Below are 144,179 nucleotides of genomic sequence, written 5' to 3' on the forward strand. Positions count from 1 at the left end.
TGTTTTCCCGGGTGGTTCTCCATGGTTGATTTTAATTAAGTTCACCAATTCATCATATTGTTCTAAAAAAATATAGTGTATAGAATTATGTCTCAAGTATCATTATTGTAAACCACCCATAACCATTATTCAGCAACTAAGCAAACTACCCAAAAGAGTTTATTTGAAATAACCCGGCTATTCAAGGACAAGGATAAATAATAAAGATAATAGGTACCCATCAAGATTAATGCATGCAAGCGTATAATAAATGTTGTTAGGATGAAACATGATCAAGGAATATACTTGTCTTAAATCCATATAATAACTGCTCAGAGTCTTCAACTCTTGTTCTTGCATCTCGATCTTCATCTTCACAGCTCTCGAACTGTGTTCCTTCTACTCGCGACAAGCATCGGCACAAACATACAAGAAACAAGAAAAACAAGCACAACTAAGAACAGAGCACTACACAAAAGAAAAGCATTACAAGAGCACATTAAAGGGCAAGGCTCGAAGCTACGATTGCGAGAGCGCAAGAAACACTAAAAACGGAGCTACAGTAAAAAAGACGCAACTATCGAAAGATTTGTTATAATAGAAAAGAAACTATAAGCTGGATTTATTTTATTTAAGGAAACACATGTAAAAGAATATATCTAATTAGCTCAATTTAATTCATATTTGTAAAGACGAGATTGAACTTAGTCACATCTTATTTATGATCCGTGGTTTGAACTAAATAAATTATTTAAAAGACACATTTATATTGTTATTAATCAAATTAACAGTGATTATGAAAACCGGTGTAGAGCTCTAAGTTGCTTTTAATTAGAAAACTAGTTTCAATAGTCATTACTCAAATTACTTCTATATTTAATTATGAAACTCGAACTACGAATCAACTACACTACCAAGCTATAGCTCATGTTAAAACAAAAGCTAACGCAATGAGAATGGATTAAAACGGAGATAAAACATATAAGCTATGGGAGAAACGAATCTGTACGAATCTATATGCGATAGGGGGTGGCCGGAAACTCGCCGAGAAGGAGGTGCCGGCTGTTCTGTTCCTTGCTGGTGTTGAGGGCGCCATGGGGATGATGCATGAGGGGGCGAGGGCTCGAGGTCACCTGCAGGGGCAATATGGCCAGTAGAACGTGCGCAGGGGCGGAGTCAGGAATTTATTTTTTTATTATTAGAAGGGGCCAACCATATTAATTTATAGAAAAAATTAATCAAAATTCAAATATTCAATGGAAATTTGGGGACCATAGCGGGGCCAGGCCCATGCCCGCCCCCCTGTCTACGCCTCTGAACGTGCGGCGCCAGGAGGGTCGTGGGGAGCCGCACGGCGCGGGCAGCAGGGGGCGCGGCGGCGAAGACCTGAGTAGTGCTGGGCCTCATGAGCAGGATCACTACTACAAAAACGTTGATTTGTCCCGGTTGGGAAACCCCTGTTGTCCCGGTTTCCCAACCGGGAACGCCAGTCCGGGACAAAAGGGGGTGTCCTTTTGTCCCGGGTCTGGCAACCGGGACAAAAGAGGACCTTTTGTCCCGGTTGGTAACACCAACCGGGACAAAAGGTGTTGCCAGCGCCCACGTGGCTGGCGCACCCTTTTGTCCAGGTTGGTGTTACCAACCGGGACAAAAGGTCTCTTTTTTTCCTGTTTTCCTTGTCTCAATTATTTTTCTATTTCAATTATACTTTTGCATTTCAATTAAACTTATGTATTGGAATTCAGTGTGTATGATCTCCACTAATATATATATAGATAGTTACTTATATAATATTTTTCGTAGATAGTTTTGATATATAAATTAATTCACTTATATATATATATGTATACACATATCTATACATGTGAATTCCTTTACATATGAAAATGTCTAGGACCAATATTATATAAATATATATATACACATATATATTATTGGAGTGCTTATATATAATACATACATACTCATAAATAGAAATTTAATATACACACATATATATATTTACATAGGTATATTCGTTCTTAATTACATATATACGCGTATATTATCATATTTGCTGCGATTGTCAATATTAGATAGTCCATCATAGTAGAATTTGCCGTTTGGATCGAGGACTTGGTCAATAATAAATCCGGACAATTGTTCTTGAATCGCCATAATCTTTTCCTCCGGTATGAGTTTATCATGCATCTCCTCGACCTATGGAAAAAGGGGATAATTAATTTCGACTAATTAAAATACGACTTCAAATATTAACAAGTTTTTTACTTACTTCCTCCTCCCAATCTGTCCAGCCCTTTGGAGGACCTACCAGACCATGGATGTTCTCGCAGTATGCGCATAAATTAGTGCCTTGTTTCTGCCTCATACACTTTAAGAGAGAAGAAATTATCAAGTATTTACATGAATATATAATAAAACTAATGAATCGTGCAACGAATCATCCAAGTGCGTACCGCAAAATCTGTCTTGATCTTTAATTCCTTGTCAAATTTGGCTGGATGATTTTTAGCAAATTCTTTCCAAATCCTGTGCATGATTAGAACAATTATAGTCAAGTAACAAAGTGATTCAAATTATCGGTCATCGACGGAGTAGTGGTAGAATTACTTTTTCATCATGTTAAGAAGATTTTCGTATTGTTCTGGAGGTCTCCTCAATGAGTCCATAACCACGAGTAGGCTCTTCTAGGGAATTATGACAATTAGGACCCAGTGTTCACTACAAGATTATATGGAGGCAGTTCTTGGTAGTTAAGGTTTAAACAATTCGATTACAGAATAGAAAGAGTTAGACGGAAGGAATCACTCATGCAAAGTTGTAAAGAAACAATATCATTTGCTTGTTGTGATGAACGCTTATGTACTTGAACAAGTTTTGGTATAGCTCATCGGCAGTGTCGCGTAGAATCCTCCAATTACAAGTAATTGGGTCCATAAAGCCGAGGTGAGAGTATCCCTTTCTCCTGCAAGTATGTATCTCCATTCTATATGATACCGAATAAATCAAGAGATCAGTATGTTGAGATCATGTAAATCAATACGTAAGGAGAGTAAAATACTTACAGAACCCACAAGCCGACCATAGAGATGTCGAGGGCCTCCTGATGGAATAGTTGGTAAATTTCTTCCCAGTTTATCCATATAATGGCCTCCCCCCATAAGAAATTGTCATCTTTAATCTTTGCGCCCTGCATGAAGATGCAATCGGCCATCGCACGCATGTAGTGCTGGTACAGCTTATACATTTGCGTTGGAAGCACGGACACTACTTCGGGGGTACAAGAGTTTTGCCGATCTCATACGTCCATTTGACGACCACATCGGCCTTTGGAATATCTTCTCCCCCCTGCAATCTGAGCAGCCGTTAGGTTTGATTCTTTCCAAAATGTAACAAAGTCTTGTTCTTGCGTCGTCTGTCCCACTACGAGAGGCTCTATTGATTGTTTCTTTTGGGCTCCGAGCTGTGGAACGTCGGACGACGATGACTTTGATTGTCTCTTCTTTTTCTCAGTAGTTTTGATAATTCTGCGTTCGTAGTATGAAGGGGGTCTCTCGGAATGAATTTTCTCTTATTTGTTTCGCACATTTCCTTAAAAAATTTCAAATCTATCGGATTTGTCACTTTCTCGGGCTCCGGCTTCGGCTTCGGCTTGAAGTGCTCTTTAACTCTTTCTTGAGTTATCCAATCGCATTTTTCAAGGCTCATGTCCCAGGGTTTAATAGGAAATGAGCTATAAAAGCCAAGGAAAGAAGAGAAAAACAAGACCCAAACCTTTAGCGCCGATGGATGGACAGAGAATCAAAGATCTTCACAAATGTGGTGAAGAAATGAACAAGAACTCCTATCTCCCGAGCCAAAAAACAGCAAGAAACAAGTGAGTTGAATGGCTCGAGCGGGGGGGAGAGGGAAGGGGATAAAGGGGGCCAAGGCCTTTTGTCCCGGTTGGAGACACCAACCGGGACAAAAGGCCCATGTCTCCCCCGCTGGCCCGGCTAGCCGTTGGACCCGGGACAAAAGCCACCTATTGTCCCGGGACCAAAGATTGCCGGGACAAATGGCCTGGAAGAAAAGCCTATTATGTAGTAATGGATGGAGGAGGCCTGGCCGCTCGACCTAGGGCTGGAAACGAGCCGAGCCGAGCCGAGCTCGGCTCGGCTCGGTTCGGCTCGGCAAGTGAACGAGCCGAGCTCGGCTCGGCTCGCTATTTTTGCGAGCCAGAAAATCAAGCTCGGCTCGGCTCGGTGGAGGCTGCCGGCTCGAGCCGGCTCGCGAGCCACACTAAACAATGTGAACTAAACTCAAAATAAATTAATTTACTTTTTTTTGAATGATAACAATAATTATGTGGCATATATTTCTTATGTACATATAAATTGCTATGTTATGTGTATAAATATTAATTTATACTACTAATGATGAAGAATTAATTCATCAATCATTGTGAAATTATTCTTAAACTGTATTGGGTCGAGCTCGCGAGCCTGAACGAGCCGGCTCGGCTCGGCTCGCTATTTTTGCGAGCCAAAAAATCTGGCTCGGCTCGGCTCGTTTGAGGCTCGCGAGCTGCTCCGAGCCGAGCCGAGCCGTTCCGAGCCCGAGCCGAGCTACGAGCCACGAGTTATTTTTCCAGCCCTAGCTCGACCTCCTGGAGGCGGTGATGACACTACCTTTCGGGGGGACACGGTGCGGTACAAGGATGTCACCAATCGGCTAGTCGCAGCACCAACATTTATGATTAATAGGCACAGCACTTGGCACAGGCAGCGTGCTCGTTAATATGCTCTCAGTACAACAACGGTTGGTGTCTCCAACCGGGACAAAATGCCCCTCTTTTGTCCCGGTTGGTGTCTCCAACCGGGACAAAAGGCCCCTGTCTCCCCCGCTGGCCCGGCTAGCCGTTGGACCCGGGACAAAAGCCACCTATTATCCCGGGTCCAAAAGTTGCCGGGACAAATGATCTGGAAGAAAAGCCTATTCTGTAGTAGTGGATGGGGGAGGCCTGGCCGCTCGACCTCCTGGAGGCGGCGCTGGGTAGGGGCGCATGCGACCAGGCGCTTGCCCTTTTTCACGTGTGGCAGGGAGGCACGATGGACGCAGCAGTAGCAGGGTAGGGAAAGCTTTGGGCCTTGCGAAACAGGGCCGGGGCAATCTGGCTGGTGTGCTGCGCACGCCTAGGATAGAAACGTGTGGAACTCGAACTCGTTTGAGAGATAGCGCAGGTTACAGGTGCAGAGGTGCTGGCCCTCATGGGACCTGTCCTTTTTTTTTTCTGCACGAGCGCAAGGGCAAGGCACAAGGGCTGCCCTAGAGAGAGAGGGGGTTGGAGTTTGGCCCAGCAAGGAAATAAGAAGGCAATAAAAATTAGAGAAAGGAAAGAAAAGGAGAGGGAAAAACAAACAAAGGTAAAGAAAAGAAATTCAACCCGAGAAAAATTGGGACACCACGAGTCCAAATAAAATATTTGAACCTTGTGAAAATAATTGTGAAATGGATTATAGAACTTTTCATTACATGGATTTAGCTCTAGAGAAAAAAAATGAGAATATGTGCCAGGAAATTCTGAAAAAAATTCTCAAAATATTCAAAAGATGGATAATTATATTTGAAAAGATGCTCACATCCCAAAATTGAAATTTTGGGGTGTGACAACAACTCTCTGTAGAAAGTTCAGGTTTTTTGGTGGAGGGTAATGCATGGTTTCCTTCCAACCCGTCTAGAACTCCATCGGAGGCACGTTGAGCCTATTTCATACTGTGAGACATGCGGAGCTGAGGAGGAGTCGATCAGACATGTCTTACTAGAATGCACAATGGCGAAGGAATTTTTGTTGTAGGCGAAAAGGTTGATTGGAATTAAATTGCCGCAGCTACATCCGCGAACTTGGGCTGGGGATCTTCTCACTGATATATGTTCCCATAGGGAAAGAGCAATCATTATATGTGATATGTGGTCGTTGTGGACTTTCAGGAACAAACGACGGCATGGGGAGGCAATACTGCCTGTTCGTAAAGCTGTGGAGTGGATAAAGGATACTGCCTTTGATCTCTGGCACATCCGACATCCAAACAAACCGAGGAAGCAACCTATGCAGCAGCCGCTGTGGAAACCACCTGCAGAACAATGGGTAAAATGCAATATGGATGGAAGCTTCTTTGAACAAGCCGGACAGGGAGGAACTGGAGTAGTGCTTCGTGATCATATGGGTGCGTTTCAGGGAGCGCAATCTTTATGGCATGAGCACTGTATTGATGCACTGATGATGGAAGCATTTGCGTGTAAGGAAGGATTGGAGTTCGCCAGGCAATGTGGTGTGCAACGAGTGCATCTTGAAACCGATTGTCTGGAGCTGGTCCGTCTTTGGGAGATGGAAGGGGTGCAGCGCTCGATGATCATGCCCGTGCTGCACGAGGTGAAGGAGCTTAGTAGCTCGTTTCAAGGTTTTATTATTTCTCATGTTAGTCGAGGATGTAATAGGATAGCACATGATGTCGCTATGCAGGTCTTTGGTGCGATGAGAAGGGAGGTGTGGCGAGAACCCCCAACCTGCGAACTGAGACCTGCTTGAGCAGGAGTGTAATCACAATATTTGATGAATGAAGCTATCCTTTACCCCAAAAGAAACCTCTCTGTAGAAATTAATTTTGCCATGTAAATGCTTAATTTGTCAAATTTGTTACTCCTGGTATATGCTTAGTTAAATTCTGGAAAATTTACAGTAAGATGAATATCATGTGTAGGAGTTACTGTAAACATTTGAGCTTCAGAATCATAGTAGATCATTCTGTATAAATTTTGTTTGATCTTATCATGCTCTGTTTTAATTATTTTTCATGCTTGCATTCTTTACTGTTTTACCATAAATTCCTGAACATATGTTCTGCACTTTGTAAAATTTTTAGCACCAGATTATGTCCCTAGCTTCTGTTTTAGATTTTGCAAGTATCCTTATGTTTATTGAGTAGAAAATGAAAACCCCCACCCAGCTCATTTTATGAAGTAAAGTAAATATATTAACTACTCTATAAATAATTGCCCAATAAATTGAGTTAAACAAGAGCATCACTAAAATCACACATTTGTTGGATTACAACTTTATAGTAGTGAAGAAAAGAAAGAAAGTTGTATCATATTATAACACAGATCATCTTGCATTCATATAGAGGCGGTCAATCTGTCCGAAGGCGTGTACGAATTAACTCCTACCAGCGATACTATTGTTGAGGGGTCTTCTCTGAAATTAACTGAATTGAACCAAGACCCGGACCAACGTCCGGAAGAGCCCAAGACTATCAGTAATAGTGCCCAGAAAGGCAAGCCCCGGTGCATCAATCTCATTATTTTCGCGCATATTTATATCTAATTATTCGATATCTATTGTAATAATTTATTTGCGCATTAATGTTCCTAGGAGTTGGTTGAAACCGTAGTTGCATGTTCCTAGATTCCTATGTTCTGTTTACTTCGGTTCACTTCGACTTGTTGTCCAGCTAACTAGGAATGGTAGAAGCCGAGTGGTTTCCTGCCTCTCGCGAGATTATAGGAGTTGACTAACCTTATTTACTTTGCAATATAAGGGCAACGGGCGGGGTTGTGTAGCTGTGATACCCATCACTATAGTGGAAATTGGTTAAGGTCGTGGTCTGTGGCACATTTCGTTAAGCTTTTGAAAGTACTAGCCACATGCCGAGAAATATGGTAATCGGTAAGCTTAAGTACCTGATTGGACCAGCGAGTGGAACGACCCTTCACTGTCTTTTGGACTTGGTCCAGGATGAGCGCAACATGCGGCTGCTGAGTGGTCGGACTGTGTAGTCGAGGGGAGTGCCATGAATCCACGGACTGGAAAGAAAGGGAAAAAGTCGCGTGGGTGGCATAGTTCCCCATACTTGTGTGTTAGGTTTGCCTTGCAAGGTTAAGAAACTCGATTCGAATCGTTCGCCTCTCACGGTTTGAGACTGCTTAACAATTTCTGTCACATAGAGTAACAAGTGGAACACAATGGAAAGAATTATGGTTGTATGATTAAATGTTGGACAACCATGTATGTCTAGAATAGGTGCTCATCTAGAACGGTTAATCAACCTAGAATATGAAAGATAAAACTTGAAATTAAGGACATAGTCTTTGTTGCTTTTCAGTAAAATAAACCCAGAGCAATATCAGCCATGCATGTCTAGTTAAGTGGACTAAGTATATCCGTTGACGGGTAAACCTTGATGAGTATTAGTATACTCAGTCTTGCTTGTGGCACTATTTTCAGATACTAACTTTGAGGATATGATTGTTGGACTTACTTGGCCGTGTACTTTGCCTCTAGGCTGGTCTGTAGAGTGGGATGGTCCCTCAGCCGATGCTGACACCCCTTCCACTGACTGATGTCTCGTACGGGCTTTATCGAGGCACCATCGTTTCGCTAGATGTCATTTTATCTCTTCCGCTGTAATAATAAGACTTGAATAAATTTGGGTAGCATAAGACTCTGTAGTTCTAAACATGTTTTGTAATAATTAAATTCTGCTGCAACTCTGAGGATGTATGAAATGGTCTGTATTGTATTCTCTGGGCTCGCCTTCGTGTGAGTGTTGCCTGTTTCGATCCCGGATAGCTTGGATTTAATTGAGACTTTACTCGAGGAACTGCCATTGTATTGCGGCCTTTGGTCAGAGTTGCCTAGCAACGATGATTACCGCACTCGGCCCAGTTTATTTTGGGTGGTTCCGCCATAGATTTCTTCACCATCTCGAAGTTTTCTAACCTCTTTGCACTACCAACCAACAGCTCCACTTTGGTGTGATGCAACAACTGGGTCAGGAAATCACCATCATCAAGTTCATCGCTATTGTCATCACTGCCAAGATCGATGGGCCCCCCGACGACACCATCACTATAACCACCACCAACATCTTCATCATCACTGCCAACATCATCAAAATCATTAAACAATATATTAAACTCGGGGTCTTGCATTATTTCAGCGAGTGGATTCTCTCTCGGAGGTTGTGCTTCTTCACCATGTTTATTCCAGATCATGTAGTTGTCTACAAAACCACTAATAAACACATGCGATCTAATTATAGTTGTGTCGCCGAATACTCTCATATTTTTGCAGGTTCTGCATGAGCAATGTTGTCGCGGGATTTCTAGGGTACCCACAGCCGGGTGGCGGAACGCACCCGCCTATTCCCAGAGAGGGAGTGCTCGGGAAGGTACTAGGCGATTGGGCTAATCTAGCTCTGAGATAGGCACACAAGAACACACGATCTAGAGTGGTTCGGGCCGCCGGAGCGTAATACCCTACGTCCACTGGGAGAGGTTTTGATCTCTGTTGTGTATGAATCTATCCTCTGCTGGGTCTTGGCTCTTACCCAGCCTGAGTTTTTCTTCTAGCGGGCGCCCCCCTTTTATAGACCAAGGGGTGCGGATACATAGGACGTTGGGGGCCCCGACAAGTGGGCCCAACGTGACTATGCTGCATACTGCGCAGAGTACTCAAATGGCTACAGTGGTTACGAATCTTTCCTCCGATATGCTTTCATCCCCTGCTGACCCTCTGAGGCTCTGACGAAGGGAGGTCTTCTCTTGTCCCGTCAGCAAGGTGCCCGTTGGGGGAGCGTAGCTTGGGGCGCGACCTGTTGAGGCTATTATGTAGGCGTCATAATGGGTGAAGCCGAGCCGTCGTGTCCATCTGTCAAGGCAACCTGACAGGCGCGGCGTGGGCGGCGCCATCGGCTCCACTACACGTCTTGGTAATACGCGATCAATAGTGTCCCCTGGTCAAAGAATCGCCTCGGCTTCTGCTATATTAATGCGGACGTCCACCTACTGCGATGAATGCAGTGGTAGGTGAACCCTTGTAGACCAAGCGGCCTTATATACGTGTCTGTGCTTGCAGACACATGACAGCTCCGGACCTCCCCGGGGCGGGGTGTCAATTCCTTCCCTTAGCAAGGGGTCCGGTTACTATACAAGGGGGTCCGGGACTCCGCGGGGGTCCGGACCTCTACGGGGGGTCCGGAGCCCCCGGCTGTTTGGGCTGAGCGCCTGCTTCTTCCGGAACACGTGGTGCTCCCAGACCTTCCCCAGCCGGAGGACGGGTCCGGGACCGTTGTCATGTGAACAGGGCTCCAGATCACAGGGGTCCGGCTGTTTGGTTGTAGTTAAGGATAACCACAAGGCTCTTGTCTAGTCACTGCGAGGGGGTACCCCAGTTCTGGGGTACCGACAAATGTATAATCTGTGTCTTCTCAATTCTTGCATGGTTTTCCGCATTTTGAATGAATTTATCAACTTCTCCACGTAAATATGCATCCGTCTTTCGTGCTTTGTACATCCATGTTCTAACCATCTCTAAACACCAACAACAGAAAATCATACATAATTTAAACGAATTAAAACAAGCTCTTAAATAATTTAGAAAATAAATGCTAAATAAATCTACACCTAAGCGTAGATATAGGAAAAAGTCAATTTACTATATATGTACTGACTAAAAAAACAAACCCAAACCTATTATTGCACAATTACATTTTGTGGAAAAAATTATCATGGATGTGTGTAAATATAGGGGGAAATCAAATCATTTTCTCTCTCCTCTATATATATATATATATATATATATATATATATATATATAGGAATTAGTTTAACTAGAAATGAGGCTAAAACATGAAAATTGGGCCCAAATAATTACATAATCATACTCTCCAACTAAAATAGCATAACTTTATCCGAAATTTTAAGGCAATTCGTGGCTTAATTGTAAATCCACCTAAACACCTCCTAGATCGAGATGGCGTAACGTCTTTGACTAGTCCAGTTGGCATAACTTGCAGATGTGTCTACACGCACATGACACTGTACTGCTAGCTGGAGATGCCATTGCGAGCATGTCCTTCAATTTGTTTACGACTTCCGGGGGTCCTTGGAATTAATACGCATTTATTACCTAGTACTTGCTGATTGAGTCGTTATTAGGTCAATATATTAAAATTTTGGCGGAGTTGTATATAGTGTGTTAATAACTGCTGATTGCTGTTTGTCGCACCGGCCAAATAGCAAGTTTTTGATTTCCTAACTGATCGGATCATGCGAGTGGAATAGTAGGCTAAGCAAGCTAGTCAAATGAGACCAGTCACTGCTTGTGAGATCCAGATTGCGCTAAGATCAAGGCCGGTACATGCATGCATGTATATATATATATATATATATATATATATATATATATATATATATATATATATATATATATATATATTCATTCTTCAACAGTGGTGAGCTTGCAGGAACGTACCGTGGTGCCCGAGGCATGCATATAGTACAGCTAATGCATGCATGTGTTTAGTTCATCTCCACCTACCGTAAATGACATATTAATAAGAAAAATGTATTGAAGGTAATAACAAAGGCAATGTGGAATCTCGATGTGGTACACCACCGACGACAATTAATAATACTGTCAGAATATAATAACAAATTAAAGAGAGAAAATGTTTCGAATACTACTACAAAACAGGCCTTTGTTCCAGACCATTTGTCCCGGCAGCCTTTGGGCCCGCGACAATATGTGGCTTTTGTCCCGGGTCCAACGGCTAGCCGGGCCAGCGGGGGGATAGGGGCCTTTTGTCCCCGGAGAATTTTTTAAGGGTTTTATTTGTATTCATATTTTAGTTACGATTGACCCGCAACACACAGACGCGGAAGACGAACAGTTCCTGTTGAATATGATTGGCGAAGGTCAAGGAGATGTCCCTGAACAAGCTGATGATGGCAGCAATACCGACATATATTTGAATATGTCCGGTGATGGAATTGAGGCACCATCTATTCAGGATGACGCTGCTGCTGAACAAAGTGCTAATGTACACATCACAACTATACTTATTTGTAGTGACAATCATATTTTCATCTGAATCCGAAGAGATATGCAAGCGCTGGACCCTGAGTAAGATGGCCGAACAGCTGCGATCATTCAAGAAAATTTTGACGAAGAAATATATCAAGACCAGGACCACACCCGTATTTACCGGCGAGCTCGAAAAGCTCAGGGGTCACTGGGATGCATTTGTGGAATACAAGTCTTCAGAGCTTGGGCTTCAGAAGGTGCAGAAGGCCAAAGACAACGCCTCGAAGAAAGTGTACCATCACACTCTAGGCCAAGGAGGCTACAAGCTTGCAGTACCCAAATGGGAGAAGATGGAGCAGGATCTGCTTGACAGAGGCATCCAACCTGCGACCATGAACTGGCCTGAAAGGTCAAGGACCTGGTTTTATGGTCACGGGGGAAGCTTGGACCCAATGACTGGTGACCGCATCTATGGGCCAAACATCCAGCGAGCAGCCCAGAGACTACAGGAGGCCATACAAGCAGCGGCCGAGGGAACATTCCAGCCGGATAGAGAGAGGGACGAGCTGACTTACGCCCTTGGGAATCCAGAGCATCCGGGCTGCACAAGAGGCAAAGGCGTGGTTCCGTGGAAGTATGGGTTCAGGGATTACATTGATTCATATAGAAGCCGGCAAAGAAGAAAGAATGATGAGCGGGAGCACTTGCGAAGGCTAGAGGAACGGCTCATGTCACACGATCAAAGACTGGAGGAAGAGGTTCAACGCTAAGTGGCCGTAGCAATGAGCCAGCAACAGCAAGCGCAAACGGTGCCTCCAAAGCCTAGTGTCGCTGCCGATCACCTGTCTCAGCGGAAAAGCAGCTGTGCTTCCACAGACGTCGCCATCGCCGAGCCCACGGGGATCCAGGCCGCAGTTGAAGCATCGGCCCCGCAGCGATTTCCAGTGGATGAGATCACCCACCGGACACCTTGTGACCTGCAGACTGCCGTTAAGAACTTAATGTTCACTGTTGCGTACGGTACGGCCATGCCAACCGAACCAGGCGACATGTACCACGGCCAACAAATTCCGCCTAGATACACAAGAGTTGGCGTGGAGCAGGTGTGCCAGGGTTGGGAGACGCTCGAGCTTGATATTCCTGGAGGCGATGGGGAGAGGACACTAGCACAAGCCATTCATGGCTACATCCTATGGGATAAGCGCTACATTGTCCTAAAGTCGGATGATCAAACACCAAGACCGGCATCTCAGCATGCCTCTCCAAGACCGGCATCTCCGCAAAACTCCCCAAGGGCAGCACTGTCTCGGCAAGGTTCACCGGCACATTCTCCATCACCATCATCTCATGCGCCGATGAACACTCAAGCGTCACCGTCGCCTCTATGGTCACCCCCTCCGCCGCCAGCAAAGAAGCAGAAACGGCCGCCGGCAAAGAAGGTAGCTGCACCGGCTAAGGAGCCTCCAAAGAAGAAGAAGAAAAAGGAGAAGAAAACCAAGGAGGCTCCTATTAAACCCTGGGACATGAGCCTTGAAGAATGCGATCGGATAACTCAAGAAAGAGTTAAAGAGCACTTCAAGCCGAAGCCGAAGCCGGAGCCCGAGAAAGTGATAAATCCGATAGATTTGAAATTTTTTAAGGGAATGTGCGAAGCAAATAAGAGAAAATTCATTCCGAGAGACCCCCCTTCAGATTATGAATGCACAATTATCAAAACTACTGAGAAAAAGAAGAGACAATCAAAGTCGTCGTCGTCCGACGTTCCACAGCTCGGAGCCCAAAAGAAACAATCAATAGAGCCTCTCGTAGTGGGACAGACGACGCAAGAACAAGACTTTGTTACATTTCTGAAAGAATCAAACCTGACGGCCGCTCAGATTGCAGGGGGAGAAGATATTCCAAATGCCGATGTGGTCGTCAAATGGACGTTTGAGATCGGCAAAACTCTTGTACCCCCCGAAGTAGTGTCTGTGCTTCCAACGCAAATGTATAAGCTGCACCAGCACTATATGCGTGCGATGGCCGATTGCATCTTCATGCAGGGCGCAAAGATTAAAGATGACGATTTCTTACGGGGGGAGGCCATTATATGGATAAACTGGGAAGAAATTTACCAACTATTCCATCAGGAGGCCCTCGACATCTCTATGGTCAGCTTGTGGGTTCTGTAAGTATTTTACTCTCCTTACGTATTGTTTTGCATGATCTCAACATACTGATCTCTTGATTTATTCGGTATCATGTAGAATGGAGATACATACTTGCAGAAGAAAGGGATACTCTCACCTCGGCTTCATCGACCCAATTACTTGTAATTGGAGGATTCTACGTGACAATCCCGATGACATATTCCAAAACTTGTTCAAGTACATAAGCGTTCATCACAACAAGCAAATGATATTATTTCCTTACAACTTTGCGTGAGTGATTCCTTCCGTCTAACTCTTTCTATTCTGTAATCGAATTGTTTAAACCTTAACTAGCAAGAACTGCCTCCGTATAATCTTGCAGTGAACACTTTGTCCTAATTGTCATAATTCCCGAGAAGAGCCTACTCGTGGTTATGGACTCATTGAGGAGACCTCCAGAACAATACGAAAATCTTCTTAACATGATGAAAAAGTAATTCTACCACTACTCCGTCCATGACCGATAATTTGAATCACTTTGTTACTTGACTATAATTGTTCTAATCATGCACAGGGTTTGGAAAGAATTCGCTAAAAATCATCCAGGCAAATTTGACAAGGAATTGAAGATCAAGACAGATTTTCCGGTACGCGCTTGGATGATTCGTTGCATGATTCATTAGTTTTATTATATATTCATGTAAATACCTGATAATTTCTTCTCTCTTAAAGTGTATGAGGCAGAAACCAGGCACTGTATTGTGCGCATACTATGTATGCGAGAACATCCATGGTCTGGTAGGTCCTCCAAAGGGCTGGACAGATTGGGAGGAGGAAGTAAGTAAAAAAACTTGTTAATATTTGAACTCGTATTTTAATTAGTCGAAATTAATTATCCCCTTTTTCCATAGGTCGGGGAGATGCGCGATAAACTCATACCGGAGGAAAAGATTATGGCGATTCAAGAACAATTCTCCGGATTTATTGTTAAGCAAGTCCTCGATCCAAAAGGCGAATTCTACTATGATGGAATATCTAATATTGACAATCACAGCAAATATGACAATATATGCGTATATATGTAATTAAGAACGAATATAACTATGTAAATATATATGTGACTCATAGGTATTAAATTTCTATTTATGAGTATGTATGTATGTATTAAATTTCCAAAAGGCGAATTCTACTATGTAATTAAGAACGAATATACCAATGCAAATATGATGGAGTATGTATGTATTATATATATAAGCACTCCAATAATATATATGTGTATATATATATTTATATAATATTGGTCCTAGACATTTTCATATGTAAAGGAATTCACATGTATAGATATGTGTATACATATATATATATAAGTGAATTAATTTATATATGAAAACTATCTAGGACAAATATTATATAAGTAACTATATATATATGTATATATTAGTGGAGATCATACACACTGAATTCCAATACATAAGTTTAATTGAAATGCAAAAGTATAATTGAAATAGAAAAAGAATTGAGAAAAGAAAAACATGAAAAAAAAGAGACCTTTTGTCCCGGTTGGTAACACCAACCGGGACAAAAGGGTGTGCCAGCCACGTGGGCGCTGGCTGCACCTTTTGTCCCGGTTGGTGTTACCAACCGGGACAAAAGGTCCTCTTTTGTCCCGGTTGCCACACCCGGGACAAAAGGGCACCCCCTTTTGTCCCGGACAGGCGTTCCCGGTTGGGAAACCGGGACAACAGCGGTTTCCCAACCGGGACAAATGAACGTTTTTGTAGTAGTGGAAATACACAGGGCTTGACGCGCGGACGATAATGTAATTTGATTCGGGCATCACTAGTACACGTGAAACTAACTAAATGCTAGGCATGTGAGTCCAGTCACTGCTTGATGAGATCCAGATAAGATCGAGCTGAGGCCGTATATCTATATCTTCAACGTCAACGGGGGTGAGGCTGCAGGAAAACATGCTGCACGAGGCATACGTACGTAGTACAGCTCATCATGCACCATGCATGCACATCTCCACCTACCGTGCGTGGAGGCCGCCCCGTCCTGGTCCGGACGACCCTGGCGTTCTATAAATAGAGTTGCTCACCCCCGTCTTGAGACACACATTACAACAGCTCCTCCTCATCTCAGTGCATCGATCGTTCATAGCTACCTAGGCGAGGGACCGAGAGACATGGCCAAGCTCCAAGTCACTCCTGCTTCTGCGTTCACTGAGTACGAAGAGATAAACTTCCAAGGCCTGTTCATGTACCACACGCCCTTGGGCTCAAAGGCCAACCAGGTTTCCATCCTAGACAACAAGGCGCCGATCGGTATTGGTGCCACCGCAGTTAACAACTGGGAAGTATATGACGGACCAGGGCAAAACGCAAAGCTTGTTGCCCGTGCACAAGGCTTGCATATCCAAGCCGGGAACTGGGTCAATTCCTTGAGCCTTGTGTTCGTGGATGAAAGGTACCCACTAGCTAGCCTGTTGCAATCTATCTTAGCTTTACTTTGATTCTCTGTTTGAGCAAACCGATATATACTCACATGCATCCTTGCATGGTGCAGGTTCAGTGGGTCCACACTTGAAGTGATGGGGATAGTAGTTGGAACTGGGGAGTGGGCTGTTGTTGGGGGCACCGGTCAGTTTGCTATGGCAAATGGTGTCATCTCCAAGAAGTTCCATGAACAGAGAAGCGACGGGAATATCATAGAGCTTACGATCCATGCCTTCTGCCCACGGCTCAAAGGAACAAGGGTAACATAGCCACTCAATAGTTATATTAATTTTCTTTTAGCAATGGTGGGGGTTTACTATATATACATGTAGTTTTGCATCAAGTCGGTAGCTTTATCTGTGGTGAAACACCTATGGTTTCTCCTTTGCTTCAAATCGAGCTCATGATGATGGTCCTTCATGTTCAGGTCCCTGCACCTACAAAGAAAGGACCATGGGGTGGAAATGGGGGCTCTCTTCGTGAAATGGTAGGCAAATCCCAACGTCTGGAAAGTGTGACAATCAACCATGGTGGTGTAGTTCATGCAATTGGATTTTCCTACATTGACCAAGACGGGCGAATCAACGACACAAGTATTTGGGGTGAAATTTTGACAGGCTCGCCCGATAAGACAGAAACGGTGAGTACATTTCATACTTTACCATGCATGTGCGTGTGGTTTGTTGCAAATCATGTTACTTCATGCCTGCCTTCACTAGAAAGGACGATTCAATTCTATGTTTGGTTGAAGTCAAACTGACTTAAACATGACTGGTTTTATGGAAAATATTATCAAACAATGAGACTCCAAATATAGGTATATATAGTATAATGAAATATTTGCTGCAAAATCGTACTCACTACGTTTTTTCTACTTGTTACTTGTTGAATTAGTTTTGTTCTAAGTCAAACATTTGTATCTTTGACTATATATATATAGGTAATTCTGTTTTTAGATTTACTATGAGAAATTAATACTTTTATAGTATTTAATTCATATATGTTGTGAAACTATAAGGGTGTTTTGAAATCAATTAAATAGATGGTTAAAGATAGCAACGTTTGACTTAATTTAGGCACTGTACATGACCCATTAAATAAAAGAACAGTGAGGGTACGCATACTTTGCTTATTTAGTTTTATGACATAATGTAATATCTTTTATTTATATAAAATAAGACAGTTTCACCCAACGTTATTTTAGAATGATATCTTTTTGGGAGGGATGGAGTTAGTAGCTATATGTACTCCTCCTAATAAATACTTGATGACGATATATCTTTTTTCGTCTTCACTCACTCTCTGCTGTTTTACAGATAAAGTTTGGCCCATCAGAGTTTGTGAAGCAGATCACTGGGATTGGGGTACGTGGAACCGCCCCAATAGTGTATTTGACAAACTTTCGGATCGTCACCAACCAGAAAACGTATGGTCCTTTTGGAGCCTGGGTCGGCAACGACACTTCATTCTGCTATATCGTGCCGGAGGATGAGACTGTGGTGGGCTTCTTTGCATACGCTTCCGATCGCGTCTATAAGATTGGTCTTTACACTATCTAAATCATTTAGTATTCGACCCCCGCTGCAGCCTTCAGCTACCTGCATGTTCCGTTCAATCGTCAGTGTTTGATTTCCTCCCATTTCCACTGTCCCAACAATAAGATGGCTAGCCAACAAGGGTGTCACCTTTTGTCTATGCCTGTTAGTGATCTTTTATAATCAAATCGATTGTGTAACATCTTTCCTTTTTTTTTCATTGCAATGTTTTTTTTTCGAGAATCTCTGGGGGGGGGAGTTGCCCCACCTTTTCATTGATCGAAGAAACTTGGCACAGGGCCAAAGCAGAAGTTTACAGGGGGGAGCACATGGTTATCCAGACTGGACAAGCTGCTCCAAAAAAGGAAAAGAATGGCTACGCCATTAGGGCACTCAAAACATGAGAGCTCCAGGTACATAGGTGTAGTTTAAGAGTAGGATCACGGAAGCGGTGCGACCATGTGTCAATGTCAGTCGCAATAAGCCGGAGAGTTGCCGCCGTAGAGGTTTGCAGGGACCTGAAAACTACGTCATTGCGGCGGTTCCAGATACGCCACAGGCTAATAAGAAGAACATCATCCCAAACGTCAGCAGACGCAACTCAGCTGGATCCATGGCTACAATAGGACAAATAACAGAGGACAAAAATGCTCAATCAATTCACACAGAAGTAGTGCTGTTGCTGATGAAATATAGCATCTAATGTAACAAACTATGGCACGGCTACGACAAATGCGCCACCTAGTGCCAAAAACATCATCGACCACTTCATAGAGCTCAGATACATCAACTTCTTCACAACCGAAATGAGTTCATGCCACAGATCTACCGAACCAACAGCACATAATACCAGATCCAAACAACCAAGACAACGTATTAGGTATACGAACAAGCAAAAAATGCAGATTGAGGATCTAATCGACGGAAACAAGTCATCCGCAAACAAAAAGTGGAGGAGACAGAAATCAAACGGGGATGCTTCAGATGCGAACTCCATGGCCATACCATACCAGCAGAGAGCCCCTTCGCACCGAACCCTAGGTGCCGGCGGGAGGAGTGCTTCAGAGCTGAGGCAGGTGACGCGGTCGAGAGCTCGAGAGCGGAGAGGTGGCGGCCGAGGAGTGAACAATAGCGGAGAGGGAGGTAACCCTAGCGGATGGCGCATCGTTTTATATGAGGACCACGGGGAGCCAAGGTGGCGAACACGGGCCGCGCGTGGGCGCTAGACATGGCCTGGCCCCGGGAGTACGCCCGATTCGGCCGTTCCCGTGGAGCCAGGCCAGGGGGCCTCTTTTGTACAACTCGGGCCAGGCTACAACCCTTATGCATCGAACCAAACATGGGCTGGGTGTCCTCCTAGAGCCTGTTTGGGGGTTGGCCACCCAACCAAACAACCCCATAGTCTCTTCGGGCGTGTTTGGATTGCAGCCACAACTCACCACGGCTACACCTGGGAAAGCTGTTATTTGGTTGGACATTAGCTTTTAGCTCACACAGTTTTTTCAAGTTGATATTCTCGTCAAGCTGTAGTGGTCGATTTGCTCACCACACATCGCCACAATTTCGGTGGCCGCGCCGCAGCTTGCGTGGCGAGTATTGGCTGTGAACCAAACAGTCCTTCATCTTTTTCAAAAAAATTCATTAATGCTAACTTTTATGAGATTTTTTATTTTATTTTGCAAGCAATGCCAAGTGTTATGAGGAAATAAATCGGAAAGAATCACCAGTTCAATTGGAAAAAAAGACTCTGAACCAGCGGTTTCATCGGAAAACTACATAAAAAACGTGAATCAAGGGGTGTTTGAGCCCTGATTGACTGGTTGAAACCCACCACCCCTATAAACCACAGTTTGATTAAAGAGGATATGCACAAAATATATAGTAGTAGTGGTATGGTCCATCTTTGGTTAGACTTTTGAACCAGTGAACCGGCAGTCTCACCGGTTTGATCTCCAATCCAGATTTTCATGTTCTATGCACGCGAGACAAGGTTCGGATCATGGTCTCATAGATTCTTGAACATGGCTCGTGAATCAACTGTTATATATCCAACTTCACTTACACGTATACAAAGTTAATGCCTAGCGAGATACCCCTGCTATTAGCCATTGCAGGAGTGACGATGGGCACATGCTTCTATTACTACATCCCTACTAGAAGTGCTATTGTCATTCATCATGAGGTAATAGCCTTTAGAGTGGTTATTGTCATGCACAGAATTGAAAAGCCATGTTGCATGTATGAAAAGGTTTGGTTGATACTTGATAGCATATTTTGACACTTGATGTGGATAGATACTTTAAAAATACTAAAAGTTGTCGTTAGGGTGCAACAAGGTGCGTCACGAAACCGTGTAACCTATGTTCTTTCCTAACTGTAATAGGGTACGGTGACCGGCCTTAACCATTAGACTATATATCAAGCTGTGTCAACTTAAGCTTACCATAGCATGGATAGACTCCATCCATTTGGAAGACCCATATATAGCTTGTGGCATTGCGCAAGCCAAGCCAAGCCATCTACCACCTTCTTTAATTAAACATACATAGCGCTAAACTATAACAACTTGTAAGGCAACGTATCTGGTGGAAACCATAACCTTCATGAAAACCTATGCAAACCACGGCAAAAAAGTCGTCTAAATTCACCATAAAAACACACATATCGCCTTGCATATTCCTTGAATTAGCCTTGCATGTATTATAGCTGTTTCCCTACCACTTGTTGAGTACCAACCATAAATGTACTCACCCTTGCATACTTACTGCTCAGACCATAATAACAACTGTCCGGAGTATCCAGAAGACTTCGAGGATTTCTACGTATGTCTCCCCAGTCATCTGCCTGTGCTGAAGAAGATTCCGCTGCTACTCTATAGTCGCTTATTTATTTGCTTAAGATATTCGGTTTTGTAATAAAGTTAATTAATACTCTCTTTATGCTTGCACTCGTTGTGATATTCACTTTATGGTCAATCATATGTGTGTAAACTGATCCTGGCGCACATATGAGATGCATTCAGTTTGCCTTCATAAACCGGGTGTGACACATAAAGCCCATCCAAAACTGTCTGGAGACGGGCATTCATGTTGGAATGCTCTAGCTGGTCCATTGTCTCCTTTTTATATTTTCCCTCTCACACAAAATCCACACGATTCAAAAAAAGGGAATATTTTCCATTCTAAAACACCAATACAATTACAATACAATAAAACATTAAGGCTCCAAATGCAAAATAAAGAATGAGTAAGAGTGACTAATTAGCATTGTTCGGTTATTCTTTTAGTTGTTTGAGTCCTTTTTCCTTACAATCAGACTTTGACACGTCAGCATGTGCCCCTAACAAAAGCTTTTTGATTATAACAAAACAATCAGAACCAGACTCGGTCGACCAACCGGAAAATGAGGAGAAACTCGTTCAAAAAATGAGAACACACAGAGTCTTGCTTTCAAGTCGCACAATCCAATCGCAAAAGCAGTTGACAACAAGATGGCCAAGGCCCCGTCGTCACTACTGCCGCCGGAGCTTAGGCTTGTGCCTGCGGGCTGCGGCCCGGCGCTGGTGGAGTAATCCTCGAAGGCACTGCGGCTCATAATCGTCTCCACCACCATAGCGACAGCTTCTAGGCTCCACATGTCTGTGCAAGTTTTGGTGATTTAATGCTAAATTTCCAATTAAATGCAAATAAAGCTAATAAAATAATTGATTACAGTAATTAGTGCAAAAACATGGAAGTGTTGACAACTCAAACATGAAGTTTCACACTTGTTTGAGTGAATTCTATCAAACAAAGTTTGAATGATTAAAGGACCAAATTTCCCCTAGTGTTTAAGGCTGAAAACTATTGCAAGTAGCTATATTTGACTGATTATTTGTCACTGATACATATAGCTTCAAAGTAGAAAAAAAAATGGAAACTTCATTCCATCTACTGATACATATAGCTTCAAAGTAGAAAAAAATGGAAACTTCATTCCATCTACTTTCCAACGGTATGCTACATACTTGCTGGAAATGAGTTTAGCTTGTTCAAAATCATCGTCAAACTCAGTCAAACTGCAGTTTTGAATGAAATTAAGAAAATTGTGGTTTTGTTTCCCAAACTTTGGTGACCTTGATCTCTCAAATCGTTGAGAATTAGAAAATGTGCATATAACAAAAGTTGTAACTGGTTACTTGCTATACAGCTTTATCAATTGGAGCTCACCCAAATTATGCTTATTGTATTTCGAGTTATACTCGATCAAAGTAGGGTAGAACTCGCGATTTTCGAACCAGTCATGCTAAGGGAGGTGGCGTGACTCAGCTCGTCACGCCATGGAGTGGCGTGACCAGAAAGGCTACACTTGAAAATTTAGTTTGGAACGGGTTATTTTTAAAATATTAAAATAAAAAAATTCACCAGCAAGCTTCCCTCCCTCGAAAAACAAAAAGAATAATTAAAGAACCTTGAAAAACAAAATACCCTTGTCAATACTAGATTCACAAAGTACTCACTCGTAGCAGTAAAACTCGATCACCGCAATGCTAAGCTCAACGAGTTGTGGGGATCTAGATCTCCGATCTAGCATTTAGTACCTTACCGCGTAAAACTAAATTAAAGACCTTACATCGCCCAAGTCTTTGCTGAAAATGAGTGAAGCTCTTAATCTAAGCCACTGAAAGTCAAGGGTACAGTTCATAACATGTGTTGATCCGTTTTCATCGACCACAGAATCAAACAACAGATGGAGCCATGTGGCCGCATTTTAAACTAGGGACCAAGTGTCCGCATTTTAAACTAGGGACTATTGCGTTCTTCCCGGCCCGTTTGCAGCTTCCAGTTCATTGTTGGCTGAGTTTTCAAGCTGGGAGAAGCCTCCTGCAAGTAACTGGGAAATTGAACTCAACTCAACTCGTCCAGGAACAGATCGAGAAGCAGACACATGGTATGCCACTATCATGAATAATACTATAGCTTGATATTTTCCAGTGAACATTTATTTTCTGCCTTTTTTTTTTGTTTTAAATGCATAGACCCTGCCAATCTGCCAAGAGCTATCCAAATGATTGCCTAGCTTTTAACCAGATAACTCAGTGCCGATCCTATATATAGTTTTCATGGCATGTTTTCTTCATTTCGAACAGAACTAGATTTAGACTTGCTACCTAGATCTCCTCAACTCAGTCTCATGTATCTAATGACTATTGAGCGAGCCACTCAAATAAATAGTTACAGATAGGGAGGCTTCTCTAAATTTGGATTGTTTGAGGAACTGAACATTCATATCAAGATGAGGGATTTTGATTTATCAACTTATAGATCTAGAGTATAGACAGCATAGAACTAAAAGAGTATTTTCGAATCTGATTATTATGGGCTAAGATAGTTTTGGTGTCACATATGTATATGTGCTCGCAAGTTTTGAATTTCTTCATATTGTGAAATATAGTCTGATACATATTGATCTCCTAAACAATAGAGTACAGTTCATATACTAGTAGAAACTAAAAGTGGGACGATTGTGGTTGAACTAGGAGGCTAACTTACAATTGATCCTGTTCTTTCAAGGTGGGTTGCCGCAGGATAGGAAATGTGGAGCAGCACTTGGCAAATGCAACGTCAACAACCTTGTTGCATCAGCTGAGGGATCTATGGAAGAGCCCTAGGGGAACAGTGCTCCGTATCGAGGCACTAGCACTGGTGGCCATCATCCTCTCCTTCTTTCTTGCATTCTTTGGATGCTGCCGCCGCTGGTCCAATCGCTGGATTGTCCAAAAGGGATTTTTGGCTGCACATGTGTTATCTCTTTCCCTGGGAACATACAGCATTGGTCTAATGCAATCTTCGTCGGTGAAGAGTGAGATGTATCCCATAAGGGCTGTGTCCTTACTCACCCCTCTCTGGCTGCATCGATCAAGCCACATCCTACAACGGCCTTGATTACAAGGGCCCATTCTCTAAGATGATATTTCAGCTTTGCCTCTATTGTGGATATGTCCTGCTGATGAGCTTTTCAACTATCTCGACTGTTTTTGGGAACCTGGCCATCAGCACGTTGTCTGCCATCATCTTGGTCAGGGGATTTCATAGGTCATTGGCACTTGTGCTGCCAAGCAGAATACGGGAGCAGATAGGTGATCTTTACCCTAAGGAAACAATTGCTTTAGCGGGTAATGATTTTTCCAGACTGATGGTCCTTTTAGGTAGTTATGCTTCTGACAACAATATGCACCACAACGGTAAGCTTATTCGTTGCACGATGGTTGATATATATATAAGGGCTGCACAGCAATGCTGAGTGAGCTAGCTACAGTTAGAAGCCAACAACAAGACCACCATTGAAGACGTGTGCCTTGGGTACTCTCTGTCTCATTTGTTACAAAGGCGTTTCCTTGGTATGGACAGCGTTAGGGAAGTGGACAGTAAGCGAACGGACTTTGAGCGTTGTGTACAGCGTTATCGTAGTGGGGCCAACGACTATAAGTGGACCTGGAAGGCAATAGAGTTTGAGTTAGCTTTTCTCTACGAGGTATTTTTCACCAGCAATGAGTTCCTTCATTTCTATCAAGCAAAGGGTGCTAGTATTTGGGCATTGGCTTCATTCATTGGGATATGCCTTGTCGGGGTAGCGACTGCCATTCCTGGGACAATGGCTAGTCGCCACCGTGTCGCCTCTACAGGTCCTCCCAATGCTGGCACTGTGGTTGTCGAAACCACAACGGCAGACTTGATCATCACTCTTGCCATATTGGTATCCCTGGCTCTGCTGCAGTTGGTGCAGTTGATCCGGTGCTGGACGTCAAATTGGGCGAGGGTCGCCTTTGCCTGCAAGTACTCGATGCATTGGCAAACTCTGCGTAATCAGTTTCTTGTTGGGCTGCATGATCGGTTTCGTGCGCCGACAAAAACTGGTGGTGGTGGATGAGACTGAGGGCGTTTGTGGTTACAAGGATGAATTGGTTTGACAAGTACCTCTGGCAAGATAAGCTTGGGCAGTATTCACTAGTTGATTCAGAGAAGACCAGGAGAGTGAGAAAACGACACTATAGCGCTTCATCCTGGTTTCAATTGGTTAAGATTGTTGGAGTTCAGTACATTGGGCAGGTGGTCCGGGAACTATTGTGGGCTGGCGACATGAACGAACCTCCCATTGGGTTGCACGACGATGTGAAGACATCCGTGGCAAATTTCCTGGGCAAGATCAAGAGCAGCAGAATAGGGAAGGAGTGGTCGTCCTTGTTTGTTGACAATGGGATAGACGCATCATCCTTACTTCCCTATAGCAACGTCACTCTCCCGTGGATGAGGCAGGGCGGTGAGAATGATGTCTTGTCGGAGCCGGAGGCCTACGCTTTCACGCTCCGTGCCATGGTGTGGCACGTTGCGACATGGTACTGCGACAAAGCTGAGCAGGAAGGAGGAGGAGGAGCCGGCCAACAGGAGAAGAATCGTCGCGTGGCCATAGCGCTGTCCAGGTACTGCGCCTACCTGGTGGTGTCGGCGCCGGAGCTGCTCCCTGGACCGACCGTCCAGAGACTCCAGACAAAGGAAGTGTTCGATGATGCTGAAGACCGGGTAAGAGAAGTCATGTTGCGGACACACCGCCAAGAACGGACTGCAGCGATGGTTTTGGAAAAATTGCCCGCACGCTTCAATAATAATGTACAAGCAGCAGTGAGGTACTTCTACAACAACTACAACATCTTTTGGACGGGTGTGTTTTTGGGGAGGCAGCTTCGCGGTGAGCTGCGGGCGCCTCCTCATGAGTGCACGCGGCGCTCCGATGACCCCTGGGAGGTGCTGGCGCTCCTGTGGGTGCAGACGCTGCTCTACGCCGCGCCCTACGGCGACAAGGAGGCGCACAGGCAGCGCCTCTCGCAGGGCGGCGAGTTCATCACCCATCTCTGGGCGCTGCTCTACCACCTCGGCATCGACAGCTGGGAACATGAGGAGGACGCCAAGCAAGAAGAAGAAACCGTCGAGCGGGAAGCTGAGGAGACGACGATGAGAACGTCGTCGTCGCAACAAGCTGCAGGCTGCACTAAAGGTACTAGTAGTACGACTGCGAGACTAAGGAGAACAAGATCTCTTCCTACTGCCGGCCTGGATTACTAGCTAGCTCCACGATCTCATCCTGCGTTCTCTGTTCGTCCCACCCCTTTAATCTTCTCCAATTCATTTCGTTCATCTCTGCCTAGCTGTGATTGTGGCCTGGTGAACTCCAGTTTATTATCTGTGTCGTATGTTTGTTTTATCATGTCATTTCTGTATATGCATGCATGATATCCGCACTCTCGGTGCTGGCCATCATTTATCATTCATTTCATGTGTGTGTGTGTATATATTGCAATGTAATAATAATAATGCAACTATTATATTGTTTCTCCTTAATGCTATTGCTATGTAGTAACTCTATGTTTTTATCTATCATGTACGTGTCTGGCTGTTGGGCATCTTGTGGCCCGCTTTGATATGTACGGAATTATGAAGTGCTGCATGCCATTCGAGTAATTATTCTCTTAGGCTGTGTTTAGATCTCTTGCCCAAAAATTTTTGGAAAACAATCTTGATAATTTAGAGTACTTGTTGGGGATCGCTACCTCCATAGGGTACATGCTCGAAGGATACTAATCCTCTTCCATAACCTTCGGGCCGTCTACCGCTCTTTCTATTGATTCGCAGGACAAAGGGTCCCTTCCGAAGGTGCCCCTCCCCGCAAGGGTTTGATCGAAGGTGCCACAATATCTGCAAAGCGAGGGTCGGAGTCACCAATGACCTTCGGTCCCGGGTTGCCAAGGTGTGCCCCAGAAGGCGATGCATTCCAAGGCCTTCAGGAACCTTCGGAGGATTGACGTAAACAGTTTTTCAACTGCATGGCGAGAAAAGACTAGTCTAGGGCTCCAAAAATGCTGATATAAGGTGAAAATATATGGGCAAGAATGTAAATATACTGCGAGGGTTGGGGGTATAAATACCCCCAGCTTTTCACACTGTAATAACTTTTTGATCATTGGAAGAGCTTGCTCTGAGTTATCCAAAGGTTTTTGAGTACTTCGTTAATTCTCTGTCTTTGTCTGTCTGGTATCCAAGCAACCTTCAGGTACGAAGATCCCAACAGCGGCGCGCCTCCGTGGAAGTTAGTATAGGTTAGTTATAAGCTTTGATTAGGATGTAACCCTAATCTTTGCAACACGCACACGGAGACCACTTCTCAGGAGTTTTCCGAGGTTTGTGCCGGCGCAAGAGAGATTGGGATCTCCTCGCCACATGGGCCGGCAAAGCACGTACCCCCTGTCCCAACTCTTTGCCCTCATAGGCTGGAGTCACGAGCGTACGCCATCGCGCCCGTGAAACTGCGAGAGTTGGCTCAACACAAATATTTTCCGCACACTTTTCCTCACTCATGCGCACCTGGGAAACACTTCCCGGTCGTTCACCCATCCCCAAATTTCTCCGGCCCAAGCGCGCTTAACCTCGAAGTTCTTTAGAGATCGGCTTCCAGAAAAGAAGTTGCAACTTGTTGGTATGAGTATCCTATTAATCCTATTAAGCCCTGGGCCGGGATGTCACATACTCACCCCCTTAAGAGACCGACGTCCTCGTCGGTCAACCCAAGCCAGAAACGTCCTCTCTTGGTTACGTCCCGTACGTTCAGTGCCAACGGTCCATGTGCGACGTCCGTGCGTCTAGTGCCAACGGCGCATCCCAGATGCCCACGCACTGACCGACCACGCGCCCACCCACATGTCGGTGGCATCTGCGCCCCCACGCGCCCATCCACATGCCCGTGCACTTATGCCCGTACGCGCCCGTGAAGCCTGAACACTTCAAAGATGGGGAATGGATTTTATCGGGCCACTGCCAACGGCCCAGGGCAATTTGAAGTATGCAGTGGTGGCTGTAGAATACTTCACCAAATAGATCGAAGCCAAGCCACTAGTCAATATAACATTTGAGTCTGTACGAAAATTCTTCTGGCAAAACATCATCTGCAGATTTGGAGTCCCCAAGGAACTAACTGTGGACAATGGTAAACAGTTCGACTCCCAACACTTCAGGGAATTCTGCCACTCAGTTGGCACCAAACTTATGTTTGCCTCGGTCTATCACCCACAGTCCAATGGAGCGGTGGAAAGAGCAAATGGTATAATATTCACAGCCATCAAGAAATGCCTGTTTGATTAGAAAAAAGGAAAGTGGGCTGATGAGCTTCCGAAGGTTATCTGGTTACACAACACCTCTGAGTGTAGGGCCACCAAGTTCACACCGTTCAGACTCTTCTATGGAGCAGAAGCCATGACCTCGAAAGAGCTCAAACACCAAAGCCTCAGGTCAGAGTGCAACAACATCAAACCTTCGATGGAAGCGGACCTAATGGAACTAGACATCTTACAAGCTTCGCAGAACCTTTCCAAGTACCAAGAGGAAACAAGGAAGTGGAGAGACAAAAAGGTCGTCAACAAATTCTTCTTTGTAGGAGATTGGGTGCTCAAAAGAAAACCAAATGCAGAAACCATCGGCAATCTACAGTCCAAATGGGACGGGCCATACTTGGTCCTATACTCCAACAGGCCAGGATCATTCCACCTAGCAGACCTCGAAGGTAACGAGCTGCAACATCCATGGAATGCTGACAGCTTGAAAAAGTATTACGTATAAACCACATGTAAGAATGGCTAGATTGTGAAACTATAAGCAATCCTAGACCCTCGGTGCCGAGTAGAGTCTTTCTGTTTTTTGCTTTTTGAGTCACGGGGCGTACTCTTTTACTCACAGAAGGTAACCCCACACCGGGGGTGAGGTTTTTAATGGGGCGTACCCAATGTAAATTCTCCCCAAAGAAATCATAAACTTTCCCTTCAAATGCTCTGACTCGAAGCAACTACAGAGTTGCGATCATCGATCATCGCATTTCTTGCATCCTAGTAAGTTAGCAAAATTTGCAATCATGGCAAATTTCACCTACTTATCTAAATACGCCAAGGGGCTCAGTCAAACTAAGGCTCGAAGCCAAAGAATTTTTGGCTAATCAAGTGCTTAATGCACATACGCCAAGGGGCTCAGTCAAGACTTGAAGCCACAAAACCGTCGGCTAACAAGGTACTTAACGCTCACACGCCAAGGGGCTGTCAGTTAGGATTCGAAGCCAAAACACATTCGGCTAATCAAAAAATTGCCAAGGGGCTATCGGTCAGAATACGACCCGAAGCCAAAACACCTTCGGCCTCCAAAGTGCCCAAGCGCATATAAACCCCCAAAGGTCTATCGGCCAAAGTTAAAACCCGAAGCTAACAAACCTTCGGCCCTAAAAGTGCCTAACGAACAAAACGCCAAGGGGCTATGGGTTGGGGACCGAAGCCAAGCAACCTTCGGCTAGAAAAACACACAACGCAAAGGGTATCATAAATCACAATACAGATCATACAACCATTACAAAAACATGGCTCGAAGGCCCCATTATAGATTATTCACAATTGCATCAACGTGGGCTGAGAGCGAAGCATCCGCAAACCCCCAACAATTCCATCTCCAAACGACACAAGAGGAGGGGGGAGACGTTTTCTAAGTTGCATCGTTCAAAGCTAAAATCTAATCGACAAAAGAAACCTCCAGAACCGTACATCGCAATTTAATTAATAGACTACGAAACAACAAATTCAGATACTTCGTGCCCCAGTTAACATCAAGTATTCCATGACGCTCACCCCAGAGCGAGCCTGGCAAAATCCCACCCATGTCAAGCCTTTCGACAGTTCAGTGGACCCCAACCCCTGAACACTGTTGGGTATTTTAACGACTGCGAAATAAATCCATAAGCGCACGGATACTGTTGTAGCTTTCACCCGTGAGTATTCAAAGGTATCGTATCCACAGGGAACGTGTGTGCACTAACTCCTAACTTAGTAGGTCCAAGGACACACCAGGATATGTGGCGAGGATGGAGAGGATTCTTGCGGTAGCACTAAAGATGAGTTAAAGGTCGATCTCTCAGGCAGAATACTCGCTTCGGGCACCGGCTTACCCCTGAAATGGTCAGGAGACTCTAGCCAACAGCTCTACGCTATATCCGAATGTGGAGGACTACGAAGGACCGACATGGCTATCACCACATGTGGCCTACCTCACAGACCGTGGAATATAAGGCAAATGAAGGTAACCCTTAGCCCAGACACCACGTCTACGCTACTGATTACTACTGCAGTCTAACTACGTCTGTTAACCCGTAGCTAACTACATCACTCTGTATAAATATGAAGCGACGAACCCGCGAGTAAGAGAATTGATCTCACTCAAGCAAAAGAACTATACAATACAAGAATCATAAATACTAACTTACTCATACTAGAGGAAGCCAGCATCCGTAGAGGTACAAGACCGGAGAAGACCGCCGACAGGCCCGGCGCTTCCCCAAACTTCTCCTCACTCTCCTCCTACTCTAAGCGCTAGCCTAGGCAGGGCCTCGCCTTAGCATTGGAACACTACATCTTCAACTGAAGAAGGAAGAGGTCCCTTGGTGGTGTGTAATGCAGCAGCGATGTTTGTGTATCTCTGTTGTGTTTTCTGCGTGTTTTCATGTTATTCCCGACTTGTGTCCTTGCAATCAACAATTCACCAACACTTGTGGAATTCGTTAGAAATAACTCCTACCACTACTGTTGATGTTCATTTTTTCAGGTCTTTATGCAGGAGTTGACGGCATATATTTTGGATTTAACAGCCGTCAACAACACCCCCACACTTAGCCCTATGCTCGTCCTCAAGTAAAGATTGAAGGACTAATGTGGATGCATCTCCCTTGATAAAACCTACATACCAGTTATTCCAAGTTCCTTCCAATTCTTGTGCCACTTTTTGAGTGGCTACCATGCTTTTTGGGTAATTGAAGAATGGAACAATAAAGACTTCGGGTTCCTAGCTCTTCCTGCTTAGAAACTTGGGTTTTTAAAATTTTGAAACAAAAGAATAATCTTGCTCCTCAAATTATTCTCTCGAATCACTCTTTGTATTTTAGATCCTCACCAAGGCAAAGTTGCTGCCTTCTTTTTCTCCTATAATCTAATCATGCTTATGTTGAGCTTAGGGTTGGAGTAAAAGAGGCATGTCTGCTTTGCTTATGTTGCTAAGTCAAAGACTAGATCCAAGCAGATACGAGTCATACAATCTGATCAAGATGTGCAAGTGTGTGGATTTTTTTTGGCAGAGCGTGGATGAACTCCTTTGCATGATCCATCTCTCTTCTTTATTTTCCTTGGATGTGGACTATCTTTCTCTCTTTTTTTTCTTTTGACATGCCTTGTGGGCATGTGTCATACCTTCTTTGGGTATGCATCTTTTTCTTTTCTTTTTGACATGCCTTTTGGGTATGTGGCATACCTTCTTTGGGTATGCATCTTTTATTTCATTATTTTTATTTTGGTTTTCATAGTCCACATCCTTGATGGTTACTTTAGAGAGAAAGAGTCATGGTATGTCATGGAGTTTTATTTTATGGATGGATGACAATGTTTGCTATCTTCCAGTGTAGAAGTATAGCATGTGAGTGGATGTGTATGTGATCTTGATCATGAGAGTATGACAAGTCTCTAACAAGGGTCACAGAATTTGACAAGACTCAAAGCAAAGTTAAACTGCATATGACGGTTTGAGCATGAAAGTCTAACTTTGGCTTTGGTAGGAATTTTTATCAATTTGAGAAGACAAGCTATTGGTGATTTTTTTGAAAAGAAATTCCAAGTACTTAGCAAGGAAGAGCATGGTTCCGTTTATCCAATCATATCACATTAGTCAATCACTTAGATAGCATGGGGTCCCTATGAAAATATATGTTCACAAGAACTAGAAAGAATGTGAGGAATAAATAGTATGCAAGTTTATTCATGAAAGTGCAAGGAGTGCATAGGGTGATAGTTGGTTCATTGAGTTTATTTTTAGTGATTAGCATGAATTCATTTAAACTCAAGAACTTATGGAGTAAGAGGGAGTTTGTGAGGGATGTGTTGCACATACCATCGCTGAAGAGGAAGAAGAGGGAACTGCAGGAAGCCATAGGTGGTTTAGTCGAACCAAAAGCTCAACCATCCCTCCTTGGATTCCTTCTGTCCTGTTCTTTAACATGCTGAACTGTGGATGATGTGCAACATGTTTGGGGGAGAGATCTTGAATGAATTTGAAATTGGTGATTTTGAGATATCTCCCCCACACTTATTCTTGTACCTGAAGGAACTTGCCAAGCAACTGTCTTCCCATGGGACCAAGGAGCGTTGTGTTGGTGATGGAGTTATTGTACACTGCTCTTTGGATGTTTATTTCCTTCCCTGCAAAATGTTAGTGGACAACAAATACTCTAGGAATTCTTAAAGAATTTTGAATGGATTGTTTTTATTTGTTGTTCACATCCATGCTTCAAGGAAAAATCAAGTTCAAAGATGTAAAGAGCATGGATCCCAAAATGCTTGCCATCATTTTATTTCTTTTTTTCGAGAGAATCTTCTTCTTTTCTCTTTTTTTACAAAGGGTTTATTTTTTTTATTAAATTTATTGTTCACCAAGTTTTTATCATTTTAGCAAAACTCAAACAAGGCCAAGATTAAACTGCATGAAACAAAGAGGCATTTTCACATAATACTCATTTTTGAATTCTTGAAAGCTAAAAAGTGCCTCCTTTGAATGTTGCAAGGTTTATTATTTGAAGCGCAAAAAGGGCCTTGCATTATATCCAACATGAACTTGAGGATTTTACCCAACAAATTTGAAAAAGTTTCTTGCAAGGGTTTGTCCAAAAAGATATGCATCCAAAGTTTATGGTAGTATTACTCAAAAGTTCATTAACCAAAATTTTGACACCATGTCTCATTTTGATTAAAGAAGTCTATATAACCTAAGCACCATGCTTAATTTAAAAAGCCTATGGACGTACCATACAAATACAAAATCCAAACTAGAGCAAACGAATGTAAACAAAGGAAACAAGAATTTGCATGATCAAGTTCTATGAAGATAAATATGAGTAAGGGATTGGTGAACCATACCTTTGCTTACAAGAGTATACTTACCGCCAGATGGATGTCTTGAAATTGTTTGAGCGATGGTGTGTGATACTCTTGCCTCGTGTGTGTGAACCTTGTTCATTAGAGGCATGATCCGTTGGCACAATGCTTTATGATTGGGGACGCAAGGTACGTCTCCCTTTGTGCATGTGAGCAAGTGCCGATCTGAGTGGAGTAGCAAAGGCTTGGAAAGAAAGAGGAGCAGGGTTCTTGATTGTTTGTGTGCATGAGCTGCTTGAGTGTGTGGAGCCATGACTCTCCCTCACTCTTTTCCTTCTTCCTTTCTCTCTTTTTTCTTTTCTCTCTCTTTCTTTATTTTCTTTTTTTTATCTCTCTCCCTTTTTCCTTTCTTTTTTTCTTTTTTTTGAGCAAGCTAGATCTGACACCTTCTTGAAACAAGGATACTCCTTTCGATGCTTAGAACTTTGTAGCGAGATGCTCAGTGATTTCCCCCACACTTGGACTTTTGTGTGAAAGTCAAGTGTGCAATTTCAGGGTCTCCTTTTGAGTGTGTTCCAACTCCAAAGAGCATCAAGTGTTCAGCTGATGCAGACTTCATGTTCTCAGGCATCGTATGTCTCTTGTTCTTCTTAATCATCACCTGTAATGGTTAGGACCAAGAATACCCAAAGGTGCATACTATGCTTAAAAACATGTTCTTGCTTTTTTTTAAGGAGAAAGTTTTTTCTTTTTTTGAAAAAAATTGCTCCAGGCTATCTCCTGGCAGTGCTCTGTTTATGGTCGCAAGCCCGACCATGGGGATCCCTCCTGCAGCTGTCAATGGTGATGTAGTTCCAAGCTTAACCACCATTTATTGATTTATCATTGTTCAAGCTGCAAGGTTAGTGTACAAATGCAACAATGAGCCCTGCATAGATATTATGATAAGCAGAACCCAAAACAACCATCCTAAAGGGCATCTATGAGGGGAAACCCTAAGATGATCGTATAGCTCGTAGCAACTTGGCACATCAGAAGATCTCGGAGAAATCAAGGATGAGCATGGCTTTTTGTGATGAATCAGAACAGAACTTCATGCTCATGGAGTGAGTGATTTGATCTCCGGATAGAGAAACTCAAGAATGTTCATAGCCCCATAATGAAAGAGGATGTGAAACTCTATGGGCCATTGGAACGATTCTGAGTTAGAATCATGAGGGGAATGAGTATTTTTCAACTCAACCCCTCCTTAGGATGAAATCCTTGCATGGAGACAAAGCAATCCATCCTAAGTTTCTAGTAGAAGTTCGTTTAAAATGAAGGGTGAACATAACTTCTATTGGGCATCAATCAAAATCAAGGAACAAAATGTGAGTTTTGAATCACTTGATTTGATTGGCATCGATCAGTAATTGAGGATTTGAATGTGAATTTATTTCACGATTCAATCGGTATGTCCCTATGATCCCTTGACCGAAAGATGAGTCCTACGGACTTACAACACAGTGGTCAATGTCGAGGCATATTCCTCGGTGAAAACACCTCGGAGATTGCCTTGACATGGGAACATTTCAGGGTTGAATCTTGTAGCCGGATGAGGAACTTGGTCCAGAGAGGATGGCTCTAAAGACTCACCCCAAAAGGTTTGGAAGGTGTGTACGAGGATAACCTTCCAAGGGTAGCGGGGGTAGAGGTAGAGATAAGAAAAGCAAAAATGTACGAAGACGAAGTGGGTAGCGGGGGTCAAGGTAGAGATAAGGAAAAGCAGAAAAAGATAAGAATTTTTTTATTTTGAAAAAGAAAAGATACGAGGACCAACTAGGTTCGAAGTTAGAACATCAACTGTTCCCCGGCAATGGCGCCAGAAAGCTTGTTGGGTATTTTAACGACTGCGAAATAAATCCGCAAGCGCACGGATACTGTTGTAGCTTTCACCCGTGAGTATTCAAGGGTATTGTATCAACAAGGAATGTGTGTGCACTAACTCCTAACTTAGTAGGTCCAAGGACACCAGGATATGTGGCGAGGACGGAGAGGATTCCTACGGTAGTACTAAAGATGAGTTAAAGATCCTCTGAGGCAGAATACTCGCTTCGGGCACCCGCTTACCTCTGAAATGGTCAGGAGACTCCGCCCAACAGCTCTACGCTATATCTGAACATGGAGGACTATGAAGGACCGATAGGGCTGTCACCACTAGTGGCCTACCTCACAGACCGTGGGATATAAGGCAAACGAAGGTAACCCTAAGCCCAGACACCACGTCTGCGCTACTGATTACTACTGCAGTCTAACTACGTCTGTTAACCCGTAGCAAACTATAGCGCTCCGTATAAATACGAAGCGACGAACCCGCGAGTAAGAGAACTGATCTCACTCAAGCAAAAGTACTATACAATACAAGAATCATAAATACTAACTTACTCATACCAGAGGAAGCCAGCATCCGTAGAGTTACAAGACCAGAGAAGACTGCCGACAGGCCTGGCGCTTCCCCGAACTTCTACTCACTCTCCTCCTACTCTAAGCACTAGCCTAGGCAGGGCCTCGCCTTAGAATTGGAGCACTACATCTTCAAGTGAAGAAGGAAGAGGTCCCTTGGTGGTGTGTAATGCAGGAACGATGTTTTGTGTATCTCTGTTATGTCTTCTGCATGTTTTCATGTTATTCCCGACTTGTGTCCCTGTAATCAATAATTCACCAACACTCGTGGAATTCGTTAGTAATAACTCCTACCACTACTGTTGATGTTCATTTTTTCAGGTCTTTATGCAGGAGTTGACGACATATATTTTGGACTTAACAGCCATCAACAAACACCACTAATATTACAAATCAGTACTTGTTTCTTAAAACCTCCTTAGCAACCACAAATATCCTAAAGCTACACCTGCTGTTGGTTCGAAGCCTCATCTTGCGCAACCATTCTCTCAGCTGTAGTACCAGCCCCAACCGGAGGTTCATCGTCACCAACCCGTCCTTCAAGAGCATTGACGACATCCTTTTCCTGCAAAAATGGAAACATCAGCAAAGCAGCCACAAAACTTGAACCCACAAAGCCTCCGATGAAAAAGATACTTACAGCTTCCAGCTATGCGGCGGCTATGGCTTGCACGGTCTCCTGTCCCGACACTAGCCAAAACCTTCGGAAAAAAGCCTTCTTCACGCCTTGGATGGTTTCGAGCTCAGAAGCCAGCTCATCATGCGAAGGGAACTCAAAGCCTCGATCAGCAAGCCTGTCTAGGTTAGCGCAACCCGCACGCCTCAAGATGGCAATCAACCCCTCCGAAGCAACCGTGGCTGCGTTGTCCCCGGCAGTCTGCACAATCTCCTCCAAACCTTCGAACTCGCTGAGCAGCCATGACTAAAGCCTGAGAACTCCCTCTGGACCTTTGGCAGCAGGAGGAAGCGGCAGGGGCTCGCCTCCAAAGGCGGCCAAGGCTTTCTTGTAAGCTTGAAAGATCGCCTCGCTCTTGGCCACCATTTCACTGCAGACAAGTTCCACCTTCTCCACCTCCTCTGCCGCCTTCGCCAACACCTCATCCTTCACCTTAATCTGTTTTCTCAATTCGGAAACTTGTTTCTCGTCCTCCTCCACCAACTTTCGAAGGTTCTCGATAACTTTCTCGTGGTCCTCATGACTTTTCACTAACTTTTCAACAACTTTGCTCTTCTCGGCGTATCCTTCCTTCAAAACTTGGTTCTCCTTCTGAAGAGAAATTTTCAAATCTTCCAGAGTCTTGACCAAAGACGTCATCCTCTCGTTCACCTTCTTCAAGCGAGCAAGCTCTCCACCCTGTATTGCTCGATCAGAGCTTACAATGGAGGTCTTTCGCAAGGCGATGCGAGTCACCATCGCCGCACTCTACGTAAGAGTCGCGGCAATGTCTGTGATTGCCACGGGGCTGAACCGCGCAATTGAAGCCTCCATTCCTAGGAAAAATAAAAACAGGTATAAGCCTCACGGGCACAACTGTACCATCGCACTAAAGCCTCGCTCCGAAGCTAGCCGGTAACCATCTGATGGTAAAGCAACATCTCAAGAAGAATAACTTACTCGCGTCGTCGATCTCCAACACTGCAACTGCGTCGGTAAATCTCTTCGAGTCCACCTCAGACACTATCCGGCCAAGCTCTAAAATTGAAGCTGCAATAGCTGTAGAGGATCAATAGGAATTAGAAAATAAAAACCTTCGATGCCGCTTACACCAGAGGAACTCACCTCTCTCATCGAAGGTCTCTTTCGGAGGATGCTCCTCGGACGTGGCTGCAGCCAGGGTGCCACCAGACCCCGTAGGATGCGCCATCCCAACAACCCTGTTGTCCTCAGATGTCGGCACATCCTTCGGCACCTCGACTTCCGTTCCACCCCTTCCTTCAGACACCTCGATCGCGGGTACAACAACGTTCGGCGAAGCGATCCTCGGGGCTTTGGCATCAGGGCTCCTCTCGCCCTCGTCCTCATCCTCTGACATAGAACCCATAATGCTCGCCAAATGCCTCCTTTTGGCCACGGGCATCTCCTCCACATGAAGCCTCATCGTAGCGCTTGCAATGCCCAGGACGGTGCCGGAACCTGCACGCATAGTACCATATTCATCATAAAGATCACCAAGTGACCACACAACACCCCCGCTGCCCCAACCTTCTCCTCCCTCAATCTTTTGTAACTCCTTCATGAAAGAAGCCGTACCAGAGCAATTGGTGCTAGCGACATCAGTACTCGCATCCCCGGCCTTCCTTTTCTTCTTCTCAGCTCGAGCAACCACAGCCTTCGTGGACGAAGGCTTTGCCAAGGACGATGTCGGAGGCTTCGAGGTCGCCTCGCTATCTAATGCCCTTTTTGAGCCAGCTTTAGAGCCCTTTTCCCCTTTCCCTTCGCGGGAAACTTGGAACCAACATTTCCCACCCCTTTCCCACGACGCACAGGAGGCGGGGGTATCGCACAAGCCTCGTAGGCCAATTTCATTTCTTCGAAGCAGCGGTTGATGCGGCTTTCATGCTTGCATATGGCCATAAAAGAATCATATTCCTTGCGGTTCCAAAGCCCAAGCAGATTGCACGCATCCCTCTCTACCTCGGAAACAATGGCATGATCACTCAGGCCTTCGGGTCTCTTAAGCCCGAACACCGGACACTCTATCTCATGGGCCAGACAACCAAACTTTACCTTCTTCAGCTCCAAGGGACCCCAGCCACGAGACAACGGCCAGATCTTGGCCGCAATGAACTCCTCAACTATGTCCCGACCTCTGCACACCCGACTGGCGGTGGTGAACGCCCCAACACAAGAGCAAAACCCTAGAGCAAGCTTGTTGAACCCGGGCTGATTAGTATGCTCAAAGACTTCAGCATCCGCAGCCAACGGGTAGAAACCTCCGAAGGTGAATCGGGCTTCGGAAATTCGATCTTGGCATAAAACCAATATTTAACCCAGTCGTCCACCCACTTGTTCTTGTGGGCAGTAGAAAGCTCAACTCGAACCATCTTTGGTTTCTTATTATTCTTCCGAGGCACGAATGTGCAACAAGCATTCTGTTCCTCGCTGGGTTCGGTCTGACCCTCTTCGAGAATCTTGCGGCCCTAGCAGTGAAGTTCGAACAATCTACAAAAGCCGTCAGCCGACACCTACCCCCCGAAGGTCCGAACTGCCCACAAGAACTTGGACAACTGAACCATGGCATTAGGGGTAAGGTGGTGAAGCTTTACATTGAAAGGTGCAAGGAGCGAGCGGACAATAGGATCCATAGGCAGCCTCAGGCCGGCAGTAAAAAAATCCCTAAAAACAACAACATCCCCTTCCTTCGGGGCAGGTGTGATCTCCCCCTCCGGGGGCCTGCAGTCCCCCTCCTTAAAGTATCCTTTCAAAACATAAAACTCGATAGTGTTCTTGGAAACTACCGAGGGCCCAAGGACCAGGGTCTTACGCTTCTCTGGCACCACCAAGTCTGAAACGCTCGCCGAAACCTCGGATGTGTTGCCCCCGGAGTCAGCTTGCACCGCCTCGGGCACTTCCCCCTCAAGCCCACTCGCAGAAGTGTCAGCTCCGCGATCTGCACTTCGAGTAATCCTCATTATGTTAACCATGGCTGAAAGAAACAAGCAAAGCACAACTGTAAGATAGACCGAACCTTCGATAAGACTTGCAGTTTGTTTTATGCGAGCCATACTCGCAACAAGACGAACCTTTGAGACGAAAGAAAGAAGCAAGTTCTACCCCTGACCAAAGAAGGAACCTTTAGAAAAGAACGCGAGAAGCTCGATGAATCAAGCGACTACACGTGTCACAAACTGGAAAGCATGCGAAGGTTGGCAAAAACTCAGAAGGAACGTCCTTTTCACCCCCCCCCCATACCCTCGCCTTTTATAGGCGCGATAAAACCATACAGTAACCTAGCGTCAAAACCAAGAAGAAGTTGAACCAACGCCCAACCAAACATTGCCACATCAATGATTCCCCCCAATAACCTTCGAAACCGCGGTCATGCATTGACTTGCGAGGGGGATATGTTTTCTCTGGAGGTCACCACGAGAATCCTAATCGCCGGCCGAAATGTCCTGCGGCCACTTCTCCCAGTGAGGGGCTACTGTTGGGGATCGCTACCTTCGGAGGGTACATGCTCGAAGGATACTAACCCTCTTCCATAACCTTCGGCCTGTCTGCCGCTCTTTCTATTGATTCGCAGGACAAAGGGTCTTTTCTGAAGGTGCCCCTCCCCGCAAGGGTTTGATCGAAGGTGCCATAGTATCTACAAAGCGAGGGTCGGAGTCACCAATGACCTTCGGTCCCGAGTTGCCAAGGTGTGGCCCAGAAGACGATGTGTTCCAAGGCCTTCAGGATCCTTTGGAGGATTGGCGGAAGCGTGCCGGTTACGACTCGGAGAAGCTTATGTGACGTAAATGGTTTTTCAACTGCATGGCGAGAAAAGACTAGTCTAGGGCTCCAAAAATGCTGATATAAGGTGAAAATGTATGGGCAAGAATGTAAATGTACTGTGAGGGTTGGGGGTATAAATACCCCCAGCTTTTCGCACTATAATAACATTTTGATCATTGGAAGAGCTCGCTTTGAGTTATCCGAAGGTCTTTGAGTACTTCGTTAGTTCTTTGTCTTTGTCTGTCTGGTATCCGAGCAACCTTTGGGTGCGAAGATCCCAACAGATGGTTTTCTTAGAATTTCAGTAATTGGGATGTACATATAGCCCCTATGTGTTTTGATTCCAGTTACCAAGAGACTTGGGAAAAATATTGAGTTGATATCAGGATGAAGTAACCGAGAGCGTCTATTCAGTATTTTATGTAATATATAGTAATTTCATTAGTTATTCAGTATTTTATTCATCCAATAAATCCATAAATGTTTTTTGTGATCCAGTAATGCTAATGCAGATATCTTGTATTCAATAATCCAGAGCTACAGTAATAAATATTCAGTAATTTAGTGCTACGTGTTCATCAAATTGCGTAGTGTGCATCAGTAATTTTAGTATTCCGGTAATTTGAGGAATCACGGTAATTAGCTACAGTAGATGGATTCAGTAATTTGTCGAATTCAAAGGAAGATTCAGTAATTTTTGAATTCCCAATCTGCTTCAAGGAGAAGAAAGCATGGGAGCCCTCCAGCACTGCTACCACGAAGCCACCAGCTGCACAACAGCAGCCCGGCGGCCCGCTGCCTACTCTGCTCCCCTTGTCGCTCTGCTCTGCTCTGCTCTGCGGCTAGCTGCAAAACAATGCCGTCGCTGGCTGGCCACTGTTCTCGCCGGTTTGCATGACGCCGGCCAACGCGCCACCGCCCTCGCCAGCTTGCGCGCTGCCGTTCTACGGCCTGCAGGCCCCGCGCACAGCCGCTCTTGCTGGCCCCGCGCGCCGGGCGTGGGTTGCACCGCCGCCTACCCCAGCCGTGCGGCGTGCACAGGCCGTGCTCCAGGGCCAATTGGTCCTCGCCACTGCTCCTCCCATATTGGTCCTCGCCGCTGCTCCACGCCCATCGGTCCTTGCCGCGGCTCCACTCCCCTGCTCTGCGGCAACATATCCTCGTGCCGCCGCTCCAACCTTACTGTCGCTCCTAGCCTCCTCGCCGCCGTCCTGCTCCTCGGCGCCGGCCTGCTAGTCCGCGCACGCTCCCCAACTGGCCCGAGCTGCAGCACCCCAGCAGGTGGCCTACTCCGCCGGCAGGCAGCATCCGCGCACCCGACTACTCACGCCTCCCGTGCTGGCCCGCACAGATCGATCCGGGGAGGCCTCTCACTCGCCGCTCGTGGCTCTCCACGCCGCTCGTGGCTCGTGCTCGTATCTAGGTCTTGGCAAATATAACCGAGAATCGAACAGAAAAAACTGAGAACCAAAACCGAACCAAACAAAACTGAGAATTTTGGTTCCTAGTTCTCATGGACCGAAGTACTTGGTTTGGTTCCAGTTCCTAAGTCGGTAAACTGAGGAACCGATCCATTGTACAATCAACCCATCAGCTTATTAATTTGTAGTCTGTTGTGAGTGTGAGTCACTGAATTGTTTGTGATTGTTGCTTGTTTTCCTTTGAATTTGATAGAACCATAATAATTATGCCTTGTGATGTTGTTTTATGCTGAATTGTCCCTGTTGATTGCATGAAAAAAAGGCGAAATGTTGTCGATATTTGCTATTGAATGAGCTATTTTTTGGTGCATCTTGAAAGTTCGGTGCCATCGGTTATAACTAGAACTGAACCGAAAGGAACAGAAACCTAAGTTTCTCGGTTCCTAGTCCTCAAATGAATTGATCGGTTCCTGTTTTCCAGGAATCAAACTTCTCCAAGAACCGAGGAATTGAATTCGGTTCTAACAGAACGCCCAGGCATACTCGCATCCGCCCCACTGGCCCGCGCATCGACGACTTCTGCCCCCCGTTGCTTAGCCTCGCACTCGCCGCTCGTGGTTCTTGCTCGCGAACGACCCGCTGACCCGCGCACCATGGCCTCCTCCCCCCGCGGAAGAAGGTGGACAGGTTGGGGGACGGGCTCCTGCTCGTGGAAGAAGGTGGACAGGTTGGGGGACGTGGTGGGTTGGTTGGTGGGCTGGGTAGCTAGTTGGGTTGCTTGGATGGGTGTAGAATCTCATTCTACGCATAGGGTGGGTGTGTGTGTGTGGGGGGGGGGGTGTACCGAGTGCGGGGATCATGCATGCATACACGGAAATGACATGATGAAACAAACATGCTTCTTTGGTTTGTTTGCGCTAATCGCGCTACAAAAAGAATCTTGAGTGCATGGAGCATTAAATGAAATTTATTTACAAAATCTTTTCACAGATAGGTGCAACATTGCGCGACGAATCTAATGATGATAATTAATTGATAATTGACTACAGTAATACTACAGTAATCATCCTCTAATCATGCGGTCAAAAGCCTCATTAAATTCATCTCGCGAAGTAGGGCAGAGATTTTTGTGGTGTTAGTTTTGCAAACTGCATTCATTTAATACATGTAATTAATGGTCAAACTATGTGCTACTTCCTAGCGCAAGCAAACCTAACAGAGCCTGCCACATTGCCAGCAAGGCAGAGATGAACGAAATGAATTGGAGAAGATTAAAGAGGTGGGACGAACAGAGAACGCAGGATGAGATCGTGGAGCTAGCTAGTAATCCAGGCCGGCAGTAGGAAGAGATCTTGTTCTCCTTAGTCTCGCAGTCGTACTACTAGTACCTTTAGTGCAGCCTGCAGCTTGTTGAGACGACGACGTTCTCATCGTCGTCTCCTCAGCTTCCCGCTCGACGGTTTCTTCTTCTTGCTTGGCGTCCTCCTCATGTTCCCAGCTGTCGATGCCGAGGTGGTAGAGCAGCGCCCAGAGATGGGTGATGAACTCGCCGCCCTGCGAGAGGCGCTGCCTGTGCGCCTCCTTGTCGCCGTAGGGCGCGGCGTAGAGCAGCGTCTGCACCCACAGGAGCGCCAGCACCTCCCAGGGGTCATCGGAGCGCCGCGTGCACTCATGAGGAGGCGCCCGCAGCTCACCGCGAAGCTGCCTCCCCAAAAACACACCCGTCCAAAAGATGTTGTAGTTGTTGTAGAAGTACCTCACTGCTGCTTGTACATTATTATTGAAGCGTGCGGGCAATTTTTCCAAAACCATCGCTGCAGTCCGTTCTTGGCGGTGTGTCCGCAACATGACTTCTCTTACCCGGTCTTCAGCATCATCGAACACTTCCTTTGTCTGGAGTCTCTGGACGGTCGGTCCAGGGAGCAGCTCCGGCGCCGACACCACCAGGTAGGCGCAGTACCTGGACAGCGCTATGGCCACGCGACGATTCTTCTCCTGTTGGCCGGCTCCTCCTCCTCCTTCCTGCTCAGCTTTGTCGCAGTACCATGTCGCAACGTGCCACACCATGGCACGGAGCGTGAAAGCGTAGGCCTCCGGCTCCGACAAGACATCATTCTCACCGCCCTGCCTCATCCACGGGAGAGTGACGTTGCTATAGGGAAGTAAGGATGATGCGTCTATCCCATTGTCAACAAACAAGGACGACCACTCCTTCCCTATTCTGCTGCTCTTGATCTTGCCCAGGAAATTTGCCACGGATGTCTTCACATCGTCGTGCAACCCAATGGGAGGTTCGTTCATGTCGCCAGCCCACAATAGTTCCCGGACCACCTGCCCAATGTACTGAACTCCAACAATCTTAACCAATTGAAACCAGGATGAAGCGCTATAGTGTCGTTTTCTCACTCTCCTGGTCTTCTCTGAATCAACTAGTGAATACTGCCCAAGCTTATCTTGCCAGAGGTACTTGTCAAACCAATTCATCCTTGTAACCACAAACGCCCTCAGTCTCATCCACCACCACCAGTTTTTGTCGGCGCACGAAACCGATCATGCAGCCCAACAAGAAACTGATTACGCAGAGTTTGCCAATGCATCGAGTACTTGCAGGCAAAGGCGACCCTCGCCCAATTTGACGTCCAGCACCGGATCAACTGCACCAACTGCAGCAGAGCCAGGGATACCAATATGGCAAGAGTGATGATCAAGTCTGCCGTTGTGGTTTCGACAACCACAGTGCCAGCATTGGGAGGACCTGTAGAGGCGACACGGTGGCGACTAGCCATTGTCCCAGGAATGGCAGTCGCTACCCCGACAAGGCATATCCCAATGAATGAAGCCAATGCCCAAATACTAGCACCCTTTGCTTGATAGAAATGAAGGAACTCATTGCTGGTGAAAAATACCTCGTAGAGAAAAGCTAACTCAAACTCTATTGCCTTCCAGGTCCACTTATAGTCGTTGGCCCCACTACGATAACGCTGTACACAACGCTCAAAGTCCGTTCGCTTACTGTCCACTTCCCTAACGCTGTCCATACCAAGGAAACGCCTTTGTAACAAATGAGACAGAGAGTACCCAAGGCACACGTCTTCAATGGTGGTCTTGTTGTTGGCTTCTAACTGTAGCTAGCTCACTCAGCATTGCTGTGCAGCCCTTATATATATATCAACCATCGTGCAACGAATAAGCTTACCGTTGTGGTGCATATTGTTGTCAGAAGCATAACTACCTAAAAGGACCATCAGTCTGGAAAAATCATTACCCGCTAAAGCAATTGTTTCCTTAGGGTAAAGATCACCTATCTGCTCCCGTATTCTGCTTGGCAGCACAAGTGCCAATGACCTATGAAATCCCCTGACCAAGATGATGGCAGACAACGTGCTGATGGCCAGGTTCCCAAAAACAGTCGAGATAGTTGAAAAGCTCATCAGCAGGACATATCCACAATAGAGGCAAAGCTGAAATATCATCTTAGAGAATGGGCCCTTGTAATCAAGGCCGTTGTAGGATGTGGCTTGATCGATGCAGCCAGAGAGGGGTGAGTAAGGACACAGCCCTTATGGGATACATCTCACTCTTCACCGACGAAGATTGCATTAGACCAATGCTGTATGTTCCCAGGGAAAGAGATAACACATGTGCAGCCAAAAATCTCTTTTGGACAATCCAGCGATTGGACCAGCGGCGGCAGCATCCAAAGAATGCAAGAAAGAAGGAGAGGATGATGGCCACCAGTGCTAGTGCCTCGATACGGAGCACTGTTCCCCTAGGGCTCCTCCATAGATCCCTCAGCTGATGCAACAAGGTTGTTGACGTTGGATTTGCCAAGTGCTGCTCCACATTTCCTATCCTGCGGCAACCCACCTTGAAAGAACAGGATCAATTGTAAGTTAGCCTCCTAGTTCAACCACAATCGTCCCACTTTTAGTTTCTACTAGTATATGAACTGTACTCTATTGTTTAGGAGATCAATATGTATCAGACTATATTTCACAATATGAAGAAATTCAAAACATGCGAGTACATATACATATGTGACTCCAAAACTATCTTAGCCCATAATAATCAGATTCGAAAATACTCTTTTGCTTCTAAGCTGTCTATACTCTAGATCTATAAGTTGATAAATCAAAATCCCTCATCTTGATATGAATGTTCAGTTCCTCAAACAATCCAAATTTAGAGAAGCCTCCCTATCTGTAACTATTTATTTGAGTGGCTCGCTCAATAGTCATTAGATACATGAGACTGAGTTGAGGAGATCTAGGTAGCAAGTCTAAATCTAGTTCTGTTCGAAATGAAGAAAACATGCCATGAAAACTATAGGATCGGCACTGAGTTATCTGGTTAAAAGCTAGGCAATCATTTGGATAGCTCTTGGCAGATTGGCAGGGCCTATGCATTTAAAACAAAAAAAGGCAGAAAATAAATGTTCACTGGAAAAGATCAAGCTATAGTATTATTCATGATAGTGGCATACCATGTGTCTGCTTCTCGATCTGTTCCTGGCCGAGTTGAGTTGAGTTCAATTTCCCAGTTACTTGCAGGAGGCTTCTCCCAGCTTGAAAACTCAGCCAACAATGAACTGGAAGCTGCAAACGGGCCGGGAAGAACGCAATAGTCCCTAGTTTAAAATGCGGCCACTTGGCCCCAGCTGTTGCTTGATTCTGGGGCCGATGAAAACGGATCGATACATGTTATTATGAAACTGTACGCTTGACTTTCAGTCGCTTAGATTAAGAGCTTCAGTGCTTCACTCATTTTCATTAAAGACTTGGGCGATATAAGGTCCTTTAATGCTAGATCGGAGATAGATCTAGATCCCCACAACTCGTTGAGTTTAGCATTGCACTGACCGAGTTTTACACATATTTGCTAATTTACTGCTACGAGTGATACGAGTGAGCACTTTGTGAATCTAGCTATTGACAAGGGTATTTTGCTTTTCAAGGTTCTTTAATTTTTCTTTTTGTTTTTTGAGGGAGGGAGGCTAGCTCGAGTTGTGCCATAGTCTCCCCAATAATTTCTTGGAGATCATTCAATTTATCTTCGTTGATCACCTTTTGAGAAATTTTTTTGAATAAATAACAAAGCCGAGTGATTACCATCTTCACATATACTGGCTTGATCGCTCTTATTGTAATAGGGAGGAACACCGTCAGCGAAACATGACAATCGTGACAGTTATAGCCGTATAGTGATAGATCTTTCATCGAGACTAATTTATTTATGTTGGATGAAAAACAACTTGGGACTCTGACCCCCCGTTAGCTCTCACACATTGCCTTCTTCTCAACACGTGTCAAGTTGTAGAAAGCCGGGGGAAGTTAATATCTTCCATTTCCTTTATCCATAGGGTGAAGATCCTCCCATATCTTCATGGCTACTAGGTCTTGACGTGACATTAAGATATCCTTTGTCGTTGTTGATGTCTCCAGAAGGAGCCCAATCGTGTTACCAAACACATTCTTCTTCAGGTGCATACCATCGATTGCATGGCGGACTTCAAGACCACCCCAATAGGGTAAGTACTTGTGGAAGATGGACTGTTTCTTGAAGTACCGCCTTTGATTGGTGCCTTATCTCTATTTTTCTTCTTTCCATCTTTTGTCACCTTCCCATAGCTAACCTGGATGGTCCTCACCATTTTGAAAATATAGTGCCCGTCTCTTTTTACTGGAGCAGAATGTAATTCAGCCTTGCCATCAAAAAAGTTGTAGAACTTCTTACTTCAGTATCAATGTCCTTCCACCAAAAAGCTTATGTGGCTAAGGTAAACTAACTTTTTAGAACCTTCCAGGAAAGATGATACGGTCTCATCCACACAGACCGTGCATCCCGTCCTACATTTGACCTGTCCCGAAAGGACAAATAGAGCCTGATAATCATGAATGGTGGTGAAGATAATAGCTCTTAGATTAAAGGTCTGTCATGTGAAGCCGTCAAACAAACATATCGATACCCTCCTTCCATAGAGTTTCCATATCTTGCATCAGAGGCTCAAGGAAAATATCAATATCGATGCCAGAATGCTTGGGTCCTTGTATAAGGATGGACAACAGAAGATATTTTCTCTTCTGGCACAACCATGTAGGCATGTTGTACATCGTCAAGATCGCCGGCCAAGTGTTGTGAGTGCTAGTCCTGTCACCAAACGGAATAATTCCGTCCGTACTCAACACAAACCTAACGTTCTTTGGGTCCTTTCCAAATTCCAGATAATACTGCTCATCGAATTTCTTCTACTGCCGAGCATTAGCTGGATGTCGAAGCTTTCCATTGCCCTTCTTGCGCTTATCTGAATCCCACCAGTGCATCAGCTCAGCATCCTTTGTGTTGGAGAAGAAACGTCTTAGCCGATCGGCAACCGGGAGGTACCATATAACCATAACCGGAATTCGCCTCTGCTTCTCAGATATACCTAAAGTAGTATCTGGTGCCTCTGCAACACTATTCGCTGCACCCTTTCTCTTCCTTTTGTTCCTGTCTCCTGGACCTTGATTATCGCCGTCACAATAACCAACATTGTTTTTGTACCTATTTGCAGAACATACAGGGCATTTGTCTAAGTCTTTGAAAGCATCCCCACGATACAAACTACAATGATTCGGGAATGCATGAATTCTTTTCACACCCATTGTGAACGGGCTGACAAGCTTCTTTGCTCGATATGTGTTCGCAGGCACTTTATTTGGCTTCGGAAGCAACCAGGCCAACATACCCAGGAGATCATCGAAACTACTGTCTGACCAGCTGTGCTTAGCCTTTAGGGTCAACAGCTCAAGTACAAAACGAAGAATGGTCTAGTGCTTCGGACATCCTTTAGACCGCTCATATATATTTTTCTCTACTGATTTCTTCACCGTCTCGAAGTTTTCTAACCCCTTTGCACTACCAACCAACAGCTCCGCTTTAGTGTGATGCAACAACTGGCTCAGAAAATCACCATCATCAAGTTCATCGCTATCATTGTCACTTCCAAGATCGATGGGACTGCCGTCAACACCATCAAAATAACCACCTCCAACACCTTCATTCTCACAGCCAGCATCATCAAAATCATCAAACAATATATTAAACTCGGGCTCTTGCATTATTTCATCGATTTAATTCTCTCTCTGAGGTTGTTCTTCTTCACCATGTTTATTCCAGATCATGTAGTTGTCTACAAAACCACTAATCAACACATGCGATCTAATTATAGTTCTCCATGGTTGTGTCGCTGAATACTCTCAGATTTTTGTAGGTTCTGCATGGGCAATGTATCATCTGTGTCTTCTCAATTCTTGCATGGTTTTCCGCAGCTTGAATGAATTTATCAACTTCTCCACGGAAATATGCATCCGTCCTTCGTGCTTTGTACATCCAAGTTTTATCCATCTCTAAACACAAACAATAGAAAAGCAATACATGATTCAAACGAATTAAAACAAGCTCTTAAATAATTTGCTAAATATATGCCAAGTAAATTTACACATAAACGCAAATATTGGAAAAAGTCAATTTACTATGTCATCCGATATAATACAATTTTGAACAAGGGTTAATCCTAGGGTTAAAGTCTTGTGTTTACTGAAAGTATTTTGTTATTCTTTTGGATTTCACATAATTTAAAACAAGGGAAATAATGATTCGTGTGAAAATATAAGATGGAAAAAATATCTTGCATGTGTATAAATATATGAGGGAAAACATACCATTTTCTCTCTCCTCTATATTTTTGGAAATATGTTTACTTCTAAATGAGGCTAAAACTTAAAGATTTGGCCTAAGTAATTACCTAATCATGTGCACCAACTAAAATAGCGTAGATTTATCCAAAAAAATTAAAACAATTCGTGGTTTAAATGTTAAATCCACCTAATTTAGATCTACATCTAGCTAGAGGAATGAGAGCACAATTTGAGCATTAAAATTAACCCATAAGCTTAGAAAAAACATATAATTATGTGCTACTTACCTCCTAGAGCCTCCAACTTCAAGGAAATCGAGTTTAAAACCTTCCCTCCCCTATTTATGATGTGTGGAGTTTTCAGATAGCAGCTCCCCCGAGAGAGCACTGTTGTGTCAGGAGGAGAAAGATGGGGCGCGCCCAAATATTTATGGCACTTTTCAGGGGCGGGTGGCATTACCAGCCGCCCCTAAAAATAATTTTTTAGGGGCGGCGGATGCCATCAGCCGCCTCTGAAAATAGCGCTCATTTCCAGAGGCGCCTGGTGGCATCGGCCACCTCTGGAAATCCGATCTTCACGGGCGGGTGACGGCACCACCCGCCCATAAAAATGAGCCCTATTTCAGGGGCGGGTGGTGCCGTCACCCGCCCCTGAAGATGCATTTCCAGGGGCAGGCGAAATGCTACAATACCCAGCTCCTATTGTAGGAGCGGGGTACATTTGCACCCGACTTTAAAAAAAAAATGAGGTGTCTCTCAAAATCGTTTCGGTAGTAATGAGGCCATTACCGAATTGGCTGGTTTCTTTACGGGTGTTTTTGTCCAAATTACTTCGCTCCGCCTTTGACATCATTTGGACGACTTCCAATTTGTCTTTAGAAAAATGAAAAGCTATATTTTGACAAACACATTACATCATGCAAGACCCAGTTTTTTTTAAAAAAAAAACAAATGCACTAGATGTTACGGATAGCATCGGAGAAAAGTGGTCTCAGAACCTAGAAAAATTACGAAACTACATTTTGACAAATATATTAGTGTTAATTTGTTCAGCTTCAGTGTGACAACTTCCAGCGTATCTCTCTTTTGTTTTTCTAGCCACTATGGTGGGAGGCGCCTTAAAATAGATCACAACACATGGATTAAATTCGCCTATTTCAGTGCCTAAGGTCTCCTCCAATGGTTACTTTTTAGCTAGCTTCTAGAATATTTTCTCATATTTTAATAGAAGAGAGAGAATAGCTATATCTTAACCAAGAGATAGTTTCATACAACTTTAAGATTATGTGTGAATGATTTGTGGGGTTATTTATATTATGATCTTGAAGGACCAGACAGGCGATCAGAGGGCGGTGAATGGAAGCCTTTAAAAATTCTTCAAGAGAAGAAAGTCTATGTTCTGATTTCAACCCGACTCACCTCTCTTCTAACCGCCAAGGTGACACAAGCCAACTCGTAACGTGCTCACCCGGAACAGTTAGGCAAATTTTGACGCAAAGCGGAAGCACGTAAAAGGCGAAACACTCGAGCAAAGTACAACACAAAGCGAAAGCCGAGATTAATCAAAATGTCATGAGCTCGATACAAATCGGATGATAAGGCAAAATGATTGACTCAACCAAAACTACCAACAAAACTTCACTTGACTAAGTATACACAGATTCTGCAAGAATTAGTAAAGCTCGAATCAAGCAAAAGCAAAGCTTGTCCAGAATACCGATCAAGAGTCTCACTAAAAAAATTGAAAAGGGCACTATAAAAGAGCACTCTTAATTAAGCATGCAAAGACTAGCAAAGATTAGCGGGAACAAGAATAAAACTAATCTAGACACTAATAAGAAACAAGCGCAAGTCAAAGTGCTCACCTTGGTGGAGAAAAACCTTGTACGACATTTCACCGAGCACTTGGTGGGCGTCGATGAACCTAGCTGCAAATCATCGACGTTGCACCACGAGTTTCCCATACACGCACACGCTTGACGAAGACATGCAAAATCAACCAAGAACCAAGCATGTCCAACAGCAAAAGCTAATCATCATCACCCCCTTCTATTCTAACACGGCATTCCATCGAACACGTTGAGGGTGGCTGCCTCCCTTCTCACACGTTGCATTGCTGTTGCTGGCTGGTTGCCCTGCTTGCCGATGCACCACGCACGCGCCCTGCTGCTGCAAATCGAGGCACTTGCAAATATGCTACATGCTCATGTCGTGCGCACGTGCTGCTGTGGGTGGCGGCTTGGTGAAGGCCTGGTGGCTGGGCTTATAGATGGCCGACACGGCACGGTGCTGGACGGGCCTTAACGGGCCGTCGTGCCCCACGGGCCGTGCCGCTGCAGGCTTTGTGCCTGGCATTCGGTCCTGGCACGACACTATGGGATATTAAGGGCACAACCTACTCGTCTAGCTCGAGAAGGTGAATGGATACCTTTACTAGTTGTCCATCTTAGATAACTCGACAGAGTTCATCCTAACAGGTCAACTATGAGGAACTCCAGCCTTGTTGAAAAGGCAAAACTACTCGCTCGCTCGAGTATGTTATGGATACTACTACATTTTGTCCATCTTGGACAACCCGACGGGGTTCGTCCTAACAGGTCAATCTTAATAGTTACTCCAGTCTACAAGTTAGACACTTTACTCGCCTTGCTCGAGTAAGTTTCGGATATCTTTTTGGCATTTACATCTTGGACAACCCGACGGGGTTCGTACCTAATAGTTCTGCCTTAAGGATTACTCCAGTCCTTGACTAAAGGACACCTTACTCGCCTTTCTCGAGTAAGCCTTGGATATCCCTATGACATTTATGTCTTGGGCAACCCGACAGGGTTCGTACCTAATAGTTTTGTCTTATGGATTACTCCAGTCCTTGATAAGGACACACTACTCGCTTGCTCGAGTAGTTTATGGATATCTTCACAAGTTTCTCAAATCGAGTAGTCTGACGGGACTCATCCTAACTGAATTACTCCATGCGGGTATTCTACTCGGTTAGTCGACTAGTTCACACTTATCCTACGGTATCAGATTATACTTCTGAAGACACACCAACAGAATACAAGTTATGAACAACAACAAGAGCTCACTGAAGATTATAAGAGTTGTTACAAGCAGTCTACTCTACCATGTTCTTCAGAATTTCCTCCGCAATCACTTCTGATTCCTTACAATACTCTCGGAATTTCTCATCAGAACAATTGGGAGCTATTCCTTTAGCTATCGGAGCCAAATTAAAGTGAGGCAAGTACGACTTGACAACTCCTATCATGTGGGTTAAATAATTCTTGGAAGTAGCCGTCAAGACATCAAAAATCTTCTGGGGTGCTTCTTCCAAGCTGTGGCAGTCCCGCCTAAATTAATCCGGCTTAAGTGCGCTAACCATCACCGAAAACGGTAACTAGGGTTAACACGCACTTAAAACGGAGTAATCCGGCAGTGCTGTCGGGTAAAATCCCGATTAAACCACTTGAAACAGGATCGACAAAGCAGTCCAGAGAATGCAACATTCCACAAATTTTACAGTACAGAGTATGAAAACTGATTGTTATTATTACAAACCGAGTTTGAATTTATAAAAGTATAACAGAGTTCAAGTTTGATGAAAAACGAACGATAGTCTAGCGTCGAAACCAGACGTCATGATGAAGCCCGTACATAACGTCAACCGTAATCTCCGATGTACCACCTGAAAAACAAAGCCACAAGCAAGGCTGAGTATACTAATACTCAGCAAGGCTTACCCGACTAAGGGTATACTTAGCCCTTAATCTAGACATGCAAGGCTTTTGGCTTGAGGGGTTTATTTTGCCGAAAAGCAGTAACGAGTAGATCCTTAATTTCAGGTTTTAGCTTCCAAATTCTAATTCAATTAACCATTCTAGGTGAGCATCTATCCAATAGCATACATGGTGGGAAACAATTATCTTTCATCATCCAACCAACCATATTCATCATCATCTTTCACTTCTTACTCTATGTGGCAAAAGGGTTATGCAGTCCCAAACTATGAGAAGCGGACGATTCGAATCGAATTTGTTAACCTGGCTAGGCAGACCTAACACACACGCATGGGGATCGACGTCTCGCTTCGCCCACACGACTTTTCCCTTTAATTCCCGCTGCACGGAGCAGGCCCACCGCCCTCGACTACAAGAATCCACGCCACGGTACGACACCGGGTCGTGAGCCTTCTTGCACCCGCATGTGGCCGCATGAGAACAATGTTCAAAGATGGTGGGGAGTATGTTCCGGCCTCGGTGCAATACAGTACTTAAGCTTACCGATTACCATATTTCTCGGCATGTGGTTAGTACGTTCAAACACTTAACCACCACTACCACACACTGCGACCTTATCAACTTTTCACTAAACAGACGGGGTCTCATCCAGAAATATAGTGCCCTGACCCCGCCCGTAGGCCTTATAGTTGCAGCATGTAGTAAACATTCAACTCCTATAATTCTTGCGAGTGACAGGAAATCACTCGACTTCTACCGAACCATTAGCCTAGCCAACTAGCGACCTACACATACTAGTGTTCAAGCATAGGTACCTAGGATCATGCAGCTAAGGTTCCAAGCAACTCCTGTAAACTTAAATGCGCAAGTAGATAGGAATAATAATAAGTTGCATAAATTTAAAATATATAGGACATGCTCCGGGGCTTGCCTGGGATTAACACTAGGTCAGTGTTAGTTAGAGAACAACTGCTCGGCGAGCATCTTCATTCGGGCATGCACATCGGGATCTATCCATCCATCTTCTAGATGTGTCCACCATTCACCGTCTTCTGGCTCGGCTTCAACATCACATCCTTCACGTGGTACATCTATCATACCTAAGTGAAATGCAACAATGCATATGTATGAGACGAATATAATGCATTTATTTCTTGATATAGATGGAGGTCAATTAAACTCAAGTTGGAGGGTGCTACTACTTTCTTTTTCAGCCTGTTGGGCAGTCATTTATAGAGTGGGAATTTTATCTATACTATCTCATAAAAGAGCTGGGTGTGTTGCTTTTCTTTTATATTAGTACAGAAAAATGCAAAAAAAGTGTTTTTCATCATATTAACACATGGAAAACAAGGGAAAACTATAACTAAAGCTAACAGTATAGAATGGTGCTGATATTGTTATGAGAGATGCTTTACTGGGTCACTAGTGTGCAGTAAAATTTTCAGGTCATTTGATGTAACAAATAAATCATAAAAACTCATGAATCTATTACTACTAGTGTACAAAAACAAATCTCTAGGGTAAAGAATGCAAGTTCTGGTAATGAAATTTTACCAGTAGGTTAGATTCCTAAAAATGAGCTTGTGGTAAAGTTTTCATAATTTATTGAGCTATACAACAAGCATAGGAATTTAGATTCCTTTCCTAGGCATTTATTTAACTAAAAATCTACAGAGTAAACTACTTAGTTTCAGTGGCTAAACTTTTACAGACATGTTCATGTACTGAAAACCAAGCTCTAGTAAAAATTATGAGATTTTTCTAATGAAGGAAACTAGGGCTTTCGATTTACAAAGTTTACTCATGAATAAATCAAAAGGACTAGTTATACATCACTAAAAATTCCCAAAAATTTTCTATAGCATATAGAAACAAAGGTAAGGCTGTTGTAAAAATTTGAGCTCAAGAAAACTAGTATAGAACCCTGTGGATTTAATTCTATTTAACATAGGCATAAACCAAGATCTAATGAAACCTATAGCTAGCGTTGTCAAAACGTCCTCAAATTTTTACAGTAAGCTATTCATCTATGGTGTAGCACACTGTCCAAAAATTGCAGCCATTAAGTGTATAGAACTAGAGATCTAAATACAGCTATAATAAAATTACATTTAATATAAAACAAAAAATAATGCTCAAATAACGAAGTGCATGTAATGAAACTTGTAGATCTTGTTGCAAGGAATCCAAAACAATTGAGTTTGCATTTTTCTGATTTTTCTACAAATTGTTATCTATTTTTAAATTTCACAGCTTGAGTTACATTGGTTCTTTTACACTCAGACCCCTAGAATAGTTTTAATTCTTGCAATCCGGTCCTCGCTGCCAGAAACAAAGGAGGCCGCATAGGGGCGACGGCCAGCCAGTTTCCGGTGATGTCCTTCGCCGGCGGCGATGGAAAGGAAGGGGAGGGGCTAGAGGAGACCGAGCCGCACCTGTGGGTACTCTCGAGGCTCGCGGGGATGGCCGGACGGGGCTCGCCGGCGTGAAGCAAGGGGCGGCGGCGGGTCTGGCCGGCGGCGACGGCGCTCCGGCGGCCATGGGTGGAGGTGGCTAGGCTTGGGAGCTCCGTTGGGGCGAGGTGAAGCCGTTCCCGAGGTCAGTTGGAGCCGAGGGAGGGGTCTCCGCGTGGAGGCCGTGGGCGGCGGCGCTCATGGCGGCGATTGATAGCGGCGGCGGGTTTCCGGTGGGCGAGAGCGAGCGAGGATGGGCTTGTGAGGATCAGTGGAAGGTGGGGGAGGTGGTGGTACGCTCGGTTTTGGAAGAAGGGGACCGTAGAGGGGAGCTCCACGGAGCTCAGGCGGGGCTGACGGCCATGGCGGGCGGCAGGCGGCGTTTCTGAGCGCCGGGGAGAGCTCGGCCTGGGTTTTGGCTCTAGCGCGAGGAGGAGGCTAAGGGAAAATCGGAGTTCGCTTCGTGAGATGACTGGAACGGCGGCGAGGGTAGTGCCGTGGCGACGCGTGTAGCTCTGACGTCGAGAACGGCGTCGGCGTCCGTGGCGTGTCGAGCAGGAAGGCGTCGAGGGCGCGTGGCACGCTTGCGCAGCGCCAGGGAGGGGGCGCGATGGTAGTTTTGGATGGGGGCGCAGCGCATGTCCGGCCACCTGGCCAGCGCCGGCGTGCAGGCGCCGTCACGGCGAAAACAGAGAGGGAGGAGAGAGAGAGATGGGGTGAGGGCAATTTGGTAATTAAACTGAAGTTCAAAAATTCCAGTTTATAAACTCAATTTTTCTCCTTCTTCTTGGCCTCAAACGAAAAACGTTTGAATACCAAACTTGCTTAAAATTTCGAGATCTACAACTTTCGTTTTAGTCAATTTTTCATTTGAACAATGGTTTGAAAAATAAAATTTGAAACTTGAGTGCATTTGAAAATATCCTATACTTTTCGGAAATCAACTTTTTCTCCCATTTTTGTGTAGCAACTCGAAAAAACTTTGAACACGAAAGTTGTTCGCCATTTAAAACTCTATAACTTTGGTTTTAGGCAAATGTTCATTTGAGCAATGATTTAAAATTCATTTTTGAAACCTGTTTGTTTCAATTTGAAAGATATTTTAAACATTTAAAATCTTTGATTTGAAGAACTCGTCATTTCATGTACAAAATTTCATTTTCTCACTTTGACTTCATCTTGGCTTTGATTTATCATGATGTTAGTGATATGCCAAAGTAATTTCATATGCAAACTTGCATCATTTTAGAAATTATTTAAGTTTCCTCTCCTATTTTCAAATGCACACAGACACACATACACATAAACATTCATGCATACACATGCATTAATTCAAGGTTTCCTATTTAATGATGCATGATTTGGTGCTAATTACCCTGAATTGGCTATTTAAAAACCTGGGCCATCACACAAGCGCTCTACCAAGGATTTGCTATTTGACGACCCTCCTTCATCGACCACATCCACAAGAGATTGAGCTACTGCAACCAGTTGAGTATGGTCTTCTAGAGAACCTGATGGAAAGGTTTTTTAGTAATTATTATTAACCAAGCAAGATCAAGGGAAAAGATCGAGTACTTACAAGCTTGGGCAGCTTGCACTTGTTGTTGAAGCTTGGAATTTTCTTCCTGTAGCCTTGATTTTTCTTCTTTAAGATTTTTTATCTGGAGCTTCATATTACAAATCTCCAGATGATGATGTTGATTTGCTTCATAGAGCTTATTTCAAGCTGCCAGGGACTCATCCAGACATTTGGCAATCATGGCTCTCTGATCCTCCAAGACCTTTTTGTTGTCCACAGTCTTATACAGAGCATGAGACTTTAAGAAAGATCGATTGGCTACATCTTGAGACATACCAGGCGAATCTGGTCAGATATCAACAACTACTCGACAAAGACAAATAGTGGCAGAAGACTCACCTTGGTGAATTTAAAGCTCCACTACATACAATCTGCAAGTTTCTTCATGTTGTCTAGAGACAACAGCGGATCATCAAACAGTTCCTTTCCCAGCTCTTCTTGGGCTGACTGAGGCATACACTGGAATGGTACCAGTCGAACGGAAGGACCTTTTGACCCTTCTGCTCCACTACTCCCAGATCCACCAGCTTTGGAAGCTCCCTCAGCAGCCGCAGGAGTATCAGATATTTCAGGGCTTGGCTCGCTTGGTTTCTCAGCTGTGTCTACACTCGAGCAACTAGCAGTCGGGTTCTCGATCAACCCGATTACAGGAGAATCGGGGGCTGATCGACTAGCTTCTTCCGAACCACACGACATCCAGTTGCGGAAGTCCTGGACTTGATCTTTTTCATGCGATGAAAGATGTTGGACCCTAGCCAAGCAAATATTCTGAATAAGAAATCTGAGGCAAACGGGATACAATCAACAAAAGGTTATATACTTACTGGCCGGCATCGAGACAAGGAACTTTCCTCTGCAACATTGATCCGGGAGCCACGTTCCGTTTCTTGCTGTCATCAGAATCAGCATTTGCAGAAGTCGGAGGCATACAATACCAGGATTTATAATTCTTCTACAGAAAGAAGCCAATACTTAGACAGAAGATCGAAAATGGTTAACTACAAGTACTCGACATGGTATCCAAAGCACGTACCCAGGCATTCTCGGGAGGATTTTGTGCCGAGAAGAGTGTTGGAAGCATCAAAGACGTATCGAAGCTATCGAGTACTTTGCAGCATCTCTTTATCACTTCAGACTGAGCTAATGGTTCTGAGGACATCCTAGTGGGATCTTGCGTACCTTCGTATCTAAAGGCAGGATGTTTTCGCAGCTAGAGAGGCTGCGTCCGGCGACTGATAAACGAGAAGACCACATGATCTCCAGTGACTCCTTTTTTAATAATGGCAATCGCACGAAGAATGGCTTCAACTTGCTTGCCACCAGGTCCTCTACTAGACCAGCTCTCCTGGACTTGGGGGCACCAGCAGTCCTTTCTGGAAGTGGGGATTCAAAGTTCCCAACATGGAACCAGAATTTCTTCCATTGGGCCCCTTGATCCGCCGGATCATAAGTCAAGTACTCGCCTCGGTTCTCAGGGCGGAGTACTAATTCACATCCCCCGACCACTGGCTTACGCCCTGCTCTTGGAGGAGACCCATATTCTCCAACTCTCGGACCAGTGATTCAGACATCTTGCTTTTACGCCAACCTGTGGATATATTGACGACAGTTCCCTCCTCAACTTTGGATTTGTTCTTCCTGGGAGCCATCTCAAAGTCACGAGTTTTGGCTCGGGGGCTACGAGAGGGGCTTTTGGATTTTGACTGAGAAGAGGCAATGTGAAATCTGAGTTTGACGGCGGCCAAGAGTTCAAGGAGCAAAACCCTTGGAAGTTTTCAACCGTCTTTATATGGTCTTCAGGGGCAATTTTGTGAATATTTGGGATGCAACGGATTCTTTCCTTCTCAGGAAAGTTTTCAGTTTTTGCCACGAGTTTACATTGATTATTAAATCTAAATGGAGGGATTTAAATTCAAGACTCGGGGGCTGCGGAATATATGTATCAGAGATTTATTTTTGAAATTTTTAAATTCAAGACTCGGGGCCACGAGTTTTTTCAATTTCAAGACTCGGGAGCCTTAGGTTCAAATTTTTTGAAAAATAAAGAAGGAGAAAAATACTGAAGTGACCCTCAGCCTGATTCTTCGATTCAACCTAAGGCTCGGGGGCTACTCCATATGGAGTGCGAGTACTTCACGCACCATATATGATCAAGATTTCGGGGCTTAAGCACCTCACAGCCTCGAAGCAAACGGAAGTACTTGAAGGACTACTCGATGTATCTGAAGGAAGAGTCAGAAGCAACCAGAAGGATGTTCTGACTACTCGAAGACGCCCAGCCAAGTACTCGATGCCTGCAGGACTCGGCTACGAAGAGCTCGGGGGCTTGTCAGACCCAGGGCAGCGGGACTGCTCATAGGCATAGAATGTTCTAAAGTAAGAGATAGCTCATGGATGTGCCTTACCTCTTTTGTAATTACCCGAATAGGCGTAGAACTAGCTGCAGTACAAGGAAACTACCCGATCGTGATGAAGTAGGACTCCAACTGTACTCGGCTAGGACTTTCTATGTAACTCTGTTCCCCCGGATATATAAGGGCGGACAGGGACCCCCTCGAAACACATCTACACCAAAAGCAATACAAACCACCACACAGGACGTAGGGTATTACGCAACTCGCGGCCCAAACCTGTCTATATCTTTGTGTTCCTTGCACCATCGAGTTCCAGAGCCGTCGATCCCTACCTACAAATCCTACTGCTAAGGGTATCCCTGAGCAGGCTTGGCGGTAAACACTGGCACAAACCTTACTGATAAGGGTATCCCTGAGCAGGCTTGGTGGTAAACACCATCAATGGCGGACATCTAGCCAAATGAAGGTTTTGCATTTCCCCGGTGCCCAGGTTTTCCAAATCTGTTTCCAAGGCTCAAACGAGGTTGAACCAATGAAAAAAGCATGATAGGCTGACCTGGTAGAAAAGATGTCTGATGGTTCAAACCTCCTCTAATGAGCATCTATATTATCATTAAGAGCAATGTGAGCATATCCCATAGTTCTAGGTATTCAGCAAGACCACACCAACCAAGAGCACCCCTAATATCTGCCACTCAAGTCACCTCATGGAAGGCCTCTGTCAGACCTGGGCCAGCGGGACTTCTTATACACATAGAATGTTCTAGAGTAAGGGATAGCTCATGGATGTACCTTACCTCTTTTGTAACTACTCTAATAGGCATAGAACTAGTTGCAGTACAAAGGAAACTACCCGATTGTGTTGTAGTAGGACTCCAACTGTACTCGGCTAGGACTTTCCATGTAACCATATCCCCCCGGATATATAAGGGTGGGCAGGGACCCCCTCCAAACAATCATCAACACCTAAGGCAATACAAACCACACAGGACGTAGGGTATTACGCAAACTCGCGGCCCGAACCTGTCTAAATCTTTGTGTTCCTTGTACCATCGAGTTCTAGAGCCGTCGGTCCCTACCTACAAACCCCACTGCTAAGGGTATCCCTGAGCAGGCTTGGCGGTAAACACCGACAGCTGGCGCGCTAGGTAAGGGATTCGGCGAGTTCACCAACGAATTCGATGGCCGGATCAAGCAACGCCAACAGCATGCCAGAAGGCACAACTTTCGTTTTCAGTTCCTGGGCTTGCACGGCTGATGGAAGGGGAGGCTTTTCCAGCCACCTTGTCATGCCTAACTCGCCTAAATCGAAAACCCGCTCCCAACTCGCCGGCATCCGCGAATCCGCGGATCTCGACGAGAAAAAAGCTCTACCCGAACTCGACTCGGACAACCCAGGAAACGTGACAACTCAAAACCGAACTCTTGGTTTGGTCGAGTTCGACACAAATACTGATTCCGAAAAGCCTTACTTTTCCAAAACTCTTGGAAAATACCTGGCTCATTGGGCCACATTGGCCATGTATCCTTAGATTTAGTTTACGATTAGAGATAGAGTCCAACCGGGACAAGATTAGTTTAGATTATTTCCCAAGTCTCCGGACTATAAATATGTACCCTTTGTTATTCATGAAGGAGAGCGTCATCACGACTCGCAAAACAACAACTCTCGGCGCATCGCCACCCCTAAATCCTAGGGTTTCATCCAAGTATGTGCCATGCTGCCCTGATCGCTTCTTGCGATCAGGGCAGTATTGTTCTTGCTTCTACCTTGGTATTACTCGTACTGAAGCATTTTTGATGGCGAGTAGTACTAGTTATCTTGATATTCGTAGCATGGCTATTAGTAGATCCATTGTGCTTTGTTGCTTATCATCTACGAATATCATGTTGTCTCTGTGCAATCACGTTCCGATCTCATGCTAGTTCTTATTGCATAGAATTAGTCGCACAGGGACAACACCCTGCTTCTTTCATGTTTAGTAGATCCGATTTGTTATGGTTTGCTCTTATCTTAAGAGTTGGCATAATATCTGCTAGGTTAGGCCTTGCAAACAGATTGGATGATCCGGTGGTGTAGTAGATGCTTTATCTTAGCCTTGATAGGGATTGTTCCGAGAATCGGCTCTTGCTAGTTCTTAGGCCTCTGTTTTAGGTTGTGGTTTAGTTGTCTGTTACGTTCGCTAGGCCTAGTCACGTGTAGGATGTTCCGATCTAGCAGTGAAGCTGTTACCATCGTGGATTAGATCAACTAGATTTGACAGAAGCAGTTTTATGGTAATTTGCTCTATTTATCATATCCGGATACAATCAGATCCCGTCTGACACCGGGACTCGATCGGCTCTTCAAAGCCGATGCAAGAGTCGTCCCGGGGAGCCGACCACGGCTCGGACTTACGTTTACACGTGTCTTCGTATGCAGGAAACTGTTCGGAGCACGTTTGCACCCTCCTGATCGGGTATAGGTCAGGTGGCACGCCCGGTTTTCCACAAAACCTCCGGGCGCGTGATGGAAATTGCGGGCCGTCGACGAGGGAGCAGTGCCTCTAGCGCCCTAGCAACCTCCCAGCTCTTCGTGTTGCCCGTCGTTGCTCGCCGGTGGGTTTCGGTCGACAACACTCATCTAAAGTCAATCAAATGCCCTAAGATCAAAAACTCAGAACTACTCACCGGAGTGGATCAAGTTTCACGATCGATAGAGGGCTGCATCAAACTTGCAGAAACTGCTCTCAGCCCATCTGCGCTACAACAGAACCCTAACGCACTAAACCCGCCGTAGAAGAGGTCGGGCGACATGCTCTCAGGGATCGATCGGGTAAATTCAAAGCTTGCTAACTGCATTAAGGTGGCTGAAAGCACATTGCAAGACAAAGAGCAGAAATCGGGAGGAGGAATCTGCAGGGGAGCTGGTGAGACAAACCCCCGGCTTGTTCGGATGGGACCGTCTATCTCCAGGATACCTCAGAGCCCTTCACTGAAACCTGCTCACACTCGAACTCCGAAACTAGTCGAGTCCAAGTTCGATCAGGACTTTGATCGCTTCATGAACGGTCTCGAGAATTTGAACCATTTGACGATCTTGAAGAGTGGTCAAACAATGTCGAGCTGTTCATGGACGCCATGGCCAAACTAACCAAGCATGCCGACGCTCTTTGGGAACTGGCCAAGCTTAAAAAAGGAAAAGCCAAGGCCCCAGAACAATCCAGCGACTCAATCTATGATAAACCCTTGATTAAGGAGCCTGAGGGGCTAACTCCCACTCAATCATGGCTACACTAGATGAACGAGAACGCCCTCCGTGTAGAGATGGGCATACCGCTTCTCGCTCACCCAAATCATACATACTCAATAATCGGTGGGCTAACCAACTCCGAATCCGAGTACTCCTCCGACCCGGAGGAGCAACTGGACGACCTAATCCAGTATAGTAAACAAGTCGAGTCCAACTCGGCTAAGAACCTCAAGTCCGATTATATATGCAACGCCGCAAGGACAGACAGTGCATCTCAGGAAAGCACAAGATCCCAACGCCTCCGGCTCACAGCCAGCGGATCTGCCCTACCAACAGAGCACTCCTCTAGACCCGTCCTTAGGCAAACAAGACCAAGAAATTCAAGACCTTTGCCATGAAATCCTCATGGTTCGTATCGCCGAAGAACCTGAGGGTGATCCCACGGAGTGTCTTAACCTTGACGACTATAATTCTGATGATTTCGACGAGTACCTTTCTGACAATATGGAAACTACTCCTCCTACAATCACAGAAGCCCAAGCTACCACCAATAAGGATCCACCTGCTCCCCCTCTTCCTCTAGCGGTGACCATCACCATCCAACTGGACGAGCAGAATCCAGCAGAAGATCTCTACGAACGTTGTCGCCAACTCAACCAGAAGAAGGCGTTCAGGCGTCAGCGCCTCGCTAACACCCTACAAGAACAGCAAGGCGACAACTACGACTACTCCAACTGCGACCTCTGCAGTGTGATCAATGTTGGGCGCGATGCGCGCAACATCATCATCTCAAGGAGAAAGGAACGGGAGGAAGTCGAGGCATACAGCGCTTCTTCCAACTACCGTATTCCGCCAAGGGCTTCCGCTCCCTTCAAGAAGCACAAGCCGGCAACCATCAGTACCTGTCCTCAAGGTAAACCACGCACCCAGCATCAAGGTGAATCGTCTCAAAGTGGAAACATGATCAACAAAGCACTGCTACACAAGCGCTTTATCCACCCAAAGAGTTCTCACATGATCTTCCAGTGTGACTCACTTCGCAAGGCCCTTGGGGCACCCCTCCTGAAGGAGACACCACCGATAAATCTAGTCGACCTCTGCATCAACTAGTTCTACCTCGAATTTAATCGACCATCATATCGACTAAGTTCCTTCTTCAAATAAATTTTATCCAGTCATGTAAACCATTGCTCACGTCTAACGAGCAAGGGGTAGGTCTTAAGAGTCAGAGTCTGTCACTTTACAGCTATCGTAATTTCGACAAATCCAAACAAATTTGATTTTTCATATATCGACTAATTGGCTCTCGCTCACACGACCAGTACCCCATCTCGAAAGCCTTGCTCGGCTCGAGCAGCTATCGAGCTGTTTTTATGGTTCATACTTGAGTGCTTTTTGGGCATTTACGTCTTGGGCAACCCGACAGGGTTCGTACCTAACAGTTCTATCCTAAAATACACTCTAGTCCTCTGGTAGGTCACCCTATTCGCCCCGCCCGAGTAGGTTTTGGATACTCTTTTGGCACCTTCATCTTGGGCAACCCGACGGGGTTAGTACCTAACAGACTTACCCTAATAATTAATCCAGTCCTTGGTTAAAAGGATACCCTATTCGCCCCGCCCGAGTAGGTTTTGGATACTCTTTTGGCACCTTCATCTCGGGCAACCCAACGGGGTTAGTACCTAACAGACTTGCCCTAAGAGTTAATCCAGTCCTTGGCTAAAATGACACCCTACTTGCCTCGCTCGAGTAGGTTTTGGATATCTTTCTGACATTTACGTCTTGGGCAACCCGACGGGGTTCGTACCTAACAGTTCTGTCTTAAAGATTACTCCAGTTCCTAGTTAAAGGGACACCTTACTCACCTCGCTCGAGTAAGCTTTGGATATCCTTTCGAAATTTACGTCTTGGGCAACCCGACGGGGTTCGTACCTAACAGTTCTATCTTAAGGATTACTCCAGTCCTTGGTTAAAGGACACCCTACTCGCTGGATCGAGTAGGTCTTGGATACTCTTTCGGCACCTTCGTCTTGGACAACTCGACAGGGTTAGTACCTAACAGACTTGCCTAAGAGTTACTCCAGTCCTTAGGTAGGACACCTTACTCGCTCTGCTCGAGTAAGTTTGGGATGTTTCTAGAATATTCAAGCCTTGGTTAACTCGACGGAGTTCAATCCTAACTGTCCTATTCCAGAAACCAATCCAGTCCATTAAAGGACATACTACTCGATACGATCGAGTAGTTTGGGCCATTTTCGTAAACAGCTGCATACTATCTTGGTAACCAAACAAGGTTTATCCTAAATTGTCAACTACGAAAATCCCTTAAGGAGCACGGGTAAGTTCATGATACTCTAAAATAAGGTGACATAAGTTTCCCGCTTGCTTAGTTTACTATGGGAATCTCTGCTACGGAGTCTTTTTCCCTGAAGTACTTGACGGGTACTATTCGCTTGCTCGAGATACAAAAAGAACTCATGTTTTCCCTTAGTACTCTGAGTAGTTGTCGAGAGATGACTGTCCTCTTATCTATCAAGAAATCCCTTATACCTCCTAGATACTCTAAATGAGGGCTCCCCCCGATTTGGACAACAAAGTCCACAATAGCTAAGCACTAATAAAACATTTCCTTTGAAAAGGAAACCCATACTAAGCTATGGCTTTGAACACCCCCATAGTGCTATTCCCACTTGGTTAATCCCGAGGGATTCAATCCTAACCGGTTAGCACCATGGTTTCGGAACCATACAGATTCGATTCTATTCGAGAATGCCTCCCGAGGCACTTACGGACACAATGCATCGTATCTACTATTATAACTGAGTGGGCGCGATGCCGCCTACACTCAGGACCCTCGAGTGTAGCTACTTGACACAACAAAGGACTCCATAATCCTACCTCAAGTACTTAACATTACACAAATATCCAACATTTGTTCAAAGTACTTCTGGCTCACACGCCAATTCGATTACAAGACAAGCTTAAGGAGACTCTGCCCTACTCAAGGCTTCTACGATCTGATCAGCCACCCTGGAAGTTTCCGCCAAATACTCACGGAACTGACCTTCCGTACAGTCAGCCTTGGCACCTTGTCCAAGGGCGTCCAGGCGAGTGGTTGGCCAATAAGACTTCACCAGCCCAAGCATGTGACCTATGTACTGACGGGTGATGTCGGAGACAAACCTCTCGAAGGCTCCCGGCACCCTACGAAGCCTCCCAGCCAGCGTGAGTGGCTCATCTCCACCCTCTTGTGGGATATCCATGGCCTCCGCCACCTCCAGGGCGGCATCTCTGACTTCTCTCAGCTCCACGAGTTCTCGCTGCATCGAGTCTCGAGACTCTGACAAAGTCTTGAGTTGTTGCAGCACCGTTGCTGCCTCACGGTCAGAGTCCTCCTTGATCTTCCTAAGCCTCTCTATTTCATCTGCGTTGCGGTACATAAGAATCTTTAAATCCAGTACCAAGCTTTCCTGAATCTCTAGAGATTTGGCACAAGCTGTGTACTTGATGAAACGAAAATCTTATAAACACTAAGCAGATCTACTAGTCGAGTGCATATTAAATGCTAAAAGACTAACCTTTTTTAGATTGGGAAAGCTTCTTCAGCTTCCCCTCAAGAGCAATCTTCTCAGACGAGAGCATTTTAACCCTCTCTTTGAGAGCATTTAGCTCTGTCTCATCTGGAGACTGGACACTCATTCGTCCCAGTGATTCCTGCAAAACAAAAAGATCAGAATACTACTTGATCTACTCCAAAAGTACACGAAGTATTCGACTACTTACTTCTAGCAGCTTGACAGCTAGCTCCACATTTTCTCTTGGCAAATTGCTTCCCGATGTGACCTGGGAAGCATTCGCCACCACCTCTGTAACAGACCTCTTGGGCACTTCTTCAATTTTTCCTACAGTGTTCCCTGTGACTTGGGAATCTAAAGGAAGAATATGCTACTTAAATTAAAATAAGTGCAAATAAAAGGATACTTTTCCTACAAGGCACCACAAGCTTATCTGCAGGGGTCTCCGCAGGCTGTTTATTATCGCCCCCCTCAGGAAGTTTCTCGCCTTCTCCTTCTTCCGGAAGCTTGCCGCTTCCACCACCTTCTGGGATCTCCTCGTTGGCCCTCTCAGAATGGGGTAAAGGAGAATCCAGAAGCATGGAGTTGAGCCTCCATATCATGAGCACTCATATCGGGAGTACTCGGGGGCTTCCCCAGCTCCAGCTGAGAAGCCGAGTGGCTCTCAACCCCCACGTCCTCACCAAGGACCGCATCTCTGCAAAGACAAAGTAGTTACAAACTACTAGATTCAAAACAGATCCTACATATACAAGTTCTAAAGAACTTACGCAGGAGCTCTTATGAGGGCAAACCCCTTGACGCCAAATTTGCGGGCAGGCTTCGTGATCACAGGCCAGCTTACCCGCATCGACGGTCTTATTTATATCGGAACTACTCGCTGAAGGAGTAGCCCCGATCCCACTTGACGGGTCCACTGTGGTGGAGGGGACAGTTTGTACCACTGCAGTATCATCCCCAGATAATGAGGTCCATGGCATCTTAGCTGCCGGACTTAGAAAAGCAAAAACACAAATCAAAACTTGCAAATCGACAACTAGAAAGTACTCGATTGCAAATATAACTAGCTACTCACCTGTCGCTAGCAGTTTTGGAGGAGCTGCTACGCTTCCTCGCCACTGACCGAGTACTCCTCAGGCGCTCGGTCTAGGCATTAGCACTTGGAGTGGGGCTGTGCTACCCATCACTCCCTTCTCCAGACACTGCCTCATCTACACAACCAAGACTGGACATCAGTCCTGTTCATATAACTGCTTCCCCAGTCAACATATTTTGCCTCAGAACGGCAATTCGCTCGAGAAGTTGGGGGATCTGACTCTCGTCGACTGGTTTTTTATTCCATTCAGGCCACTGAATTGGAGCGCCTGGAGTAATTGATGGAAAGCTTCCTAATCGGTTCTCGATAAAGAACCACTTGGGCTTCCACTCGATTATTTTATTGCTAAGTTTATAAGAACTATATTCTTTATCTTTCCATTGCCTAAGTTGGAGACCCGCATCTCCTACTACATCTAAAACAAAGGAGTCGGGCTGCGGCTTCAAATGGAAAAGGTAGCAGAAGAGTTCAAAATGGGGCTCGATGCCCAGAAAAGCTTCTCATAAATGCACGAAGATGGACATATGAACAAAGGAAATTGGGGTCAGATGATGCAACTGGATCCTATAGTAGCGCAGGAGCCCAGAAAAGAAAGAAGAACAAGGAAACCCCAATCCTCGTTCCAAGTATGAGGTGAAAGCAACAACTTCCCCCGTATTCTCATGCGGATGATCCGAACCCAAGGCAGGACGCCATTGGATAACAAATCTGGGAACTAAAAGACCTTGTGACACTAGAGATTCCAAATCAAATTGGGAACACTTACTGGTGTTCTACTCCTTATCGCGGGTTGGCTCCGCAGCCGCACCCTTCCCCTTGGTTGATTTCTTGGGCGCCATCCGAAAATCCACAGATCGCTTCACGCGCATAAACTGGTGGAAACCCTAAGAGGAGGATGGGCAACGACAAGGAATAGGAACTTTGGATCTGGGAGCTTGAGAGCGGAAAGACAGATCTAAAGCAGTAAAGACTAGTGGCGGCCGGTGGGGTAAAACCTAAGTCACCTTTTTATTTTATAATGACGGTGGCAAACATGGTAAAAACACCCAACAGGCCAACAGTCCGTTGTAAATCACGGAAAAAACGGGATTTAAAAGAGACATTCCTTTTTCTGAGATTACATTCTGGAAAAGAAAACACTCACATCCCTAGTCGACTACTCAACATTCCTTTCCATACATGGGATTACATTCCAGAATAAGGAAAAGTACTCGACTCAGTACAACTACTTGATATTACAACTCGAGTACTTCTTTCTATTTTTACAAATGACTCGGGCTTGCATGCATAACACCTAGATCTCTTGAGAGCTTCTAGTCGATGCCTGCTGCAACTAGATCGGCCCGAGGCCGTGACAAAATACAAACTTGTTATTCCCATTTAGGGAATAATGATACTCGTATTATGGGAGAAAAGTTTCAAGAGCATGGAGGCAGATTACAGTAATCACCTTGCAAGTCCTCTTGGGATGCAGGAGGAGGCAGCAGAGACTTCTCTTGCTACTCGCAAGTTCTCTTCTAGCATTTTTTGCTGGGAAGAACTACACAAATCTCAGGAGGGCAAGAGCAAGAACACCAAGCAAAAGCCATGGCTGCTACACTTTGGTGCTTCTGCTAAGGGCCTCTCCCTGCTTTTTATAGCCACAAGGGGGCTTACTAAGGAGAACCCGTGAATCAATAATGCACGTTTCACGGACGCATTCATGGCAGCATTCACGGACGTAGTCAAAAGATGCAATAATGCAGATTCTCCAAACAGTAACGTCCCACGTGAGCTTTGAATAAAGAGCCGTACATCCCGGGTTTTATTCCTGAAGTTATTTCGGGCGCAATCAGTGTGGCGGATCCAATTGAATCATTTTTCTGGGATTTTACCCGAAAAAGAGGTCTTTTCGGATTCCGGATCTGATGAATCCTGTAAATAATCTGAAGGATAAAATCTGATGCCACGACTTAAATCTTTAATTCCAAATCTATGCTCGGGGGCTACTCGCAACAAAATGGATTTTGATTTAAGGCTCGGGGGCTGCTGGATATAGGCATCAGAGATTTATTTTTCAAATTTTTTTGAAAATAAAGAAGGAAAAAGACTGAAGTGACCCTCAGCCTGATTCTGCGATTCAACCTAAGGCTCAGGGGCTACTCCATATGGAGAGCGAGTACTTTGCGCACCATATATGATCAAGATTTCGGGTCTTGTGCACCTCACAGACTCGAAGCAAATGGAAGTACTTGAAGGACTACTCAATGTATCTGAAGGAAGGACCAGAAGCAACCAAGAGGATGTTCTGATTACTTGAAGAACTCGAAGACGCCCTGCCAAGTACTCGACACCTGCAGGACTCGGCTATGAAGAGCTCGGGGGCTTGTCAGACCCGGGGCAGCGGGACTGCTTATAGACATAGAATGTTCTAGAGTAAGGGATAGCTCATGGATGTACCTTACCTCTTTTGTAACTACTCGAATAAGCGTAAAACTAGCTACAGTACAAAGGAAACTACCCGATTGTGTTGTAGTAGGACTCCAACTGTACTCGGCTAGGACTTTCCATGTAACCCTGTCCCCCCCGGATATATAAGAGCGGGCAGGGACCCCCTCCAAACAATCATCAACACCTAAGGCAATACAAACCACAAAGGACGTAGGGGATTATGCAAACTTGCGGCCCGAACCTGTCTAAATCTTTGTGTTCCTTGTACCATCGAGTTCTAGAGCCGTCGGTCCCTACCTTAAAACCCCACTGCTAATGGTATCCCTGAGCAGGCTTGGCGGTAAACACCGATAGCCTCGGCTACAGTTCTTACTATTACTAATCGGAGGCTCCACATAAAGCCACCTAGGATCCTAGGTGGACACTTTAAAAAAATAGAGAAATCCTATAAATTCTCACAAAAATCAGAAACATCGAGCGTTCAATCTAACAAATCTAATTATAATAGCCATCAAATCTGTTATCTTTCCTTAAAATTATCCACCTCTGCCATTATGAAGATAGACTAAAGTAGCCTCTAAACATGTATCTAAATTACCCACCTCTGCCATTATTAAAAAAATCTAAAGTAACCACCTAATCTTTATGTAAATTACCCACATATGCCATTATAATACAAATAGCCCCTTAATTTTCATATAAATTATCCAATTATATCATTATTAGAAGTTAAATTACTCCTAAATCTGATTCTAAATTATATTATTATAATATAATATTAAAGTGCGCCACTATAAAATTCTAAATTACTATTTCTATCATTATTAATATTATTGTTTGTATGAAAATGCTACCCACGATATTTGTCACCATGTATTCAAATATGATGGAAAAGATAAGACTACCAATTCAAAAACAAATAGTTCAACAGAATATATATATCAAATAAATGTGGAGGTGTGATGCAAAATGAAATATATCGTAACTAGATAATGATGAATATATATTTTAGAGTATGCGTTAGAATATTTAATTGATAAAAAAGATCATAATTATAATTATTGATCTCATTCTTATATTAATTTTAATTAGTTCGTGCGGAAGCACGGATTGATAGGCTAGTTACAAGACTAACCGGAAGGACCTGACTACCGATCGAAACACAAAGCACAAAGGGCTAAACTACTGAAACTACCCAATGAAGGCCAAGGGCAGCTAGGCCCTTTGCACCAGCCAACTTCCAAAGTTCTAACTCATCTTGAAGGGCCTAGAGGGATCTCTGAATGTTGGGTGTAGCTACATCAAACACGCAAGCATTCCATTGCTTCCAAAGGATCCATGAATGACCAGGGAGCTGAAACCCTTTTTGTGTTGCTTGGGTATTTTCCTCCACGATTTTTTCCACCACTCCGCCAAAGAAGCGCATCTTCAGTTTGGAATGAGTGTTGTCAAGTTCAGTGGCCGTAGAATGCTAAACCAGAATTGTCTAGCAAAAATACATGAAGTGACTAAATGCTGAACTGTTTCATCATCCTGATCACAAAGGGGGCAATGGTCTGGATATGGGAGTCCTCTCTTTTTGCAGACGGTCAGCTGCCCACCATCAATGGCGGACGTCCAGCCAAATGAAGGTTTTGCATTTCCCCGGTGCCCAGGTTTTCCAAATCCGTTTCCAAGGCTCAAAAGAGGTTGAACCAATGAAAAAAGCACGATAGGCCGACCTGGTAGAAAAGATGCCTGATGGTTCAAACCTCCTCATATGGTCATATATATTATCATTAAGAGCAATGTGAGCATATCACATAGTTCTAGGTATTCCGCAAGACCATACCAACCAAGAGCACACCTAATATCTGCCACTCAAGTCACCTCATGGAAGGCCTCGGCTACAGTTCTTTTGTTCCTCAATCCTGGAGGAACACTCTTCAAAACATTGGGTGCAAGACTGTAAACGACAGCATGGATCCACCAATATGTCGAAAACATTGTGTTTTCACCATTACCAACTGAAGTTACCACTAGAATTGCAAATATAGTCAATGTGTTCATATGAATAGGGATCTTAAGACCAGCCCAAGATCGCTCTGGCTTAGTTTTTCCAATCCAAAGCCACCTCATTTGCAGGGCCCATCCTATAATTTCTAGGTTGTGAATGCCCAGCCCTCCTAACAACCACCATTTGCTTCCTTCCTTCCTTTCCACAAGAATCCTCTTCCGATTTTATCTATTGCCCGGATGAACCACTATTTTTTTTTGAGAAAGAAGGATGAACCACTATTGGATAGAAGCGAGGACGAACCAAACCAAAACTTCTCGACCAGCCAGACTCGTTGTTGTAGCCCATCTCCACCAACGGGCGGGAAAAAAATGGTGGGCTGGGTTACATTTGACACTTGCAGAAGAGTAGTGATGGCCCAAACGGCTGACACTGGGCCCGCCCATTTTCTGTTAAGGTTGGAGACATGAAGCTTGGCCCGCTAGGAAGTTGTTGGGCCGGGCTAGTCACCGTATCTCGCTGGCCCACGGCCCATATTTGCGCATCGTCTTCTCCCCTTACCCTCCCCTCTCACGAATTCCAAAACCTCGCCATCTCTGTCAAACACGGGGCAGCGGGACTACTCATAGGCATAGAATATTCTAGAGTAAGGGATAGCTTATCGATGTACCTTACCTCTTTTGTAATTACCCGAATAGGAGTATAACTAGCTGCAGTACAAGGAAACTACCCGATCGTGATGAAGTAGGACTCCAACTGTACTCGGCTAGGACTTTCCATGTAACCCTGTTCCCCCGGATATATAAGGGCGGACAGGGACCCCCTCGAAACACATCTACACCAAAGGCAATACAAACCACCACATAGGACGTAGGGTATTACGCAACTCGCGGCCCGAACCTGTCTAAATCTTTGTGTTCCTTGCACCATCGAGTTCCAGAGCCGTCGATCCCTACCTACAAACCCTACTGCTAAGGGTATCCCTGAGTAGGCATGGCGGTAAACACCGACAGCTGGCGCGCCAGGTAGGGGAATCGGCGAGTTCATCGGTGAGTTCGATGGCCACTTTCGCTTTCAGCACCATGACGCCTCCCAGAGGCGTCGCCTTTATCTTCGGCTCGTGGGTCTGCGTCGCCAATGGTTCAGGTGGCTTCGATAGCCACTTAACCAACTCTCCCACGCCGAAGAGCTCCACATCGGAAGACTCCAACAAGCTCGCCAGATCTCATGATCGCAGTGTTATGTTGCTTCCCGACCTTGCCAAGGAGATCGAGTCAAAACTCGAAATCAACTCGAGTTCTACTCAGACTCAGATTGATCTCAAGCCGTAATTCACTCGGATTGGGACTCTTATTGCGCAACCCGTCTTTGGTTTGTGCAATTCATCGTCTGTTTACAAATAGATGATTAGATCCTCCTATGAAAATAGCTTGGATCGCCTACTTCATGTCGAAAACCAATCAGCCACCGCTAGCCGGGAGGCACCCATTTTTTATGTCTATCCAGATCCAGTCGAGACATCTCAAGACAGCCTGGATTTCATCACCAATGCGCTGGCTAAGATGCAACTCAAATCTTGCCGAGATCATACTCTCGCAGAGCTACTCGACAACCTGCGAGAAGTCGCCAGCATTGATGATATCCCGTTCCAACACGGTGCTCCCCTCGTAACCGAGTGGGAAACTGGTTCCGGTGGAACTGTCCTAGCTGATTACAGATCAGACCTAGAAAGCTTCTCTCGTGAACATTTGGTTCCGGTAATCATCCAGCACGGGGAAGCTCCAAGCCACCATGATCCAAACGAAGCCTTGGATCAGATCTCAGCAGACAACCTGACCCAAGACGCTCTAGCTGATGAAGACGAAGTCACTCGTACAGCCCGCAGGAAAAGGAATCAACGCAAAGAAGTGCACAGGACTCGTGCGGCCGAACGTGCTCATCTCCCGCCACGCAACCTCAACAACGAATTCAACAATGCTGTTGATCCCATCTTCAGAACACCGATCGCCGCAATGACAGAAGTAACCCTGCGACTCATGACGATGCCCCAGAATCCCGAGTTGGAATGAGTCATAAATCTCACCAAAAATGTTGTTGAACAACTCGAGAAACAGAACCCCCTGTCCTTGCTTCACGGTACGCGATCAAGGGCTACCGCAGCAGCAATACCTCAAGCAAGCCGTACCCCCGGAGGCCACCAGCGTCAACAGCAGCAGGAACAGCAGAACCGAAGAAACCAAGTGGATCAGGAAGCTGCGAGTAGTCATCGCCCCAGAGGCGGCCAACCATAAGCAAATCAAGCCCCTGGCCCTCAGCCAAACCGCAACAACAACAACCGTGGGAACAACAGGGAAGAGGTAGCCGATTCCATCATGGACGCACGGGACATCATCAACGCAAGACGCAGAGCACAGCTTGCAGACAACTCCGATCGTTTCCCTCCCTCAGCAGTGTCTTCGACAATGTCGAGTACCCAAAGGATTTCAAGCCGACAAACATCCAGAAGTACGACGGTAAGCAAGACCCTGCTCAATGGTTACATTTATATTTGACCGCTGTTAGTGTTGCAGGGGGAGACACCAACACCAAGGTCCTCTACTTCCCGATGGCCCTGGAGCCCGCACCCCTCACGTGGCTCGAAAGCTTGGTGCGCGAGTCCATTCACTCGTGGGATGACCTCAAGAAGGCCTTCATCGACAACTTCCAAGGGTCGCTACACCGTGTAGCTACTCGACACGCCCTGTCCATGTGCAAGCAAGAACAAGGCGTGTCGATCAGATCCTACGTCAAGCACTTCTTCGACACAAGAGCCATCATCCCCAACGTCGCCGACGACGACATCATCGACTACTTCCAGAGCGACATCACTGTCCAATCACTATACCGCGACTTTGGGCGTAATCGGCCCAAAACAGTGGTAGATCTACGTGACATGATGCAGCGCTGGGCAGATGAAGAGGAGCAAGAACGCAGTCGCTTTCCCCGCCGCAACAACGAAAATAACGGGAAGCGCCACAACGACCTTGGAGGGCCTAGCAACCAGCGGGATCCTACGCGTAAGCGTAAGCCTGACGACACTGTCGGCACCATGGATCGCACACCACGTGGTAAGAAGGGCGACAAACCGCAGGACCAGTTTGACAAGATACTTCACAACAAAAGATGCCCAATCCACCCCAAGAGCAACCACTCGATGTGGGAGTGCACGATCCTGCGCAAATCCTTCCAGTCGGCACCTGCAACTACTCCAAAGAAAGAACAAGACAAAGATGATGAAGACGACAAGAAAGACCATGATGATTTCCAACAATAGCAAAACGTCGTCAACGTCATATTTGGAGGAGACTCTAGCTTTTCCAAGCGAGCTCAGAAGCTCCTACTCAGAGAGATCCTCTCAGTCGAACCAGCAATTCAGAGGCCACTCAAATATAGCGAGGTCCCCATTACCTTCTCCAGGGAGGATCAGTGGACCAGCTTCTCTGAACCTGGAAAGTTCCCGCTAGTACTCGATCCAGTCGTTCAGGGCTCCAAGATTACTCGAGTACTCATCGACGGCGGAAGTGGGCTCAACCTAATCTTTGCAAGCACATTGGTAAAGATGGGCCTCAACTATATGAGCCTGCTTACTCCAAGCAAGGCTCCGTTCTACGGCATCGTCCCACGAAATTCCTCTACTCCAAGGCTCGGTTACCCTCCCAGTAACATTTGGTACAGAACAGAACTTCCGGACAGAGTACAACAAATTCGAAGTAGCTGACTTCGAGTCCTCTTATCATGCTATCTTGGAAAGACCTGCACTAGCCAAGTTCATGGCAGTGCCACACTATGTCTACCTGCTCCTCAAGATGCCAGGCAACACAGTAGACCTTTCACCACGGGGAGACCTCCTCAAATCCTTCGAGTGCGACAAGGAAGCAATAGATCATGCTTCTACTATCCGGGTTCCTAGCTCTGTCAGCGAAATACTTGCCGCTGCTAAAGAACTCTCACTCAAGGAGTCCATGCCTTCCAAGAAGCCAAGCCAATCATCGGTTAAACCAACCAACGGTGTGGGCACTAAGACTATCCAGCTACAAGAGGTAGACGACTCCAAAACAGCCATCATCGGAGCAGGACTGGGTGACAAATAGGAACTCGAACTCGTCAACTTCCTTAGGGCCAACCGAGACGTATTCGCGTGGAAACCAGCGGATATGCCAGGGGTGCCCAAGGAGTTGATCGAGCACGCCTTGAAGGTCGACCCTAAAGCAACACCAAAAAAGCAATGGTTACGGCGGTTCTCACCGGACAAGCGAGAAGCCATCAAGAAAGAGCTGGCAAAACTACTCACAGCTGGGTTCATCAAGGAAGTATACCACCCTGATTGGTTGGCCAACCCTGTGCTCGTCCAGAAGAAGAACAACAACGAGTGGAGGATGTGCGTCGACTACACTAATCTAAACAAGCATTGACCGAAGGATCCTTTCGGGCTACCACGTATTGATCATGTAATTGACTCGACAGCAGGATGTGTCCTGTTATCCTTCCTCGAATGCTACTCAGGATATCATCAGATCGCCCTAAAAGAAGAAGACCAAATCAAGACGGTCTTCATCACCCCTTACGGGGCATACGCCTACAAGACCATGTCCTTCGGGTTGAAGAACGCTGGCGCTACTTACCAGCGCATGATACAGCTGTGCTTCTCCGACCAGCTACATCGCAATGTGGAAGCTTATGTTGACGACGTCGTCGTCAAAACAAAGACTCAGGATCAATTCATTACTGACCTGGAAGAGACCTTCAACAGCCTCCGAAAATTCCGCTGGAAGCTCAACCCAACAAAGTGCGTCTTCGGTGTACTCTCTGGAAAACTACTTAGATTCATCGTCAGTAACCGAGGAATTGAGGCTAATCCAGAGAAGATCAATGCCATCATGGCCATGGATGCCCCAACTACCATCAAGGAAGTCTAAAAACTTACAGGCTGCATGGCAGCCTTAAATCGATTCTTGTCCAGGCTTGGCGAACGGGGATTACCCTTCTCCAAACTCCTAAAGCGACAAGATAAATTCGAGTGGACTACAGAAACCGCGGAAGCACTCGAGAATCTCAAGCAACATCTCCAGTCACCGCCGATTCTAACAGCTCCACTACCCGGTGAGGAATTACTCCTCTACATCGCTGCGACTACCCATGTAGTCAGTACGGCGATAGTAGTCGAACGCTCGGAGGAAGGCAACGCTTATGGTGTTCAGAGACCAGTCTACTTCATCAGCGAAGTACTCTCTGAATCAAAGGTTAGATACCCATCAATTCATAAACTTCTGTATGGAATTCTAATCACCTCCAGAAAGCTCCGGCATTACTTCGACGAATACAAGATCTCAATCATAACTGACTTTCCATTGGAGGATATACTCCACAATCGGGATGCCACTGGACGAATCTCAAAGTGGGCAATTGAACTGGGAGCTTTAGAAATCAACTTCAAGCCAAGAACAACAATCAAGTCACAGGCACTAGTTGACTTCTTGGCTGAATGGCGGGAAAATCAAATTCCAGCACCCCAGAACATTCCAGAGCATTGGGTGATGTACTTCGACGGCTCACTCAAGATCGATGGAGGCGGCGCAGGAGTTTTGTTCATCTCCCCCAAGGGAGAACAATTGAAGTATGTGTTCCAAATCTTGTTCAAGGTCTCCAACAATGAAGCTAAATACGAGGCATTGCTACACGGCCTCCGACTAGCAGTATCTCTCGGCATCAAGCGACTACTCGTCTACGGCGATTCTCTACTCGTCGTTCAACAAGTCAATAAATAATGGGACGTCAACAAGGATACAATGGATGCATACGTTGCATAAATCAGAAAGCTCGAAAACAAGTTCTCAGGATTGGAAATCCACCACGTTGATCGTAACAACAACGTGGGAGCTGATGTCCTTTCCAAACTTGGGTCCACTCGAGCAGCTGTTCCACCAGGAGTTTTTGTCCATGAACTTCACCACCCATCAGTCAAGGAATTCAAGCTTCCACCACACGTTGATCCTAAAAGCGCTGAAGCTGCCCGCATCACCAGGCGCAGCAAGGGTTTCGTCCTCATCGGCGACAACCTATACAAGCGCTCCGCTTCAGGCATCCTCATGAAGTGTGTTACCCTTGAAGAAGGCAAAGACATCCTCCGAGAAATACACGAAGGAGTTTGCGGCAATCATGCTGCATCAAGGACATTAGTCAGCAAGGCGTATAGGTCAGGATTCTTCTAACCAACAGCTGTCTCGGATGCAGAAGACCTAGTCCGACGGTGTCCTAGTTGCCAATTCTTTGGCAAGAAGACTCACGTCCCAGCACACAACTTGATAACAATCCCTCCATCATGGTCGTTCGCCTGTTGGAGTTTGGACATGATCGGACCATTAACCGTCGCTCCAGGAGGATTCAATCATGTGCTGGTAGCAGTCGACAAGTTCACCAAGTGGATCGAGTACAAGCCCATTGTCAAGATCTCATCAGATAGAGCATTGGACTTCATCTCCGACATTATCCATCGGTTTGGTTTTCCTCACACCATTATTACAGATCTTGGCTCCAACTTCACGTCACAATCTTTTTGGGATTTCTGTGACAATTCCTGCATCGAGGTCAAATATGCTTCCGTGGCTCACCCTCGGGCAAATGGTCAAGTTGAGTGCATCAATGGCTTAGTACTCGACGGCTTGAAGAAAAGACTCTACGACGCCAACACCAAAAAAGGTGGCAAGTGCATTCAAGAATTACCCCATGTGGTCTGGGAGTTGCGAACGCAGCCTAGCAAAGCAACTGGACAGTCTCCCTTCTTCCTCACCTATGGATCAGAAGCTATACTACCCGCAGATATCATGTGGAAATCTCCAAGAGTAGAAGCCTATCAAGAAGGAGAAGCAGATGAAGCTCGACAACTTGAGTTAGACTCAGTCGAAGAGGCCAGAATCAATGCCTTAACTCAATCGGCTAGATATCTTCAAGGAGTTAGACGCTATCATGATCGCAATGTCCAGCAAAGATCTTTCAACATAGGAGATCTAGTACTACGCAGGATTCAGGATGAGACAGGACTGCACAAGTTAAATTCCAGATGGGAGGGCCCATTCATCGTAACCAAGGTTACAAGACCAGGATCATATAGAATCATTGATGCAGACGGCAATGAGGTACCGAATTCCTGGAACATTGAGCACTTGCGCAAGTTTTATCCTTGATCCAAGCAGTTTAATGGTGTTAGCGGATTTCTTTAATAAAGCGAGGATCCTTGTTGGCATATCGACTACATTAAAGGCAATCTGACAAGCATCACCAGTTCAGGACAAGCTTACACAGTTCTCCATCAAAACAACTATACAAGCCGCATACTTTCCCTTAATATAAGGGCACAACCTACTCGCCTAGCTCGAGAAGGTGAATGGATACCTTTACTAGTTGTCCATCTTGGGTAACTCGACGGAGTTCATCCTAACAGGTCAACTATGAGGAACTCCAGCCTTGTTGAAAAGGCAAAACTACTCGCTCGCTCGAGTATGTTATGGATACTACTACATTTTGTCCATCTTGGGCAATCTGACGGGGTTCGTCCTAACAGGTCAATCTTAGTAGTTACTCCAGTCTACAAGTTAGACACCTTACTCGCCTCGCTCGAGTAAGTTTCGAATATCTTTTTGGCATTTACATCTTGGACAACCCGACGGGGTTCGTACCTAATAGTTCTGCCTTAAGGATTACTCCAGTCCTTGGCTAAAGGACACCTTACTCGCCTTGCTCGAGTAAGCCTTGGATATCCCTATGACATTTACGTCTTGGGCAACCCGACGGGGTTCGTACCTAATAATTTTGTCTTATGGATTACTCCAGTCCTTGATAAGGACACACTACTCGCTTGCTCGAGTAGTTTATGGATACCTTCACAAGTTTCTCAAATCGGGTAGTCTGACGGGACTCATCCTAACTGAATTACTCCATGCGGGTATTCTACTCGATTGGTCGACTAGTTCACACTTATCCTACGGTATCAGATTATGCTTCTGAAGACACACCAACAGGATACAAGCTATGAACAACAACAGGAGCTCACTGAAGATTATAAGAGTTGTTACAAGAAGTCTACTCTGCCATGTTCTTCAGAATTTCCTCCGCAATCACTTCTGATTCCTTACAATACTCTCGGAATTTCTTATCAGAGCAATTGGGAGCTATTCCTTTAGCTATCGGAGCCAAATTAAAGTGAGGCAAGTACGACTTGACAACTCCTATCAAGTGGGTTAAATAATTCTTGAAAGTAGCCGTCAAGACATCAAAAATCTTCTGGGGTGCTTCTTCCAAGCGCTCTACCAAGGATTTGCTATTTGACGACTCTCCTTCATCGACCACATCCACAAGAGCTTGAGCTGCTGCAACCAGTCGAGTATGGTCTTCTGGAGAACCTGATGGAAAGGTTTTTTTAGTAATTATTATTGACCAAGCAAGATCAAGGGAAAAGATCGAGTACTTACAAGCTTGGGTAGCTTGCACTTGTTGTTGAAGCGTGGAATTTTCTTCCTGCAGCCTTGATTTTTCTTCTTCAAGATTTTTTATCTAGAGCTTCATATTACAAATCTCCAGATGATGCTGTTGATTTGCTTCATAGAGCTTATTACGAGCCGCCAAGGACTCATCCAGATGTTTGGCAATCATGGCTCTCTGATCCTCCAAGACCTTTCTGTTGTCCACAGTCTTTTACAGAGCATGAGACTTTAAGAAAGATCGATTGGCTACATCCTGAGACATACAAGGCGAATCTGGTCAGATATCAACAACTACTCGACAAAGACAAATAGTGGCAGAAGACTCACCTTGGTGAATTTAAAGCTCCACTGCGTACAATCTGCAAGTTTCTTCATGTTGTCTAGAGACAACAGCGGATCATCAAACAGTTCCTTTCCCATCTCTTCTTGGGCTGACTGAGGCATAGACTGGAATGGTACCAGTCGAACGGAAGGACCTTTTGACCCTTCTGCTCCACTACTCACAGATCCACCAGCTTTGGAAGCTCCCTCAACAGCCGCAGGAGTATCAGATATTTCAGGGCTTGGCTCGCTTGGTTTCTCAGCTGTGTCTACACTCGGGCTACTAGCAGTCGGATTCACGATCAACCCGATTACAGGAGAATCGGGGGCTGATCGACTAGCTTCTTCCGAACCACTCAACATCCAGTTGCGGAAGTCCTGGACTTGATCTTTTTCATGCGACGAAAGATGTTGGACCCTAGCCAAGCAAAGATTCTGAATAAGAAAGCTAAGGCAAACGGGATACAATCAACAAAAGGTTATATACTTACTGGCCGGCATCGAGACGAGGAACTTTCCTCAGCAACTTTGATCTGGGAGCCACCTTCCGTTTCTTGTTGTCATCAGAATCAGCATTTGCAGAAGTCGGAGGCATACAATACCAGGATTTATAATTCTTCTATAGAAAGAAGCCAATACTTAGACAGAAGATCAAAAATGGTTAACTACAAGTACTCGACATGATATCCAAAGTACGTACCCAGGCATTCTCGGGAGGATTTTGTGCCGAGAAGAGTGTTGGAAGCGTCAAAGATTTATCGAAACTATAGAGTACTTTGCAGCATCTCTTTATCACTTCAGACTGAGCCAATGGTTTTGATGACATCCTAGTGGGATCCCGCGTACCTTCATATCTAAAGACAGGATGTTTTCGCAGCTAGAGAGGCTGTGTCCGGTGACTGATAAACGAGAAGACCACATGATCTCCAGTGACTCCTTTTTTAATAATGGCAATTGCACGAAGAATGGCTTCAACTTGCTTGCCACCAGGTCCTCTACTAGACCAGCTCTCCTGGACTTGGGGGGCACCAACAGTCCTTTCTGGAAGTGGGGATTCAAAGTTCCCAACATGGAACCAGAATTTCTTCCATTCGACCCCTTGATCCGCCGGATCATAAGTCAAGTACTCGCCTCGGTTCTCAGGGCGGAGTACTAATTCACATCCCCCGACCACTGGCTTACACCCTGTTCTTGGAGGAGACCCATATTCTCCAACTCTCGGACCAGTGATTCAGACATCTTGCTTTTACGCCAACATGTGGACATATTGGCGACAGTTCCCTCCTCAACTTTGAATTTGTTCTTCCTGGGAGCCATCTCAAAGTCACGAGTTTTGGCTCGGGGGCTACGAGAGGGGCTTTTGGATTTTGACTGAGAAGAGGCAAATGTGAAATCTGAGTTTGACGGCGGTCAAGAGTTCAAGGGGCAAAACCCTTGGAAGTTTTCAGCCGGCTTTATATGGTCTTCAGGGACAATTTTGTGAATATTTGGGATGCCAACGGATTCTTTCCTTCTCAGGGAAGTTTTCAGTTTTCGCCACGAGTTTACATTGATTCTTAAATCTAAATGGAGGGATTTAAATTCAAGACTCGGGGGTTACGGAATATATGTATCAGAGATTTATTTTTCAAATTTTTAAATTCAAGACTCGGAGGCCACAAGTTTTTTCAAATTCAAGACTCGGGAGCCTTAGGTTCAATTTTTTTGAAAAATAAAGAAGGAGAAAAAGACTGAAGTGATTCTCAGCCTAATTCTACGATTCAACCTAAGGCTCGGGGACTACTCCATATGGAGCGCGAGTACTTCGCGCACCATATATGATCAAGATTTCGGGGCTTAAGCACCTCACAGCCTCGAAGCAAACGGAAGTACTTGAAGAACTACTCGACGTATCTGAAGGAATGGTCAGAAGCAACCAGAAGGATGTTCTGACTACTCGAAGACGCCCAGCCAAGTACTCTACGCCTGCAGGACTCGGCTACGAAGAGCTCGGGGGCTTGTCTGACCCGGGGCAACGGGACTGCTCATAGGCATAGAATGTTCTAGAGTAAGAGATAGCTCATGGATGTACCTTACCTCTTTTGTAATTACCCGAATAGGCGTAAAACTAGCTGCAGTACAAGAAAACTACCCGATCGTGATGAAGTAGGACTCCAACTGTACTCGGCTAGGACTTTCCATGTAACCCTGTTCCCCCGGATATATAAGGGCGGACAGGGACCCCCTCGAAACACATCTACACTAAAGGCAATACAAACCACCACACAGGATGTAGGGTATTACGCAACTCGCGGCCCGAACCTGTCTAAATCTTTGTGTTCCTTGCACCATCGAGTTCCAAAGCCGTCGATCCCTACCTACAAACCCTACTGCTAAGGGTATCTCTGAGCAGGCTTGGCGGTAAACACCGACAATCTTCCCGCCCAAATCCCCCGCGCGCACCAAAACCCAGACCTTTCTTCCTCTCTCTCGAACCCTCTCGCCTAGTTACTGTTGGGGGAGGAGAGAAAGGGCGGCGCGGTCGTCGCCGGCAGGGCCTTCGGTCCCTTCCGCCTCCGATGGCCTGCGGGCCGTCCGGACGTGATGGGGACCGCGGTGCCCTCGCCGGTCGGCGTAGGTGGTAGTGGTCCTAGTAGATCTAGGGGTTCATTTCCTTGCGCCGCCGGCGAGGCGACGGCGGCGACGGTGCTGCTATGGAATAAGTCATCCCGGTCTCTCCCTCGTCCCGCTGGTGTTCCACTCCGGCGCCACCGGCGAGCCCGTGGAGGAGGTGCTCCCCGCGTGGAGCGCCTGTACAGGAGTCTGGCCTCGGTTCTCCTCCGTCTCTGGCGGGCGGCGGAGGTACGAGGCTTTTGTTCTTGGGCTACAGAGTAGGCTAGGGGTCTTGTGGGCGTTTGGAGGCTGGATTTGCCTCGGTCTTTCCTCGGCGACGGCGGCGGCGGTCGTCGACAGCGACGGCAGATCCAGGGGCTGCAGGGGTTGGGGCGAGGCTCCAGTCGACGGACGACAGCTGATGGCTTTTTCTACTGCGACTCCAACCAAAGCCATGGTGCGAAGGGGCCTCTGCAGCTCGCGGCGGAGCTCGTCTTCCTCAGCGGCGGCGACGGCGGCCGGCGTGGGAATCGACTCCTGGTGGAGCGCGAAGGATCTAGGTACCTGCGTGTAATTTTCTAAAAAAGGGTCCTTCGGGTAGTATGGTTGACACAGCTGCCTTTGTATTCTTTGTGTATGTGTCTGTATTCCTATACTTTCGCTCAAAAAAAAAATCCCCCGCGCGCCGCTCCCCAATCGGCCAATCTCCATTCCCCAACCCTTCTTCGCGAAGCTTCCCGGAGGCTCCCGATGGCGGCGGCGCCGCCGCCCCAGCCTCCTCCGGTCGCCGTCGACGACTTCTACGATGACGACATAAGTTCACCGCCGCCCCGCCCCATCCCGTCCGTCCCCCCGCCCTCGCTCGTCCCCGCTCACGCAACCCTAACCGCAGGGCTTCGACTGGGAGGCCGCCGTGCGGGAGATCGACGAGGCCTGCGCTCGGGCGTCGGCCTCCGCCTCCTTCTCAGCCCCTGCCCCAGCCCCCGCGCCGGTGCGTCATCCGCTGCCGCCGCGGCCCCCGGAGCCCTCGGCGACAGCCCCGCTTCACCGGCCACCAGCGGCGGCGGCCGGCGCGGCGCGGCAGTCGACGCTAGACCGCTTCGTCGACTCCTTCACCAAGAGGCGGCAGGAGAAAGAGAGGCCCGCGCCCTCGCCCTCGCCACCGGCGACGGCGGCGGGCGTGGGGCCCTGCGGCGGCGATGTGGGACGGCCAGGTGTCCTAGCGGGCGAGGGGTGCTCGCGGCAGGCGGCCGAGAAGGCCGTGGAGGACCGCTTCGTCGAGTCCTTCACCAGGAGGCAGCGGGAGAAGGAGAGGGCTGCGCCGGCGGCACCGGCTGGTGGCCAGAAGCGCCCTGCGGCCCGCACTAAGAAGGGATGCTCGCGGCGGGCCAATGTGGAGGTCGAGCTCGACCCCTGCGCCGTGGCCCTGGACCACGAGGCGGTGCAGACGTGGATCTATCCAAGTGAGAGCTCTGGGCTTCTGCTGCATTTGGCCAATAGCTTGTTCTTTGTTGTGGTTGCATACTGATGCTTGGGTTTGGCTTAAGGGTGCGGCCATATTGGAAAAAAGAACATATTCGTTTAGTGAAGATACTAAGGCTTTATTGCTCGACATAGTGCTTGCTGGTACTGAACACCAAATGATTGGAGAAACTGACTCTAAACTGAACTCAGAGTTTGCTGAGCTCTTGAACAGCCATATCAGAAAGGCAGTTATAATAGGAAATCAAACCAAAACTAAAACATCTAGCATAAGTAGTTTACTTTCCTGGAGCACCACTGCATTCACAGTAGCATCCACCTCTTTCAGCTGGAGCAGATGGACAAGGAGTTTATCCACCCTCGGCAGTGTTCTTTTTTTTTTGTTGCATCAAGCAAACGTAAATTTTGGGACTGTAATTGGTGGCTTAGGTTGGGTGTTTTCCTGTTTGGAGTTTCTTTTATTACTTATATTCAGAATGCACAGGTTTTACTGGGTCTGAGAAATCACAACATAAATAGTTCACCAAACTGTAACAATGCAATGATTTCAGCTTCTAGGTGTAGATTAAGCATTGGGTGCATTATGATTGTGTATTTTTGAGTGTCCTATACTGAGGCAGGCAACATGTGGACTGGTTCAACTATTCAAGTGGGCAGTATTTATTTTATTTGTACAATTGGATTACATGTTTGGTTGCATAAATAGAAAAGATGATACTTGACTGGTGGGGTATGTGCTTGCTAATGCTAGGTAAGATCAACCTAGTATTCCTTACATATGCACAGCAAACACTCACAAGTATTAGTAAATTTCAAATTTGTATGTTGCTTCTGTTGTTGATTCTATTGCTTTACTCAATTCAGCTACAACAGCTATTTTTGCTTCCTAGAAACAGCTAGTTTTGCTGTGGTAATAGCACTATTTTAGTATAGCCTGAAATGGAAATATGTATCCTACTAAATGATGCCTGGATTGTGATGTTTTTATGCGCAACAATCTTAACTTTTTTCAGAATGCTTAATTGCTTATCTATATAGGGAAATCTTTGATTTTGTAGCAGTTGGCTGCCTAAACCCCATGGGAAACCCCCAATTTCAACATGGATCCACATAGTTTCTGTCCTATAGATTCAAATGACTAAATGAATACATCAATCAACCTGGAAAGTAGCCTCTGAAAAGTTCCTGTCAAAGGTTCCATTTTGATATGTTTACAGTTCAATCCTTCTAGAACCATGTTTGCACTGTAAATATCTAAGGGTTTACACAGCCAGATAATTACGTTGTTATGTGACCCAAGTAGCAAATAAAAGAATTGTAATAACCAGAAATATATGGTTGAAAAAGCTCTATTTACTAATTCGTTAATAGCTTTGCCAACTGGACTTGGCAAAACTTTTATTGCTGCGGTAGTGATGTATAACTACTTTCGATGGTTCCCTGAAGGTAATGTTTTGTTTTCAATTGTAATCATTACTTCCCTGATGGTGTATTTTATGAACTCTCTCAGAAAGTACACTCTGAGAAGTTGTTCTTATCTTATAAATGGGAATTTAGGGAAAATAATATTTGCTGCCCCTTCGCGTCCTCTTGTTGCTCAGCAAATTGAGGCATGCCACAATACAGTGGGAATACCACAGGTACTTTAATAATTTTGCAGTTGGTGATTTTTTATCTATAAATATTCTTGTTCTGCTTTAATTTTTCCATACCCCATGCTGGAAATTGACATTGTTACTTATATTCAGGAGTGTGCAATAGATTTGATAGGGAATCGAAACCCTTCCAGTCGATCTATTTTCTGGAAGTCAAAGAGAGTGTTCTTTGTCACTCCACAAATTCTTCAGAACGATATAAAATCTGGTGATTATCTCTGATTATTCATGACAAGCTTTATTAATCTCTTTTGATTGTTCTTACTAATAGATGTTGCCATCAATTGAAGATCCATTGGCTGTTTTATAACTTAACATGAACTTACTTTTGAAATCAAAATCAATTATATTTGGACTGGCCACTTAAGAACTACTCTACCTGGAGTTGAATTTTTTTGTTTTATATTCGTGATTCCTACTTTTATCATGCAATTAACACTATTGTTATAAATTCTTCTCAAATTTGGCATTTTGAATACTGTGTTAACAGGTATATGCATGGTAAACCAAATAGTATGCTTGGTGATAGATGAAGCTCACCGTGCCTCAGGAAATTTTGCTTACTGCACTGCTATCCGAGAGGCATGTTTCAACTACTGCACTCATTTCTTTGTTTATCTGTACTTTGGAATCCTATTTTTATCAACATTTTCCTCCATTATGAGCTCAGTTAACTCAGGATAATATCAGTAAAATAGTTGTTTGAATGCTGTGCAACTTGGCTTGATCAAACTTTATTTTCACGTCCACAGTTGCTGGCAGCTCATGTCCCTCTGAGGATTTTAGCTCTAACTGCGACACCAGGATGTAAGTCTCTGTAAATTAGACTTACTTGCCCAAACATGAAGCCATCATCTAAATTTGCGATCTTATCCTGCCTGTAGTTCAGCCAAGCATGCAGGTATTCAAAGTGTTATAGACAATTTATGCATTTCGGAGTTGATTTATTGCGATGAAGAGGATTCTTTAGTGAAGCAATACGTTAACACACGCAAAGTTAAAGTTGTGGAGGTATGCATGAGCTTTGGTAACTAAATAGGTAATGCACTGTTCTTCTGCGATGTAAAAGTCACTTGTTCCTGTGTAGGTCCCTTTGGGAAGCGATGCAACTCAAGTCAATGATATGCTTTTGGATATTATGCGCCCGCATTTTTATCGGTTGCGTGATTCTGGCGTTATTGATCATCGTGATGATGCAAAAGTACGCTTCTCATTGCTTTAAAATATCAGTCATTATGTTACATGGATTTCTATTATAGGTCATTAATTCACCCACTTCTAGTTCTAGCTGATAATTATTTATTGTTCCCATGATTTCACCAGTGGACCCCATTTGAACTTCTGAAATATAAGGAAAAATTCATGGAAGCACCCCCATCAAATATCCGTGAAGTGGAGAGACGAGAAATCGCAAGGTCTTTCATAGCTCTTGGCTCACTTTTACACATCAGGAAGTTGCTTTCGAGCCACGGAATCCAACAAGCGCGCAAGTTTCTTGAAGAGAAGTTGAAGAAAGGGTATTGTCTGCACACATTTTTGCTACATACTGTGCTTTTATATGAAATGATGCATAAGTAGGCTCATAATTATGTAGCATGTGAGGAATATTCTCATTGGTAAGACTATGGAAATTCTTGACAGACCTCTTTTCTTGATGTATGCAATATTTTTGAATGCCTTAGTGTGATTTTGATAAACTGTGGTGCAGTGCAACTTAGTCGCATTTGGGTTGTCTAGAAGGTTATATAATTTTGCCAGATACCAATGATTACCTGTAGCTACAATTTGACCAGTTGTCATATGTTGTTTGCCCTTGTTATTTATTTAAGTATTATTTGTTATCTAATGTTGTTTGGAGTTGAAAGTTGTAGTTGCAGGACATTTAAATAAAATTTAAGAAATAGATCAGTTTTAAAGAAAATTACACAATTAACACTGGGAATCTGGGAAGAAAAATAGTGAGTTGTACTTTTCCTCGCTTGTTCCATGCTTCTAAAATTATATGCATAATTATTGGTATAAATTTATAATAAGCATCTTAGTAGTGAAATAAACTCTGCCTATCCTGTTCAATTGCACAGCGTTCCTTCTGAAATAACTAGACTGATAGTTCAGTTGAATTTCTGAATGGTTGCGCGCGATATTGTGCAGTTATAATGACCATTCAGGAAACCTGATTATTCTAGAATTTAATACCCCAAGATTATTGGAGCTTTGTTTAATATAAACTTGTTTCCTCAAATCAACAAAATTATGATTGTGATACTTAGGGAATTGATACTTGTTTTTGTTTCTGCATTTAGTTTTACAAGCAAGCTTAGCAATGTTCTTGTTTATTGAAGGTCGTTAAAGTTGATGCGCAAGAATGAACTCTTCTGGCAAGTAAAAGAAAAGATAAACCTTGTCTCGTCTCAAGGTTCGACTCCAAAAATACAGGAGTTGATAAGGCAGATGGTTGATTACTTCAGTAAGTGACCTACTGACCTACTTTCCTGATGGTGTATCCTCTGAATTCAATTATGCGCCAGTAGATGTACAAGGAATAGAAACATTTGTGAGCCACTACTAATAGCTGTCTGACATCGCAAAATGTGTAACCTAAACATTGGAGCTGGTTTTCTATTGAATATTATGTGTGTGGCAACAGTTGTTCTGGTCATTTGTTGATTGTAGGCAATGTTTCAAAGATGCTTAGGTAGGCTATCATGCTGCACCTAGGCATTCCTAGATGTTTGTAACTTTTCCAGTCAGCTAGAATAATGCCATGTTAAATAGAGAAATTTTGACATAATACAACCATGAATTTGACATTATCATGTATCCATGAGTTCCATGGCCATAATTCATCTTCCATCATCTCCAAATTGTCCCAACTTTCATGCATATATCATGACCTAAATCACTGTAGGTAGGAAAGTGCCTAGACATAGTAGTGCCTAGGACCGCCTTTTGAAACAGAGGTTGCAAGGATTGTATACTGTTCTGTAGCAAAGTAGTGTTAAGTTTATTAGATTTGACTGTTCAGTTTGCAATTTATCGAAACACTTGATACTATTCTGGCAAATGCGGAATTATATCATCTGTTTTGAATGGACACACCACTGCACTATACCGCTGTTGATTTATGGATGTCTCCTACGAAGGATTTCTGTTCCAGTTTGTTGGTGTATAGATTCAGGCCCATCTAGGCCCATGTACAGACTACTATATAGCCCACCCTTCTAGGGTTTGGAGGAATACATTGAGTGAGTTCCCATCTAGCATGGTATCTAGCCTCCTTCCTCTCCCTCCCTCCCTTTAGCTGCCGCCGCCGGCACCACCTGCCGCTGGCGCCGCCGCCGTCGGCGCCATGGCCGGCCGGCCGGCCATCGGCACCGCCGCCCCTCTCTCCTTTCTCTGCTCCTGCGCGGGCGGATCTGGGCGCTTGGGCCCTTGCCGCCGGTGCCCGACCGCCGCCGCCCGCCTCCTTCGCCGCTGCAGGGGGGCCACCGCCGCCGGAGCTCCTCCTCCTCCCCCTTCGCCCGCCGCCGCCGCCCGGCCCACGCCGCCGCCGTAGCCGCCAATGGCGGGCAGGGCGCGGGCGCGGCCACGCCTGGCGCCGCCGCGCAGGCTGCGCGCGCCGCGGGCGCCCTAGGGCACCGCCGCCGCCGCCCTGGTCGTCCTCGAGCCCGCTCCGGCCGGGGGCGCCGCCGCCGCTGACGCCGACGCCGACGCGGCCGCCGCGGGCGCAGCAGCCGCCAATGCTCCTCCTCCTCCATGGCCTGCGCTCGGCATGCCCCCCGCAGATGCGCCGTTCGCCGCCGCTGCCTTCCGCGGGCCGCCGATCGTCACCCGAGCTGCTCCGGCCGAAGCTGCACTCGCCGCGGCCCTCCTCGCAGCCAAGTCCGAGGCTGCGGCGTCCCAGGAGCGGGTTCGCGCGGCTGCCCTCGCTTGGGAGCCCGAGCGCTCCACCGCCGATGCTCTCACTCATCGGGTCACCGAGGCGGAGCACTACTTCCTTGTCTCCTCCAGCAAGCAGTCTGTCGTCGTCCCCTTCACCAAGCACGGCGCTTCGTCCTCGCCCTCGTCCTCGTCCTCGTCCACCTCCACCGTGCTCGTGGCTGCTCCACCAGCTCCCTCTGCCTCGCCTGCCACCTCCCTCCCTCCTTGGTGCTTCTCCTGCTGGCCCGCATGGTGGTGCTGCCGGCACTGCTCCTGGTGGTGCTGGTGGGGGTCGTCGGGGCCCGCCGGCTACGGCTCTGGCTCCTGCTGTTGCCCCTGCCCCTGGAGGTACTCCCTGGCCATCCTTGAACAACCCATGGTCAGGGCGCATCTGGATGTGGCCGTTTCAGGGTCAGGGGTGGGGGCCTCGCCCTCAGCTCCTAGCCAGCCTCCGACTTGGCCTGGGGGTGGGACCAGGCCGCGTTGGCGCCGTCCTTCAGCACCATGGGGCTGACACCGCTGGTCAGCACCGAGTGGATCGCTGACTCAGGTGCCGCCTTCCACACCACCCCTGCTGCCGGTATCCTCTCTTCTGTCCGGCCCATAGTCACAGAATTCGGGGTCGATCCCGCGTTCCGTGACCCGGGTTCGTCGCCCCAATTCGTGGGTCGGGGACGACGTGGGTTGACGTTCCGATTCGTGGTGGGTCGCCGCCCCGTCGCCGCACAGGTACAGGATGGGGCGAGTCCCAAAACTAGATGGGTCGCCGCCCCAATTTGATGGATCCCGTCCCAACTAAAACGGATCTCGTCTGATTGTTTTCGCAGGGTCTCTCTCAATCTCGATTCTCAAACGGGATGAGATGCAGATGAAGATGGAAGGCTTACGGAAAAGCTGGAGTCGTAGTCCTCCCGTCCTCCGCCACCACCGCGGCGGCCGCCCTCGCCTGCATCGGTTCCCCGACAGGAACAACGACGGCGGCGGGCCGTCCATTCCCAGCCGGCGCCGCGACCCGGCGCGGCCGCTGCAGCGGACATGGCGCCCCTCCGCGACATCTCGTGACCCCTGGTGACGAGCCGCCGGCCGTATTGCTGCGAAGCGCGGAGTCCCCGCCAGGGATCTCGTGGACGGCGGACGGCGGACGGCTCCTTTGCTTTGAGCCTTTGACTGCTGAGCTTTGATTTTTTTATTACTCTCTTTTCTCTCGTATGGAGGAGGCGGACTTATCATGCTGGTCTGTAGTATGTATCTGTATGTACCTATTATTTGGTATGCTACCGTGGCCTTCTCTCGTATGCTGATTTGGTGTGAGCCTTTGACAGATTCTGTATGTACCTATTATTTTTTGGAAAAATTTTGCTACCGTGGCCGGAGATTTCCCTCCATATCTCCCCAATTACCATTTATTCCTTCCATGATTCATTCCCTAATACGATTCATTCCCTAATACGTTAAAAAAAACAGAGATGTAAAACTAGGCATCGAACCCACGACCAAAAGAGAGATGCAAAAACTAGGCATCCAACTAACCAGCGTGCTATGATGATAACTGAAATCTATAAGTGGTATTGCTTTATTTCTACTAGATGTTAGTACTGGTAACTACTAACATTTAATTATCAATCCACTATGCTATGTCTATGCATATGTCATTGGAGATGATCTATGATTCTATATAGTGTTTACTGTAGAAACTTATGGGGCAACGACATTCGCTTTGTTCAGCTAGCTTGTCAGCCAATAGTATTTTTCGCTCACACCAAATCAGCATCAGCCAGCAGCCAGCAGTATTTTTCTCTGACAACAAATCAACACTAGCTACCAGACACAGCCATCCAAACGGAGCGAATTATATGCTAACAAAACTAGTTGAGCTACTGCACTACCTTTAATCATGTCCACCTCATAAAATAAAACAAATGTAAATAGATTACTTCTCCATCTTATAGCACACAGCTCAAATCATCTTAGAACATCATAAAGAACATTACTACACGTCAACGGTCTCATAGATCGTCTCAAGCAATGCCACTTAGGAAGAGAGAGAGATGAGAGATAAAGAGGTCGTTGCTTCGTGAAACAACCACCTCATGGTACGTGTCAATGTATGAGATCCACTTGTCTCTATGAGCTAGCTCTTGAAAAAGGCAAAACAAGCAAACCTCAAGCTGACATGGCAAAGTTACATAGCCCACAGCTAGTTATGTTGTTAAGTCTAAGGTATAGGTGACAAACGAGTATGTTGTTAAGTCTAAGGTATAGGTGACAAACGAGAAAGAGGCCTTAGTTAATTATTGATCAAGCTTGATCTTTATCAAGTCGAGCATAAACTAAAGCGTTTGTTCAAAATTTTAGTATTTGATATTTGATATTTTTTCATAATTTTTATAGAAGCATGCTCATAATTTATTTTTTGGAGGAATATAAAATATAAGTCACTGACAATGGACCAGGTGGGCAGGTGACCAGCCAACCGTACCAGTAGCATTTGTAATACGTGTAGGCTAACTCATATTAGGATAGCTACTAATCAGTTGCCTGACAAATCGTGTCCTTCCTAATACTGCCGATCGGAATTCTGAATCACCTATATATATATTGCCCCATCGGGATCTGAAACAAGCCTTCCAGCAACTTTCAACGCCAATTTCAATTCTCCAGTTCATTCGTCCTTTGCTGTGGATTTCACGTCTGCGGCTCTGCGCATTGCAGGCCGAGGAGGTTCGTAACTTCGTATCAAATTCAATCTCGTACACTTGAAATCCTGCATTCCTTCTTTCTTGTTGCATCTAGTAATCTACTTCTAATTACTTCAGGAATAGCAATGGCGTTTGGATCGAAGAAACGTAAGGAGGCCGAGATGGAACACGAAGCACCAGAGCACATGGACAGTGGTGACGAAATTGATCCCATAGAAGCTGATGAAGGAGGTGAAGAAGAAGAAGAAGAAACTGAAGTACAGAATCATACAAAGAGACAAGTCCTCCTTGAACAGGTAACAATATTATATGCTGGCAAAGGGAAGAATCCTGGTGGATCAAAGGGTTGGCAATGCAAGCACTGCAAAAAGAAGTTCAGCAGCAGCTCGACAAGAATTCAAATGCATTTTTTCGGTGCTGGACCTGGTAAGAAGGCACAGATTAGTCGTTGTACGGCACTACAAAGTAATCGCGCCAAGTATAAAGAACTGTATGAGAAGGTGTGTCTCTTTATCATTAAATTCAGTTATTCAGTATTAGGTAGCCTCTTTGTATAGATTCTGATTTAGTTATCATATATTTCGTATAGATTCAGAAATTACGAGGTTCCTCTAAACCAGCGGCCACCCAAAGGCACAATCCAGTGGCAGATGCTTTTGGTATGATAGAAAGGGATGCCGTTGACATGGCAATAATGCGGTGCTTGTGCGCTAATGGAATTCCCTTTAATGTGTTGAGAAGTCCTCAGTGGTCTGAAATGGTAGCAGCCATAAACAAAGGACCGAAGGGATACAAATCACCTTCCAGTGAGAAGGCAAGAACCTCCCTTCTAGATGCATGCAAGAGAAATGTTGAGCAAGACTTGGGCGCACTTAAAAACACATGGTACGCAACGCAACAGTCTATTTACAATGCATATATAAGTTATCTTTATACAGCTACTTACGAGGTATTTGACTTATTTCTTTTAATTAGGCACACACATGGTGTTTCCATTGTTTCTGATGGGTGGACAAACATGAAGAACAAGCCATTAATCAATGTAATTGCATCAAATAGCCGTGGTTCAATGTTTTTGTATGCAGATGATTTTTCTGGAATTGAGAAAACTGGTGAAGCAATAGCAGATTATTTGCTTAAGGCGATCGAAGATATTGGAGCCTCGATGGTTATGCAAGTTGTGACTGATAATGCATCAAATTGCAAGGCAGCTGGACGGGAAATTGAAAAAGTACGTATTTGTCACCTACTCACCTTCTTCTCTTTATAAGTTTACTATTATTGCTTTTAGTGATTCAGATTCAGAGTTTCAGAGTCCTATTCAGACATTCAGTTTTTATTAATTTGAAACATTATTTTTCCCTAGGTGCACAAACACATTTTTTGGTCACCTTGCGTAGTGCATACTCTGAATCTGATATTTAAGGATTTAGCCAAAGCACTTCCTTGGATAGAGGAGACATACAGTACTGGTAAAGCTCTAGTCACATTCATTCTGAATCACCAACATGGCCTAGCAATTTTCAGAGCTAATTCAAAACTAGATCTCTTGAGGGTGGCAAAGACACGATTCGCGTCCCATTATATTTTGCTAAAGAGGCTGAGTGACTGCCGTGAAGCACTTGCTACCACGGTGGTTACAAAGCAATGGAAGGACTGGATGAAACACAATGGGAGTGATAAATATGCAAAGATTGCAGTTGACACTATCAACAGTGAAGAGTTTTGGACAGAGGTTGAAAGCATTCTTGCTCTCACAAAGCCCTTGTTCCTGATGGTAAAATTTAGTGATGGAGAAGGCCCAAAGATGGGTGAAGTATATGAAAAAATGGACACCATGCTGGGAGAGATAAAAGATGTGATGACCAAGTTGGACTACCCTCACAGGCTTGATTTTCCCACGGTAGAAAACATTATCCTTAGTCGGTGGGAGAAAATGAATATCCCTCTGCATTGTTTGGCCTTTGCACTATGCCCAGAGTATTATGATATTGAGTACTTGAAAAAACCCGCTCCTGGAGGTGAGCCCAGAAAGGCTCCAAATCAAGACAAGGAGGTCATGCGTGGGGTGCTGGAAGCTTTCCGCAGAATAGCAGATACTGATGCTGAACGAAAGAATTACCTAGAAGAGTTTACTGCATTTCACATGAAGAAAGGGATGTTTTCATTCACGTCTGTTCAAAATGATGCAAGCACAATGAAACCCATTGACTGGTGGTCCAACTACTGGCTCAGAGACTCCAAATCTGTCAGAACTTGCTTTGAGGGTTTTGTCTCAGCCAATCAGTAGCTCCTCAGCTGAGAGAAACTGGAGTACGTATTCGTACATCCACAATGTGAAAAGGAATAGGCTTAATTCTAAAACAGCAGACAAGCTGGTCTACGTTCACTCCAATATTCGCCTCTTGTCAAGGTTTTCAGAAGACTACAAAGCAGGCCCTAACAGCAAGTGGGATGCAATTCCAGAAGATACTTCTTTGGAGGAATCAAGAGTTAAGCTGGAGCAGTTGCGCTGGACGAATTTGGAGGATGATGCCGAGGTTGATCTTGATCCTCCAAATGACGAGCCGGGCCCCTCATCATCAAAGAAAAGGAATGCTAGAAATAATAACTGAGGTAATTCAATATGCATGCCATTTTCCATTTAAATTTACGTAAAGTTGTATACTGAATCAAAGTCTGTGTTCAATATTGTTTGCAGTTCACACATCAGCAGAAGCGCAGGAGGCAAGGATGCAGGAGTGCTGTAGCTGTAGAAGGCTAGAAGCAGGAGCGTGGAACAGCAAGAGCGTCGCTGCCATCCGTCGTCAGTCGTCCTCCCGCTTCTATATTCAATAAAATAAATTTAGATTGTGAAGAGAGTATCAGACTATTTGTTGGTTTCGAATTTTTCGTAATTGGATTGTGATGTGTGATTTATCTTTTATATTATATAATTGAATTCCTATCGATCCAAAATACATTGGATCACGACCCTACACTGTATCTATCGTTCCGGGGTCATCGATCCAAATTAATTAGGGTCACGACCCTCGACTCTTAGGACCGTCCCAGGGTCATCGACCCATTAGCCACGGATTCACGTACCAAATTTTGGGTTCTCGTTCCAAAGGGGTATACCCCCCTCGTACCACAATTTTACAAAGTCTCGACCCTCGACCCTCGACCCCGTTCCTCGACCCATTCGACCCGGGAACTTTGTGACTATGGTCCGGCCCCCACACCCTTCTTGTCCTTCTTCCATCATGGTTGGTGATGGATTTTGCCTTCCTGTCACCGCCGTGGGTTCTACTTCTGGTTTTTTTCGTCTTCCCAATGTTCTTGTTGCTCCTCAGATGGTTCATAACCTTCTTTCCATTCGCCAGTTTACTGCTGACAATTCTTATTCCATCGAATTTGACTCCTCTGGTCTTACTGTGAAGGACTCGGTTTTCCGGCGTCCACTCCTCCGATGTGACAGCTCGGGGCCCTTTTACACCCTTCGCTTTCCTGCTTCCGCTATACCACCTTCGATTTCCTCTTCGTCTGCTGCCTTTGACGCGATGCCGTCTTCCACCACCTGGCACCGCCGTCTCGGTCATCCCGGCCGCGACATTCTAGCTTAGCTTAGTCGGAGTACCGATGTTCCCTGTACTAGGGCTCCTGCTGAGCACCTCTGTCATGCGTGCCAGCTAGGTCGTTGTGTTAGACTTCTGTTTTCCTCTTCTTCTTCGCATGCGCCGCATGCCTTTGATCTTGTTCACTGTGACTTGTGGACTTCTCCTGTTCCCAGCATTTCTGGCTATAAATACTATCTGGTGGTGGTTGATGATTTCTCTCATTACTCTTGGATTTTCCTTTTGCGCGCCAAGTCTGAGACCTTTCCCACCCTCTTCCACTTCTTTGCCTGGATGTCCACTCAGTTCGGCCTCACCATTAAGGCCGTCCAGTGTGACAACGGGCGAGTTCGATAACTCCACCTCCCGTTCTTTCTTCCTCTCTAGGGGTGTTCAGCTACGTATGTTTTGTTCGTATACCTCTCCCCAGAACGGCAAGGCTGAGCGGATGATTCGCATGACGAATGATGTCATGCGCACCCTTCTGATCCAGGCCTCTCTGCCTCCCCGCTTCTGGGCTGAGAGTCTCCACACTGTCACCTACTTGCTTAACCGTCTTCCGTCCACTGCTTTCCCTGCTCTCACTCCACACCACGCTCTTTTCGGTACCCCTCCTCGCTACGACCATCTTCGTGTCTTCGGGTATGCATGTTATCCTAACATCTCCGCCACTGCTCCTCACAAGCTGGCGCCCCGCTCGACACGGTGTGTTTCTTGGTTACTCCCCTGACCACAAGGGGTACCGCTGCTTTGACCTCACCTCTTGCCGGGTCCTCATCTCCCGACACGTCGTGTTTGACGAGTCGGATTTCCCCTACTCCACCTCCTCTACACCTTCCCCTGACCCCGAGTTGGAGTCCCTGTGTTCGCCTGATCCAGTGGTTCAGCCACCTTTGTCTGTCTGTCCTTTCCCTGCAGTTTTCCTAGTACACCGGCACCGCTTCTGGTGATCCCTGCTGCGCCACGCGCGGCCCCGGGACCTCCTGTCGTGCCACGCGCGGCTCCGGTGTCTCCTGCTGCGCCACGCGTGGCCCCGGTGCCTCCTACGGCGCCTGCGCGCTTCGCCCAGCCGGTACAGGTGTACCGGAGTCGTTCGGTGCAAGCACCGGCGCCGGACCCGACTCCGGCACCGGCGTCTCCACCGCCACGTACACCGGAGCCGTCGCCGCAGCCACCTCAGCCGACTCGCTCTCGAGTTGAGCCGGCTGTGTACCACCCGCCAGTCATCCATCGGGACCCTCGTCATACTGATCCCATGGTGACTCGGCGGATGTTCTCTCAGCCCGCGACTCTCTCCGCCACCGAGGGAGAGCCGCAGATCTCTCCGGTGCCCTCCTCTGTCCGCGACGCCCTGGCGGATCCTCACTGGCGTCGTGCGATGGAAGAGGAGCACGGCTCTTCTTGCCAACCAGACGTGGGACCTCGTACCGTGTCCGTCTGGTTGCAATGTGGTCACTGGCAAGTGGATCTGGACGCATAAGCGTCGGGTTGATGGCACAATAGATCGTTACAAGGCTCGCTGGGTTCTCCGGGGCTTCACCCAGTTGTCTGGTATGGACTATGATGAGACTTTCAGTCCAGTGGTGAAGCCTGCTACTGTGCGCACGGTCCTCTCGCTCGCTCTCTCTCGCTCTTGGCTTGTGCACCAGCTGGATGTGAAGAATGTGTTTCTCCATGGCACTCTGTCAGAGACAGACTACTGCAGTCAGCCAGCGGGATTTGTGGACTCCAGTCGTCCGGACATGGTCTGCCAGCTCAACAAGTCTCTTTATGGTCTGAAGTAGGCTCCTCGGGTTTGGTATTCTCGGTTTGCCACGTTCTTGCTGACATTGGGTTTCACCGAGGCCAAGTCTGACATCTCTCTGTTCATCTACCGCCATGGGGATGCGACTGCTTATCTGCTGCTCTATGTTGATGATATTGTGCTCACAGCCTCCAGTCCGCAGTTGCTTCAGCGCATCATCTCCTCTCTGCAGCAGGAGTTTGCTATGAAGGATCTTGGTCAGCTCTACTTCTTGGGCGTTACTGTTGAGCCTCGCCAGTCTGGCCTTCTCCTTCACTAGTGGCAGTATGCATTTGATATTCTGGAGCGGGCTGGGATGACTGATTGCAAGCCATGCTCCACTCTTGTCGACACTCAGGCGAAGCTGTCTGCTAATCTGGATGCTCCCGTGGCTGATCCTACTGCCTACCGGAATCTTGCCGGTGCCTTGCAGTACCTCACTTTCACCAGGACGGACCTCACCTATGCCGTTCAGTAGGTCTGTCTTCATATGCATGACCCCCGGGAGTCACATCTTGCTACGTTGAAGCGTTTTCTCCGCTATGCCCGTGGCACTGTTGACTTCGGCCTGGTTCTTCACCGCTCTCCCTCTGCTGAGCTGGTTGTCTATACCGACGCTGACTGGGCTGGCTGTCCGGACACTCGCCGCTCCACTTCCGGCTATGCCGTCTTCCTGGGCGGCAACTTTGTCTCCTGGTTGTCCAAGCGGCAGCCGGTTGTCTCCCGCTCTAGTGCTGAGGCGGAGTACCGTGCTGTCGCTAACGGCGTGGCGGAGGCGTCTTGGCTTCGACAGCTCTTGGCGGAGCTCCATAGCCCGCTCGCCAAGAGCACGCTCGTCTACTGCGACAACATCAGCGCCGTGTACCTCTCCACCAACCCCGTTTAGCATCAGCGGACGAAGCATGTGGAGATCGACCTGCACTTCGTTCCTGACCGGGTCGCTATCGGCGATGTTCGGGTCCTACATGTCTCGACCACCTCCCAGTTTGCCGACATCTTCACCAAGAGTCTCCCCTCCTCGATTTTCTCGGAGTTTCGCTCCAGCCTCAACGTAGCAGCCGGCTAGTTGTGGCTGCAGGGGGTGGTGTCCCTGTGTGTGCTTTCTTTGTTCTCCAGTCTTGAACTCCGCTGCGCTGGTAGTTCAGACTGCGGGGGGGTGTTGGTGTATAGATTCAGGCCCATCTAGGCCTATGTACAGACTACTATATAGCCCACCCTTCTAGGGTTTGGAGGAATACATTGAGTGAGTTCCCACAGTTCATGTCACCAAGAAATCCAACTGCTGCTTAACCTCAGCTGAACTGATGCACAGTTTATTAAGTTTACATGTTGCAGTGATTGGGTAGGTACTGATAGTCTTGATACAGATAAGACTGACCGGAAGGACTCGAGGATTATTATATTTTCCCATTTCCAGGGAAGTGTTAAGTAAGAATCAAACCTTACATTGTAGTCTTGGTTACTACTAAGTAGTTTCTTCAAACATTTTTTCTTGTTCTGACATTTACTGGTGAACTTTGAACTATTAGATGATTTAAGCAGTGATTTGGATTTATCTAATTTTGTTTTGTTCATTTACAAGTTGGGTCATAACTGTACATGAATCTCACTCTTTTGTCTTTGGCAATGTCCTGTAATCTTCAATAAGTATAGTAGTATACACAGTTTTGTTGAATTTCTTTTTCAATCCTTACATAGCACAGAAAATATTCATTGTATTATGGCTGGAATTGTCTGTTCCTCAGTTTATCATAAAAGCTTGAATGTATCGGTGATTGCTTTGCAGAGAAATATATTGCTCACTACAAAATATTGATGATAAACGTATCAGACCTGTTGAATTCATTGGTCAAAGCTCAGCTGGTATGGGATATTTACTCATTTCATATAAAATCATTATGATCTTGCAGAAGTAGGACTTGCAAATATATTTTTGTTAGTTCTGATTCTGATTAGCTGTTGTTTCACTCCTGGTCATAAAACCATGTTCTAGACGTTGGCGAGATCTCCAAAATGTAACTCTGACCAGTATTTTCTATTGTACCATGTGTAAAACACAATATAATTATAGTATTATCTATTACAAAATAAGTTCAGGACGCAATTACATGACTCATGTTTCCAATAAAAATATTTAAAAGCTATTAATAGTCGAAATTTCAAGATCTCGATTGCATGTATGTCCAAAAAAAATTTTATATAGATTGAAGGTAGTTTCTTGTGGGTTTCAAATCCATTAGAGTGGCTATTTTTATGCTGGTTTGCCAAAACCTAACGCAACCCTCCTCCTTTATCCGGGCTTGGGACCGGCTATGCTGAGACGACTCAGGAGAGAGAGTCTTCCAGTCAGCATAGGCGGAGTTCTTGAGGCGCCGGTGCGTAATGGGGTTCTTGAGCGGGTCGACAATGTAAAGAGGGGTAGAGGTAGACCTAAACTGACGTGGGATGAGTCGGTTAAGAGAGACCTTAAGGATTGGAATATCTCTAAAGAGATAGCTTTGGATAGGAGCGCTTGGAGACTAGCTATCAATGTGCCTGAACCTTGAACTTATTTCTTTCGGGTTTCATCTCTAGCCTACCCCAACTTGCTTGGGAAAAAAGGCTATGTTGTTGTTGTTGTATAGATTGAAGGTAGTACTATATTACAAAGATTATTTATATATTTATGCTATGTATGTATTTTCGTTGCAACAAGTGGTAGGAGGGACTGCATTCAGTATAATCTGGTTATGCCCCTTCCTTTGTCTAGGTACTTCTACAGCAGAAATTTCTACAATATGTTGGATATTTTAAAATGTAATAGATGAATCATGAATCCATATAGTTGTTTTACATTACTGTTGTGCCCTACATGACAATTACTTAATTCAGAACCTTTTCCTTTGACAGGTAAACAGTTGAAGGGTCAAACCCAAAAAACTCAACAAGCAATTCTGCAGGTATCAAATAGAAACCCCTGTTCTTTATTTGCATTACTTTTGCCATCTCATCTTCTATATTGTATACAGAAATTTCGATCTGGGGTATATAATGTTTTGGTGGCAACATCCATTGGTGAGGAAGGGCTAGATATTATTGAGGTTGATCTCGTGATCTGTTTTGATGCCAATGTCTCACCACTAAGGATGATTCAACGGATGGGAAGAACTGGGAGAAAGCATGACGGGCAAGTTGATATCCTTTTTTGATGATGAGATATAGAAAATTCTAAGTCCAAAAGTTTTAACCATGTTTTTCTTTTAGGCATTTGCTACCTTAACTGCTCGTACTGGTTTTGGCCTGTCAAGGACAGGAGTTGAGTGGGTACTCAAAGAAACAAAAAGATAGTCAAACCATGAGGAAGCTATTGCGTAACAGTGAGAGATTTGAATACCATGCTAGTCCTAGGATGGTAATATCATATGATCTACTTGTTCATAAAATTGTTTCTTCTGAGATGCTAATTTCACTAAACATATTTAGGTTCCGCATGTCTATAAACCAGAAGCTAAGTATGTTAAACTGAAAATAGACAAGTATATTCCTTGCTTAAATAAAATGAGGAGTGCTGTAAAAGAAGCATCACCAACTTGGAAGATGTCAGAAGAAGATAGACAATTGATTGCTCGGTATTTTGGTGGTCGCAAAGAAGATGTTTGGAGGCCGTCCCTTATTGCTTTTCCTAGATTCCAGCTTTATCCAAGTGTTGTTCACAAAGTTCCACATTCTTTCCGGACTACAGATATGCTTACTGATGCTATGCAACAACTTCAAGATCCATCCTTTCTTAGGCCAAAGGTATATTCATTGACTGTCTGTGTGTATTTTTTTTGGTTGTTTTTATATATAATTTAGAAATGAAAAAAAGGTCATACTTGATAAAAAAAACGAGACGGAAGAGGCAGACTGCCTCCCTGCATTACACTTAGAAGAAGGCAGGTCATACTTGATATTATTTGTTTCCTATACATTTGTTCAGTGTGAAAGCCCTTTGCAAGAACCGGCTGATGTTGGAGCTGTGAAGGGTCAGGAACATGAAGGTACAAATACCAGTCAATACTCTTCCCTTGTATAGTTGTTCAGTTCATGATGCTGATATCTGGGTGCTATAAGCTTCCAATTATTTTTGTCCCGACTTTTATATAGAATCATTCCTGGGCTTAGGGGTACAAATTGGTGAGCTTTAGGTGCACCTCCAACCCTCTTTAGTTCAAATATTTGTGCTAATTTTTCAAAATGAGATCCAATTTTGGGGAAGTAGCACAAATATTTAAACTAAAGAGGGTTGGAAGTGCACCTAAGGATCACCAATTTGCACCCCTACCTGGGCCTATGGCTGTTCATTTGTTTGGTGGATATAATTTCATTACTACAAGCCTGGAGTTTCAAATTTACTTCTCTTTAACTGATGAATGGCATTCTTAACCATGTTTAGACCTCCATACTGTTAATGGAAATGAGGCAATACCTCAGGAATGTGACGGCTTCGAAACCTCATCCAGAGTAGTGTGGAATCAAGGTGTTTCTGTGCCAGGTTCTCCAGTTCAGAAGCAGTCCAGTGTTATCCTAAACGCTAAACGCTAAACGGTCGGTCAGCTTCCGTTTAGCGTGTAATCGGATTACACGGGCGTTTAAACGGGCTAAAAAACGGATTAAACGGGATTAAACGGATTAAACGGCCAAAACGGCCTACACAGCTGCCTACTGTGTAGCGTTTAAACGGTGTTTAAACGGACTACACGGCCGTTTAGGATAACACTGTTCAGAAGTATCCTATTCACTCTTTCTTCAGTGGTGATTATGTAACTATGGATAGAGGAGGCAATGTTTCAATTACCTTTGTACCTGTCCTGACTCGGGCATCATCTGCATTGCATAAGGACAGAAAGAATGCAGATTGCCATCATAAAGACCAGAACAAGGCCACACCTCGCAGATCAGCAGCAGACATGAGTTGGACAGCAGTTGAGTTTGTTCGCCCTGTGGCTAACTCAGGCAAACATACGTTTGCGAATAATTTATCAAGTTCAGCCATGTGTTCCCCTGAGTATGCTGGCCTGCGACAATGTTGATGACAATCATGTGCCTGAACCTCTTCCCCCAAAAACAATGACAAGCCTGAGGGAAAATTTGGACACTACCTGCAATATTGAACTGCCACAGTCCACCAGTTCATATCAGGAAGATATGGAGCTTAGTCCCAGGTTAACACTATATATGGAAGAAGGAATTGTTCCTGAGTCTCCAGTTGTTGAAGTTAGCCACTTGCATCTCGAGATAGAAGGAGCTGTGAACGTTGGATTAGTGCGAAAGCATGCTTCTCCAGAATCATTCAGTGTGGGAGGTCACACCAAATTAGCTGGATGTAAAAAAGGACCACTGGATTTTGAGAAAAATGGTCAATGGCATTCTGTTGTGACTGTGCCTGGTGTCTCAGCAACTCAGAATGTGCTAGATTGTACTCGAGCAAAAACAGAAGAGCCAATGCGACCTTCAAATGTGAAAATATGTACTCCTACCAAACGTACTCCTACTGTGAATCTACTGCATGATAGTTTCTCAGGTGATTGTCTCCTTAGGTCTGGAGGGGATGCATCAGGGTCAGTTAAGCAAGCTCCTAAGTACAGAAGACTATGCAAACACGGTGACAATATCAAAAGAGTCTCCTCCATCTCTTTTGATGCCTGTCATGATGGATTTGAAAAATGCGATATTCCTGCTAGAGCTGTGTCAAACCAAATATATCATGCTGCAGGTGAGCTGAAATTTGTTTCTTCACAAACCTTTAGCTCACTTGTTAACATAGGCAAAAAAAGATTTCTTTATTATATTGCTTGTTAGATTTCTTCCAGCCATTGGAACCCTTAAATATTACATGTTTTGTTATCTTGATGGACTTTTCTGAACCTCCTGACTAGGGAAAAAAGGGAAGCCCAAGAGGCATCTGGATACCTTTATTGATGAGGAAGTCGAGTAAGATTACTAGCTCCTTCAGATTGAAAACTTCTTCACTGCATAACAGCAAGCAAATTTTTACTGATTCCTTTTGTTATTGTCATAACTTACCAATGTAACATGTTCGCTCTTAGAATAAACTGTTATCTTATCAGCTTTACTCTTGCATTGTTGCATTAGAGTTTCTGAAGATTCTGATGTTTCGGAGGATGAGGATGATAATCAGAGTGAAGATAAATATGAAGATAGCTTCATTGATGATCAGGCAAGTCCAACCGGTGAATTTACACAAACTGAACAAGGCGGACGAAATGGTGGTGACATGATGGGTTTCTACAGGTAATATGAGATCATAAGACAAGTCCTTTTTGCTAGTATTTAAAATGGCATATCCTATTTAAATTGTATGTTCATTGCTGTTCTGTTCATGCCATTCATTCTGGCATCAACAAGCACAGAAGTTTTAAATCAGTGTACAGTGGAAAACTACGGCGTTGTTTTACAACTTGAACGCAAATGGTCTTAGGCTACTCGGACTGTAACATATACATTCTGGCGTTATATAGTTCTGAAATGGTGAGTCTAGTTGATACATTAGCTTTTACTAAACTCAGTTTCCATTTGATGTTTGTGCAGGCAATCACTGCTTACTCAGTCCCCTGTAGTTCTACCCTCAAGATACCTTGATGTCTCTGACGAGTCTGCTTCTAGGACTGGAAACGCAAGCTGTTCTTCCGAGGTTGGGCATAATTCTATTGAGACTCCAAAAGAGCTTCAAACACATCGTACCATGACCCCAAGTCCATCGTACCAACAAAGGTTACTGGGAAGAGCCAGTTTTGTACAGGATCAGTGTGAGACAACTATCACCAATTGTGCAGCGTCAACTAAATTGGATTGCGGAAAGAGAAAGCTTTGCTTCCAGCAACCTGCCACGATCCCTGTAATAAACCTCGAACCGGAACCAGGAGCCGAAGCATCCACCCACATTGCCACCGGAGTCACTGATGACAGTTATTACGATGATGCTTTCTTTGAGAATCTTAATTTTGACGCAATTGAAGCAGAAGCAACCGCGCTGTGGAGGCAAAAGACTACCCAGTTGACACAGAAACCGGTGGAAACTAAGAAAGCGTCAGAGCTTAGCTTTGCACCTCCATCATTCGACCTTGGTTTCTGATACCCCGTGTAAAGTGAACCGGGATACCATCTGGCTACCTTATCATCCGGGAGTGTGTCGGGAACTGTGTGAGGCAATGAGCTTATGACTCGGGAGCATTTCTGCAAAGGTTTGAAGCTACATTACATGATAATATCACAGGATCTGACATGCTGCTGTTAAGATCTAGCCGTGTCATTTATGGGCGCGCTGGAAGATCAGTGGGAGGTGGATTTTGTATATATATACATACTGGTGCTAGAAGTGTATTATCCCAGTACAGAATAATATATATCATGTATAGTCTCTCCTGTAAATACTGCTCGATATATAAGGGTTTGAATGTATGTAAACACTAGAGAGTTTTGATGTGTCAATGATGATTGACGGCACTGCCACTTTTCTGTGCAGTATTAGCCACGCTTTCAGTGCTTAACCGAGACTGATTTTGCATGGACGGGTCACTGCTGCAGCATGATGGCAACGTGCCGTTTGGTTGATAGGACGAGTGGTTGCTACATGGTGCCTGGTTGCTGTCTGAAAACAGGCAATATCTGTGCAGCTCCTGTCGATTTCTGTCGGCCTCAATTAACGCCCGTGCTGTCGTACCCCTTGTGCGATAATGTGAACGCGGAGATTCTGACGACACTGCATTAACTCTAAGCGCGTTCTAATGGCGTAACATCGAGAGAAGAAAAAACTCACTGTCTCTGCTCTCAGCGGATGGATACAGCAGGGCAAATTTCTCCGTGCTCTTTAACTCTGTTTAGGGGTTGCTAGCTGCTCTTCATCTGCTCACGCGGTTCTAGTGCTTATCACTTTCATATAAGCACAGTTCGTTCTAGTAGAAGTTTTATGAAGGTGTATGATGTCACAATACTTTTTTTTCCTTTTCAGAGAAAGAGTTATCACCAATACAAAATGCGTTCGTCCCTTTCGCATGCCGATGCCGAGTGTAACATCCATCCTCGCGGACAGTCCGCTAGGGAGCGGCGGACGGTCCGCCCAGGCAACACCCAGATATTTATCTGGATGTAGGACCCGCCTGTCATTTTCCTCCTCTTTTCTCCACACTTCGACCAGTGGTGAGCAGAGCTCGTCCGCTCGCGCCGTCGTCGCCCCCTTCCTTCGATCTCCCTCCTCCGGCCACCATACCTCGATTCCACGCGTGAGCACCTTCCCCAGCACCTCCTCCACCTTCTCCAACCCCCGGCCCGGCTTCTTCTCGGCCGGAATCGCCCCAACCACCACCGGTCACCATTGGAGCCGCTTGAAGCTTTGCTCCACCGTCGATCCGCTTCTCCGGTCATCCTCCGCCTGAACCGACCACGGGAATGGATTCGTGGTGAGTTACTTGCGCTCCCTGGCCTTTTTCCCCTCCTGTTGTGCGTCGCCGGCGCCGGTAAATGGCCGCCGCCACCGCGCTTGCTGTCGCCTGTTGTGCGGTGTTGGAAGACAGGAGTCGCGGACGGTCCGCCTAGGAGGGCCGGACGGTCCGCAGGTCAGGTTAGAAGTTGTCCAGAGACGATGTTGTTTCTGGTGGTTTCGCAGAATTGTACTGCGGACGGTCCGCTATTGGAGAGCGGACAGTCCGCCGTGGAGTTCGAAATTTGTCCAGAGACGATGGTGTCTCTGGTGGGTTCCGCAGGGTTGAATTGCGGACGGTCCGCTATTGGAGAGCGGACAGTCCGCCGTAGAGTCTAGGATTTTGTCCAGAGACGTTGTCGTCTCTGGTGGATTGGAAGAGTGAACTGCGGACGGTCCGCTGGTAGGATTAGAAATTTGTCTAGAGACGCCGTTGTCTCTGGTGGTTTGGCGTAGGTGTATTGCGGACAGTCCGTTAAGGGTGAAGGGACAGTCCGCCAGCCAGTATAGAAAATTCTCCAGAAACATTAGTGGTTCTGGGGGGGTCTGCCGAGTTGAACCGCGGACGGTCCGCAACTTGGGTGTGGACAGTCCGTAGTACATTTCACTTCGAAGTATAGTAGTTATATAGTTGGGTTGCACTCAGTTATTTCATATGCATTCGTGTAGCATCCGCAGTTGAGAACGTTGTGTATGAGGTGATTGCGGCGCCACAGGAGCAGCCGGAGCAAGCCCAGGAGGAGAAGCGTGAGAACCTGGCCCAAGGCCCGTCTGACCCCAGCTCTGAGCAGCAGCCCGAAGGCAAGCCTCGGTGCATAACCCCTATTTCAAATTATGCAACATTATATATGTATATATATATATATATATATATATATATATTCTTATGCATTAAAGTCATAGGAGTTGAATGGAACCTTAGATGCATAACCCTTAGGTACCATGAGTTCTATACTAGTATATGTCAGACGATAGACGTGCTATGCTAAATAGGGTTCGGTAGAAGTCGAGTAATTTCCAGTTACTCGCGAGATATAGTATATTTTATGTTCTCATACATGAGTTACTAATCTTGGAATTGAAAGGAAAAATAGAAGTTGAGACCGGGCGGAGAAAGGATAGCTCCGTCTGTGTCGGTTAAGGACCGTACCGTTGTCGGCCCTGCTGGTCATGTTTGAATTGTACTAACCGCATGCCGGGAGTAGGAGGTAGTCGAAACCGGTAAGCCGAGTACTGCCTTACTTCGAAAGTACAGAACTTCTACCCACCCCTTAGGGCGAGTCGAGTGGCCACGGAGAATTGTGATGCATGAGTTTACTTTTGGTGGTCTCTCGTAGGGCTCGGCTGACTATATGCAGGTGGGGCGGTTCTGTAGTTCGAGGCGGGGAGGGGAAAAGTTGGTGCGTGTGGTCCGACGGGGCTTTTGCGTGCCGTGTTGGTTAGGTCCACCTTGCAAGGTTAAATCGAATCGATTCGTCATCGGTCGCTCTCGGACATGGGCACCTTGATCACCGAGTCGCAGCGTAGTAATATGAGATGGAACATGGATTATATTATATATGTTGATTCTACTTTGATTTGTGCTTAATGTTCTACCATGTTCGAACTAGATTGGTTTATGCAAATAGTAGATCATGGTTAATCTATATAGAACCTGGAGCAAAAATCCTGAAAAATAAGGATCCACTTTTAGATGTTTTTCTGCAAAATAAACCACCAGCCAAAAGCTTTACATGTCTAGATATGTGGGCTAAGTATACCCAATAGTCGGGTAAGTCTTGCTGAGTATTAGTTGCTCAGGGCTTTTGTTGAAACATTATTTTAGGACACGCAGACGTAGACTTCTGTCCCTGCTGCGTTAAGTTCATCCGTCGGGACGCAGAGGGATGGGAGGTTGTGGAGCCAGACATTTAGTTAGGAGTCGCCTCGGCGTACAAGCGTGGTAGTCGTAGACTTTTAACTCTGTTCGAACCTTAGTTTCAGTAATGTAAAGTTTGTAAATTATGTATGTTTCAAACTTGGTTTGTAAAACTTTCGGTTGAGTCTTGTGTATATCGTTGTATTTTCATACGCATATCGTGATTGTGCCATCTGCGCTCACCTTCGCGTGGGACTATCGGTGTTGTTTCGATCGGGACGTGGGCTGAGAAAGTACTGTCAAATTAAATCATTAAACTAATGCGCCCAATGCGTTCAAATGATGGTCATTACAGTTAATTAAGAGTTTTAATTTGGCGGCTGTCACACGGAGGGGCATGACAAGCAAGCAGCAGAGCTGGTACATTTTGGCCGGAGCTGCGTTTCTGCGATGGGATGTGAACAGAGAGATTCTGAGGCCAAAATGATAAGAACACACGAGGGAAAAGACACTAAATTTTTGCATAGCGTGCCACGAAGAAAGTTCCTCCCAGCAGCTGCAGCTTACAAACCAGTAGTGCTTAAAGCGTTGCAATGGCTGCAAGGAACAGACATCGCCGGCGTTGTTTTTAATTCCTCGTTGAACAGATCAATGCGCATGTGTGTGATCTATCTGATTGAACAGACAAAAAAAAAGTTTTACCAGCTTCAGTTTCGTGCTCGTGCCCAACTGGTTTGGATTTTCCTTAAGCCTTAAGCTAGAGCTAGTGTCTCTTCAACATATATAAACTTCGGTGCAATTTTATTCCTTACTAAATATTAATACAAAGATCCTTTTTTAGAGGGTAATATAATTATTAACACAAAGCCAGCATCAAATTAAGCTCAAAGTGCTAGTGGTGGTGAGAAAATAGGAATATAAACTATATCTACGGGTAAGAAAGTATAATGAAATTATATATTTTCTCGGTGATGAGAATTAATGGAAATAAAATGCCGAAGGCAAAGTTGATATATTGCAGCCCAAACCTGGTGAGCAAAGATAACCTACAGCTGTTTGAGTTGAAGTTAAACTATATTACGAAAATCTAGAAAACAATCCAGTCTTGCTGCATCATAATACCCACGCGATTTATTTGTTGCCATACAATAGGTGGCGTCTGAGCATGGTGTGCCTACTTGTGTCACCCTTTTAATAGAAAAATATTTCATCACATTCTAATTTCATTTTCACCCTTATATTACGGCCTCTTATGTGTTGACACAAAAAATAGTCATGGAAAATCCAACTTAGATGACGACGTTACTAGTATAATCTAGAGCACTCATGACTTTCAGTAGCTAATAATAGCTTAGCTCCATAGGTTGCCAAATGTATGAGGGCCACAAGCTTTGCCCTAATCTATCCAACAACCTTAACAGTGGTGGTCAGTATGCTAATAGGGCTAGCACTATCTAACAATAGCAAGTTAGTTGCTCTATGTGCCAAATAAGGTGAGGTAGGTTTGATAGGTGGGAGGGTAGGCAAGCCTTCTAGAACCCAACAAACAGATAGGACCACCTGGTCCCTGGAGGAGTGCTCCCAAATGGACAGAACAAAAACAGAATTGAAGCACCAAAAGGCATCTCAAGTTCAGTTTGGTGGATTTGTGGTGTGCACTGTTAGGTGGCCCATCAGTTTCAGCCTGGAATCTGGGTCATTTGTCCTCGAGCCACATGAAAGCTGCTCATGATTTGAAGTCCATTTCTGCAGGGATGGCTGTCAGGTACACTTGGATAGTGTACATACACGTACCTCACTTTGTAGCCTACACTGCTGTCCTGTATAGATACGGTCATTGACTACAAGCATTTGCTTAGTGTTGGAAAGATACGGTCGTGTACCCGTACAAGAAAATTAATTATTTGTTCTGACACTTCGCTTTCTAGAGATGGCTTGTGTTTATGCAGTACATATTTGGTAGTAGTAGTAGTATTTGGTAAGTACATGATGTAGTATATTCTTTTTTTTTAATAACGATGTAGTGTACTGAGGTAGTCAGGCATATCTTTTGCCCTTCACAAAGGACACTCCGTCATGTCCTACTAGAGGTTGGTCCGTGTTTGCTGTTCTTTCTGGGGCAAAAACCTAACACTCATGTCAAACCATCACTCGCTCTTTTCAACAGCAATAGTGCAGATGATGTGCAAAACCTTAACAAAGATAGTCCCTCTCCACCCAACCATAAATTTCAAATCAGTGCTGTGGGATGTTTGAAACGTTTCACTTTCTAAATTAACGTACCAATTTTTTTAAGTGTGATTATGTGACTATAGCCAGTTTTCTTGTCAAAATCTGAGTAAACATAGGTTATATACACGACGTGATAAAGTATATAACCCATGAAGGAAATGCATATGCTACATGATGTTGAAGATTTCTCAAGTGTTCCTTTCAATGGCGGTTTTCTAGTCTAATTTGGGCATTTCTTGTTAGGGAAAATAAATTAGCAACAAGATCCCTAACCAAGATTTTCTAAAGAAAAAGATACAGTCTAGTACTTGTTAAATGACTCGGAGATTTATTACCAAGACCTCGCCAGATATTTGACGCCGCCCGTAGAAATCCGACCCAACAACAAGATATTTGACGATGCCAGTAGCGACAGATGTACTGTTACAAAACTTTAGCAACTGACAGTTTGTCGCTATTCTTCTACTTTTGCCGGCAGATGTCTAACGGGAATTCTAGGTTGTGGTATAGTGTAGAAATAAATCCGACCCAACAACAAAAGACAAGCAAAAATAAACACAAGGACGATGACAGTGATTATTATCTAGAAAAAGAATCAAGACAGTGACAGTATCCCTAACCGCTGATTACAACATGCATGAGCAGACCTCCAAATAATAAACATGAAGCGCCTGACAAGATCGGCACCAACCAAACACACGCCGAGAAAATGGTGCTCCCGCGACCGGTTCGACTTGAACTAGCAGGAGGGGTCGCCGATGAGACGTAAGGTGACTGTACGTACGGCTTGTTCTTCTGCTCCGATTTTCCAGAGCTTCCTTTTGACGAGGAGAATGGCCATGGACAGAGAGGAGACAGGTGGAGACGACAAGGCGCCGTATGGACCCTGTGCCAATGAGATCGAATGCTTAGCGTGGTCTCCCCGAAGCGTCTCTCTCGGTATCAACCGAGCTCAACGCCGTGGGTTTTCCAGCATTGCCTCCGGAGAACTAAACATGCTTTAGAACTTGGAACAAATAAAGCATGCATGTAGCCTGGATGGACTTGTATCAGTTGTTGAAGCATCAGTAGCTCCACCTGGTATGGTAGCTGTCGGTTTAAACGTTTGTGTTATCACGTTATCTGCTATAATCATTTTGTGCAAACGTCTCTGTGAAATACTTTTCTCTGACCAAGTTTGTTCTTCTTCGTCGAGCGAGAATCTGAATGCACGTGCACAGCAGGTTAGCTAGAAACACGGGGGAACCATTAGTTTATACTACCTCAAGTAATCTCCACGCTTTTGAATTGTAAGGCTTTCTCCAACCATTCCCCCCATCCAACTCCCCCTATATGTATTTTCTACTATATTTTACTACCTCCATCTAAAAGATTCCTCCCCCTATAACTCCTTCTCTCCAACCATTCCCCCCATATCTATTCCCCCTATATACTATCACTCATTAACTAACTATTTATTTAATATTTTTGAATTTAAAAAATCATACAGTATTTATACTGTCATAATACACATTATCATCATATTACGGGACTCAAACATGATTAATATCGCGAAGAAACGGTGTGATTAGATATATAGGGGGAGTTGAAACTCACTCTATATATGAGAGGAGTTTCAACTCCCCCGTATATAGGGGGCGCTGTGGGGGGAGCCGTTGGAGCGCTCGCTCCCCCCAAAACCCCCCTTCATGGGGTGGGGGGCGGTTTACCGTGCCCCGTTGGAGCAAGCCTAATGGAAGCACGGAATTACTTTTAGACGCAAGTCCAGTGACACCATATTTCCAATTGTTTTTGGAAAAAAGTGACACCATACTGTGTACTCCGTATCATCTGCATCCAGCACAGCAGTGCCAACAAATCTGAACGAACGTGAAACTGAAAAGATCCTGCATGCATCACCCTAGACTCTGTCTCGACGCGTCTATCGTCCTATCCCCCCTTTCTCTGCCGTTTTCCACAGCAAGTCCACCGCTGCCACGTGCCTCGACGCACACGGCACACCTCGCCCCCCACACTTTCTTTTCTTTTGTTTTCCTTTTTTTTCCCCTTGAAAAATAGCTCACCGAGACACTCATGGCCACACTTTGTGTCGCTGTGGTCCTGTGCCTTGAAGAAGGAGGAGGAGAAGATGAAGAACCAAAGAAAAAAAATAAAAGGAGAAGAACCGAAGAATATTTTTTAAGGAGAAGAACCAAAGAACGTGGGGAAGGCAGCACGTACTCCACGTCAGGTGCCGGTCACAGCCGGCATGAAGTCACTGGAGCAGCAGCAGCAGCTAGCAGTATGGTGCTGGTAGTGCTAACTGCTAGAGCAACTTTCCAGTAGGACGTAGCTAGCGCGCACACTTCACTTCACTGACAGTGGCAGCATGGTAGCTGGAGCTAGCGTACCAACTGCCCTCGGAAAACAACTGCCGTTGCCCGGTCAGGCAGCCCGCGGCGTAACTCCGCATTGACGACGGCGGCCATGGGCTGGTTCTTCTAGATCTAAATTTTAGATTAAATTTTTTTTGTTATTTGAAGTACTAAATAAAATTTAATTATAAAATTAATTGTAGAACTCTAAGGTTATTTTACCTTAGAATCTAACGAAGTATATTAATCCACGATTAGTGGATGATTACTGTAGCATCACTATAATAAATTATGACTTAATTAGATTTATTAGATTCGCCACACCAAATTACAGTCATCTGTAAAAAAAAATTCGTAAAAAAATTTTATTTAATATATCATATATGCGAAATTCCTTGATCTAAAAATTTAGATCCAAACTTTCAAACTGAGCCCTGGCCGACCGGCCGGTCCTCCCGTTTTGGTTTCGCATGCAGCCAACGGCCATGGCCTTTCAGCATTCAAGGTGAGCAGAGCAGGAGCTGCATGCCTCCGATCCCTCCTCCTCCTCCTCCTCCTTGTCGTGTTGTAGCCGAACAAGACAGGCTCCGCTACCGGTTTCTGGATGCGTGTATCGATCGGTCGTCGAGTCATCGTGCAGGTTGCTTTGGCTTCTCCTGCTAAAAAGAAACTGTACTTTATTATCTTGTGGCCACACTTTAAGTTTAAGATTTTTTCTTTACGGATAGTGTGCTTGTGGCTTGGCGACACCTTAAGCTGTTGCAACATTAAATGCTTATGGTTCTCTTTTTCCCCACATTAGAGCTGCCCTTCGAGCATGCATGAACGATAAAGAGATCGGTATCCTCGTTTAGTTGCGCCGTAAAATTTTTACACATTTAAAATATTAAATATAGAATAATTGTAAAACTAATTATAGAACTCGTCTGTAAATTACAAGACGAAAACTAATTAATCTATCATTAATATATGTGCACTGTAGCAATTATCATATCAATTTAGTGTTTAACCATAACTTAATTAGACTCATTAGATTCGCCTCGCAATTTACAAGTAAATTATGCAATTTGTTTTTTATTTCATCTAAATTTAATACTCTATGCATATAATATATTTTTTCAATGTGATAGTTTTTTAATTTTCCAACTAAAGAAAACCTTAGTTTTCGGAGTATAATAAAGACAGATCAGGTCCCTCCTCGCATTGACCAGCTAGCAAAGCAGAACAGGCATGCGGCAGGAGCAATGGAGGAGGATGCAGAATTGCAGATGCAGGTGAGTGGTTCATTGAAGCGTCGCGTAGGCTATACTGTACCTACGTCTTGTTGGTGAGTGCGGCCAAGGCTCCATTAACGCGCACCACCTCGCTCACACCAGCTGCTGGCCTGCTGCTGCCAGGGTTCACCAAATCGGTGGGAATCGGTCTAGTTTGACCAATTATCGGTCAAACCGGTCCGGTTCGGTTCCGGTTTGGATCGGTATCAAATCCGTTAAATTTAAAATTTAAATTTAAATTCAAAAAAATAAAAAATTCTTAAAAAATTTCTAAAAATACTTCAAGGTGCGATGAATCTAATGGTGTCAAATTTTCTCAAAAATTCGTTCATTTAGTATAGTTTGCGGAGATTTGAAGTTAAATAAAAAAACATGCATACAAAAATATACAAATACAATGTAAAAGAAGTACAAAAGAAGGTTGGAGGATTCATTTAGATTAAAATATGTTATACAAACATTTATTTAATATACTTTGCGGGCATTTGAATTTAAACCAAAAAAAAATTTGAATTTGATCAGTTACCAGTCAAACCGGCCGGTAAACCGGTCAAACCAGCCGGTATACCGGTCTAACCGGCCGGTATACCGGTCCGAACCGGTTGACCTGCGCCATTTGAATTCAAATTTGAATTTGACCAATTTCTATCGGTAACCGGTCAAACCAGTCCGGTAAACCGGAAAGAGGCCGGCAGTTACCGGACACGGGTCCGATATTAAAACCCTGGCTGCTGCTGCTCAGTGCTCGCTCACTGTCCTCGCCCTGCTCCTTCTCATCCCTTCCCCCTTCCTCCTGGGAAGGGAAGCAATGCCGCTGCCCATGCCTGGACCGGGTCCACAGCCCTCCTGCCAGCCAGCCAAGCCAAGGACCAGCCAAACGGTCACTACCATTTTGTTGTGACTCATGGTCCACGGGGGACCAGGTCCACGCAGCTGGGGCAGATGCGCGCCATTACTCCGGAGCACCCCTGCGCTGCCACTCCCTCCAGTACTCCCTCCCACAGTGTCCCACCTACTCGTCCACTGTGTGTTTAGTTCGTGAAAAATCCGAAAAAAAATTGTTGTAGCATGTTTCGGTTTTATTTGGCAACTATTGTCCAACCATGGAGTAATTAGTCTCAAAAGATTTGTCTCGTCATTTACAACCAAACTGTACAATTAATTATATTTTTTAACTACATTTAATACTCTATGCATGTATCGTAAAAAATTTTGAGAACTTTTCGCAGAACTAAACACAGCCTGTGCGGTCTGGTCTTTGTAGGGGGCTGGCCAACATCAGAGCCGTCAAATCGAGGGTTTGACCAATATAGATATTAGAAGAGTTTTTCGGACACTAATTAAAAAACTAATTTCAGAACTCACCTGGAAATCGCGAGACGAATCTTTTGAGGTGTTTAACCGCATTATTAGCACATGTGGGTTAACACTTATGGCTAATCATGCACTAATTAGGCACAAAAGATTCGTCTCGTCGTGTACATCAAAACTGTGTAATGTTTAACTACATTTAGTGCTAGGTATCCAAAAGGGCGTGGTGAAAATTTTTGGTAACCCGGCCCCCATCAATGCGCGTCGCGTGGCCGGCGCAGGACCAGTCGGCCGCGGCGGCGACCGGCGTCGGGGCCAAGCCCATGCATGCGTGAGCCCCGAGCTGTGAGCAAGCCTGGTGGTTGGTAGGCCACTCGTCTGAGCTCGGGGGGGGGGGGGGGGGGGGGGGGGGGGGGGACGGGAACCGGACCTAACCACCAGGCACCAGCATCATGCAGGAGTTACTCCGAGCCAATCAATTCCGAGCTACCTCCTCCATTGCCACTGCAGCTGCACGCACGCATGCCGTGCTCGTTCGGTTGCTGTTCCGCTAGCCGGAGAGGAGGAAGAGGCCGAGTCAGGTCGGCGTCACCTTTCTTGTCTCCCTCTCCGCCCGGCCTTGCGGCTATCACGGACTTTCTTCCTGGAAACATGACAAGAACTCGACCAATGGGAGGTAGAGAGCCACCAACCACAAACTAGGCAGAAAACTCGATGAAACAAATTGAACAGCAGGTGCCCATGTTTCACGGGCACCTAGGTTCAAGCGCAAAGTGCCTGCTGGCCTTCTCTATGGGATTCAATCAAGTACCAACCAAACTACCGCTCGGTCTTCCGCAGAGTTACAAGGAACACCGATTTCCTAGGGCAATCTATGCTTGGAGGAAAAAAGTTGCAGCTTCATAAATTTTGTTTGTTTTTACAATCAGATTCAAATTGTTGAAGGCAATGAATGACAAGGAAAAAAACAGATATACCCCTGCAACAGTTGTAGTTACCAGTTCATTATCAAAGAACCAATGCTATCATTATAAAAGAGTACATGAATGAATAAACAAATAAAAGGTGATTGCAACCCAACCCTTAATTTGGGGTGCCATTGTGCTGTACCAGTAGTAACACCCACTCACCATCGTTTTGGTCGATCAATCAGGAAGGGCACTTTTTTTAGGTTGACTGACTATCCACGGTGTGTTAACTTGTCAGTTGTCACACAGCCTGAATGCTGCATCATTGATAGGCTTAGTTTCCAAAACAGCAGAAATTCAGGGAACGGCTGCATGGACGGGGTAGCCGGAGCACCTGGAGCCCGGAGCTACGATTCAGTCTTCAGCTGGACCTGGCTCTGCTGTGATCACTGATGAGTTAGGCCCTGTTTAGATCCCAAAACGTAAAATATAAAAATTTTATAAATCGTTTGCATATTAAATATAATCGAAAAATAAATCACATTACATAAATAGACTGTAAATCGCGAGACGAATCTAATAAATCTAATTAGGACGTGATTACACACTAAATTGTTGCAATAATTCTACAATAAACATGCTCTAATGATGAATTAATTAGACTTATTAGATTCGTCCCGTAGTTTACAGACGAGATCTGTAATTTGTTTTGTGATTATTCTACATTTAATATTTCAAATGTTGAAAATTTTCTTTTAAAAATGTAAAATACAAAGTGATTTAAACAAGACCTTGGTTAACATCTCCTAAGGAAACGTCCTGAGAGCAACGCACTAGGGAAAAAAAAGAGCTCAGCTTCTTCTGTCGGAGGACCAACATCTCGGTTGGAGATCGACTTGTGGTGCCAGGTTTCTGCGTGCAGCACGGACTCCGAGGCCAGCAACCCTGGAGACTAGAGAGCTGGCTAGTCCAACTACCTCCACTAGTGCTAAAACCATGTGCACTTTGTATGTTGTTGTCTAGCCTGTACTACAATAGTTGTTTGCTTTCTTTCGTGCACACTCCCACACACAAAAGACCTGATGGGCGTTCTAGAATCTCGGAAATAAAGGGGCCGGGGGCAGCTAGAGCTAGCGTCCTAGGGTGCCCCAAAAAAAATGTTGGTGGGTGAGTCAGGGAAAAATATTAGATATATAGTAAAACAATGAAAGATATATATATATAACATATATATATATAACATATATATATATATATAATAAACATATTAAAAAATGGGAAAAAGCGACGACGCACGCAGGCTTGAGTCAGAGTAGGGAGGGAATAAGCACTTTCCACACCCGTTACGCATCACCGCCATGTGCCGCTGATGTGTACTCCTACTCCAAAAGAATTTCAGATGGCTTTTCTTTCTTCCTCCTGTCGTGAAGCAACGGCTGTAGCTAGCTCCTCTGTCAAAGCTTGGCTCATGGCCGCTGGGTACGTTGGCCGTGTGTACCTAGCAGCAGTAGCTCGCCACCCTCCCCATCCCAAAACCAAAACAACCAAACTCAAAAGCAAAACCAGAGAAAAAGAATGAAAAAAAGAATGGAAAAAAAACCAGGACAAGCGGCACTCGAGTGAAGCGCACCTACCTACCAAATCCAGCGCTCCTCACTCCCTCCGGCTTCGCAACCAACCACTCGCCCGGGCCCACACCCTCCCCGGCCCTCCGCCTCCCATGTCCCATCACACCAACTCGGTCAAATGCCATGGCTCGCAGCGATCCGGGTCAATGGGGCCCGCCCGCTCGCTCCTCCCCCCGCGTCCCGTATAAAGCCCACCACCTCCGCCTCCCCTCCTTGTTCACCAACAGCTCGCGCCGCGCAACGCCACCGCGCCACCGAGCACGCACGCGACAGAGGCGGCGGCGGGAGCCATTCCACTCCGCGGCGAGGGCGACGGGAGAGGAGGAGGAGGCCAGGGCGGCTTGTGACGACGACGCCGGAGCGGCGGCAGGGCGGCATGGGGAGGTCCCCGTGCTGCGAGCAGGCGCACACGAACAAGGGCGCGTGGACCAAGGAGGAGGACCAGCGCCTCATCGCCTACATCAAGGCCCACGGCGAGGGCTGCTGGAGGTCGCTCCCCAAGGCCGCAGGTGAGTGCCATGCCAATCCTAGTAGTCGACGCGTGCGGACGAGACGCGGCGCTCACGGCGACGGCGGCGGTGCAGGGCTGCTGCGGTGCGGGAAGAGCTGCCGGCTGCGGTGGATCAACTACCTGCGCCCGGACCTCAAGCGCGGCAACTTCACCGAGGAGGAGGACGAGCTCATCATCAAGTTCCACGAGCTCTTCGGCAACAAGTAAGCTGCTCGATGCCTCGATCTTGCCGAGATCGCGCGCGTACGTGATCGGAGCACTTGCCGGGGGATCGGCTGCCCGACCAGCCGGAGTTCGTTCTGACCGCGCGCGCGCGCGCGCCTTCTTCTTCTCGTGCCGGCAGGTGGTCGCTCATCGCCGGGAGGCTGCCGGGCCGGACGGACAACGAGATCAAGAACTACTGGAACACGCACATCAAGCGCAAGCTCCTCGCCCGCGGCATCGACCCGCAGACGCACCGCCCGCTCGCCGCCGCCGCGCCGGGCCAGCAGCAGCCGCAGCAGCAGCATTACCAGCTGGAGCCGCAGAAGCGGCACGCCGCCGCCGCTCCGGGCCATCACGACCACCACCCACAGGATCGTCTCGAGGTCCTCTCCGACTCGCCCGAGGCCTGCAGCCGCAGCAGCGACGATGAGCCGCGGTCCGCCACGCCACCTCCTCCGGTGCCGGCGCAGCGGCGGCGCCTCGACATCGACCTCAACCTGTCCATCAGCCTGGCGCCCTACCAGCCGCTGGAGTACTCCACCAGCACGCCACCGGCGCAGGAAGCCGTGGCGGCGGCGATACCCACGGCAGCAGGCCGCAACAACGCGACGGCGGCGGTGTGCCTGTGCCTCAACAGCCTGGGCTACCGGCCGGGCGTCGAGTGCGTCTGCGGCGGCGGCGCCGCCTCCAGGCAGCAGCAGGAGCAATGGGCTCGGATTTTTTTGCCGGCAGCACCCTGCTACCGAGGCCAATAGTGTGACAGTGATCGGTGGCGACATGAGGGGAGGTTTGTTGAGGGATGGGGGCAGATTATAGTTATTAATTAACAACTTGAGTGATCCCTGTAACATGCATCATGGATTGGGTTCATGGTTTATGAGGAACTGTGCTCTCGTTCTGCCGCTTCCGGTCATGATCTGCTCTAAGCAGCTAGCCGTGTTTAGTTCGGTCATGGTGTAAACGCAAAAAAAAAATTCTTGGGAATTTTGCCAATTTAAAGTACTAAATGAAGTCTATTTATAAATTAATTTTTTAGATGAGTTGTAAATCGCGAGACGAATCTAATGATACTAGATGGGTTGTAAATCGCGAGACGAATCTAATGATACTAATTAATCGATGGTTAATCAATAATTAGCGGATGGTTACTGTAGCATCACTGTTGAAAATCATGGATTAAGTAGGCTCATTAAGATTCGTCTCTCGATTTACAGCCCAATCATGCAAAAAGTTTTGTAAATAGACTTCATTTAGTACTTTAAATTAACAAGATTTCTTTTCACTTTAATGCGTTTATCGTTTTTTGTGTTTATGGGGTGGGAACTAAACAGAGCCCTAGCTACCTCCTGGTTCCTGTTCTTTCAACACTTATACATAGGTGTGGTTGCATGATCTTGACCAAGGCCTGTTTAGTTCCCACATGTAAACACAAAAAAGTCGTAAACGCATTAAAGTGAAAAAGAATATTGCTAATTTGAAATACTAAATGAAGTCTATTTATAAATTTTTTGCATGGTTGGACTGTAAATCGCGAGACGAATCTAATGAGCCTATTTAATCCATGATTTGCAACAGTGATGCTACAGTAATCATTCGCTAATTATTGCTTAGTTATGGATTAATTAGCATCATTAGATCTGTCTCGCGATTTACAATCCATCTGTGCAAAAAGTTTTGTAAATAGACTTCATTTATTACTTCAAATTGGCAAGATTCCCACACAATTTTTTTGCGTTTACAGATAAAACGAACTAAACAGCCCCAAGATGTGCTTGTGGTGGTTAGTTAGGGGGTGGTCTCAGTCACAGTCAGGTCCCTGATGAACTCTGAATGTCTGCGGCAGCCACATGAGCACTTGGGTGAGGAGCAGGGAAAGGATGGCGCCGGATTTTGGGCTCCAAAAGAGCTTGTCTTGTAGAGGAGGGGAAGTTGGGAGCATGTGAGCGAGATGCCCTTCGTCTGGTTGGTTGGGTAGGTAGGTAGGTGGGACGGGCGGAAGGGGTGTGAGGACTGAGGAGTGAATGCGGAGGGGGAAGAATGGATAAAGTGCCACGGGGGAGCGGCATGGATTGGGGGAGCTTTTAGTTTTCTTAATGACCTAACTGGCCGGATCAAGGAGACGACGGGTGGTGGTGGTTGGTGGTCTGATGGATGGATTGCCAGTTTTATCATGGACCAGTTTGAGGATGGCTAACGATCGATGCTGTAGTCTGTGGCTGGTAGTGCTAGGACAGGATCTAAGCTTCAGGGTTTGGGGGGCAGAGTGGGGGCCAGCAATGGTGATCTGGTGATCTTCCCCAGAAGTTTAAGGATGACAGAAACAGAAGTGGTCTGGCTCAATTTCTCTAAACTCATAAATCTTTGGGTACGGTCAGTCCTATGAAAATCTGTTTCCTCATGAGGATCTTCAAGAAAAGAGCTGTACTACATGACTCCTGTGGGGAATACAGACCTACAGGAACCATTTTCTTTAAGAACAGCAACACTTTCTTCCATATTTTTTTAAGAAAAAAAGATGTACGCATCCCATTTATTGTTTTTCTGGTGAGAGGGCAATGCGGAAATGCAGAATGCCAGTATTCATGTAAAGGGAGGGTTGAGATGCGAAAATACTTTCTTCAAGCAATGGAAAGAAATGCGGTAATGCTATTCTGATGAATCATGATGCAATCGGAGCGGGAGATTATATTCTTAGGCCTCTAATGTCTCGAGAGTCAAAGGAAAGGTGAGACTAATAATGTAATAAATTACCGGAGCCGCAGCAAAGGTAAAATTCTGGGCCTATATATTTTCCTTATATACTGCAATGGCTCTCCACTTAAGCAACTGGGTGTTGAATTCTCCCTTTGTTGCCAAATGTCAGATTGCCCATCTTTTGCAAGATTTGGAATATCTGAATTCCTAGGTGACAAAATATGAGCAGGTGAGAGAATTCTTTGATGGGAAACTAGCTCTTCTGTTAGTACTCCCTCCATCCAAAAAGAATGCAACTCTCTCGCTTCCCAAGTAATCAAACAGTTTTGAATTTGATCAACATTATACAAAATAGTATTAATATTTATATTACAAAATAAATATTATAAATTAATCATGTAATATATTTTCACAAGACTAATGAGTTTAGCATTCAAGTTGATGGGCACCAATTGTGCTATTAATCTTAGCAAGAAATCCTCGACAAATCTGATGAAGGCAGATGTATTGATTTTCTGTAAATAAAATGTAGTGTCAGATGCGTACCTCATTTTTTTGCTCCAGGTGTAAGCCTTTCCAAGCAGGTGCGATATGAGACAGGACCAAAATGAAACAAGTAATTGCCAGAATTAGCCTTCACCCAGAGCTTAATACTATTATGCACAAGTCAATATCAACAGTACACAGATCTCATCACATCTGTGTAAGGCCTGCACGTGACACCTGTATTCATAGTGAAGGACCTTCACCCTTTTATATATTGGCGTTCCTACTTCCTAGGTAGGGAAAACTATTAGCAAACCCCATAGATTGGATCTCTCTAGACTCTGAGATATCTAAGTGAGAACTATTTAGAACTAGCTGGGATGCTTAGCCGAGTATTTGTTGATACAAGAAAGTCTGTTCACTAGAACTGTGCCAAAGCCAAACGTTGACTTGACAAAAGAACTCCTGGTGGAAAAAAAGAAGTGGCTCATCCTGTATAGTCAAATCACGCACGCTGATATCCAACAACAGAGCGAGTCCAGTGGCAACATATGGCAATAATTAGGATATCTACAGATCTTATGTAACGATTTGTCTAGATATGTCAGAAAATTTATATCTAACAAACGGACAGCTGCTGCAAAAATTTCCACAGTTTGAACCAGTGAGGACTTGTGCTACCCAATAATTCTCTTGGCAGAGCCTTAAAAGTTCTCATGTTTGAAAAATAAAGTTTCCTTGCAGGAAAGAACCATGCCAATGACATGAACCTTCCACCCAATGCTTCCATTCATGCATAAGTTTGTGGACTCACTGTAATTGTACAATGACCTCTGATTGACAGACAAGATGAATTATTTTACAGGTTGGCCGGCAGGATCTTATGCAAAACTTTCTAGCAAGCAGTGACTACAGAAGGTTAAATGCAAATGAAGAAAAAAAAGTGGCCAAGAACCTCTTGTGACTGCAAATGTTCCTTCCCATTCGACCACCTGAATGCATAGTGGAGCAAATATATTCTTAGCCCCCTCAACTATCGCCAAAAAGGACACAGATGACAAAACAATTCCACGCAAGTATGAAGTATTGTTCCTCCTTTTCCCCTTTGTGCTGATATCCCCAGTGGTTCAAGCAAGTGTGGACCTCCATCCATATTCTTAGCTGATGATGATTCATTATGTTTCACCGGATAGGCACGAATTTAGCCGGAACGTCCTACACCTATGACCATGCATTAGTACATACGACACTTGATTCATTCCAGATCGATCAGATGACCGGACTATATCACGGTTCATCAGTAACGAAATGTAGGGGGAAATAATCCTTCTGAATTTGCATCTGCCTTGTCGACCACTCAAAATGATCATGTCGGTTACTATGATTAGGGGCACCCTAATCAGGTGACTAAAATCGCTCTAAAGACACACACACACATGTTAGACAACCGGGTCCACAAAGTCCTACAGCCTCCATCCAATCTGGAAGAAAGGAAATGACTTAAAAAAGCCCAACACGCGGCCCACGTACACAGTGCGGCCCATCCGCACCCCCCTCGAACCCGCGGGGCAATCTCCGACTCGCTCGAGGACTCCCCGTCGAGGTCCTTGACCGCGCCCCGCGTCTCTGCCTCGCTCGAGGGTAGCGACCCTACCCTCGAGAGAGCAGATTGACTCCGCCTCGCTCGAGGCCACCCCTCGACAGGAAGGACAAACGGCCCTTCCGCTCACCCGCCCGCCGTATGGAGACATTAAATGCCAACCACTCCTCCACAGCGCCCGGGTCAGACGGCGTCAGGCCGCCATTCCCCACAGTGGCTCTGACCGGGGTCCCGTCCGCCAACTCCGGTCACTGCTCCGCCATTCTGAACGCTGTGGTGATACTGTTGGAACCTGTGACGCAGTACAAGAAGTGTTCGGCACTGCTCCAGCCACTGTGCTGCCAAATCCCCATACCTCCTTCAAACTTTCCCCTCCGCGGAGCCCTCGAACGGCAAGGGCACGACCCTCGAAAGTGGCTCCGGCCTTGACCAGGACAAGACCCTGGCCCGCAGGACCCTCGGAACATCGCCACGCCACGCCTGGAGGACGATACCCTCTACAGCAATGACTACGCCGCCTGCTGGAGCTACAAGGACGCCGGCGCGATCTCCGCAAGGGCGAGGACAATACCCAGGACGACTGCCACGCCAGACGCCATACCCCAAAGTGTACTTTCCACAGTGCTCAACCACTGCAATCCCGCGATTCGGGAAGAAGACGACGACTTCCACGATCTCCTGTGCATGTACACCGCTCCTCCTTGTGTCTATAAAAGGAGGAGACGGGCCTTATCTTGGGGGGCGATCCGGTAGAAAACAATACTCAGCACCGCACACAGATCCCAAACGCTCTTCTGAGCCCCGATATTGGCACTCGCCTCAATCAACTCCTCCTCTAGCAGAGACTTGGGAGCTTCACTCCCTCTCTCGCCTCGCTTGTACCCCCTACTACATGCACCCCCAGTGCAAGACAGTACAGTGCTCTCGCACACCCCTTTGCTGGACATACGGCCCCACGGCCGGAACCAGGATACACCCGTGCGTTACTGTGTTGCCTCTTGCATCAACATCTGGGACGAGGAACGCGCAGCATCATCACTAGTTGGGTTCGGACCACCGGGTCAGGACGCCGACAGTTGGCGCGCCAGGTAGGGGGCGCTGCGTGACATTTCTCTTATGTTCCCATTTGATCTCAAGGGATGGCGAGCAGATCCAACCCATTTCCCATGGGCGCCTCGGATCCGCTCCCAGCGGGATACGAGGTTCGGTTCGGGAGTCTTGAGTTCAGGGCAACCGGCAACGGTTACCTCATGGAGCTCCTCTCGCCCAGACGCAAACCCGACACTCCGACTTCACCAGCCCGGCGCAATAGGCGCTCGAGCCAGCGCTATAGGCGCTCGAGCCAGCGCTCGCGACAAGCGCGCATGGAGCGGCGCAGGGTGGCATGCCTCAGCTCCCCCACGTGGGTTGAGGTTGGCATGTCGCAGCTCAGCATCACGGCCGACGGAGCCACCACTTCGTCATCACGTGCTCCGGCGCCGTCTGCGCCGGCAGCATCATCGACTGCAGCCCTAGTGCCTCCCAGGGAGGGCGCGACTGCGCCGTCGCCCTTTCCCTTCTGGATGCGCAATGCTGCCACCTACGCCTCTTCATCCAGCACCAACTTCACCGAGTATGAGGATCTGCCGGGTCATCACCACCTCTCGATCCGCAACCTCATCACGTCATCTCCTGATGACTCCTACCCCGAGACGGCGGGTTCGATCGCTGACGACATCTGCTTCTTCATGGACAACTTCACGGCCGAGGAGGCCGAGGACTACTCCGGGGTCCGCGACCCCGACGCTTTCTGCTCGTTCCAGCTCGCGGCGGCTTACTGCCTCACCTACTCCGAGGACTCTAGCGAGGGGGATTACAGTCCCACTCGGGAGTGCTTCATGGCCGAGCTCGCGGACGGGCAAAACGACGACGCCCCAGACGATGGCGGGAACGGCGGGGCAGACGCGCAGGCAAACCAACCAGTGGTGCCTATCGCGACCCCTTCTTCTTCGTCAAGCTCGGCGGCGCGGCAGGCACTGCTGGCGCAACTCAAGGAGCTTCAAGCCAAGCTCGACGAGCAGCGCCGGCAGACACAGGAGCTGCGCACTGTGCTCGAACAGCAGCGCACCCCGCGTGGCGCACAAGCCCAGGCGGCGGCACGCGTTGCCCGGGAGCGGATCCTAGCCGACGACAACGTCGACAAACCTTCGGAACTGAAAACGGCCGGCGAGAAACTCGTTGCTGCGGCCTACCTACTCCAAGCAATGCCCGAGCCATCAACGACTTCGGGTCACAACCTGTGCTGCGAGGCACAGGTGCTCATCGAGCAAGCTGCTGTGCAGCAGGCCGAGAGCTCTTCGTCTCGCATGCGCTCGATAGTCCCGAAGCAGGCCGGTGGGACTGCATAGCAGGACCACGAGGCTTCGGTGTACACTCCACCAGGAGGGAAGGGAAAGGCAGCCGCAGCGCACGGAGCGAAAGCACCCTCGGTGCACGACCGCATCGGAAAGACTCCCGCAAGGGAGCGACTCCACGACACGCGCGGACACGCCGGCGACAGCGACGCCCGTAACATCATAAATGGCAAGAAGTACACCCCTCGACGGGGTGGTCGCTTCGACCCCGAGCACGATAGGGGCGAGTCACCGGAGCCTCCGGGCACCCATGTGTTCAGCCGGGAGATTCGTACCGCTCCCTTTCCCCCGCGCTTTCGACAGCCCACCACCCTCGTCAAATACTCGGGCGAGACCGATCCCGCGATCTGGCTCAACGACTACCGCCTAGCATGCCAGCTGGGCATTGCGACAGACGACACGGTCATCATCCGCAACCTCCCCCTTCACCTCGCTGACGCCACACGAACGTGGCTCGAGCACTTGCCTGCGGACCAGATCCACAACTAGGCCGACCTAGTCAAGATCTTCATAGGCAACTTCCAGGGCATGTACGTGCGCCCTGGGAACTCCTGGGACCTCAAAGGGTGCCGGCAGAAGCCCAATGAGTCCCTGTGCGACTACGTGTGGTGCTTCTCCAAGCAATGCACTGAGCTTCCCAGCGTCACCCACGTCGAGGTCATCAACGCCTTTCTCTAGGGCACGACGTGCAGGAACCTGTTGCACGAGCTTGTGCGAAACCATCCCGCCAGTACCAACGAGCTATTCGATGCTGCCACCAACTACGCCACCGGCGATGAGGTAGTTGGTGCCATCTTTGACGGCAAGGCGAACAAGCACAAGGAAGATACGCCCGCAGAGGGCGGCAGCGTCAAGACCAACGCCCCCGCCAAGAAACAAAAGCGGGAGAAGAAAGGGAAGAAGCCGGTCCCACCGAACAAGCGCGGACCGGGACAGGCGGAATACTCCGACGAGGCCTTCATCGCTGCCCCGGACCGAAAAGGACCTCGAGGCCCCCCTCGAGGCGGCGGCGACCTATTCGACGACATGCTCAAGAAGCCGTGCCCTTACCACAAGAGCTCGGTCAACCACACCCTCGAGCAGTGCGAGATGCTCAGGAAGTACTACAACCGCGTCGCGCATCGTGACGAGGGCAAGACGAAGGATGCTGGCGACAAAGGTGGAGCCGACGGGTTCCCCTCGGTGGAGAACGCCTTCTTCATCTTCGGAGGACCGACGACAAACATGACCTCTCGGCAGCTCAAGCGTGAGCGCCGGGAAGTCTTCTCCGTCACCAAGGCCACTCCATCCTACCTCGACTGGTCGGAGGACACCATTTCCTTCGGCCGCGAGGACCACCCCGACTACGTCCCACACCCGGGACGGTACCCGCTTGTTGTCGACCCCATGATCGGCAACACCCGCTTCTCCAAGGTGCTCATGGACGGAGGCAGTAGCCTCAACATCATGTACGCCCACACCTTGGAGCTCATGGGGATCGGATTGAACAAGCTCCGCCCCAGCAAGTTGCCATTCCATGGCGTTGCACCGGGGAAGCGAGTCCAACCCCTCGGCCAGATCGACCTACCCGTCTGCTTCGGCACGGCATCCAACTACCGCAAGGAAGTGCTCACCTTCGAGGTAGTGGGGTTTCGGGGAGCCTACCACGCCATCCTTGGACGTCCCTGCTATGCCAAGTTCATGGCCATCCCCAACCACACATACCTCAAACTGAAGATGCTGGGCCCGAGGGGTATCATCACCGTCGGCTCCTCGTTCGAGCACGCCTACAAGTGCGACGTCGAGTGCGTCGAGCACGCGGAGGCTCAAGCGGAGGACGAGGCCCTCGCAACCACCCCCGACAAGATGGCAGGCGAGGCCTTGGACTCCATGCACCGGCACGCGGGCAGCTTCGAACCCGCCGAGGGTATCAAGAAGGTGCCCCTTGACCCGAATCACCCCAGCGACAAGGTGTTGCAGGTCAGCGCCACCCTCGACAGTAAATAGGAAGTGGTGCTCATCGGCTTTCTCCGCGCCAACGCAGACATCTTTGCGTGGAGCCCCTCGGACATGCCTGGCATACCGAGGGAGGTCGCCGAGCACTCCCTTGACATCCGACCCAACTCCAAGCCGGTGAAGCAGCGCCTGCGACGCTTCGACGAGCTCAAGCGCCGGGCGATCGGCGAGGAGCTGCAGAAACTTCTGGTGGCCGGATTCATCAAGGAGCTATTCCATCCCGAGTGGCTAGCTAATCCTGTGTTAGTAAAGAAAAAGAATGGAAACTGGAGGATGTGCGTAGACTACACTAGTTTAAATAAAGCATGTCCGAAGGTTCCCTTTCCTTTGCCACGTATTGATCAAATCGTTGATTCAACTGCGGGATGCGAACTTTTATCCTTTCTTGATGCTTATTCCGGTTACCACCAAATTAAGATGAAAGAGTCCGACCAGCTCGCGACCTCTTTTATCAAACCTGTCGGTACCCTGTAGCAGGGATACCCACTCTTACTGCAGCAAGGTAGGACCTGCGTAGTTATCCGTAACTGCGCGGAAAGGACGGAGTAGCCAGGCCCCACGGGTCAGGCTCTTCCCTCACCAGGCCAACGGCCCCGGACCCGTTCCCCGCCTGGGGATGGGTCCGGAGACGCCACGTGTCTCTAAGGAAGGGAAGCTCTGAGCTAACGGCCGAGGCCTCGGACCCCCCCCCCCGTAGGGGTCCGGGACCTCCTGCGTCCATCCGGACTTCCCATACTGCGTGGGGATCCGGAGCCGCCACGTGTCCCGGAGGCACGGGTTCGAGCGCGAGCCTTCCGCTGGAAGACTCGCCCACCCACTGCATTTAATGCTGGTGGGTGAGGCGTGCTCTGCCACCGCAGCACGCGGGGCAGGCCTTGTCAGGCCCCGCTGTGCATCGCGTGTTACCGAGGTACACAGTGCAGCCGCGCCCGCGCAGAGCCGTCCTCAGCATTAAGTGGATACGACGGCTCGGCGCTTTTCCATCATGCCACCTACGCCGCAAGCTACACGACCCGTTTAGCTACGTGGCAGGCGACGCCGCTGGCTACGACTGGCGCCGTTCCGACAAGACAGCACCTGGACATGCTGAACGGGGTACTCCAAGAGCAGGCAAAGATATCCAGAGAAATATCTCCTTTGCCTGCAACGCCATAATGTATGAACAGTACGTTATTTTATACTTTATCGCTGGGCCCACTTGCCGGGGTCCCAGCAGCCATGTACGCGCCTCCCTTGAGATATAAAAGGGAGGCGCTCGCTGGGCACGCCCATACTCAGACAGGCTCTCGAAAACTCTCTCTCTCTCTCTCTCGGGAAGGCAATACAACACACAGTGGACGTAGGGTATTACGCTCCGGCGGCCTGAACCACTCTAATCCCGCTATGTTCATCGTGTTCTTGAGCGAGATCGAACTAAGACTAGCTAACCCCCGAGTTCACACCCTCTGGGCTAGGGCGGGTGCCTTCCGCCACCCGGCTGTGGTTTGCAGCACCACGACATTTGGCGCGCCAGGTAGGGGCATTTAGCTGGTCGCAGTTCATCTCTTCTTTGTCCCCATGGTTCGTGTGGACGACGTAGAGATGACGGAGGGTGTGGCGTCCTCCACGCCACACGCCCCTCGTGTTCCTGCTCCAGGGGCAACTGTGCCTGCGGAGCAGCCACCGTCGGCGGCGCAGCGCGCTGCTCGTCGGCAAGAGTCAGGGCGCCCATCAAGGGCCCCCTCACAAGCTGCGAGCGGCGGAGCGCTGGCAGCGGCTAGGGAGTTGTTTCGCAACCCCCCGGCTGAAGTAGCCTCGCCAGACGCCCTGAGGTAGTGGCGGGACGACGTTGACCGTCTCCTCCACTTGGCTCAGGCCTCCCCCAGTTCTGCAAGGACTGGGCAACGACCTCTGCCCGGCAACGCGGTGGTACCCTACCGCCAGCGTCAGGGCGGTGCGTCGGCGTCAGTGCGCTCCCCTACCGTGAGGGGTGGACGAACAGAAGACCTGCGGGCGGAGCTCAACCGTCAGCGCGCGGGAGAGGATGCCCGCATCTCCGTTGAGAGGGCGCGAGAGCGCCGTCTTAACATTGAGGGCCGCAACCACAACGCCGACTTGGACGTGGTGGCACCCAAGCCCCTGGTGAACGCCCGGATACAGCCAGGCGCACCAGTTGCTGGGATGGGCTGCGCAGCGCTGGCGGACCACCTCTGCGCCGTGGCATGGCCATCCAAGTTCCGCCCCCACCTGCCGGAAAAGTACGACGGTACCACTAACCCGTCGGAGTTCCTGCAGGTGTACGTTACCGCCATCACAGCGGCTGGTGGTAACGGCGCAGTCATGGCAAGCTACTTTCATGTAGCCTTGTCTGGGCCAGTCCAGACCTGGCTCATGAACCTCACACCTGGGACGATCCAGTCCTGGGAAGAGCTCTGTGCAAGGTTCACAGCGAACTTCGCCAGTGCATACCAGCAGCATGGTGTGGAGGCACACCTTCACACCGTGAGGCAAAAACCTGGAGAAACGCTCCGGGCCTTCATCTCGCGCTTCACCAAGGTACGGGGTACCATTCCTCGTATCTCAGATGCATCTATTATTACTGCTTTCCGCCAGGGGGTATGTGACGAGAAGATGCTCGAGAAGCTGGCGACGCACGAGGTGGAAAGCGTCACTACGCTTTTCTCCCTGGCAGACAAGTGTGCCAGGGCCGCTGAGGGCCGTGCATGGCACTCAGCCCCCCAAGACGGAGACGCCAAGGCTGACGGCTCCGGTGCTACCGCTCAGGGCGATGGCAAGAAGAAGAAGAACAAGAACCGGAGTCGCGGGGAACCGCATACTGGCGGACCAATCATTGCAGCAGCACCAGCGGCGGCGCCGGCTGTGGCAGCAGCGGCTGGGGGCCAGAATTCACATGGCAAACGCCCTCGCCCGCAAGGTGGAAGGGAGGTTCATGCCCAGTGCATACCACCGCTCGCCACAGCGCCGCTGACTGCCGCGAGATCCAAAAGCTCGCGAAGCGGGTCAGTGGGCGGCGTGAGCAGTCCTCCAAAGACGGTTCACCCCCTCCTCGCCAGCGGGCCGGCAAGGAGATGGCCTCCGACAGCGGGGCCGCGGCCGGGGAGAAGGAGCTGGGGTACCAATCCCCCGCTCGAGAGCTGAAGGGCGTCTACCACGACGACTCCGACTCCGACAACGGCGACCGCCGCAAGAAGCTGTACGTAATGTACGGCGGAAGCTGGGAGCTTGTCTCCCGGCGGGACGTAAAGACCCTTCGTCGGGAGGTCCTTTCGGTGAAGCCGGGGGTCCCGAAGGCAGCGCCGCACCAGAGGTGGATGAACACCACCATCTCTTTCGAGCCATCCGACTGCCCGGAGAATATGGCCGGAGCTGGTGTACTACCTCTAGTCACCGTTCCTGTCATATCCAACGTAAGGCTTCATCATGTGCTGATTGACGGTGGGGCTAGCCTCAACGTCATCAGCTATGCAGCGTTCAAGCAGCTGCAGATCCCGGAGTCCAAGCTGACTCCCTCTCGCCCATTCTCCGGAGTGGGCCCGCACCCCGTGTTCCCTCTGGGGAGCATCACATTGCCGGTCACGTTCGGGACCGAGGAGAACTTCCGCACAGAGAGCGTTCTGTTCGATGTTGCGGAGGTGAACCACCCGTTCAACGCCATCATTGGCCAACCGGCACTCTACCGCTTCATGGCCATTGCTCATTATGGGTATTTGGTCTTAAAGATGCCTTCCCCTGCCGGAGTCCTCACCGTGCAGGGCGACCGCACCGCTGCCGTTGCTGCAGTTGAAAGACTGCATGCTCTGGCGGCAGAGGCTGCACGTTCCGAGGAGGATCCATCCACCTCGCAACCCAAGGCGCCTGCAAAGGATCCCAAGGTCCAACGACTCCAACCGTCCGATCCGGACCATGTTCCCGTGAAGACGGTGCAGATTGGAGCGGACTCCACCAGGACCACCCGCATCGCGGGGAACCTGGAGGAGAAATAGGAAGACGCGCTCATCGCTTTCCTCCGGGCAAATGTTGATGTGTTCGTCCGGGAACCGTCGCAGATGCTCGGGATCCCCAGGGAAGTGATCGAGCACAATCTGAGGATCTACCCCGACGCCACGCCGGTGCGCCAAAAGCCTCGGAAGCAGTCCGTGGAGCGGCAGAACTTCATCCGCGAAGAAGTCCGCAAGCTCCAACACGCCAGCTTCATCGAGGAAGTCCACCACCCCGAGTGGTTGGCCAATCCGGTCGTCGTCCCAAAGGCCAACGGGAAGCTTCAGATGTGCATCGACTACACCAGCCTCAACAAGGCATGTCCTAGAGACACCTATCCTCTTCCGCGTATCGATCAGATCATGGACTCCACCTCTGGGTGTGACCTTTTGTCTTTCCTAGATGCGTACTCTGGTTTCCACCAGATTCAGATGTCTAGAGAGGATAGGAAGCATACTGCCTTTGTAACAGTAGATGGGCTTTATTGCTACATTGTCATGCCATATGGTCTAAGGAATGCCTTACCCACGTTTGTACGAGCTATGAACAAAACCTTCTGTAATCTAATTAGAGATATTGTTGAGGTTTATGTCGATGACATTGTGGTCAAGACTAAGGTAGGGTCAACACTAGTGGAGGACCTGTCCCTCGTCTTCGACCGGCTCCGCGCCACGCGCACGAAGCTGAACCCCGAGAAGTGCATTTTCGGCGTCTCAGCAGGGAAGCTGCTGGGTTTCCTGGTCTCACATCGAGGAATCGAGGCAAACCCAGCCAAGATCAAGGCGATCGAAGCGATGAGGCCTCCTGGCCGCATCAAGGACGTCCAAAAGCTTACTGGATCTCTCGCTGCTCTTAGCCACTTCATATCGAGGCTGGCTGAGAGGGCCCTTCCCTTCTTCAAGCTATTGAGGAGGTCCGGTCCATTTTCTTGGACCGAAGAGGCTGAACAGGCCTTCCAGGAGCTGAAGCAGCACCTCACCTCACTGCCAGTATTGGTGGCTCCAGAGCCCGGTGAGCCGTTGTTTTTGTATCTTGCTGCGTCTGCGGAGGCAGTCAGCATGGTGCTGGTCGCCGAAAGGACGGAGCAAGCTCACCAGGGAAACACCAGGGTCCCCCCGGCCAAGGATGGTGAGCCGGACCCCGGACACGGGGGCCCGTCAGCCTCACCCCAGCTTGAAGGTCCAGATCCCGCACAAGCGGGTCCGGAGGAGCCTCGACCCAGTGGGAACCCGGAACCGCTGGGGGCCCAAGGACCCGGGTCCGGAGGAGCTTGAAGGACCTGATGTGGTGGATAAGGGCGAGCCGGACCCGGTAACTAGGGTTCGGACCGTCCAAAAGCCAGTTTACTACGTCAGCGAAGTCCTCCACGAGGTGAAGGCCAGGTATCTTGAGACGCATAAACTTATCTATGCAATACTTATTGCGTCCAGGAAACTGCGCCACTACTTTCAGGCACACCGAGTTGTCGTAGTGACCTCTTACCCGTTAAGAGCGATCCTGCACAACTCCAACGCCACAGGCAATATCACCAAGTGGGCGGCAGAGCTGGCTGAGTTCCAACTGGACTTCCAGCCACACCATGCAGTCAAGAGCTAGATCCTGGCTGATTTCATAGCGGAGTGGACTCCTTCCCCAAGCAATTCTGGGGATCCGGACGTCAACGCCGGGCTCCCGGAGCCAGAAATCAGGACACCGGTCTTCACCGAGCCCCACTGGACACTCTTCTTCGACGGGTCCGCCCGCGAGAAGTGGGCCGGAGCTGGTGTGGTCCTCACCGACCCAAACGGAGATCAGCTGAAGTACCTGGTGCACCTTGAATTCAAGGCCACCAACAACATGGCGGAGTACGAAGCTCTGATCTTTGGCCTGACGCAAGCCCTCTCATTGGGGGTCCGGCAGCTTCTGGTGAAAGGGGACTCCCAGCTAATCATCAAGCAGGTCCGAGGGGATTGCAACTGCAACAATCCCCAGCTCGCGGCATACCTCATACACGTGAGGAAGCTCGAGAAGGACTTCGACGCCTTGGAACTGCAACATGTTCCCCGCGAGCACAACTCAGCAGCAGATGATCTCTCTGCGAGAGCATCTACTTGGGCATCCGTGCCCGAGGGTGTCTTCGAAAGACGGCTGCTGAGACCTACCGTCCAGCCTACCGAACTGGGTGAAGGGGATCAAGCTAGCACCTCGAAGCCAGCGGTCCCGGCAGCATTCCACCTATGGTGCCCGACCTGGGCTGTGTGCTCCATTGAGGATCCTAGTGACCTCATAGAGCCACCCCGACCTACTCAGGGAGCTCCCGATGCATGGATCTCCGAGATCTGGGACTACCTCAAAGATAACATCCTCCCTGATAACGATGTGTCCGCTGAGCGCATAGTCCGATTGGCTAAACGCTACGCGGTGGTAGAAGGGGATCTCTACCGCCGTGGCACCAACGGAGTCCTCATGCGGTGCATTTCCCAGGGAGAGGGCTGTGAGTTGCTCGCTGAGATCCATGGAGGCGAGTGCGGAAATCATTCATCCTCTCGCACGCTTGTTGGCAAGGCCTTTCGGCATGGCTTCTACTGGCCAACAGCACTCCAGGATGCGGCTGAGCTGGTAAGGTCCTGCAAAGCATGCCAATTCCATGCAAAGCAAATACACACACCGGCTCAAGCTCTGCAGATGATTCCGCCCTCATGGCCATTCGCTGTGTGGGGTGTGGATATCCTGGGGCCATTCCCCCGGGCTGTCGGCGGGTACCGGTTCCTCTATGTCGCCATCGACAAGTTCACCAAGTGGCCGGAGGTTACCCCTGTGGTGAATATCACTAAGAAATCAGCAGTCGCATTCCTCAGGTCCATTGTGTGCAGATTTGGCGTCCCAAACCGCATCATCGTGGACAATGGGACCCAATTCAAAAGCAGACTCTTCCAAGAGTACTGTGAGGACATCGGCATCCAGCTATGCTTTGCGTCCGTAGCACACCCCCGCAGCAATGGACAAGTTGAGAGAGCGAATGCAGAGATCCTCAGGGGACTCAAGACCCGCACTTACAACTGCTTGAAGAAGTATGGTGCCAAATGGGTTGATGAGCTTCCGTGCGTACTATGGGGCAACCGGACGACGCCCAACCAAGCTACCGGGGAGACTCCATTCTTCCTGGTCTACGGGGCTGAAGCATGCCTTCCCCCAGAAATTCACCTGGACTCACCACGGGTCCAGGCTTTTGATGAATCCATGCAGGAGCAGCTGCGGCGAGATGACGTGGACTTCATTGACGAACGAAGATGGCGAGCAGCAATCCGAAACGCACGATACAACCAGGCGCTCCGGCGCTATCACCAACGGTTCATGCACAGCAGGGAGCTCCGGGCTGGCGACCTCGTCCTCAGACGGATCCTGAACCGAGCAGGGCTCCACAAACTTTCCCCCAGCTGGGAGGGGCCCTTCAAGGTCACAGAGGTATGCCGGCCCGGATGCGTTCGCCTCGCCACCGAAGATGGAGTGCCGCTGCCCAACCCATGGAACATAGAGCATCTGCGTAAGTTTTACACCTAGGCAGAACAGGGAAATAAACTTTTCCTTTGTAATAAGATAGAGTTAGCGTGCGGCCCAGAGCGGTTGGGGGCCACCCTCGTAAACCCGACCTCTGGCATCCATCGCACCGTCGGCTAACGCGCGGCTCAGAGCGGTAGAGGTCCGACCTCGTAAACCCAGCCTCTGGCATCCATCGCGCAAGCCATGTACATCAAGATTGCAAAGGAAAGATTTTCTCCTAGTTCTGTCTTTGTGTCAAAGATAATTTTCGCATTTCGATTCTCGAAGATTTCGCTTTTCTAACCCCCGCGGGGACCTCTACCCTTGTTGCTATAACTAAGATCTGCATTGAGCTGCTGGACTGCAGTACAGATACGGACCCTCTTGCTGCTGGAGAGGGGTCCGGACCCCTAGGGACCTACTCTGGAGAGCGGGTGCTTGTTTCCTGGGGTGGTCCGGAGCCCTGTGTAGCCGCTTAGCTGGTTCCGTACCCAAAAGCCTACACACTCCACCACCCTGTAACGAGTACTCTAGTACCTGGAGCTGGGTAATTAGGGGCCCGGACCTCATTCCAGCTCAAGAGTTGGCTTCCTAAGTCCTACACGGCATGTCCAGCCCTATATCTCAAAGGATCGAGTACAACAAAGTGACCTCACCCACTGCTGCGAAGGGTCCGGGACGGTGAAGCCAGGTCCGGAAAGATCGTGCTTGTTTCCTGCAGTGGTCCAGAGCCCTGTGTAGCGCCTTAGCCTGGTTCCGTACCCTGAGCCTACGCACTCCACCACTCGGTAACAAGCACTGAGCTACCTGGACCTGTGCATCTAGAGCCCCGGACCTGGTATCAGCCTGGGACCAGTCCAGGATGACTCCCGCGGGCCTGCTACTAAGCTGTAACTTTGAAGTGGTACACAGGCAAAACCTTGAATGGTGGTAGTCAGTCTCAACCATTGAGCCTACCTACCGGGGGTCCCGGCAGCCGCTTTAAAATTTCATGCAGATCAAGATCCAGTCTCGGTGGTAGACAGACTCAAAAACAACTGAGACTATCTCCCAGGGGGCCAGGGCATTCGCTTTGTGCCACGACATCTGCATGTGACAAACAGCTAAGTTGCAATATCATTACTATCGTATAAGCGGAATTCAATCTTCCTCTCTGTAGTTCTGTATGCTACACAGGGAACAAGACGCTTGCTCGCCTTACAAACTATGCGGCACCTAAGCCCAAGGAGGTCCGGAGCATCTTCTTCAGCTCAGGTGGCAGACAGGTCCAATCAACTGAACCTATCCGCCAGGGGGCCAGGGCGCCGGGGTGCTGCATACCGCAAATCAACAACTGACAAACAGCTAAATTGAAGTTTCTTCTATTTCAAAAAATTTCAGCTAGTACAACGTTTGTTACATAATGCAAAAGGAAAAAGATACAATGCCCAGCTTAAGGGTCTGCAGGCTCCCGCTTGAAGTAGGCGGCAACGAAGTCGACGACCTCCTGCACGCTATCCCGAGCGGCGGCCTCCGTGTCCGCTACAGGGCCATCGACCACGGGTGCTAGCGAGATGGCCGGGTCGTGGCTCCGGAGGCAGGTCAGGATGTGCTCTGCCACCATCCGGATCAGCTCGCGACCCTCGGCTTCGAGCTGGCCAGCAAGGACCGGCCCCAGACGCTGGAGCCTATTCGAAGCAGAATTCAGCACTGGGAGGGCGTCAGCTATCGAAGCTGGCGGCTCCGCCACCTGGATTGGGCTCAGTCCAAGTGGCACCAGTGCCAGGCTCGCTTCGGTCGCCCAGTCAGCGATCCGCTGGGCCTCCACGCGCTGGTCCTCCTGGTGCTTCCGGACCGCCTCTCGCACCCGGGTGTCCAGAGCCGCCTTGGCCACCTCCACCTCGCGGGACCTCTCCTCGAGCTCGCAGGACCTCTCCTCGAGCTTGGCCTCCCTCTGCTCCGCCGACTCCTTCAACTTCTTGAGCGAGTCTCGCTGGCGCCCAAGTTCCTTCTCTATGCCGGTGGCGTGGGCCTCCCGCTTGGCGAGGGATTTCTGGCCCTCCTCCAAATCCACCTCGTCGACAGTTAGCTGGCTGGCTCTCTCCTGCAGTTGCTCGCGCCATCCCTGCAGAGTCGCAGAGAAGACGTCGAGCTCCTGCCTCCGGACCTCGAGGTCGGACCGCTGAGCTGCGAAGCCAACAACCTCCAGGGTGAAATCCTTCTCCCGCTGCGCCAAGGTTTTCTCCCGGTTCGACACTGCGAACTCCCGGTCAAACACCTTCTTAAGGTTGGCTCGGTAGGCCTCTTGGTCCGCCTTGAGCTTCGACCGAGCTTCCGCAGCACGGGAGGCTTCAGCCTTGTGCGCCTCCAGGCGGGTGTGCCAGACGGAGAGGCGCTGGCGCTCGCTCTCCAGAGCAGACCACTCCCGTCGGAAGGCCGCCTCGGCGGAGGAGGTTGATTCCTCGATCGACCGCCGGACCTGAAACAGCACCTGGGGGAGGGGAGTCACATCCTCCTCCGGGAGTTGGAGCTGCAGGAGCCGCCTGCCAAAGACCACCTCCAACTCCTCCTCTGCAACAGGACCGGAGCTGGAGGTGGGGGCTTCTGCTGCAGCACTTGTCTCCGCCGTCTCCGCTGCCACCGCGTCGGGTGCGGCTGTGCCCAGCACCGGCGCCTCCGCCGCCGATGCGTCGGTTGCGGCTGCGCCCAGCACCGGCGCCGCCTCCGCCGATGTGTCGGGCGCGGCTGCGCCTAGCACCGGCGCCGCCTCCGCCGCCGCGTCGGGTGCGGCTGCGCCCAGCACCGGCGCCGTCTCCGCCGCCGCGTCGGGTGCGGCTGTGCCCAGCACCGGCGCCTCCGCCGCCGCCACGTCGGGTGCGGCTGCGCCCAGCACCGGTGCCTCCGCCGCCGCAGCGTCAGGGGCAGCAGCGCCCAGAGCCGGCATCTCAGCCGCCTCAGCGCCGGGCGCGGATGCCCCAGCGCTTGCGCCTCTGCCATCGCTGCGTCGGGTGCGGCAACACCCAGCACCGGCGTTTCCGCCACCGCCACGTCGGGTGTGGTTGCGTTCAGTGCCGGCGCCTCCGCCGTCGCTGCGTCGGGCGCGGCTGCACCCAGCACCGGTGCCCCCGCCGCCGCTGCGTCTGCTGCCTCCGCCACAGGTGCCCCCGCTGCCGCAGCATTGTGTGCTGCTGAGTCTGGAAATGACGCACCTGTCAGCATCACGTCGCGCACCACCGGGCTGGCATAGGTTGCTGTACCTGAGGGTCCGGCACCCGCCGTCGCCGTTGCTGTTGACGCCGAGGCCGCGGACGCCTGGGTGCCAGCCGACGAGCCGGCAATGGTGGAAGAACTGCTGGGGCGGCGACCCCTGGCAACAAGGTGGAGAAGCCTTCAGCAAAAAGCGGGACACCTGGCACAAGAGAAGAGAGCAGGATAACACTAACCCAGAAGTGCCAGGTACCCAGCGTCCTCAGAGGCCCGGCCTCTTCTCCTGCAGCTGCTGCTGTTGCTGCTGCTGTCCCCGTGGGTGCGGCATAGGCGCAACCCGGGCTTGCTCTTGATGCTGCTGCTGTCCCCGAGGCTGCGGCATGGGCGTGACCCGGGGTTGCACCTGTTGCTGCTGTTGCCGCATTCGCGCCCGCTGCAGCTGCTCCTGCGGCTGCTGCTGCTGCTGCTGTTGCTGCCGGCGGGAGGAATTCCTCGGCGGCGATGGTGGTGGTGCAGTCCCCCCAGAGGACCCGCGAGGGCCGGTAGCCCGGGAGCTACCCTGGCCCGCGCCCTCAGAGGTCCTCTGGCGCTTCGCGGCGGACTCCGAGATCAGGGTCCCGTCGCCCCTGAGTAGCCTACGCCGGCCTGCATCTCCCAACGATGCACCGGAGCTGCTTTGTACCTGGCTGGAACCAGCCGTGGCGGCGCTGCTGGCCGCGGCCTGCTTCCCCTTCGTGGTGGCGCCGGACCCCGCGGTGCTCAGTATAGCTTGATCCCCTGACGCGCCAGGGATCCGGAGCCCACGGTTCGGATCGCCCACGGTCTGGCGTGGGGCCAGCCCCCCGTCATCAAGAGTTGGCAGGGTAGCCAGCACTGCCACCCTCGCGGAGTCCTCGCAGAGGGGAACGATTCCCTGGGGGAGGATCAGGTTCTCTAGGATGAAGGCGTCTCCCGTCACGTTCCGCACCAGGACCTCCAGGGCTTACTGGGTCAGGTCGCTCCCCTCCCCGCGGTGGGTCCTGCTGCAGTCGTTGAGGCCGGTGAAGTTCCACGCAGGACGCGGCCGCTGCTTCAGGGGTGCGATCCGGCGCTTCAGGAAATCTCCAAGCACGTGCCACGAGGTGAGGCCGCTCTCCGCCAGCGACCTGATCTTGCCCAGCATAGAGTCGAATTCCGGCTGCAGGGACGGCTTGGCCCTCCAGGTTGCGCGGTCGGAGGCGGGCCCCTCGGTTGGCAGGGCGAGGCGCTCGTTGGCTTTGGTGGTGGCGATCACCCAATCCCTGCGCCACTCCTCCCACTTCCCGCCAGTGAGGCCGGGAATGTAAGGAGTCGGCAGGTCACACCTTATCTGGAAATAGTACCCCCCCCACTTCGTCCTTGCTCCTTCCGGACCTCACCAGAATGAAGAAGTGGCGAAAGAGGATGACGTAGGGCCGCACTCCCACGAACATCTCGCACATGTGCACGAAGATGGACGTCAGGAGGAGGGAGTGGGGCGTCAGGTGCTGAAGTTGGAGGCCGAAGTCTTCCAGCAGCAGCAGCAGGAACGAGGAAATCGGCAGTCCCACGCCGGTGGAGATAGGCCTGGGCATTCGGGTAACCCGAAAATTTCGGGTCGGGTAATTCGGGTTTTAGAAATTTCGGGTTTTAGAAATTGCTACCCGAAATTTGTTTGAAAAAAGAAGAACCCGACAATTCGGGTACCCGAAAATTCGGGTTCGGGTTCGGGTATACCCGAAATACCCGAAAAAGAAGAAGCCGCTGCTGGCCTGTAGATCGACAAGGAGGCGGGGGTAAGGTCGGCGCCGCCGTCGGCCGTCGCACACTCGCTTTTGCGGTAGCCAGTGGGTGCTGGCTTTGGTGTACCGTCGTGATGCGCCGCCAGGGACTGCAGGAGGTGCGGCAGGAACATGGGCGGAGGGCGCCGTGGCGGCGGCCGGGGAGCGCCTGGACGGAGGGCGCCGCGGCAGCGGCCGGCGCCACGGTGGCAGTTGGCGGGCCCCTGGGCGGTGGCGCGGTCGGCACCTCGGCCACCTCCTCCTCGAGACGAGGATGAGATGCGCGGCGGGGCGTTGGCGTCGAGCTCCACGGACCACGGCGAGGGGAGGACTGGAGCCTGGAGGCTGCAGGTGTGGAGCGCGTGGCGGAGGAGACGCGCCCGGACTCGACTGCCGCCGCCGCCGCCGAAGGCCCGAGGCCCCACCCTCCGCCGCCCATGGACTGCGGGAGCCTGAAGCGGGAGCCGGGGGCGTGAGAGGAGGCAGATCCGGCGTCGGCGGCCGCGGACTCGAGCTCCTGGCCACCTGCCGCCGCCGCCGACGGGACTGCAAGAGCCGGGGGCGTGGAGGAGGTGGATCCGGTGGGCGCGGACTCGCTCCTGGAGACGGGGAGACGGGGGCTGGCGGCGACGGGGAGAAGGGGCTTCGCCGGTCGCCGCCTAGGGTTAGGGGCCTGCACTACTGGGGCTGGCGTAGGGGTCTGGTCTGGGGGCTGGGGCGGCGCCGGCGCGGGGTCTGGTATGGGGGGGTGCAGTGCGTGGCATGGGGTTTGCTGGGCTGGGCGGCTGATGGGCTGCCTAGGGTTAGGGTGGAGCTTGATGGGCTGGGCTGAAACTGCAATGAAATAAACTTGGGCTGGGATGTTTTTCGGGTTTTTCGGGTACCGTGGCCCAATACCCGAATTACCCGTAATAATTTCGGGTACCGTGGGTTGGAACCCGAATTAGGTTTCGGGTTTTTCGGGTTCGGGTATTTCGGGTTCGGGCTCGGGTTTTTCGGGTTTGGACTTCGGGTTTCGGGTTTTATGCCCACCCATAGGTGGAGATGTGCGAGATGAATAGCACAAACTCCCCGGCGCGGAGGTTGCCAAGGGGAACCGAGCCTGCTCGGACCCCCCAGCCGGTCTCCTGAGCACTCCACCCAAGCAGGCAGCACACTGTGTTCAACTCTCCCTCGGTCTGGAAGCGGCGGGGATGAACAAGGGATGCCATCTCTCGGAGGAGTGAGGAGCAGCCTGCGTAGGGGAGAAAGGGGCAAGGAAAGCTCGAAGGCAAAGGGGCACAAAGGTTGGAAGGAAGAAGGCGAATGTGGGAAAGTAACCGCGGGAGGCGGTTCGCCCCATTATAAAGCCTGACTCAACCGGCACACCCCGGAACCGTCGCCGGAACCCAAGCGAAGCCCGCGCCTGGTGTTAACCGCCCAGTCCATGACATGGGGGCCCAGGTCCACCTGTCGGGGTGAGCGGGTAACCAACAAGGGTGCGAAAAGACGGGATCTGAACCGTCGCCCGCGCGCGCGGAGCGAGGCGGAAGCTGAGCTGACGTGCGCGTATTAAGCGCTGGCATGGCCAAGCTTTCCGGGAACTGCGCTGGTGGTAAATGATCCATTTACTCCGGCCGCAACAATGCCGAGCGCCGCGCGCGTGACTAGGTGAACCACTGTGCGTGGGGCCCATAGTCAGTAAGTCGTTGCGATGTGATGAGGCAGCAAACAACCCGATAGGTGGTCAAAGCCGGTCAAGTCCCCCGCAAAAGGAAGCTTCAAGCTATGAAGAGCCAAGTCGCAGTAGTGGTCCCACCTGCGGGTTCGTACCTCCCCCGAGGTGGGCCCGGGGGCCACTGTCGGTACCCTGTAGCAGGGATACCCACTCTTACTGCAGCAAGGCAGGACCCGCGTAGTTATCCGTAACTGCGCGGAAAGGACGGAGTAGCCAGGCCCCACGGGTCAGGCTCTTCCCTCACCAGGCCAACGGCCCCGGACCCGTCCCCCGCCTGGGGATGGGTCCGGAGACGCCACGTGTCTCTAAGGAAGGGAAGCTCCAAGCTGACGACCGAGGCCGCGGACCCCCCCCCCCCCCCCCCCCGTAGGGGTCCAGGACCTCCTACGCCCATCCGGACTTCCCATACTGCGTGGGGATCCGGAGCCGCCACGTGTCCCGGAGGCACGGGTTCGAGCGCGAGCCTTCCGCTGGAAGACTCGCCCACCAACTGCATTTAATGCTGGTGGGTGAGGCGTGCTCTGCCACCGCAGCACGCGGGGCAGGCCTTGTCAGGCCCCGCTGTGCATCGCGTGTTACCAAGGTACACAGTGCAGCCGCGCCCGCGCAGAGCCGTCCTCAGCATTAAGTGGATACGACGGCTCGGCGCTTTTCCATCATGCCACGTACGCTGCAAGCTACACGACCCGTTTAGCTACGTGGCAGGCGACGCCGCTGGCTAGGACTGGGGCCGTTCCGACAAGACAGCACCTGGACATGCTGAACGGGGGACTCCAAGAGCAGGCAAAGATATCCAGAGAAAGATCTCCTTTGCCTGCAACGCCATAATGTATAAACAGTACGCTATTTTATACTGCATCGCTGGGCCCACTTGTTGGGGTCCCAGCAGCCATGTACGCGCCTCCCTTGAGATATAAAAGGGAGGCGCTCGCTGGGCACGCCCATACTCAGACAGGCTCTCGCGAACTCTCTCTCTCTCTCTCGAGGGAAGGCAATACAACACACAGTGGACGTAGGGTATTACGCTCCGGCAGCCCGAACCACTCTAATCCCGCTGTGTTCATCGTGTTCTTGAGCGAGATCGAACTAAGACTAGCTAACCCCCGAGTTCACACCCTCTGGGCTAGGGCGGGTGCCTTCCGCCACCCGGCTGTGGTTTGCAGCAACACGACAAAACCTTTCGGCATGTACTGCTACGTCACGAGGACACATGCGCTACGTAATACGCCTACACTTCCCTGCGTCTAACAACATGGCGGAGTACGAGGCCCTCCTCAATGGCCTCCGCATCGCCATCGAGCTCGGCGTCAAGCGCCTCGATGTACGCGGTGACTCTCAGCTCGTCATCGACCAAGTGATGAAGGAGTTTAGCTGTCATGACCCGAAAATGGAGGAATACTGCAATGCAATACGCCGCCTCGAGGACAAGTTCAACGGCCTAGAACTTAACCACGTCCCGCGCAAGTACAACGAGGATGCCAACGAATTAGCCAAGATCGTGTCAGGGAGGACCACCGTCCCCCCGAACATCTTTGCTCGCGACATCGCCAAGCCCTCTGTCGATTTCAAGGATCCGGCGGAACCGGGCCCCTTGAACGCCGAGCCCCCCGGTGGGGCCCCTTGGTGGATGAGGCCGAGCCCATGGACACTGACTTCGAGACCTCCTCCATGGACGAGACCGAAGCAATGGAGATCGACGAGGCCCCGCTTCTGCGAGACTGGCGCACCCAGTACCTCGACTAGATGATTCGAGGGATCCTACCCTCGGACTGCGCTTAGGCGCGGCGCCTCACCAGGCGGGCCAAGTCTTTCGTCGTGATCAACAGAGAGCTGTACAAGCGCACTCCCTCGGGCATCTTGCAACGCTGCATCCCGATTTCCGAGGGCAAGGAGCTGATCCGTGACATCCATGTAGGCATCTGCGGTCACCACGCCGCGCCGCGCACCCTCGTGGGTAACGTGTTTCGACAAGGCTTTTACTGGCCCACCGCGGTCGCCGACGCCACCAACGTTGTGCGAACCTACGAGGGTTGTCAGTTCTTCGCTCGAAAGACGCACCTCCCGGCCCACGCTCTGCAGACCATCCCCATCACGTGGACGTTTGCAGTGTGGGGATTGGACCTCGTTGGCCCGCTGCAGAAG

The 144,179-nt window shown here is 47.9% G+C and overlaps 3 protein-coding genes, 1 long non-coding RNA gene and 2 pseudogenes across 7 annotated transcripts; 5 read left to right on the top strand and 1 right to left on the bottom strand.

Annotated features, from left to right (window-relative positions):
* The first annotated feature begins 16,074 nt into the window (after positions 1 to 16,074).
* LOC120686141 (mannose/glucose-specific lectin-like) lies at positions 16,075 to 18,206 on the top strand. Its single transcript, XM_039968310.1, has 4 exons — positions 16,075 to 16,422; positions 16,522 to 16,711; positions 16,879 to 17,091; positions 17,768 to 18,206. Exons 1-4 carry the CDS (start codon positions 16,142 to 16,144, stop codon positions 18,008 to 18,010), a joined length of 927 nt encoding a protein of 308 aa, XP_039824244.1. The 5' UTR covers positions 16,075 to 16,141; the 3' UTR covers positions 18,011 to 18,206.
* Positions 18,207 to 21,476: 3,270 nt separating this feature from the next.
* LOC120684716 lies at positions 21,477 to 26,385 on the top strand (annotated as a pseudogene).
* Positions 26,386 to 42,424: 16,039 nt separating this feature from the next.
* Positions 42,425 to 66,468, bottom strand: LOC120684717 (annotated as a pseudogene).
* A 17,022-nt stretch (positions 66,469 to 83,490) lies between these two features.
* LOC120684617 (DEAD-box ATP-dependent RNA helicase FANCM-like) lies at positions 83,491 to 105,462 on the top strand. 4 transcript variants are annotated; one of them, XR_005679370.1, is made up of 20 exons: positions 83,498 to 84,280; positions 85,810 to 85,939; positions 86,048 to 86,162; positions 86,445 to 86,536; positions 86,707 to 86,761; positions 86,844 to 86,965; positions 87,042 to 87,155; positions 87,278 to 87,471; positions 88,297 to 88,421; positions 99,321 to 99,381; positions 99,740 to 99,816; positions 100,843 to 100,892; positions 100,962 to 101,127; positions 101,223 to 101,344; positions 101,416 to 101,730; positions 101,912 to 101,972; positions 102,368 to 103,687; positions 103,851 to 103,905; positions 104,068 to 104,226; positions 104,524 to 105,462. XR_005679370.1 is itself a non-coding variant. In XM_039966500.1 (19 exons), exons 1-19 carry the CDS (start codon positions 84,192 to 84,194, stop codon positions 105,065 to 105,067), a joined length of 2,646 nt encoding a protein of 881 aa, XP_039822434.1. In that variant the 5' UTR covers positions 83,503 to 84,191; the 3' UTR covers positions 105,068 to 105,462. The 4 variants fall into 4 exon arrangements, 2 of the variants coding, with proteins under 2 accessions (XP_039822435.1, XP_039822434.1); XR_005679369.1 differs by lacking the exons at positions 103,851 to 103,905; positions 104,068 to 104,226; positions 104,524 to 105,462 and having other exon boundaries at positions 83,500 to 84,280; positions 102,368 to 102,474; positions 102,693 to 103,181; positions 103,227 to 103,688; XM_039966500.1 differs by lacking the exon at positions 102,368 to 103,687 and having other exon boundaries at positions 83,503 to 84,280.
* Positions 94,807 to 95,552, top strand: LOC120684619. The gene is made up of 2 exons (XR_005679371.1): positions 94,807 to 95,190; positions 95,276 to 95,552. It is a non-coding gene; the product is annotated as an uncharacterized LOC120684619 (long non-coding RNA).
* Positions 105,463 to 118,184: 12,722 nt separating the features above from the next.
* On the top strand, positions 118,185 to 119,604 carry LOC120686625 (myb-related protein 308-like). Its single transcript, XM_039968835.1, has 3 exons — positions 118,185 to 118,485; positions 118,561 to 118,690; positions 118,831 to 119,604. Exons 1-3 carry the CDS (start codon positions 118,353 to 118,355, stop codon positions 119,444 to 119,446), a joined length of 879 nt encoding a protein of 292 aa, XP_039824769.1. The 5' UTR covers positions 118,185 to 118,352; the 3' UTR covers positions 119,447 to 119,604.
* Positions 119,605 to 144,179: the final 24,575 nt, after the last annotated feature.

The sequence above is a fragment of the Panicum virgatum genome, chromosome 8N (genome assembly GCF_016808335.1).
Source record: "Panicum virgatum strain AP13 chromosome 8N, P.virgatum_v5, whole genome shotgun sequence".
In the NCBI taxonomy this organism is placed as follows: domain Eukaryota; kingdom Viridiplantae; phylum Streptophyta; class Magnoliopsida; order Poales; family Poaceae; genus Panicum; species Panicum virgatum.

Excerpts from the sequence above, each read along its gene's own strand:
- LOC120686625 (XM_039968835.1), top strand. The coding sequence starts at position 118,353 with ATGGGGAGGTCCCCGTGCTGCGAGCAGGCGCACACGAACAAGGGCGCG. Across the intron at positions 118,486-118,560 it reads GTCGCTCCCCAAGGCCGCAG|GGCTGCTGCGGTGCGGGAAG; the intron begins GTGAGTGCCATG and ends GCGGCGGTGCAG. Across the intron at positions 118,691-118,830 it reads CACGAGCTCTTCGGCAACAA|GTGGTCGCTCATCGCCGGGA; the intron begins GTAAGCTGCTCG and ends TCGTGCCGGCAG.
- LOC120686141 (XM_039968310.1), top strand. The coding sequence starts at position 16,142 with ATGGCCAAGCTCCAAGTCACTCCTGCTTCTGCGTTCACTGAGTACGAA. Across the intron at positions 16,423-16,521 it reads CTTGTGTTCGTGGATGAAAG|GTTCAGTGGGTCCACACTTG; the intron begins GTACCCACTAGC and ends TGCATGGTGCAG. Across the intron at positions 16,712-16,878 it reads CACGGCTCAAAGGAACAAGG|GTCCCTGCACCTACAAAGAA; the intron begins GTAACATAGCCA and ends CTTCATGTTCAG.
- LOC120684617 (XM_039966500.1), top strand. The coding sequence starts at position 84,192 with ATGCTCGCGGCGGGCCAATGTGGAGGTCGAGCTCGACCCCTGCGCCGT. Across the intron at positions 85,940-86,047 it reads ATACAGTGGGAATACCACAG|GAGTGTGCAATAGATTTGAT; the intron begins GTACTTTAATAA and ends ACTTATATTCAG. Across the intron at positions 103,906-104,067 it reads TTTATTGATGAGGAAGTCGA|AGTTTCTGAAGATTCTGATG; the intron begins GTAAGATTACTA and ends TTGTTGCATTAG.